Source organism: Cygnus atratus, chromosome 3 (genome assembly GCF_013377495.2).
Source record: "Cygnus atratus isolate AKBS03 ecotype Queensland, Australia chromosome 3, CAtr_DNAZoo_HiC_assembly, whole genome shotgun sequence".
NCBI lineage: Eukaryota > Metazoa > Chordata > Aves > Anseriformes > Anatidae > Cygnus > Cygnus atratus.
The window spans coordinates 86,482,229-86,604,124 of record NC_066364.1 but is presented as its reverse complement, the minus strand read 5'-3'; the positions used below and the strand labels follow the sequence as shown (position 1 = coordinate 86,604,124).

General features: G+C 41.9%; 2 protein-coding genes across 3 annotated transcripts; one reads left to right on the top strand and one right to left on the bottom strand.

The window, feature by feature from the left end:
* The first annotated feature begins 2,951 nt into the window (after positions 1–2,951).
* On the top strand, positions 2,952–50,834 carry RMDN2 (regulator of microtubule dynamics 2). Of its 2 annotated transcripts, none has more exons than XM_050710068.1 (11): positions 2,952–3,028; positions 3,720–4,183; positions 13,158–13,350; positions 14,322–14,424; positions 16,525–16,585; positions 27,615–27,690; positions 29,373–29,450; positions 37,541–37,639; positions 39,337–39,390; positions 39,479–39,559; positions 49,864–50,834. In XM_050710068.1, the coding sequence occupies exons 2-11, from the start codon at positions 3,732–3,734 to the stop codon at positions 49,915–49,917; spliced, it is 1,251 nt and encodes a 416-aa protein (XP_050566025.1). In that variant the 5' UTR covers positions 2,952–3,028; positions 3,720–3,731; the 3' UTR covers positions 49,918–50,834. The 2 variants fall into 2 exon arrangements, with proteins under 2 accessions (XP_050566025.1, XP_035419083.1); XM_035563190.2 differs by lacking the exon at positions 2,952–3,028 and adding an exon at positions 3,214–3,277.
* A 19,447-nt stretch (positions 50,835–70,281) lies between these two features.
* On the bottom strand, positions 70,282–73,998 carry LOC118256369 (cytochrome P450 1B1). The gene is made up of 3 exons (XM_035563292.2): positions 73,708–73,998; positions 72,222–73,238; positions 70,282–71,477 (listed from the first exon to the last, which is right to left on the bottom strand). Exons 1-3 carry the CDS (start codon positions 73,725–73,727, stop codon positions 70,865–70,867), a joined length of 1,650 nt encoding a protein of 549 aa, XP_035419185.1. The 5' UTR covers positions 73,728–73,998; the 3' UTR covers positions 70,282–70,864.
* Positions 73,999–121,896: the final 47,898 nt, after the last annotated feature.

The following is a 121,896-nucleotide window of genomic DNA, read 5'->3' as shown; positions in this document are numbered from 1 at the left end:
CATGGCCTGGTTTTACACGAACAGTGCTGTGAGCAGGCAGGTGTCTGCGGTGCAGCTCAGGTGTGCTGAGCTCATCTGGCAACATCTGCCTGGGGCAGGTGGGGAGGAAGGCAGGATGTTAACAGGGTCTCATCACATCAGAGCTGCTGACCATCATGAAACTTGCTGGAAATTCAGTATATTGACTTCTTTCTTGTTCTGTCAAAATTGGCTTAAGTTAATTTACAGATTCAGGAACTACTGGGTGAAGTAAGTTTCATGGTATTAGGGGACAGAAGGACAGTGCACTGACAAGCTGGGAGCATAAGCTCTGTCTCCTTAGGAAGTAAAGCTAAAAGTACACTGTCTAGCAATGGGCCTGACGTTTTCTAAGAGATGGTGGTCTGGACTTGGACGTTTATTAGGACTTCAGGTACAAAGTCTGGTTGGAACTAGAAAAAAAATCCACATGCAGAACAGCACTTTTCTAAAAACAGTTCCTTTCAGTTTGCTTAGAATAGTTATCAGATTTAGGCCATTTTAATGTGCCAAATCTAGGTAAATCAGTGTTTAGGTCCCAGCACAGGGAGCTGTTGTCCTCTGGCAGGTGACATGCACGCAGTGACTTCTACACTTCTGCATTGCAATGCCTGGGTAAGGTGGCTGCAGGTGCAAAGCAAGTTAGGAGTTTGGATCCAGACCTGTGACCTGATTTTCAGAGTTGCAATGTACCCAGAGAAACTAATGGCAGATTTAGAAAGCAGTTCTCACAGACCATTATATCTGAAAGCAAGTCGCCTAGTCTAAGGCTGCAGGCCTGTTTCAGGGTGTTTGTCCTCAGATTAATTATCTTTTTAATAACCTTTCCTGTTTTATTTGGCTTATAGAAAGATTTTTGGCAAATGGTGTTGAAAAGAGAAAATACAAATAAAGGTTATCCAACAAAAATTTATTGCCACTCCTAAACATTTGAAATGTGATCAGCATGAGGGTTCATGTAATCCAGTTTCGTTTTTAAACACTAATGGATTATGTAATTTAAAATAACTATTTCTACTATAGTAAAAATTATTCTTTGGAAATTATTTTAGTAAAGTTTCTATAAAATTGAAGGGCTTACAAATTTCAGATTGTGAACATAAGAACAGGCCATACTTTTTTTTTTTTTTTTTTTTGTATCTCGGAGAAATGTAGAATATTGAAACAGGATTAATTTTTCTATCTTAATAGACTAACCTTCCTCTCAGGTTGTAATTTAGGCTCCTTTCATCTTCAGGTTCTTAATGGAGAATTAGTTAGCAGTTACTGTTATTATAAAGGAAATCTTTGTTTAAAGATAAAGAGATATTAGACTATTAGACTAAAAGATAGATTTACATTTGCTAATTTGTATTAAGACTGAAATTCTGTTTGGGAACACAATTTATGTTCTTGGTACCTGTTTAAGGTACCTTTTTTTTTTAACAGTAGTTTGTTTTATGAACTTTTTTGAAGGTATTATGGTATTACCTTCACTTTTATGAAGGTATTATGGTATTAATTTTTTATTATTATTATTTTTAAGAACTACTTGCATTTCTTTGTTTCTGAGTGATATGGCTGGGGAAAGCTCCAACTGTTGAAGAGCAATCTCTTTTGTCCTGCAGTCGTAATAATTTCCTTAAATTTCTTTTGTGTGGGCCCTCACGCAGAAGAACATGAGTTTGTTTCACAATTCTGGCAGGGCATGTTGTGCATGGGCACCCGCCAGGAGCCTTCAGGATGATGACCAGGCACAGCAGGTTGTCTCTGGTGGTCCTTTTTCCTAAGCCAGAAACAGGAGGAAATACTGCCATCAGGGAGAAAGAATGGTCTTGTGCCACGGATACACGTTTGGGGCTGTAGACACAGACACAGACACACAGACACAGATTTCTAGGTTGGAAGAGACCTCAAGATCATCGAGTCCAACCTCCGACCTAACACTAACTACTCCACTAAACCATATCGCTAAGCTCTACATCTAAACGTCTTTTAAAGATCTCCAGGGATGGTGACTCCACCACCTCCCTGGGCAGCCCGTTCCAATGCTTAATAACCCTTTCGGTAAAGAAGTACTTCCTAACATCCAACCTAAAACTCCCCTGTCGCAACTTGAGCCCATTCCCCCTCGTCCTGTCACCAGGCACGTGGGAGAACAGACCAACCCCCACCTCTCTACAGCCTCCTTTAAGGTAACTGTAGAGAGCGATAAGGTCGCCCCTGAGCCTCCTCTTCTCCAGGCTGAACAAGCCCAGCTCCCTCAGCCGCTCCTCATAAGACTTGTTCTCCAGACTCCTCACCAGCTTGGTCGCCCTTCTCTGGACTCGCTCGAGCACGTCCATGTCCTTCCTGTAGCGAGGGGCCCAAAACTGAACACAGTAGTGGAGGTGCGGCCTCACCAGAGCCGAGTACAGGGGCACAATCACTTCCCTAGACCTGCTGGCCACACTGCTTCTTATACAGGCCAGGATGCTGTTGGCCTTCTTGGCCACCTGAGCACACTGCTGGCTCATATTCAGCTGCCTATCAACCAATACTCCCAGGTCCTTCTCGGCCAGGCAGCTTTCCAGCCACTCATCTCCCAGCCTGTAGCCCTGCTTGGGGTTGTTGCGCCCCAGGTGCAGGACCCGGCACTTGGCCTTGTTGAACTTCATACAGTTGACCTCAGCCCATCGCTCCAGCCTATCCAGATCAATGTAGGAGCAATGCACCCCACAACCTGTCAGACTCAAGTTCCTCTTTGACTTTGGGCAGACTGCAAGAGACTTTGGAGAAACAGGGTCAGCTTTGGGCTGTCAGATGGCTGAGGTACTATTAAGCTTTTGTGCCGTGCCTGGCAGCCGGTCAGGGCTTCTCGGTGATTTTGCAGCACCAGGCCTCCTCCGATGCAACGTACACACACCCTCTGACTCCTACAAGTAGCAGCAAAGGTGAAGCTAGCAGAAACGAGCAGCCAGCAGCCCGAAGGCAGAGCCATAAACAGGAAAACTCGCCCCTGAACGGCCAAGCCGCGCACCGTCTGCGGCAGGTGCGGCTCTCGGGGAGCCGAGGCCCCCTCACAGCGGGACCCCCGGGCCGGACCCGCACCCGCAGCCGGACCCGGACAGGCCGGAGCGCCGCCTCCAGCCCCGGGGCTGCCGCAGGGCGGGCCCCGGCAGCCGTGTCCCGGAGGCCCGGCCGGCCGCTGCCTCGCAGGCCCGGCCCCCTGGATCCGGGTCTCGCCGCCCCCTGCGCCGCGGCGGGGCCGGGAGTGGCGGCGGGCCCCGGGCCGGGCCCGGTAGGTAGCGGGGCGGCGGCGGCGGGCCCGGGGTGGGCGCCCTGTGGGGAGGCGGCCGCGGGGCTCCGGGGCAGCGGTGGGTCCCCCCCTGCTGGGCTGCGGCCTGACAGCCGGGCGCTGCGGCAAGCCGAGGACAGCAGGTTTGGGCGTTTAAAAAAAGAAAAATATCAGCTAAAGCAGCTGGAAGGTCAGAAGTGAAGGCTGCGGTGCTGTGCGGATAGGGCAGCGTGCTCCCCTGCTGCCCCCCCTCCAGCCAAGCAAGCCACTGCTGTCTCGGTTTTGCTGTTATTGCAGAATCTGCTGGAGTTGCACTGTGGCTTCCTATCTGCAGCACGCACCGGTTATCCTAGCCTTAAGCTTTTGCGATTTAAAAGCAAAGTCAGTCGTTCGGGTAGAGGGGGAGTGTGTCTTTAACTCTGTTACTGTTGTCTCCCAATTTTAGGAGGGCGCAGAAATGTCTCGCTTTGAAAATAAAGGACTAATACTGGGCATAATGGCAGGGACTGCTGGAATAAGCCTGGTCGTGATTTGGTACCGCAAGGTCCGAAAACCTGGCGCAGCTGTGCGTATACCTGACTTTGCAAATGTAGGTAACAAGCTTAATTCTGTAGGCATGCAACATGAAACTCATAACGAGCAAGGGGCGGTAATGGCTTTACACAGGAGGCAACTGCAGATACTAGAAAAATTGAATGACTTGCTAATAAGTGTGGATGAACTGAAGAGAGAGGTGAAATTTCTGAAAGAAGCTATTCCAAAGCTTGAAGAGCTTGTTCGAGACGAGCTCCAAGGGAAGGGAGATGCTCAGAGAGTTAGCCCATCACACAGAGCAGCAAGGCGGAGAAAAGCTGAGACAACTCCTGCAAAAGAAACTACCAGCTCTGAAGAGGCAGAAAGTGAAGGAGGGTGAGTCGATAATATTTTGTTTATGCTACATACGCATTGCAAATTGCATCAATATGTATGTGAAACTTTGTATTATAAACAGTAGCCCTTTAAAAGTTTTAAGTATATTTTAAATTCCTCTCTAATCAGGAAAAAAAATCAGATTAGTTGTTTTTAAATCAGAGAGAACTCTGGATGACCATCTGTAAGTCTGCACTACATGTGAAGATGGTTTAATATGAAGCACATTACAGATTTCTACTAGTGTGTTGGGCAACCATCTGATGCAGTATTGCTACAAAGCTATGTAATGAGAGGCAGAGTTCATGATAATGCTGTGATTTTTAAGAGTGCTTTCAGTAAGACAGTAGTCTTGCCTGAAGTCTCTGACAGAACTTGTTCAAACTGTAGGAGTGCTCTTGTGCTTTTCATGATAATTGTTTCCTTTGGGCCTTAAAGATGAGTTATTACAGTGTTCTGCGAAAAGGTATTACACGCTATGGAAGTTATGTCTGAATGCAAAGCATGTACAAATGGCAGTTTGTTTATTTACATTTGCTATTGTGTATGTTTCCTGCTGGCTTAAAATTAAGCATGAGGGATTTCAGGTACTGACTAAGGTATAAAGTTCCTGGTTTTGATCATGGCGTTTAGTCCCATTGTGGTTATTGGGGCTTCAGTAGAGGAACATGCTGAAGGATGAGATGTACCAGGAGTTCAGGAGAGGGACTATATTTTTCTATTTTCATATGTTGCCTAATACACCCTTCAGTAGTAATGTGAAAATGGTGATGACATTACTTTCTTGTAATTACATCTTTCTTTTGATATAATCAGATTAGATACTTGCATGCAATTTAATCAGGGCGTGTTTATAGCAAATGTGGTTTTTTTGGTACCACCTCCTCAATGTGGTATACAGACATAATGCTGCCTACACTAGAATGTAAATTGTCCATTTTAAGTCACTTTTTTCTTTTCTTTAAGGAGGCTTTAATTAACTATAATATTCTGAAGAGAACAGAATACTGCACATAATAATTAATGAAATTCTACTTTTGAAGAGTTTCTCCATATTCATTTTAAGTTCCTGTGGGCCGAATTTCTTGTGTTATATCCCAGCTCCCATGCTTTGTGAGTCTTTTGAGACCATATTTTGAGATTCCGCAATTATATTACAAATTAGTTCTTCATTTTTTTTCTTTGCTTTAAATATTCAGTACTGGCAACGGTCATCAGAAACATTTCCCCTTCATGTGGTATATAAATGTTTCAGTTCTATAGTTCCTCAAAGTATTTCATTTTTTTGGGGATAGGTTTGCAGAGGCCTTTGTACTGAACATAAAATATTTGGAGATGTAGGTAAGGCTAAAGCATGGGTTTACAAATAATCAGGTTCCCAAACACAGAATAGTTGTTATCCCATGCTTAGCAATTGGGATCGCCACCTTTTCTCATCAGGAGAGATGCACTGTTGTTTGAGAACTAACCAAGGAAACTTGTCTGTTCAGGTTCTTCTCTGTGATGAAGAAACTGATGAGATGATCCGACACAAGTGATTATAGTGTGCAAGAGCTTTGAATGTGTCCTTAAGAGAGGCCTTCTCTGACGAATATTTGCGTAGAGTTGGAAGGAAGGACGATAATTCAAGGTTATAGATACCCAAGTGACTAATGCCATGTGCTTTATCAATGCTATTTTTTAATCTCCTTTGAAAAGAGTTTTTTTTGCGTGCGTTTTTTCCATAATGCATTGTACTTGATTTGTTTGTTTTGCATATCTTCTCTTTTTAAGATAGTTTTATTTCATTTATGTAATTTTCTTTTTGTATTTTTTCTTCATCTTCTAAATGGACGTAGATTATTAAGCCTAGTGCCTAGTGTGCGTACAGTTAAGTTTTATATAGTTTTTTTTGAGGTCATATGTAACGTCAGTGGCAGTTGTGCTTATTCTGTGAGAGGCTATAGCAACTCATTTTTTTTTCTGGTTAACACGCGTCACAAATTCATGTGTTCTAAGTATAAACACCATGTGCCCTGCTTTTACTGTTCAGTGGTGAATCCAAACATGGTAATGCAATCAGTTTACTGGCTTGTGAATGAGAGAAGTAATTTTGTTCTTTGTTACAGATTAAACTTTTAAACTTTGTTTTTTCAGTTTTTGTACTCTATCTGAGGTAAAGTACCTGCAACGTGTTTCACTGCCCCAGCAATATTTTCATGATCCAGAAGACAGGATTGTATTTGTGTTAAGCAATTCTGGTTTTAAATGACACACGGATAGATGCTGGGAATTGGCAGATGAAGTAATCAGAAGAGTCTTATGCGCTTGTGCTGAATGACTACATCAGTTCCAGATTTGCAGAATTCTCCCAGCTTTTAATACTACCTTTTTTTTTTTTTTTTTATAAACTATTTGATTCTGGCAGTCCTTGTTATGGCCCTCACTGCTTTGATCTGTTTTGGTCATATTCCCAATGCCACTGTTGATATTTAACACCTTGGAGAGAGAAGCTTTGTATTTTGCCTTTCAAAAGTTATGTGAGAATTCTAAGTGGAAAAATATCCCTCCTTCCCCTTTTAAAAATAAATTTAGATATAGCTTTATGTAATAAAAGCTATCTTGTAGGAAGGTATGCTGGATGCATGTGACACTGACTGAATGCTGAAGAGTTCTGGTTTCCATCATTCACTTCCATTGTTTACTCAGTCTTTAAGATTTGAGGATGTGTAACAATCACACATTCATTTACGGATAGAATAAATGGTGTCTCGATGATCACCTGGCTTGCAGAGTTTCACCTAATTCTGCCCTACTTGTCATTTTAAAGCCGCTTCCTCCCTGGTGCAGCAGTGATGAACCATTGACATCAGTGTCATGTTTGGCCTCAGTCTTCAGCAAGGCTTTGCTTCACCCAGGCTTTTCAAAATGCTTTTGGCATCAGTCACCAGAAAGGTTCACAGCAGTAAATAGTTTTCCTTCTGATGTTTTATTTATAATTTTTTCTTAACATTTCCCTTCCCTGCTTCTAAGAACTTATTTGCTTACCATTTCTTCATTTATTTTTGCTGCCCATTTGTTTTCAGTGCAATCTTCGGCTGACCTGACTCTGGTTTGGCAAACTTTTCCTCAAAGGCTGTTTATCATTACTGTTGGATGTGTCTGCTCTACTGGGTCATCCATGCCAATCTGATCCAGATCAGTCTGTGACATATAATCACGTTTCTACTGAATTAGCTGGAGCGGATGAGACAGTGTTTGTGTCAGCTTACGATCTTTTAAGTCACCGGGAAAACAACAGATGATGTTTGATCTGTCTCAAAGTTGGAGTGTTGTGAATGGCCAATACCTGGTTAGGCCCCGTGCCTGCCAGTTAAAAGGCAGTCCAACAGTTTTTGAGCCAGCAGAGCAAGTTTACACCCCAGCAGTGTTTTATACCAGGTAGCTCAGTTGTTTTTTGTGTTTGTTTGTTATGGTTTTTTGTTTGCTTTTGTTTTTAATGCAGTACTACGTGTCTGGATTTTGGAACAGCTTAACCACAGTGTGGTGAGTCACTAGCATGGTTTCCATTTGTTCTTTGGACTTTGAACAGTTCTTTGTGATCCGAGTCCTGTTGGTTGATCATTGCTCCTCATGTTCTTATCACTGTTTTCTCTTTTAAATAAAATCTATTGTAATAAAGGTGAAAACAGTTCACACTGAGTATAGACAGTTTTCAAGTTCTTTGAATTTCTCAGGTATTGGTTTGTCACATATAAATATTCACTTTTCATAGAATCATCTAGGTTGGAAAAGACCTTCAAGATCGTACAACCGTGGAATCGTAGAATGGTTTGGGTTGGAAGGGCCCTTAAAGACCACCTGGTTCCAACTCCCTGCCACGGGCAGGGACACCTCCCACCAGACCAGGCTGCCCAAAGCCCCATCCAGCCTGGCCTTGAACACCTCCAGGGATGGGGCATCCACAGCTTCTCTGGGCAACCTGTGCCAGGGCCTCACCACCCTCATAGTGAAGGATTTCTTGCTTATATCCAGTTTAAACCTACCTTCTTTTAGTTTAAAGCCGTTCCCCCTTGTCCTATCACAACACTCCCTGTAGGCCCCCTTTAGGTACTGGAAGGCTGCTGTAAGGTCTCCCCAGAGCTTTCTCTTCTCAGGGCTGAACAACCCCAACTCCCTCAGCCTGTCCTCGCAGGAGAGGTGTTTCCTCTGGACTTGTTCTAATAGGTCCATGCCCTTCTTGTGCTGGGGCCCCAGAGCGGAATGCAGTACTCCAGGTGGGGTCTCACAAATCCCCTCCATTGCCCTGCTGGCTACTCTGCTGGTGATGCAGCCCAGGGTAAGGTTGGCTTTCTGGGCTGCAAGCGCACCTTGCCAGATCATGTTGAGTTTCTCACCAACCATCACGCCCAGGTCCTTCTCTTCAGGGCTGCTCTTGATCCAATCACATTCAAACATTTTCTATTTATCATCTGATTAAACTTCTTGCAGGAAAACACCAGGTGAAATAGCAGATATCAGTGTTATTATGTCTTGCTTTACAAATGTTTTACGTAATGACTCTTCATCCTTTTTTTTGTTGATTTCCATTTTGGATTACTTCCATCATCCGTTAGACTAGCAGTTTTTGGACTGTGTTGAAATGCTTCACTTTGCTTCGGTTTAGTACTGATATATATATATATATATATAAATTACATATATATTATATATATATATAAGTTATAGCTCTTTGTAACATGTAGCTTGCAATTCTATAATGAGCAGATGTGTAAGCCTGCTAGCAGGTTTGTTGAAATCAGTTATCAAGCTCTTTGGATTGTAGTTTTATATCGATAGTGTCTGTTATGCTCTTATTTTGTCTATAAGTAGCTGGAAAGTCTTCCTGTCTTGAAATAAAACTTGCTTCAGTTCAAATTGGTAAAGTACAGCTTACCTCATTGTTAGGAAAAATCCTAGCTATTTATTTTTTAAAAGTCTGTGTTGCCTTCTTAACATGTTTTCATGCTTAAAAAGTTTCAACCACGATATGGAATGAACAGACAGCTAGTAAGAAAATTAATGTCATCAGAAAGAAAACAAAAAAAAGTCCTTTATGCCTCATTTGCCAAAATGGTTGAAGTGGTATTTAATGTTTGATACTTGATTAAATTACCTTGCTGTTATTTTACCCCCGTGACTCCTGAGCAATGTGGAAGTTTGCCTGGGTTGCCTGACTAGTGAGGTGGGAACTCATCACGAGTAAGTCACAGAGGCCAGGTCTGTCACCTTTTTGGTCTCCCTAGAAGAAATGCCAGGAGGCAGCAATGTCAGCTCTGGAACTGTAGGAGTAGAGACGAGGAAGGAAGGGCTCTCTGAAAGCACTGTTTTTATTTTTCTTAGCAATTAAGGGAGAAACTTAGAGGAATGCTGATGCATCTCAGGTGGTAACTAGCATGCCCAAGCTTAACCACTTGGTGTTGTTTACACTCCCTTGAACATTTTGGTATCAGGACAATTAATTTCTGTCCTTCTCTTGAAAAAACTCTGTTTACTTCAAACCAAGCTTAGAGAGGATTTTAAACGTTTTGATTCTTTCATTTGCAAATGGAAATGAATGTTGCTTAGAACTGCAACATAGAAGCTCCAGTGCCTTAGCGTAGCTCAGTGTCTGATGTGAGCAGGCACAGGGTAGTACAGTCTGTTGTAGTTCCTAGAAATTACTGGCACTGTCTTACACTGAAAAAAAATATATATTTACTGTTGTGTTTTTCATTCCCCACAGCTTGTTTGATAGGTATTGGTTTGCCACCATTGAAACGTGCAAATGAGCAAGAGAATTGAAATTGTTCCCTCTGCTGTTTCTCAGCACAGCCATGGCCCAGAGGTCATGTTTCTCTAGGAGAGGTGGAATGAGAAGGGTTGTTGCAGTATGGTCTGATCTGAGGACCTCATTCTTCCATGGTTAGCTCCTTAGTTCATGCTCCTACGAACTCACCTTGAATATGATGGGATTCTGCATTCGCTTCAATATAACTATGGAAGAACAATATGCTCTGGTTTTAAAGATGTTTCAGAAAAGCAAAATAAATGTTCACTGACTTATGAATACAGACTCTGAGGATGTAATATAGGTTTTATTATCAACTTCAGCATTATCAAGATTTGGTGTTATATAAAGCAAAAATCTATGCAAAAATCTATAAAGCAAAATCTATGTTGTGTTGTTTTTTTTTTGGTTTATTTGTTTGAACATGTATGTACATTTTAAATATATTTTTTAGTAGACTCCTCTTTCCCATAGTACTTTGTTAATTTGGCAGAGAAATCATCATGCCACATCTTGCAGTTCTGTGACTTCGTAAGTAGTTGTAAATGGTCATTTACAAGCTGCAAGTGGATCTGCTGATGTTTTAGGTCTGGTCACTTCCTAAAGCAACTTGTTAAATAGAAGATTTAAAAAGCCATAATTATTAACCTTCATTCATATTGCTAACATTCTGTACTGGTTATATATATGCAAAAAACGGTTTTTATATATTTTGGCTGTCCCGCTCTAGTCAGATTATTCAGTTGCTTAATGTATATAGCGTGTTGCAAGCATTTTCTGCTAGTAGTTACCATTTAAAAATCTCTGAACTTAGCAGCTAATACTTCTAAATTATTATTTTTCATTAGAACAAGATTATCAAAAGTTAGATGCAAAAGATTAGGCTTTTCTGCCCATATTAGGACATAAGCAAATGGTTACTTTTTAAAAGTAAATGCTGTTCAGCTGTTCTTATGCGAAATTGGAGGGCTCTAATATGTGCTCGGCACTTCGGACAGTAAGGCCACCTACTTATCTCTGTGTGGTATTTATGGCTTTTGTAAACATTTCTTTGTCCTTGCCTGCCTTGTGCTGAGTACTTCTGCGCTGAGCATAATGAATTAATATAAGCTCTTTCCCAGTTTCAGATATTCTGACCTTCAGAATGTACAAAAGCTAGGTAAACAAATTGATAACAATGATATTATCACTTATATTTAGATCTTTCAAGTGTTTAACAGAACGTTGTGTAAGTGATTCTTATCGCACTTCTGGTTTGGTTAGTAAGCTCATTCTCATTTGAAAAAATACAGAAACTGGGGCCAAGAGTTCAAGAGGCCTATTCGGGGTTGCAAAGCATGTCATAATACACACTAATGATTTGAAGTGTTACAGAATCACAGAATCGTCTAGGTTGGAAGAGACCTCCAAGATCATCTAGTCCAACCTCTGTCCTAACACTAACAAGACCTCCACTAAACCATATCACTAAGGACTACATCTAAACGTCTTCTAAAGACCTCCAGGGATGGCGACTCAACCACTTCCCTGGGCAGCCCATTCCAATGCCTAACAACCCTTTCAGTAAAGAAGTTCTTCCTAATATCCAACCTAAACCTCCCCTGGCGCAACTTGAGCCCATTCCCCCTCATCCTGTCACCAGGCACGTGGGAGAATAGACCAACCCCCACCTCTCTACAGCCTCCTTTAAGGTACCTGTAGAGAGCGATGAGGTCTCCCCTGAGCCTCCTCTTCTCCAGGCTAAACAACCCCGGTTCCCTCAGCCGCTCCTCGTAAGACTTGTTCTCCAGACCCCTCACCAGCTTTGTTGCCCTTCTCTGGACTCTCTCGAGCACCTCCATGTCCTTCTTGTAGCGAGGGGCCCAAAACTGAACACAGTAGTGGAGGTGCGGCCTCACCAGAGCCGAGTACAGGGGGACAGTCACCTCCCTAGCCCTGCTGGCCACACTGCTTCTTATACAAGCCAGGATGCTGTTGGCCTTCTTGGCCACCTGAGCACACTGCTGGCTCATATTCAGCTGCCTATCAACCAATACTCCCAGGTCCTTCTCGGCCAGGCAGCTTTCCAGCCACTCATCTCCCAGCCTGTAGCGCTGCTTGGGGTTGTTGTGCCCCAGGTGCAGGACCCGGCACTTGGCCTTGTTGGACTTCATACAGTTGACCTCAGCCCATCGGTCCAGCCTATCCAGATCCTCCTGCAGAGCCTTCCTGCCCTCGAGCAGATCGACACACGCACTTAGCTTGGTGTCATCTGCAAACTTACTGAGGGTGCACTCGATCCCCTCGTCCAGGTCATCGATAAAGGTATTGAAGAGGACTGGCCCCAGTACTGAGCCCTGGGGGACTCCACTAGTGACTGGCCTCCCACTGGATTTGACTCCATTCACCACAACTCTCTGGGCCCGGCCATCCAGCCAGTTTTTAACCCAACGAAACGTACGCCAGTCCAAGCCACGAGCAGCCAGTTTCTTGAGGAGAATGTTGTGGGAAATGGTGTCAAAAGCCATACTGAAGTCAAGGTAGATCACATCCACAGCCTTCCCCTCATCCACCAGGCGCGTCACTTGGTCATAGAAGGAGATCAGGTTCGTCAAGCAGGACCTACCTTTCATAAACCCATGCTGACTGGGCCTGATCGCCTGGTTGCCCTGCAAGTGCCGCATGACGACATTCAAGATAATCTGCTCCATGAGCTTCCCTGGCGCCGAGGTCAAACTAACAGGCCTATAGTTCCCCGGGTCTACCCTCCGGCCCTTCTTGTAGATGGGCGTCACATTTGCTAGCCGCCAGTCGACTGGGACCGCTCCTGATAGCCAGGACTGCTGATAAATGATGGAAAGCGGCTTGGCCAGCTCCTCCGCCAGTTTTGTGGCGGAGTGCAGTGTTCAAATGCAGTGTTCTGCATTTGAAACACAAGGACACATGTTTCTAATATGTATCTAATTTTTTTCAATGTAGTATTAGGCAGGACAATATAATTACTTGCTTGTTGTATTTGGAATTATGGTTATCCTTTTGAAGATAAAGGTTCTGTAATAACAATAAGCTTGATTCCATGTATTAAAAAATTCTTTTCAGGTTGGACAAATTGAATAAATTACACCTTTTTTTTTTTTTGCATTTTAATTTCATAGTGATTTGCCAATATTTGTAGAAAAGATGGTTATTATTTTCTGTGATTTTTAGTTACCTCACAGCTCATACTGATACTGAAGGAGATTCTGAGGAAGAAAAGTGGTGTAAGAAATCACCTGATGTCACTGTGCAATCAGAAGAAGAAGCGTTACTTACTCTTCTACAGCAGGTGGACAGTTTGCACAAGGGTTCAGAAGATGATAAAAAGGAGAGCTTCAGGCTGCTACTTGAGAAAGATGACAAGGTATTAAGGGTAAACTTAGTATTATGTTGCTATTTACTTATGGTTAGCTCTACCTCTGAGAACTTCCCTAATGTAAGCATAAAAATGCACACAGGAATGGAAGATGCAATTTCATGCTCACTCAAAAAATATGGTGAAAAATAAATATTTCAAGGTGGTGCCAATATTCAGGTTGGGTGGGCATGGAAGTTGTATTATTTTATGTACCATCCAGGCTCAGTAATTTGGAGGCTTTGTTTGATATGTGTATTCTTACATGCAACAAAGAAATCTATCATGGGCTTTTCTTCTAGATAAATGAAACTTTCTTTGCTGGTTTTAGAATTGCCCCATATGAGAAAGTCCTGTGGAATAAGATAGTAACCAGATCAAGTGTCCTGAAGAAATGACATTAGGAGCCAGTAGTCTGCTTATACCTTTATGGTAATCTTCGTGTGAATTTTTCCTTCGATGACTGTACTACACACTTGTGTAACTCTTGATAAAATTGCAAAGTGTTTATGGTTAGTGCTTTATTCAAGGTATCATTTTCTTCTGATTTGACAAACATAAGTAGTTCTGATTATATTTTTATTTACGTATTGAAATACCCAAGCAAATAGATGAGATACTACTTGAAAGTGAATGTTGTGCACGTTTCATACCTGAATACAGTACCCGTCACATCATTCAGGGATCTGCTGTGGTTTACTGGGTTACCTTTATATTTTTAATTAAAAAACAACTTCAAAACTGTTTTTTGAAATAAAATATATTTAGACCGTCTAGGGTATTTCCAAAAGCTGCCTTCTCCTTTGGCAACTGAAAATTGGTATTTGTTTCTCACATAAATTAGAAGTTCTATAGAAGGATACGAACTGTCTGAAGATTTATGCCATGTTCCTCTAACCTACTCTAAGTATTATTATTAAAGGAAGCTGTGTAAATCCCATTCTGATCAGTTTAATTACTCGGCTGTCCTCTACTTTCAGTATGAAAACTGTGTGGACTTTCTTTGGAGAGTTGCACGTGCGTATGGAGATATGTTTGAGATGACTGCTGATACTGAGGAGAAGAAGAAATATGTTTCTGATGGTAAATACATAAAAAAAATGTTTGGGTAGAATGTCATGTAAATGTGGTGAAACATGCTTTGAGCTTCAGTAAATTTTTCCAATCCAGTAAATGTGAGCATTTTTACTGTAATAAAAATGTTTTGCACAAAAAACTGCAACCTTGCGCAGCTTCAGTCCATTCTTTCCTCATTGGAGAGATCTGAAATCGATGTAGGAGAAGTATTGCTGGTCACGACTGAAGGCTGCTGGCTCTGGATGGTGCCTTAAAATCCTTTATTTTGATGAGAATCAGATGGAAAGAGAATGTGCTGACATCTGTCTTCTTAAAAGGAAGGTTTGTTTTTCTGCTTTTCTGAGGCAAAGGAGCACTCCTGCAAATCAGCAGCCTCTTTTATGGTGGTGGTAGGGGTAAAACTGTGAATCTGGAAACACTGTCCACAAGAAACATAAGTCAGGTGTGACGATTGAAGATGGTGCTTCCAGGCTTCTCTCCCCATCTATCCTGTTTGACAACTTAGCCTTAACAGGGTTCTGATTTTCTTCTTCATAGGTCTTTTTTTTGTTGGTGGTGTTGTTGCTTTTAAAAGCATCTCCCCCCCCCCCCCTTTTTTTTTCTGTCTAGTTGTATTTTACATTTATAGTAAAAAGTTTACAGTTTACATTTCCCTTTTTATTTTCAACCTTCTCTTGATTGCAATAAAGCCTACTTCTTTTCTACCTATGTCACCCTCCTCAAGTCTGTTCGACACATTGTTCTTATGGTAATCCTTTTTTGCCTGTATCTGGGAATATGTCTCTCTCTCCTTTGTTTATGCATTTCCTCTCCCTTTTTTGCTGCACCAAATTAAGGTTAGGTAAGTATATTCACAACGTTCAGGTTGTTTTATCTTTTGTGACTCTTTTCACTTATTTATTTATTTTTCTGTCAACAGTGACACCATCACTAAAAAAGCAATTTTGACTGCCCTTTGTCATCCTTGAAGACAGTAATGCTTGTGGGCTATCATTACATATTCTATAACTAACCTTAGCTTGTCCAAGTTCCCCATCCCTATCCTTTTATCATCTAAATGCTCATGAAGACTTGTGCTATCTTAACTACTTAATTGATACTCTCTTAGCTTTAGTAGCAGCTTAGCTTCTTTGTATGTAAGTTGCATATTGCTGTGAAGATAGACACAAACTATGTTACAACAGTAAACTCTGTTGTATCCTTTGCCTTTACCAGTAACCAGATGTCACCTCTGATGCAGGAAGATAATGGCATAGCAAAAGACAGGGAGAGAAGGAATGATGTTTGGACTTAGGTGTTGAGTAATCAGCCTTGTCTGTTTTATTCTCACGAAGTGCTGGGTGGCGGCAGCCTTTTTTCTCTGTTTTTGGAAGTAGTGCAGAGGGATTGAGGCGGCAGGGGAGCTGGCAGTGGTTTAGTGTTTTTTTTCATTCCACTAGGTTGGAGGACTGTGTATGCTGCTCTTTGTTTTTATGAAGTTAACTTGTAATACAGAAATGTCAGTGTGGTTTAATTGGTTGCAGCTGAGATTTTGCAAACAGCAAGCATCTCCTCTGAACTTCTTACTGCGTGTGTGGGTTTGATCAAGCCACCTACTGTCATCTTTATTCAGTTAAAAGTGGAACCTAATGAAGGTCTTTGTACTGGAAAGGAAATTTAACTAGTTCATTCTGTACCCAAGGCAGAAAACAGCTCTGCCTTTTTTTTTTTTTTTTTTTTTTTTTTCCTGACAGGTGCTTCTCTAACCTGCTTTTAAGGGAATTCTATCTTACAAACACAGCCACCTTCAACAGTGTGGTCTAATCCTTCCCTGATTTAGTTGCATCTGAATTAATGAAATGAACTAAGAGAAAATACAAAATAGCAACAATTTTTTTTATATATATATATATATATATATATATATGTATATAAAAATAAGATGGGGGGAGCACACACATATACATATGCAAATGATGTAAAGCCATGATTGTCAAACTATATGCTTGTAAGAGAAAGAAACAATTTATTTGCAGCTAGAGTATATCTGATTTCTTGGTTCTTGAGAGTTGCCTAAAATGTGGAAGAGTACAATGAATCCTTTAATATATTGTATTCCTTTTACAGGAAAGGATAAAGCTGAAAAGGCTGTCCAGCTGGATGCCAGCAGTGCTGAGAGTCACCAGTGGTAAGTTTGAGAAAGTGAATTTTTGTTGTAGTTATATATATTTTCAAAGCCAGTAAAAAGACAGCTGTCTTTTGGCTATAAATAGTGCCCACAGCAAGTTATATTTATCATGCTGGAGTTGGACACCAATTTGATAAAATATTCATTAATAGTTTTATGGAAGTCAATTACTATCAGTTGTAGCTAAAAAATTACATTGAAGTATTCTGTGAAGCAGTTGTTATAGCATGTGAAACAGCTTACTAACCATACTTTAGTAAGTACCATGAAATCGAGATGTAAATATTTTGCTTAAATCAACGTACGACTACTCAAAGAAACCATAGTTTTCTATTAATTTTCCTCTCTCAACAGTTCTCAAAATAACATTGTCTCATATTTTGTCTTTACATTTATGAAAAGTAAGCACCCTCCCCAAATTTTGATAGTCTAAACTGCAATAATTAAAAAAGTGACAGCATTGTGGAAGTTTCAAATAATTTGTCAGTTTTTGTTCTATCATGCCATCTTCCTCTAAGCCTTGCACTTGGATTAATTTCATAGACCTTGCCAGAAGTCAACAAACTTTCTGCAAATTGAACATTTTTTATCCAATCAACATTATCAGGTAGAAAGTAATTCTGCTGAGTTCTAACCGGTAATTCTTCACATTGCTCTTTTGCTAGTCAGTTTTATTGAATTTCTGATTTCTTTTCTAATGCTCTTAGCTTTTCCTTTCCAGTTTGATTTCTATGTTCTTAATTAATTTTATCATTGCACATATCGGTTAGGAATTTGCTTATCTTTCAGATATCTAAACCCTATCCCAGGCTTCCTTTGCTGTCTAAAAAGTAGTAGCCACTTCTGAAGTGCAGTCCATCTGAGTTCATGTTACCCATCTGAGTTAGGGTGAGATTAATTTTTCGTCAGGTTCAGTTGACTACTTCTCCATTGCCAATAAAGGGAGCACATGTCGGCTAGCTCAGGTTTAGATATGTGATTAAATACAGATAATTTCATTTGATTAGGTGACTCTCCGGTTTGGTCTCTCACTCCTCCTGATTTTCAAGGATGGCTATGTTATTCTTCCCTTCTGCGTTCCTGTGAGCATTGCCATATTTCTATGATTTTCGTTTCCCTTTTAGTTTATAGCAATTAGCGATCAAAACACCCTCTTTGTAATAATGGGGTGCTGGAAGTGGTGTGCTGTGGGAATCTTGGCGAAGCTTCACTGTCACAGAAATTTGCATTTACTCTTTCCAGTCTCTTGGAAGTAACGATGACACCTGTCTGGAGGTGAAACCTAGGCCCCAGGTGTTTGTAATGTGGCAGTTTAAGGTAAAAACTGTTGCTTTTGGCCTTACCCAACTGCCTCTTAATGCCAATCAGCTGGAGGTTGCTACTCTGGCAAAATAAACAGAAAAGAGGATCATCCGAGCATCACTCCTCAGTTCAAGGTGATTTGAAGCCCCTTCAGCTAGAACACCCACTGAAAGCAATTTGCAGCCATTTCTGCTGTTTGCCTGATCACAGTCGTAGTCACTTCTTCGGATAATGCTGGTATACCCCTCTCGGCTAAAGCTGGGCCTATAAGCAATCACAAATCACACACATGCATGACTGCCCGTTCCCCCCGCTATCCTGTGAAACTGATAGAATCTTGTGGTATAAATTCTAGTGGCGGAAACTATGCTGACAAAAGCTTGCATGCTATTTGGGCAGGTGTAGGTGGTCTGCTGGACTTCAGATGTGAGATCTTGTACTGGCAGGCACGTCTAGCAAGGGAAGAGTCATGAGCGTAAGGAGATGTGTTTGAGGGGTTAGTTGAGAAAGCCTATTTGAGAGTTTTAAGTAGAGAATCTCATGTTTTGTAAGCTCCTGCTTCTTGTTACAGGCAATGGATTTTTGTATGGTTTGCAGTTGCCATACTTCTTGTATGTGGGTTGTAAATAAATGTGAGGGTTTTATCACTTACTGAACTGTTGGCTTTCTAGAGATATAGATGGACATAACAGATTTGAATAGCTTGATATAATTATATTTTTCCACATTATTTTATCTATTTTTCTTTTCTGAAGTCTTTCTGATTTGATGCATAACTTCTTAAAGTGTAGTGCACCATACTGCTCCCGCTGAAGCACTGAATGTAGTGAACTTCCCTCTTGATATGATCCAGAAAGACAGTTGAATGTTGCTTTCTAGCCTGGCAGCTCTTAGGCTGGGGTCCCTGTACATCTTCTTCTGTTGTGCTGCTACTTAACCAGCAGTGGGCTTGTTTGTAACTGTGAATTTCTTTTTTTCTTCCTTGGTGTAGTACTTTCCACAAGTTGCATAGATTTCATGTTGATTTTAGATCATTTCTCTGGTTTATTGAGGATGATTTGCCATTTGGGATGCAAATACTTATGTCTACTTTGCAGTCTTATTTTGAAGGATTTCTTTCTGTTGTTTTTTCTTATTTTTTATAAAGCGTTGATTTCATTAATGAAATAACTGGAAGATAATTCACCCAGGACAAAACTCTATGGAACACCTTCAATAATGCTCAGGTTCACGTGAACCTTGTTCTGCAATTGTCTGCAGGTGATTTAATCTAAACAATATTTTCATAATTAGATTGAGAGATGTAATACAGGACAAACTCAGTGAGTATAGTGAGGTCTATATTCCCTGTGTTGCACTCCTTTAATATACTGAGCTGGTTTATCTTTTCAGGAAAAAAAAAAAGCTAGTTTTCTTTGATAATGTGTGTTTCAGGACAAACTTGTGTTAACTGCTTTGTGTACCTCTACACTTCAGGAAAAAAACATGCAAGAATGTTTTCAGATTAGGCTGGCTTGTCTGTAACCTCTGTCCTGTCTTTCTCTTTCACTTTCGAACTAGCAACTGTTCTTCCCTTTTCCTTTCTTCTGGGACTTTCCCCATTACCCGGAAGAACTTGGTTGTCAGCTGTATGTCAGATCTGCTTTGGTTGGGTCTGGCAGATGCAAATTTATGCAGTTTATTTTAACGGTATTTTACATGTTAATTGCCATGAACAGAGGAAAGAAGAGTTCAGGGAATCTTTCCTGTATAAACTCGACTCTCAAAGTTGTATGCAAATAGAATTTTGCTTAAAATCATAAATAGCCAAGACTATGTGTGAACAGAAAAGCAAAATACAATTAAGGCATGAAGAAATAACATGTGAGAGTAATATGAAATCTATAATTAAAAATGATAAGAGAAAAGCATAATGAAAAATCTTTATACAAAAATATTAGGATTGCTAACAGGTGGTCAGTTAGGGAAGAAGTGTGTACCAGTTTTACCCAAGTTCACAGTTGAAGTGCACTACCCAATTCCAGGTTGGCATGTAAATGTATTCCTTATGCATGTCTGCATTTGAGTAAGGGACTCCTCCTACCCTTTTGGGGGATGGAGAATTATCATCTAATAGACCACTTGCCATTTGACAATGCCAGGATATTTGTGTGACATGACATACATCACATGTGATCTTTTGGGGCCTGTACCCTTCTGGGCCGGCAGCTGGGAGTGATGGGACACCCTAGGGCATCTCCAGCAGCAGTAGGCAGAGCAGTCCAGGCAGGGATTCTGCGAATTGAATAGGGGGTCTATCAACTATAACTGGAGATCAGATACAGAGCAAGAACTTGGGCTGGCTGCAGATGAGTAGCTCAGCATGAGGGAAAACAACACTGTCTCAGACCAAAATCCTTCCTTTTCATCTCACTGCCGATGTAAAAGATTAAGTTATATAAGGTAACTGAAGAACCTATTAAATAATCTTAGCCTGTGTAAGGTAAGTCCATTGATTTGTCAGACAGAATTTTTTCACTTTTCATGTAAGATTACCTGTTTCGGTATTAGCTGCTGATGACGAAGCTGGCTTTCTGACCTTGCATACGGAAAGATTTGGTTGATTTCTTCCTAATCTGCACTTTATCTTTCCGTAGGGGTTTTGCTATTTCCTATCAGCATGGCTAAGGTTTTAATGCATGTTTGGTATAGCTGCTGTCTACGTTGTTCACTCATGCATTATTTCTAATGTTGTCCTAAACTGCTTAATAAATGAGTAAGGATTAAATAATAGGCCTGTTCTGTTCCTGGTCATATTTCCTGCTCTCCACTTACAGTTAACCCCTGGGGGGCAGGGATATAAGCAAAAAGGAGGAAATTGATTTCAACCGTGTTGGTTTCATCTCTTTTTTTGTTTTGTTTTGTTTTCTGGTTATGAATTGTTAAATACTTTTCTTTGTTGTTCTTTTCCTTCTACTATATTTATAGAACCTCTTCTTATTACTTCATATTTCTCTTGCAAGTTGCAATTCAGTTTGTATTGAAGATTTCTAATGTAGATCTTTAGTTAATTGTTTGCTGTTATTTAATACCTATCCAATGAGGGTAATGCTAGCTTAGATGTTTGTGTATATTTCCAATTTTAGGGCCAATTCCTTTTTGAATTAGTCTTTATAACTACTTCTTGCCTTTCCTCTGCATCAGAAAGGGTCACTTGCAGCTGCACTGTTGAATATTGTCTCACAATAACACTTCCATAGAACTTTATATAATCTGGCACTCTTTCTACAGTTTAGCAAAGAGCAGGGCAATAGGCCTCTCAAAGTTTCTTTTGGAAGCTTATCCCTGTTGCTTGAAAGCTCTGTTTACGGCATAAATAAAATATGTTTTGGTCACACCCTGACTAACGTAACTGTTCAGTAAAGCCCTAGTGCAGATGAGAGTTACGCTGGCAAAAGCATCCCTTTTCCAGAGCAGGGTTTTTCTTGTGCTGTGCAACTGCTATAAGCTGTCTGGGAAGTAAAATGTAATTTTTTATCTGCAGCAGGAGAACTTTGTGGAATGATTTTGTCAGCAGACTCTTGCTCATGTAGGCCTAGAGTTCAGTTGTTGTGTCTTACATACAATGTGATCACACTTCAGACTGTGGTTGCCAGTCAGATCACTAAATCTTTTTTGAATGGTCAATTCTAAAAAACTTTAGTAAATAGAAACACTGGAAAATAAAAACATAGCTGTAACCTTTTATTATTTGTTTGATCACCCCCAAAGAGATGAGGAATGACTACTGTGCATGGCTTGCTGATTTGTGCAGCCTGTGTTGATTATTCAAGCTGTGAAAGAACCTGCATGCAGAAGTTGGCATAGGCCAGTTGCAGGTCATGGTGTTTTCCCCCATGTCTCAAAAAAAGTGGGTCAGTGATTCCCAAATGATAACTGTGAACCCTCGCAGTTCATCTTGGACCATGAACCATCTTTATAATCAAGTTTTTAATTGGAAGTACAACAAGGATGATTCAGTACTGTAGTTACTTCAGATGGCAGTGCTTTATGATTTTAAATTACAGAAAACGCAAAATCTAGACACATGTTAATAGTACACAAACTTTTAAGTTCTTTTGCAAAACAAGTGGGTTTTATGTTTGTGAGTTTTTTTGTTTGTTTTTTTTGCCTTGTTTTGTTCAAGATTTTGGTCCAGAAAGCTCCTCTGCTGTTACCCAGGGCCCTGCACCTCCTTTTTTTGCTGAAGAGGTGCTGTTACAGTTTTTGCAAAGAACAGAGAGGTTCCTAGATGCAGACAGTTTTCGTTCCATTTACTTAGAAAAACCATTTGGTGAGCTACGTTTTGGTTTGTTTGCCACAAATAAACTTAGTGCTGCAGTTAAGTTCAGGCTACTCTGTAGATCTTACCTGCTGATAGGAGTTGTATAGCACATGTGTTTCATTTAGACCAGAGTGAAATTATCAAGTGAAAACCTAGTAATTTTAAGTGAAGACTCCTCCTGAACCACGGTTGCCCCCAAGATTTTTCATGCCATGTACTATTAGTAATAGAATTATAACAGGTAATTTGTAGGGCTCAATGACTGAAAAGTATTTTTCTAGTGAAATAAAACTTGTAAAAGAACATTTTGTAGGTTATTTTCATACTACTGACTTAAAATGAAATCTATACCAGGTATCTAACTAAACACTTGTAACTTTCTCTCCTGAGTTATCCCTTATTTGATGTGACTTTTGAACTGTAGCAGAGACAGATAAATTACAAGCTACAAGTGTCTGTTTCTATTGTACAGTCTTACTTTTCAGGAGTTGATACCTGGACCAGAAATACTGCTCTCAGTCAAACTTTCTGTAACAAAGTTTCAGGTTAGTAGTATTGTCTTGTATTAGCTTTATGAGGAGACCAAAAATGAGTTTTACAGTAATCTTTGTTCTTAATTATGCTTAATCTTAATCAATTATCCTTAAATTACGTATTATTAAGGAAAAAAAATCAAATACAGAAGGACAAATTTAGAAGCCATTTCTGCAAACGTGTAACTTGTTCTATAGTAAGTGGATCAGGGAGGTGTGTATTCCTGGTTAAAGAGCGCTTAAATGAGATAATGGTGGAAGGTCACCTATAAGGACTATGTGGTTGCTGGGGTTAGTGATTAGGTAAGTCATTTTTTGACGAAAAAAAAAAACAACCTAGTGAGGAATTTATTTTTATTTTTTCATTTCCATAGAACAGGTCACTGCAATGTTTCTGTTCAGAAATGTTGCAGTGCCTCAGGATGTTTGTGGTCCTTCCTCCCAAGTTCTCTGTCTGCTCATGTTTTTATTTTTTGTGGTGTGGATTTTCCTCATTCTGGAGGGGAGGTAGCAGATGTTGACACTTGCATGACAGGAGCACTTCACAGAGGGCTTCAGATAGTCCTGTTGTGATGCGTCCCCTGGGATAAGGTTCTTGAAACAGCAATGCAGCAAGTTCAAAGGAGGTAGGTTTGAATTGTGAAAACATCTATTTACTAGTAGCTTTTTGCCAGAATGGTCACAGGGAAAAATAATACTGGCAACCAAGTGGTCCGTCATTACCTTCATGTCAAGGGCAGTTGTTGTGTTGCTCTCTGTGAAAGCTATCGTTTCACTCTGTTTCCAGATTTGTCAGGATTATACCTGGCTAATTTTTTCAAGGTCATATTTGCAGCTGTAAGGACTACTAATGTCTGTTACAAACTTAAATTTTAAGTTTTTGGAACACAATTCAGTTGTGGGTTCCACAGCCTCAGAAATGCAACTATGGCATACATTTTCTACTGATGAACTTCTGTGAATGTCCCTTAGCAGCAGCATGTTTTCTTGTTTTGATTTATTGTGTTAGAATTTATTAAGCCACAATTCTTCAACATCCTTACTTTCATATTTTTTTTATTTTTTTATTAACCAAAATATGGCTGTGTTTTTCATGGAAGTGCCATCTATGCAAGTGTATGCTACATGTGATGTTTTCCTGGAGCTCAGCTTCAGTGCTCTGGTAATTTTTTAATATGAAAACTATTTTTCTGCCAATTTCTACAGCGTAGACTTAGATGCATTCCAAGTTGTAAAAACAAAACAAACTAAATGAAATAAAAAAAAACAACACCCCAAATCCTAAACACTTCACTTTGCACCTTGGCACATTTTTCTTTGTCCTTTGGCAGTCTTTCACATTCTTAGCCGCTAAGTGAGGTGTACCCTCACCCCCATAAGGGGGGTGATAGCAAACTCATGCTTTATTTTTCCTTTGAATCTTAATAGCTATACTTTTATAAGAATGCATCATTGTATCAAAGTGATACAACTTGAAAAATTCAAAAAGTCTGATCTCTAAAAGAGTAATGCAACAGGAGTCATAAGCAGCAATATAAGTTGCAAAAATCTCCCTGCAATTCAATAGGAATTGATATCTCGTTGACATCAGATTAAAAAGAAAGCTTTGGGGTCTGGCTGCATTGCAGAGACTGTCAGAATATATGAGTCTGTGAAATATGTGTACGAGGGGATTGAAGGCCAAGTAGTAAAATGGGATTTGGAGTGTCCTAATGTGGCTTAATTTTGACTGGAGGCTTTAAATCTTTTCTGTGTATCCATCTCATATGGGATGGATAAACTGTGGTTGCCAGAGCCTAGCTGTTGGTATCATCTCTCTGAATTTGTGGCTTTAAAATTCATGTTGCTTGCGAGCATTCTTGATGTAAAAACTTGCTGGATCCACCTGCTGCTCTTCCTTTTGCAGCAGGTATGCCCCTCCCAGTCTTATTTTGTCGGAATATGTATAGAAATTCTGGAACACCAGGAGGGATAACATGAATTCTCCTTGGTCTGGGGAAAAAATAATAATAATTGAGTTTTAATCGTGAATGATTAATCTGCATAGAAGTATTTTATCCGTATCAATGAAGTTACATGACCATCTACGTTGCACTTACTTTGATGAATTTCTGTGGCCATTTGTTGACATTAACCAGGGGTAACATTAGCTGTTAGATCACTTCTTTTCAGTGCTAGTATTGCATAGCTTTTTATTTTTCTCTGAGAAGATAGCATAGGAATATTTTAATTCGGATTTTCACAGAGCATAACTAAGCAGCGGTTGTGAGGAAAAAGAGGAAAACTTGCTTGCAAAAGACATATTTCTCTCATTTCTTAAGGTATTTAATCATTATTATGTGATTATTTTTTTATTATTTTTTTCCCCTGGAGTTTTTATAATAGCGGACAAAATGCTGATGTTTTTTAAAAAAAAAAAAAAAAAAAAGTTAAAACCGCCAGGGCCTTCAGTTGTTGGATGTTTCCACGTGTGACCACTAGATGGGGCAGGCCGCTGAAGAAGACCGAGGAGCTCAGCTGCGGGGTGAGGATCTGGGCAGCAGCAGCACTTCTGCTTTGCCTTGCGAAGAGCTGTGCCATGGACCTGGCAAAACGATTTCTGGATTGAATTTAAAAAAAATAGATGGAAGCGTATTTAGCTAGGTCCTCCCGAGTTTGCGCTGATCATTTTCTTAATACTACTGTCTGGATCAGTGAGGATAAAATTTGCTTTCTTATGCTTCTTTTTTAAAAATTTAAAATCATTTCAAACATCTAAGAATTCTTTATAGGCAAAACCAAATATAATAATAATAAAAAAAACAACAACCAAAAAAAAACACTTTTTTTTCTCTCCCAGAAATGAGCATCTGAAATGCCATCAAATTTTAAATCAAATTAACAGATTTATGCCAATTTCTTTTTTGTATAGCCCAGTTCAAAAGTGTAAAATAGAGACAAAAAGGAAGTTAATATAGAAAGACGTTCTCATTTTTAACTTGGAGGGGAAAAAAAAAAAAAGCTTTCAAGTTAGTAGGTCAGCTTATTTTTTCATTCATTGAAAATTTTATCGGGATTTCCCTTCCTGGCTATTTTGGCTGTAAGTAGAAGTTTTTCTTTGAACTGGTTTAGACTAAGGCCCTCTTTCTTGTCACGCACAGACAGGGAAATACTGCAAGGTGCTGGATTAGCTTGTTCGCTTTTCATTGTTTTCTTTTGTAGCAGCAATCCGTTTAGCTATGGTATGCTGAGTTTATCAGATTAGCACTTAATGAGTAAAGGGAATATGGGAAACGTTGCCTGAGTTACTGAAGCCTAATAAAGGTTTCCGTGCCTTCCCCCTCTTTCTAAATACCTGAACTTTCCTGACCCCCCCCTTGCTTTTTCTCTCCCTCCCAGCTCTTTCCCATACGAAATACGCTTCCCTTGCAGATTTAACCATCAGAAGTAGTGCTGCCATTAGCTAGGTTTTGTTCTGTGTGTGTTGGTCACAACTTACATCCTGCTCAGCAGTGTTTGGCAGGCTGTATGGAGCTCTTACAAATTCAGCTACTCATTATTCTGACTTTCATGCCTTACCTGGAAACACTTGCAGACTGAAAACACGATAACCTATAGTGTGGGTATACCTTAATTAAAAACATTAGGTATGACTGTAAGTAATACAATTATTTAATTAGTTATGATAACAGTGACATTTTAATGAGAATTCATTGGAGCTTGAATAATTACATTATATAAAGAAATTCAAGAAAGCTGAGGTTTAGTAATGCTTATAAACTGTGTGCACCATATGGATTGTGGCTCTGTTAGCATCATTAACTTAACAAGCTTCTTGCATAACTCTCCTGTTTTTCTCTGCACTTCAACTTTTTCCCCCTTTTTTAAGATTATTCTTTGTTTTAATTCAATATTACATTGTGAAATTTTTAATACAAAAGTAAAATTCTGAAAAAAAGAAAACATCTGTATTGGTTTATACTGCTTAAATATATCTTAGGTGGTTCTTTCAGTTTTGTACAGAAATGTAAAATTATCATAATAGCAGTGAATATAGGCCTAAGAAATGTGGGACTGACATACGTGGGAGAGCTGCCTTATGAACGGTAGCTTCTGTAGCTATTGAAGTAATAAGGACAATGCAATAAAAGTTGAAATGAAGCATCAATAAATCAACAGTGTTGCTTAGAAAATAACTTTCTATGGAGAGGCATCTCTGAAAATATTTTCAGTTTTACCTGCTTAACAATTAGACAATTTTTTAACAGAAACGACCTTGCATTTCTTTTATCTCTGCTCACAGTACACAATTTCTGAGATTTAAAACAAACAAACAAACAAACAACCTTACCAATATACAGCTAGTAATGACAGAAGGGGTTTTCTAAGAGCAAAATGTGTTGTGTGCTTTTAAAATAATTTTAACACCATTAAAAGAATGCTAGAGGCTCAGAAATGCACAGAGATGCTTGAGAAGGGTAGAAGATGACTGTATGATTTTTGAGGCTCGTGTGGCTTGCTGCTGAGCCTGCCTCAAGAATTTGCCTTCCCAGGTCAGGTACTGTGGCTGATGGTGTTCACATTCCCAGAGTGTCACAGTCTGGAGGACAATGTGTCCAGTTAAGCTTTTGTCAATGCTGGTGCTGTCTGGAAATTTTGGCGGAAAAATCCCTGTTTTTTCAGTTCATTGACAGTGTCATTTAAGCTTCTTGTTTCCATTATTTGTTTTGTATTATTTTGTTGTCTGCTCCTGAATATGTACAGTTCATGCCAAACTTCTATCCAGCTGTCAAGATGGAAGAAAAACAGTTGTTAATCTGTGAACTAGGTATTGAAATATTTTGTAATTTGATTCAAAGGTTTATTTAAATCACAAAAAGTATGTGTGTGTGTTTTTTTTTTCCCCTCTCAGGTTTGCAATTATGTGTGGCTATATGTCTCAGTTTGAAAGTGTTCAAAACAAAATCAGGAATGGTTATCTCTTTAAGGTATGTTTTTGTAGGCTTTTGGTGTTTTGTTTAAGCTATTCCTTTAAATTATTTCCTTATACAGTGTCAAAGAATTTTTTCCAACACAGTAATTCAGACTCACAGGTTTATTTTGGTGTCGATGTTAAAGTGAAGTTATTTTTATGTATGCAAACAGATTATATGCTTTCAAAAAAAAAATTGATGTAGGATTCTGGGAGGAACATCAAGATTTCTGTTATAGTTTGTAGTGAAAGGGAAGAGGAAAAGGGAGTAACAATTCTGTTCAGAAAATCGAAACATACAAATTGTTAAGTGATGAACTAACATAGTCCTGCAATCATGCTTCATGCCTCCTTTAATAAGTTATGTTTGTTTTAACACTGTCCTTTCAGAGGTAAATGTGTATTCTAGTTAGCAGTTTTTGTTGCACGTGCTCCCTACCTCTTGTCCTCAGTATTGCTCTGGCTCTTTCTCCCCACTGCCCTCCAAGCCAGTGTCCCCCCGTTCTGGGTATCAGTGAGAGGCAGCAGATGTGTGACAGGTCCCCGTCACATCCAGCCCGTGGTAGGGCTTGGAGTGTCGCATTAACTACATCCAGGCTGTGCCAAGTTAGCTAAGCTCCAACTGCTGCAACTAGCTAGGTAAGAAAGGGAAAATGACAAAAATAAAACCAACCAACCAAATGAACAACAACAAAACAAAAAAAGAAGAAACAAAAAAAAAGAGAAGTGCTGCTGTTGTTTAAGGATGGGATTTAAAAAGAAATCATGTTGTTAGTTGCCTTTTCAGTGAGGTTTTGCTCTTCAGAAGTAATTTCTGAAATCCAAGTGGATCATTTGGCAATGCTAAGGCTTTGGGAAAAATAATAGCATGAAAACATAGCTCCTATGTGATTAGTTTGTGGACAAAATGATAGAATAATAGGCTTTCATATCTGTATAACTCAGATATTTTAGTGACTGACTTAGTCAGAAAAGAAGAGAGATCTGAAAAAAATGAAGCCTTAGAAGAGAGATTTATTTTGAGACAAATAGTACTTAGCGGTGAAATAATATATTTCTTTTTTCTTTAAACTCAGGTTGAGCAGTAAGAGCTTTGTTCAGTAAACTAAAGAGAGAAATAAAGATATTTATGACCTGTAATGACAGTGGTTTTGGAAGAATCACCATATTAGATGCTTTCTAACTGTTACTGTTTCACTGCAGCAGAACCCTTTTATTTCCTGAATTTTACATTATAATAACAATTTGTTGTGTCCTGTACCATTTCTTTGGAGCAGTAACGTTACAGGGTGGAAAAGACTTCAATGATGGGTGCTGGCATGTAAGAACTATCAAAGACAGTGGTTGCTTTCTCACTGATCGGGTGTGTGACAGTTCCCTAATACTAACTGTAAATAAAAAGAACGTAGTTTAAGTTGTTGCCTTTTTTCAGGCAAAAGTTTTCAAGCTCTTTGATTGAAGTTTTGAGCAGTTTATTTGTGGTCTTGTTGCATTGTGTGCAAAGCTGTTAAATAATTTTGTTTGTGGTTTTCCTCCATAAGGAAGGGGTTTGCTAGTTAAAATATATTTAGGAAGTTAGAAAATAATTGCAGCAGAAGAAAACTTCAGAATTTGTATATGATTTGCAGCAAATCTCTTAGAAAGTAAACACACTTGCCAAGCAAATATCTAAAGTGACACTGATTTTCTTTTTAATAGGAGCACCTAGACAAAGCAATTGAACTTAAACCTCAAGATCCTTTTTTATATTACCTAAATGGAAGATGGTGCTATTCAGTAAGTTTTTTTTTTATATCTTACATATTGAATATACAGAAAAATTATAATGCATTTCAAATGAAGTAATGGGACTTAACACAAAGTAGGAGTTTATTGGAGTAGATGTTTTGAGCTAAATGAAGCAGTGCATATGCATTTCCTGAATTAATTTTCACGTGTGTGATGTTATTGGACTACCATACTGGCTTGGTAAAATTTCAAGAGAACATCACAACGAAGATACAGGTATAAAATCTGTCGTTTACCGAAGTTTTGCAAGAAATACAAATTTTGTTATGCCAACTCAACAAGAGCTTTTAAATATTTTATTAATGACATAGTGATAAGTACTCACATGAAAAAAAAAAAAAAAGACTGGTTTGCCAGTTTAGCAGTTGTTGTTTGTTTTTTTAGCAAAAATGATGCTTTGTGCTTGTAATATGAGAGTTGCTCTATTCTGAAGCCCACATCTTTGATGGCTCATATGACTATCCTTATCACTTCATCTTTTATGCTATGAACCATCTCTTGTCAGAAGAAAATGTTCTTGCGTAGTCTAGGCTGTAAAAGATTGTTGGGAGGCCTCTCAGAGTAGTAAGGGCTGATGTACAGTGAATTCCAGCCCTGCCTTTTTCCTCCAGCTACTTCAAGTGCTAGTCATTACGAAGTCCCTGCAAACTGGAAAGGAGGAGTTGCCGTGTTATTTAGAACGTTGCAGCCTCTGACTTTGTTTGTCTTTATCTGCAACAAGCCTTAATGCCAGGTAATCTTTCAGCAGTTCTTTCAGATCATATATATAACTTTCAAAAAGCTTTCAGCAACTACGTTTTTTCTCAGTTGATCCGAACGAAGAATGACACCAACTTTTTCAAAGAGCTTATTTTGCTTTTCATCACAGTGTATTCTTCAATGTCAGCATTAGCATTGCAAAAGTGAGTTGCCAAAGATTGTCCTATATCATGCATGCTGTCCTGCCTTTGAAGAGCATCTCTCACCAGTGATTCCTTAAGCACTTTCATATGATGTCCAACGACTGACTGCAGCTTCCATTTATGTCAAACACTCCCAGATGTTTCTCATGGCTTATTTAACACTGGAGCTATTGCATTTGGAAGCTTTACATGTAGTCTCAGCATACCTCATTTTGTTAATATTGTGCTATCTTTTAATCGTATTTCACGTTAGTGACAGTCACCACTTACTGACTGACTACATGTGGTTTGTTGCACTGTATCATTATGAATTCATGTTCCGCACTTGTGGCATCTATGCAGAACTTCCTTGGTGAACAATAAAGCAACAGATAAGCATTTGCCTTAGGGGGTGACCTGACCTGCGTTGTATTAAGTGAAACTACGTCTGATGTAGCCACTGAAAAACAGATGTAGCCACTGAAATACTTCAGACTGATTTTTTTTATTTTTATTTTTTTCTTATTTTCAGTTCTTGCTTTCTGTGACTTTCTTGCTGGCCTTGACAAAATAGTAGCCTGAAGAACTAAGCGCAGACTTGTGTAGTACAGATAAATGCAAGTATAGGACTGACTAACATTTTGTTTTAACTTCTAGGGTGGTCAGCTCTTTTGTCACTTGTACGCTTTCAGTAGCAGGATGAGGTAATTATTCGGGACCATTGTTTGGGTTTAGACACCTTGCTCAAGTACGGAAGTTAGATCTTAGTCCTAGCCCAGTGAGGTTCATGATATTCCCGTTGTTTTTAGCAGACTGAGTGAGTAAATTTCTGTGCTGATCCATTAATAGAGGTTTTGTCGTGCATGTAATATAGTTAGTCTGGGAGCTTGTGGAAGATGCAGCAAATTTCATGATCTTTTTCTGCAGACTATGGTGTTTCATACTGTGGTAATTATCCCTACATTAGGCTGTTAGCTATAGCATTGGTTCCAAATCCTCAGGGTGGGAAGTGTCATAGGGTGTTTAAAGAATATGTATATTACACGTCCTTTGTATCGCTACCTGTAGATGGAGCGATTAGGCTCCTCTTAGACCCTCCTTTTTTTTTCCTGTTTAGTCTAGCTGAGGATGAGGCTGGGAAGGCTGTGTTATCCACTGCAAGGAAAACAAAGGGAAAAAAGGGGTGACTGAGGAAAAAAGGTTAGTTTGTGCTTTAACCTTTAGCTCACTTTTGGGTCAAGCTAAGATTGGCCTTAACATTTGTTCTTCCGTAAGTGTTGCTTATTTGATTTGTGCAGTTTTGCGAGAATTTGGCCTTGCCTACCTTTCTCTGTGCAACGCAGCCCTTTGTGAAGAGCAGTGGTGTGGCAACGTCACATTTCTTACACGGTGGCTTTTCTTGCTGGGCCAGATCTGAAGCTGGTGCAAAGTGACACAGCGCCTTCCAGCAGGACAATGGGCTGGATTGCCACTGCCTTACAGCACTGAGTGGGTTGATGCAGAGCTAGTGACTTCTGTGTGTCATGTTGTCTAAAAATCAGTTGTTGGGTTTTTTTTTTGTTCTTCTGGTTTCTTTTACCATTATAAAACCAGCAGAACTGTACAAAAGAGGTAGATGCTGGTTTGAAAGGAGTATCATCACTGCTTTGTTAGAGAATTAATTCTCATATCAAGATCAGGTAGGCAAGATTTTCATAGATCACTTTATAGATGTCATAATGGGCAAAGTACTGTCTGTAAGAGCTGCTGTGTATGCAATAAGGCATGTGTAGCTCCCATACAAAGCATGTTCTTTATTTTGTTATGACGAAGGGAAAAAACAACAACTATTTATGCATTGAGCAAACATAATAGAACACCACAGTAGTAGGCAACTGTGGAACCCTATCAAGTGTTACTTAAGTATTCCTTTTTCTAGAGCTGATGCACACTGCTAAATGGTAGAGTTTTTTTTTTTTTTCCCAGCTTATCTTTAGTTATCTATAATGTGTAGGAAAAGTTAAATACCATATAATTGTTATTAAAATACTTTGAAATATCTGTCAAGCAAACCGAACCAGTATTTAGTATGTGTAAGAGATATTAGTATTGCAAGGAAAAAGAACTGCCTCAAAATAGTTTTCATTTAAAATGTCTTTAATGATGGTGAACTAAACTTTTTCTCCTCAGCCTTCCATGACATAACCAAGATGTGTCAAGATGCACATGTGACTTAAAATAAGTAGTGTGTAGAGCCTTTTAAGTTGCAGCTTTTTGTTGTTAAGAGACAGTGAAAGTTACCTTTGCTGTCCAGATCGGCAAGAAATATTTATTAGAAGTGAAATGATCTATGGTGCATAGTGTATAGTAATTATTTCTTTCTTTAGAATTTTGTGAGCAATTGTCTAATAATCCTTAAGAATTTAGTGTTTGTTTTTATTTATTGCTTTAGTGTTTAGAGTAGCTTTTAAAAAACTGAGTCCATATCTAGTTAAGACTTATGGCTACTTGCCGTTATAGGACTGACACGAGATAGTAAGCGTATACTTGTGAAACTGGATCAGAGCCTCTGGTAAATGTTAGTGGGGTGTTAAAAATTAGATTTCTTGGAATTTTTGTTTTGTAGGTTACATGCCATGTGTTGAATTAATCTCTGGCGTATCCCAATTTAATCTATTTGGGTTACATCGGGGAACAAATTGACCCAGTTCCTTTGTCTGTGTGCTCTGTAAGTTTGCTTCTCTTACTGGAAAGTGAAAAGCCCAGGGAATTCAAGTTGGATAAATGGCTAAATGCCCGTGCAGACTGTAGGTTCGTCAGCTGGCAAGAAAGAGAATATTTATGTTGGAAGCCAGTGTTTTAAAACTGCTCTCTAGTTATTTAATCTCTTCCAGAAGTCAAAACATTGTAAAATTGTATTAAATAATTTCACATTAATGTACTGTGATTAAAAAAAAAAAAAAAAAAGAACTCTGGAGATAATGAAGTAGGTACCATTAATATTTTACTGAAGCTGGATTAATGGAATCATTCTCCTTTATGGAAGACAATTGTGTTATGTGTCACAAGAGAGCTATTAGCAAGGAAACATTGGAGGAGGATATCTTTTAGGGGTGCAGGTCCCTCCTGGCTGAATTTTCAGTCCAAATGGCTTAGTTTCCTTGGTGCCAACATCCTGGAATTTGATAAGCTGTGAATGGGCAGGGTTTGCATCTCATCAAAACCAAGTGGGAGACAAAACTGAAAAACAGTCTGCAGTCACTAAATGATCTAGTCAACGTGAATTTTGTTGACGCCTATGGAGGAGAAATGCATATTAGGTTATCTCTTTTCCCAGTGTTTAGGAGAGAATCACATTTTCTGCCTTAAACTTTGGTGGAAAGAGTGGTCTGATTGGACAGTACTGCAGTCAGCTGCAGTTTAACTCTGTGGGTGCCTTTCTTCTCTCTGGTCTTAGAGATTTGGGTAGAATAAGCTGATGAGAACTTGCTCTTTTGACAGATCACGAGGAGAGGTCTTTCAAGCCAGCCGTCTCATTAGCTTTGAGACACTGAAGAGTGGCCTCCCCTCCTTGCCAGCAGCCAGGCTGTTGTGGTGACCCACACTGCTGCAACTCTAGGGAAGTTCAGGAGTTGGTTGATGGTCCCTCAGGCCCTTGTTTTTTACCTCTTCTAGAGCAAGTGAGACTAGCTGTCCTCAGTATGGCAGCTGGGGAGCAGTGTTCCTCTTCAGAGTGACCCAGTACATTCAAAGGAGATCTTTGTAAATTGTTATTGCAGTGCTTTTGTGGATTTTCAGGCTGCTTGGGAGGGACTCGCGTCAGGAAACCTGAAAAAAATGCTTGGGGAACCTGAAAAAAAACAGAGCTCACCTAAGGTTTGGAAATCATCTGTAGGGCAAGGACAATCTTCCTTCTATGATTTTTTTCTTGAGTTATACTAGTCATTACTTGATGCATTAGCTGTTTCCTTATTACTTTCTGCTGTCCTGTACCGCTCCTGGACACGCATTAAGTGAAGCTCAAGCTGATGACAGTTACAATCTCACCCCAAACAATCTCTTCGTACTTTATTTTCTATGGACCTTCAGATATGCTTTGCACTGTTTGAGGTAAGCTTGACTGTAAAAGTTAAATTTTCACTACACTAGAGCATGCGACACCAGGGTTTCTGCTGCCTGGGCTTGTTCACACGCAGAGAACACTTAATATAGTTAGTTGGTGTGCTAGGAATAACGTTTCCATTTTGCTAAACATGGCATAAAAGATTTACTGTAATAAAGTTATTTCAAATTAAAAACAGTGCTTTTGTGTGTTTAGGGGCAGGGTATCATTTCCTGTTCATCATTATTGCTCCAGGACACAATTTTGTGTCTTGCATAAAACAGCTCTATTCCCACCTCAGTCGTATGGGGGTGCAGGCTGACACAAGAGGGGTGTGGTTAGGCTGTTGTGATGGGATTCATCTCACTTGTCTTTAGCCATCCACAAGGGACAATTGTCTATGCTCCTTTTGTAGTTAAGGGGAAGAAAGAAGGGAAAGAGAGGAGTGTTCATCCAGGACCGTCATAGGTGAAATAAGAGCAATGGCCCACTAGAAATGCCACTGTCCCTATGGTCTGTGCAAGGAACCTGGACCGTTTACAGATGGCGATAGTTAGCTGCAATGAGTTCATCAAGCCAGTGGATTACAAGTTGGAATACTTTAAGTATGGAAGACAAGTTGGAAGCATTACAGAACCATCAGTCTGTCTGTGTAATAGTCATAAAGTATTGGATTGAATCCACTGTGCATTGAAGATAAATCGCTATCGTCCATACGTGTGTTCTGTTTTTAAACATTGCTTTAGATTGGTTGGGTTTGTAATATAAAAATGGCCGAGTGTATTTTCTTTTAAGAAGTTTGAATAGTGCAAAGCAGCACCCAAGCCAGACAAAATAAGGACTAAAACCTCAGTAAATCAGTTCTGATTAAATCTTGCAAGAAAGTAAAACAACTGCCAGGAAGGACTTGTGTTTTCAATAGGTAATTATAACTCTACATGGAAAAACTGCAATTTTGTTCCCTCATTATTGCAGAACAGCAGACACGTGTGTGGTAATTGTATCTGTGCACTGTATGTATACCCTTGGGGTGCTGGGTGGTCTTGCAGAGAACAGTGTAAGCCTATGGATTCCCTTTATTATTTCCTTTTTATCATTCTCCTGTAAGCTTACTCTATGATGAGATGGACCTAGAAATAAAGAAACCCCCTTCCTCTTCGAAGAGAATGAAGAATGCTGCAGCAAAAGAAAACGATATGTTTGCACGAATCCTTTTGACGTCTTTCACAGCATATGTCTTAGAAACTAGAGAGCAGCTAGGAAAGTGAAGAGTGTGAGGGAGCTGTATGCATACCTCCAATTTGAAGTTTTAACCAGGATGCTGCAGTTTATAACAGAGTGTTAAAGCAGTGCAGGACGGGGGAAAACATCTTGTTGTTTCTATGAACAAGAACTTGAAGATTACCAGAGAGATTTTCAAAAATAAATAAATAAAATTCTGCACTTCATTCTCTTAGAAGGTGCTTCAAGAGTGGGAGATGAGAGAGAGAATGAAGAACGCTTTTTATTACTCTCTCTGGAAGATCATTTTTGATGGTTTTGCATGAAAGACTTACTGATGGCATTTAACGAAGAAGGTGTTGAACCCTAGCAAACAACCAGCAAAACTTGGCCGGGATGCTTTCTGTCTCCAAGCAGAGTTGCTCTTATGTACCTTGAGTCATTGAGGCCAGCAAGAAAACCTGGTCCTGTGCATTTTTCTGTTGCTTGCTGGCCTGTATTTGTACTCTTTGCAGTGGTATTTTTAGGGCACTTTGCAACAAGAAATGCATAGAGATTGATGCCTGTTTAAAAGAGAAGCGTTCTGGCTGATGGCTGTGGATAGCTTTGTGTTATGGTGCCAATGGATTCTGATAGTTTACCATAATTAACTGTAACCTAATACATTATTGCTGAGTTCAGCACAAGAGGGTAGGGGGAAGCAGCAACAGCCCTAAGGAGAGACTGGGAAGCCAGAGAATGAGGCAGGAATAGTCTGAAGCTGTCCAAAACCATTTTGGTTTTTAACAGCAGTAGAACAGACATGAGCTCAATGCTCAACTGTGTTATTTGAATCACCTCTGCCTCTGAAACAGAGATGTCTGTAGATGTGATGACTCTTATTTCACCTCTTGGCTCTCCAGTGAGTGGCTCTCTTTCTTGGCTATGTCTCCCTTCTCTGTGTTGCACAGATCATGCTGGAAGTTGCTGGTAAAACACAGAACCTTCATGTTTTTACTATCTTTTAACTCAGACATACTTGGTGACAGGAGCCATCAGGGCCGTGGTTCAAATAAATACTGACATGAAGAAATCAAGTTCTGAGTTTTCTTTACAGATGTAGTAGATGTGGCCAAATGAGTGTGGCTTCTCCATTTCAACAGGCTCCAGTCTCACACCGCATTCCTTCCCAGCTCTGTCCTTCATTAGAGACGTGAGGTGTGTTCTGCTGTGTTAGGTGATGGAGCCAAGTATTCTGTGGCAATAACCAGAGCAATTCCTGTTAGCTGTCAATATATGTAAGGGAAGAAGTCATGTACATTATGTGGCAATGTGACAGTCCCTTAAAGTCCTTTTCATAGCAGCCTGTCTTCCTGAAAAGAGACGAAGCCTTTGGCAAATGTTATTTGTTAGGAAAAAATGAAACCTTTTTCTTTACAGTGATTGTGACCAGCTTCTGCATAGTAAGTGAATTTGTTTTATGAGGGCCAAAAGCACTGACATTTTGACTGTAGCAGCAACTTTTCATAATGTTGAAAAGCAGGCAGTACATGGACTACCATGCTAAGCTGTCTGCCGTGAAAACCTTAACAGGTTTAAAGCACTTTCTAGCCTTAGAAAAATAGCATGGTCTTATGATACCTAAACTGTACTTTAAAATTCATACATTGGAATACTCTCATATCAGTGATGTTGATGTTTTGTATTTCTTGAAGTGTACGTTTCTGAGTTAATGGAATCTAATATCCAAAAGGCTATGCTTTGAGTTGGCAAATCAACAGCATAAAGCATTCCTTTACAAGCTTGCTTGCAAAATAAGTTGTGTAAGTAGTACAGCAGCACAGGACACTATTCACTCTGAAATTGGGAAGCAATCGTAAGGGCTTTTTATTTATGTTTTTATATTTTTATTATAGGTAGCTCAGTTGTCTTGGCTTGAAAAGAAAGTAGCTGCTGCTCTCTTTGGGACTCCACCAACTTCAACAGTAGAAGAAGCGTTGCAGAATTTTCTTAAGGTAGGTCCTAGCCAAGAGTTTTCCTGTGTGACTGTTTACCAGCTGCTGTGTGTGACTGTTGTCAAGATGTCTGCTCAACAGATTATGTTCTGTAGCTATAAATCAAGGGTTCTCCTAAACACCACAGAGCTCTACAATAAAATATTTTTTTCTTCTCTATTTTAAAAAGCATTTAGAGATGAGTGGCTAGCACTTCTCTTCCTTTAGTTTTACAGAAATCTTCAATGGCTTGCTATGTTAATAGTTACTAAATTTAATGCAAAATAGATGCAGATTAGTTATATACGCCATTGAAACAAGTTAGTGATAACTACTTATTTGCCCACTTTTGCAACAGTGTTAACATAGGCAAGGAAAACTTTGGCATTGTGACACTTAGGCTTTTCTTATCTGGGTCTCTTCTTTGAATTTCAGTAGAAGCCGTTGTTTGTGGGGTTGAAATGATACAGAGGAAAGACCTTTACAGTGAAGTAGAAAAGAATGTCACATAAGTCCTTGTTCTATTTGAGTGCACAGTTATGAGAAAACACTACGTGCCTAAAACGAAGCTGTCTTTCAGTGTCTTTCGTATGAGTCATTTCAAATTCTGGGCCTGCTACATACAAGTTTTTCACTTGACTGAACTGAAAGCATAAACTTCCATCATTAAAATTAACTTCAGACAGTTTCTCCAAGGACAAACATGTTTTTCCCCACTATGAAAACTGTTTATTTTCTATGTTCTTTCTGTATCTATTTAAAGATGGCACGATTTTTTGAATTTTGGAGAATACAATACAATGCCATCTTCCCAGTGTAGAGATTTTATCTGTAAGGTCAAAATTCAAAGATGGTAGAAATAATTTGAAATATATACTTTAGCTTCAGGGTGTTTCATGGGGGGGCTGCAGAGTGGCTGTGGTTTTAAGTCAACTTCTGCAACAGAAATTGAATTACCTTCTAAAAGACAATTGTGTAGTATTACACAGTTTGAGTGAAAGCAGCATTTTTTTTGGTTCAAGAATTGCAGCTACAGTAAGTTTTCACCGATGTAATTTTTCTCTCCCCAAAACTATTTGCTGATTTAAAGCTGCTTCTTGGTTAGTAGATAATTGGTAATATTGGTACTCACCAATCAAGGTTTTACATCCTTGATGTGTTTTAAAAGGAAGATGATCCTGAACTTTTCAAACTACCCGAATTTTTCAGAAGATGTTAATGTAAAAAGAAGGGTGAACCCAGAGCTAGAAGATACAGGTCTGTGCAGAAAAATAATTAAAATATTGATGAATACAGTTCAGTATCAGTTATTCAACATGTGAAAGGTTGGTTGCACATTAATTTCTTTGATGAGGGAATAATTATTAATAATCTAGTGACAGCAGCGTCTTTTAGCCTATTGTGTAAATGAATGAATCCAATAATGTTCTATAGAACGTTCCAGTATCTTTACTAAGCATTTAGAGAAAGGATACCGAGGAGTACAGAATGTTTTTGTGTACAATATCAACAACTTATGTGCCTGGTTTAGTGTGTTTTTTATAATTTTCTTGGGATTTTTTTTTTTTTGGAAGTGCTAAACATTGTGGTGCACAGTAGGGGTGATTCACTCTGATGTTTGAGGAAGTTTAGTACATTACAGAAAATGTTACATGAACCATGTAAATCTCGTCATGCAATTTTTATGTCTGTTTTGTTTCCTGTTTTTTATTCTTTAGGCAGAAGAAATGCATCCAGGATATTCCAAATACAATTATGTGTATTTGGCAAAGGTAACGAAGTTCTGTTAAAACTAATAGCTTGTAGACTCTGGTATTCTTACAGTGGTCTGATTGGAAACAAAATGTTTTTTCTTCTCAGTGCTATAAAGATCTTGGCCAGAAAAACAATGCACTGAAGTACTGTGATTCTGCACTGTCAGTTCTCTCTGTTACTAATGAGGTGGGTATCGAGAGTGATAACTTGTTCCCTTGTGACCACTGTCCTGCTTTGGTACCCATTATTATACTGTCAGTAATAATGTTTCACTTTTTCCTCTGAACACAGAACCTTTCTTTTTCCTCCCCTCTAGGTTGGATTATTGCAGTTGTTCGTATCTACAGCTGTAAAGAAAAAAATCTTTGTTTGGGGGAGGGACTGTGTCAGGGACTAGTCCGTGTCAGAGGCTGTCAGAAATTGAATTGCAGTCTTTGTAATTCAACCCATAGCCGTTGAGCATGTTACTGTTCTGAAATTTTGCCTCAGACCTACTTTTTCTCAGTTGAAATTACTTGGGATTTTTGTCCCACAGTATCTACTTCTGTTCCCGAAAGCCTCTGTTTTGTGATTGTGTCGAGGCCTGTGGGGCACTGTGTGGTGTTAGCTGCAGCAGAAGTGGATGAATTGTTCAAACTTGGTTATGTCTTCAACCACAATGTGATTAAAGTGGCACAGTTATTTCAGTTATATCTGCTGCAACATAATTAATTTTAAGAGATTGTTAGATTCCCTTTTAGACCCTTTAGAGTATTTTAGTATATGGGAGCAAAATTTCTAGAGATATTTGTGAGATTTTAAGTGATTGAATTTCTCGAATGTAAACCAAGTCATGGCAAGAAGGTTCACTCTTGCCGTCTAATCTCATGTAGAAGCAAGTTCCATAATTATCAACCTATGACTGAAAAAGTGTTACCATCCTGGAGCGTGACAAGTTCAAACCTGAGCTTTGTCAGCCTAAGGGACCTCCTTTGAGCACAGCAGATGTGGTAGGGAGAGAGAGAGAGGTGATTCCAGAGATGAATTGGCCCTATCCCATTTAGTTCTTTGAAGTTAAGGAAAAAGACCATTAAATAGCTCTGTGTTTTGATTGACAATAAGCTCTGTGTGTGGAGCACTAACATGTTTGTCAAATGTTCCCACTCAGAAGAAAGACCACTGCATGCCTCACCAGCAGCTGCTCCTGGGTGGCATTTATTTTTGGTCCAAATGAGAGTATGTACCAATCATAAATTAAGCAATCATTGCTTAAGTTCATTGTTTCTTTAAATATATACTGATGCAGATATAATATAATAATATCTTAACTCTTTATTCTTTACCTATCGTTGAAATGTACGTTCGGCTTGCCTATTTTTACAGAATGTTTTAACAGAATTATCAGTTATTTTCTACCTTTGCTGCATAAAGCATAGGAGAAATGGTTTGAGAGAGCGCATGCAACTGCAATTGCTTGAACTCAGCCTGTTTTGTATATATGTGCTTTGACTGTGTTCGTGCATTTTAATTTAATTTTTTTTTCTGTATTTAACCTACTACACTTCAGGTCTTATTGCAATGAACTCTGTAGCTATTTCAAACAAACATATGTATCGCAGAAACTTCTGGTAGGCAGAAGGCTGTGTGTGTTCAGTCATTCAGCATGTTCATCAGACTCCTTGGAAAAGTACAGAGATAGCATAGAGTTGTATTCATCTCTGGTAACAGCAGCTGGACAAAATTTTGGTGTCGAGTAACAGGTAGCTGCTAAGGCTCCCCATACACTCAGTGGAGGAAAGAGAGGCTTCCAGGTGCCTCATCCCGACTCTCTCTGTCCCCTGATGGCTGAGAGAGACGAGGTGTGAAGACACATGTAAGATGCGTACCTGAGACACCTGATTTCCAGACTTCATAGTTAATGGGAGGTGAATCCTACCTCTAAAAGCCAATGGCATCAGTCTAAACATGAGCTCAGTTCCATCCTCAGAGTTCAGTGTGTCGTGGGCCACCCTGGGGACAGGGGTTAGTCCCTGCAAAAAGGATCACCCTATCACGTTTCTGAAGTGGCAGCAGGCCAGAGGTGAGAGCAGGAATTTGGGAGCAATTTGAGGTGCATGTGTATTCTGGCGAGCAGAGTGGTGTTGAAAGAAGAATTATATTCGTTTGTGAACTGAAGAAGAAGCAGCAAGCAGCACCCAAAATCTTTTGTCCACCTGATAGAAGACAGGAAGACAACGTCCTCTTCTGTTTTGACTAATTCTATAGATATCACAGATTTGTCTGCTTTGGCTCGTTTGCTTGTTCTGTTTTGAGTTAAGTTTAGAAAAAAGGGTCCAAGAAAACACAGTATTGGAGCAACCATGTGTAATTTTTCTTTTTTTTTTTTTAAAGCAGCACAAGGTAACACCAAGCTCACACATGGGAATTACTATAAAATGGAGATCTGGAACACAAACTCTGCGAATGCTAATTGTTACCGTGAATCCCACTTGAGTTAGAATATTGTCTCATTTGTTTAGAGAAAAACTGTTAATTATGGGGGAAACGTTGGAACTGAAATGATTCAGAGCTTGGAGCTGTATGTAGGAATAACATTTAGTCAGGCTAGTTTAAGGGAGGGAAGAGACTGTAATGACTGGAGACTAAATTGCCTACAGCCCTGTAAAAGACAGGGTTTGTGGTCTGAAATAGAAAACAGAGTTCAGCAGCAGTTTGACAATTTCTTTCAGTTTGCCACAGCACAGGATCTCAAGGTTGTCAGCAGCATAGGATGTTGTCACAGTCATGTGAAACCCATCATTCCTAAGTGTAATCATAGTTTCTCATGTGAGTTTTAAAACATCTCTTTCTTCAGGCAGGGGAATTCCTTTATTGTTTCTAAATGTTGACTTTTTCTGAGAAACATATATGTATAAAGGCATAAAATCAGTTGTAGACTGAGAGACATACTTGCTGGAATGGTGCCACATTGAGGAAATATGTAGTATTTCATGATACAAATCACCCTGCAGCATAGCTATGAAAAATAATAGTAGATAATGGTTTAATTTTTTTTATTTTTTTTTATTTTTTGCTTCTGAGCATCCACAGTTTCCGCTGACTTCAGTGGGAACTAGAGGTACTCGGCATCAGTAAAATAGCCCATAGCTCATTTTAAACCTCAGGTCAAATTCTCAGCTGGTCTAACTCAGGGTACTTCTTTGACACTTTGTCTAGGATTCATTTCATGTAACATTTCAAGCTAAGTGAGATGGTTTTGGTCTTGGATGTTGTATCACATCCAAATAGCCTTTCTGTGTGTATTTTCTACCACTTACAGAATATCTTTTTCATTCAAGTGGCTTCCAAACAGAATTAATTCTTACAAAAAAGAAAAAAAGGCAAAACAAAAACAACAACCAAACAAACAAAAAACTTGAAAAAGGATACCAAAGAAGTAATCAAGGTAGAGACAACTTCTGATTGAATGGCTGACTCCTGTACATCCTAATATTAGTGTGATTTTTTTTCTTAGTTTGGCACATTTTCAGCCAACCATTCTATGATTTTTTTTCTTTTGAAAGGGAATACGAGAGATTTGGTAGAAATTAGATCTGTGAAACAAAACTCCTGTTCCAGTACTACATTAGAGACCTTTCTCCATCCTCTCTACTCTAAACAGAAACCTCTGATGAATCATACGGTCCTTCCTTGGCCATAAATACCGTCACACTGTAGAGTGGTATTACATAGCTGGAGGTGCATGGGACATGAAATTGTCTTGCTTTTCTCTGGTTGCTGTCCAGGTGGATAACCCCTGGGTCCTGGGAAACATTTACCCCTTCAAAAACAGACATCCTAATGCTTAGCACTGCTGTGAGTTATTGCAAAGTGTGTAACAGCTGCTCTGTTTATCTCATCGAACTCGCACTACCCTTACTGAGACTCATTATTTTGTTATGTGCTCAGAGCCTCGTTGAGTGTGGCTACATAAAGGGCTGTCAAAACCAGATGTGGTGGACTACTGTGATGGGAAAATATCTTTTTTTGAATTTGGAGAAAAATAAAATTTAAATTGAAAAACATGAATGTTCTTATATTCAGAAAGAAAATCAGTGTATGGGTGTCTGTGCTTGATTAAACACAGTACTTTTCACGTAAGTGGAATAAGGTGATTTGACAGAGCTAGGTAGATGACACCAATTTCTTGTTCATAAAAGATTGCTTGGCATTTTCAGGGGAGGAACTTGTAGAAAATATACATATAAATTTAGAATTATGAAGTATAAATGTGAAGAAATTACTATTTTTTCTTGTGTCTGGAGGTGAGCTTGAGGGTTGGGAAAGAACTCTGCTGTTAGGGCCAGTGAGCTCACCACAGAGGTATTAGCAGCCTAACAGAGAAAAAGATATAGTGGATTAATTCATTAAAAGCTCAAAGTTCGGGTCTCTCTGACGTTTTTTGAAAACAAATCTAAAAAGCAGTAGTTCCATTACAATAAATTTCTTCTTCCTGATTTTCTGTTTTCAGCTCTTCTAAGACTACAAAATAAATGTTTGCACTGAGAGCTAAAAAATATTAATTTAAAAATCACTCCCTCCTTCTGAACAAAAATAAAGGCAATTCAGAGTTAAAAGTAACAAGAAAGAGAGATTTAGATATTACAGAACTTTATCATTCTGACATTCACTTCTTACAGCTGGAGCATGGCAGGAAGTGTAAGGGTTGGTAAGGAATCTGCCTCCAGCCGCAGTGACATTTGAAAAGCTGGGGAAAACAGTGCGGAGGAGAAGGAAGTAAATGTAATACTGGTAAGGAATGGTGGCTGAATGTTTAAATAAGAATGCAGCTGCTGAGAAGAAATAATGCCTGTAAGATTTTCTTACTTTTTTTTTCTTCTTACATTATCATAATTAACTTCCCAGGTTATTAATTTACATTTTGAATTTTGTTTGCAAGGAAAAGAATGGGAGTTTAAAAGGGATTGAAGTGAGGGTGGATTATAAACTTCAGCTTATATCAGTTGTTCCCATCACAACAGACCTTTTGAATATCTTGAATTTTCCAGAACAAATTCACCAAGAAGTCTCTTCTAGCCACCACTGACTGGTTCTGTGTAGCAGACCTTGCTGTGATATTTCCAACAGATCTCATTTGAAGCTGCTGCAGTTCTTTTGAGTGAGATTTTAATGAGGAAAAATTTAATTTGCTTTTAAAAGAAGGGTAAAAATTGTGAACTTTCTCTTCATCTTCCTGATTTTCCCCTGTTAGAAGATATATCAAACTACACATGTTGCTCAGTGCAAAATGTTATTGTCTTCAGAGATATTAATTCCTTTAGATTTTACGTGCGTTGTTATCCAAAAGCAGAAGTCCATAATGCTTCATTTACACAATAATGGAAGTATTCATATTTGTGTTCATGTTGAATTTTGGATTATTGTTTTCCTGCTAATACTGTTTGTGAAGTTGAACAAGAACTTCCTAACAGCTACCATCAACCCCAAATTAAAGGTTCTTGTGAATATACTGTTCGTCAAAAATTATGCTAACTGCTAAAAAAAAAAAAAAAAAAGACTATTAAAAACTATTCCTTAAATTGTGGTTCAGTTTACACAGAATATGAGTGCTTCGAGCTCAGGGAATAGTCCTTTTAAAAACTCATTGCAAAGAGATCACATTTCAGACTGTAAAATGCTGCTAAAAATGAGACATTTGTAAAAGATCAGCTTAAAGAAGTTGAGACCTCCTTTACTGTAAATTATTTTATCAGTCTATTTTTCTCTTAGTGATCAGACTGATTTGCAATCTGCATCTTTTTGAAGTTCTTGCTAAAAGGTTTGTTTGTGTTGTCTGCTTATACTTTATCCCCCCTCCAAAAACAATCTCCCAAAATGCTGAAGATATTCTTTGTGCTGTAGTATTTTCATACATAGGAAGAAAGCCTGCATTGATAAATACCGGGCGTATTATAATTTGTGGTTAAATTGACTAGTTTATCACACGGTATTGGAGGCAAAATCCTGCCAAAGGCAGCACAGTTTTAGCACAGCTGTTAGTACAGCAAGAGTGCTCGGCAGTCAGCTCCTCAGAGCACGGAGCGTGTCTCGTGCTGGCGGTGCAGGAGGAGTACTTGCAGAGGAGGATTCTCGGAGGCATTGCGGGATGAAGAGATGTGCAGTTACTTTCCTGGTTTTGAAGAGTGGCTGAGGGACGTCAAGCTTCCAGGAGTTTAAAGTATGTTGTCTCGGAGCCAATAGACAGGGTGGAGGGAGAGCCTCAACAGGCATCTGTCTGAAAGGGCTGTAACTGGGCCTGAGTGTGTCCCAGCCATTTCAGCCATGACTGCTTAGGAGGAAGGGCTGTAGGTCCCACGGTGGTGGGGCAGCAGCTGGAGAGAGGGGGAATGTCTTGAACACCAAAAGCTCCGTACAATAATTAAAGGAAACCAGAGTATGGGTGCAACCTGATCTTGTAAATTAAAAAAGAATCTGCTGGTGGGTAAAATTTTTACACAGTTAACAATTATTCTGAATTGAAATTTGCCATTTTGTAATTTTTCAACATTAGTCCTAGAACTAGCTGAACTATTCAGGCCCAGTCATCTGGGTGTGAAAGGGTCTTTTCCTGTCTGCTCGAAGTATAATCAGAACATGTTGAATTATTGTCAACTACATATTTTAAAGCTGTGCTTACCTTGATCCTAGGAGCCTTGAGAAGTTACAGTTCATTCCCAGAGGAAGATACTAAAAATATGGAAGAACATAAAGCACCCTGACTTGTGATGTACAGCAGTCATACAGAAAGTTGCAAGTGAATGATTGCATTGGTTTATTGAAATATCTAAGGGAAAAAAACCGGCATTGTGCCTTGATGTGCAAACAAACACCTACTACAGTCACACCATATGTGAGAATCTATCATGACATTGGGAATGGTTAGCATATAGCTTTATACGAGTTATATAGTCCACAAGAGCTATTGCTCTCTAATTACAATCCTTATGCATGTTTGGGAGCCTTTTTTGTTACAGTCCAGGGTTTTTCCTGGAGCTGTGAAAGAATGATACAGCTGTACCCGAAAGCAGGGGTGGCTCTCAGCACCTCCTTTCTTTTACCACATATCAGAGCACAGCTTTGGACCACCCTCGCAGCCCTCACATTTAACATAGCATGCAGCCACACTGACTTCAGTGAAACCCTACAAGGATGCACGTCAGCTCGGGATTTGGCTCTGGTTGCGCAGTTATGTTGTAGTTGGCTGGAGTTACCATTTTGTCGGTGGTCATGGGGGTCTATCTGTTCTCCGTTGACAGTTGGGACTTTGTCGACAAGTGCACACATGTGTAGTGCCTGGGTTGAGTGTGCTTAGTGCATAAGGAAATAGTTAGCTGAGGTGGAAGGTAAAATCGTTATCTTTCTGTCTCAGTTCTAATTGCTTTTTAAGTTTTATATGCACATTTATGTCTGTGTATATGCTTATTGATATATCTTTTAATTTTTAGCAGAAATTAACTGTAAAAATGTGGGCTATATCCAGTTAAGCCAACATTCCCTTCTTCCCGCCAGCTATCTCTGTCTTGCTCTTGTTTTCAACTCCCTCTCTTCCCTTGTTCAGCCCCAGGCCTCCCAGGTCTTTTTTTCCTGTGCATATCCCCTGTGAATGATGAAACTGAAAAGAATGGCAACTGAAGAGGAAAAGGGGAAAATGCAGTCACTGACCCTGTAACTCCAAATACCCTTCGTGTAGCAGTTAGCAAAACATTTGAACTCATGTTCAACTCTGGAAATGATATGAGAAGTGTTTAATAAATGTAAGCCTTGACAGTAAAAAGTCAAGGTTGAAAATGGCTGGGTATTCAGTGAACGCTGAACTAAGCCTCAGGGGGAACAAATGGGACTGACACAAAATACATTGCATTCCTCATGCCTTGCACCTCTTTCTTTTCCTGCTGCACTCTAGAGGGAGATCAAAGCCTGCCTGTCTTTGGAAAAAATAAAAATAAAAACAAACAAAAATTGTTCATTTTTAGAAAGCCACAGACCCGGAAATCAAAGAGAAAAAACTGTCCGAATATAGGACTTAAGGCTTTGTTCCAATTAACTGTAAGGGCTTGGACATTAATGAAGTTTTCATCCTTAAGACTGGAGACAGGCTCAATGAACAGCGTTCTGGGCTTCTCTCTCCTTCTGGTGTGACATAACTCTTGGTCTGCAAGGACCCTCTCCAAGTGTGACAATATTGTTCCCTTCACTGACCATTCTCAGCTTTGCTTTTAATGCCATTACTGATTTTTAAAATGCTTTTGCCATCTGGATTATTATTATTGACTGAAAGCCAGTGGCTCGATTAACACAGTCCATTAAATAGTTTGTAACGATTATACTTCTTGTTCCTGATACAGTCTTGTTTAGAACTGGCAACCCAGAGTAGAGAGTTTTGCACGTTTGCAGTTTCTTCTCCAATTAGTTTTTAGAACAGTCACAGTTTTGCTTCATTCTTTGTCCTAAGCTCAGAGGAAGATTCAGGAAGGATTGCTCAATGGTTTTGGGACCTTGCAACTCAATAGAGCTCCTTGTTTCTCTACTTAGAAGAAAAGGACTATATTGGGCAACTATACGTGATTGCTTGGAGCTGTATTTTAAAAATCTGTATCATGAAAAATGAGTAAAGAAATCTGTCAACCCATGAAATGCTGGACACTGTTCAGATATGAGAGAAACTGCATCATCATTATTTTTGGCTTAGAAAAGTGTAAAAAAAGGGTAGGACCAGATACAATGAAACCATTTTCTGAATAACATGGGACAGTATGTGGCATTTTACTTTTTCGTTTAATGGAGTTTGGCATAATTTTCACAAGTTGACTATGGTGAGTACAGAAGAGAGTGTATTTTCCTTAAATTAATGAACGTATTGGTACAGATCTTGAGTTTCCCAGTTTCTATTGAAAGCCGTGGGCTGGTGCTCCAGGCAGCCTGTAGTGATGTGGAATTTAAGGGGTGCTGAATTCAGCATGATGTTTCCTTCTGTTAGAGTATTTTGGCAAGAGCTTACTGGCTTTGCAGTGTGTGCCTTCTAAGGCCTCTGATAAATGATTAGGCAGATAGTTTAGCCTATTGTTGCCAGTGGGAGCAAGGCAATGACTCCAAGAGAAGCATCCAGCTAATGTATTAATGCCTTAATCCAGACCAATAATATAATGTATTTTGACGTGTCTGGCATATGGTTTTTATCATCTCAATATTCTTCTCTGTTCCTCCATGACATTATGGACAACTAACCAAAATAAAGAGAAGCAGGGATTTCTTCACCCGTAAAATGTATTTTAAAATGTCCAGTATTTTGTTTCAGCTCTTTGGTTGATTGGATAATGAAGTGATCCTGAAATTCAGTGATTACTTTGCTGTCTGTCAGAAGTATTTTCTTTCAGAATTGCCTGTGGCGTTATCTGGGAAAGGAATACTGGTCTCCATCATTAGAAATACTTGCACAAAATTTGTGATGTGCGTGTGCTTTTGGCTTTGCACTTCTGAATGCACATGGGTGCATATATTGGGTGGTTGCACCCTTACCAGTCTGGAGGTATGAGGTGCTGAATTTTTAGAAACGTGGACTTAAGCCAAGGTGCATTTTGCAAGTTTTGCAGCAGCAAACAGAGCAAGTGGATTATACCCAGGGGACACTTCAAAAATGAAGTGTAGAATAATGGAGTTTTATGTACTGCATGTGCTCCTTTCCTAACTGGTTATATATGGAATAGCCAAAATGTATGTTACTGGTTACCTTTGAAAGAGTTCTGTGGGCTGGTCTTGGTTTACAGCCCCGTGCAAACTGCATTTACTCGTCAGGCTAAAAGGAGCCTTTCCCTTCTGTCATAGGAGATATAATATAGTATTGGCTCTGACCACAGCAGATCGTTTGCCTCTTGCTCACTGACTGGCTCCACTCTTCTGTGAGACCAGTAGCATAGGTAGAGCCCACCAACACCAGTCTGGACGGTACTGAGGCTGTAGTCAATCCATGGTGGTGAGTACAGGTAGGTGTGGCTTTATACACTGAAGCCACTATCTAACCTTTGTTGTTAATTGCATTTCCCAGTGTTTCCTTGTTAATTGGATATTAAATCATTAGCGAACATCACAGAAGTACCCTTAGAAAAACTGCACAGTCAGGTTGCAAGCTTGCATAAAATGTATGGCAAGGTGGTACTTTATGCAAGGTACACCAATAAAAGTTATGGCCTAGGCTGAAAGGCTTACTTGTCTGCTGAGAAGGATATTTGGGGCTAACATTTTAAGTGCTTTAACAGAGCTGTAAAAGGAGGGCTGCCATCTGGCTCTTGTTTTTACTTCATGCTTTATTTTTGCAATCACTGACAAATTAACTTACTATGCCGTCTTGTACATTCTGTGGCTATTACAGTTGTGTGTTATGTCTGTTGTTAGTAAAGAAATGTGGATAGGCACGTATTAGCAAATCAAGGGATTTATCCTATTTAAGTTGATGCATGATTATCTGTTTGTTTCAGGACAAAGAGGCCCAGAAAGACTTAGAGGCTTTACTTCTCACACTGAAGCTGTGATATGATGCACTTTTTAACTCTTCACATTGTGATAAAACTGAAGAACTAAAACGAGAGTCTGTAGTGATTCACTACAGGTGAATTCCAGCTAAGTCAATGGGAAAACTGTCACTGATTTTTGTTGGCTTGGATCTTGGCCTTTGAGCATCTGGCAATTATGACATGAAAACGACGCATTCATTTTTGATTATTTATAATCTTGTATTGAAGTTTAATTTTAGATTACTGACACTGTGAATTCGATTCTCTAAACATGAGGTCCACTGCTGACAATGGACATACTGGGGATAGAATGCAAAATGCATACATCTTACTCTTTGAAAGATTAATCAACAAATATATGATGCCAGCATAGAACTGCATGTAGCAAAATCAAAAACAAAAATGTTTCTATAATAAATTATATTTGTATCAACTAATCTACACAGTTGTGTACAAAAGGAAATCATGTATGTGTATGTTTACACATTACTCTTATAAAATTAGAATCTTATTAAAGAAAAAGCTGTTGCTTCCACAAAGCTCTTTTTACTTTAAACCTACTGCTGGTTTTACATGGAAATGTGAAAAATTTATAAATAAAATATTTAAGTTGTATTTTATTTGTAACATCAACAAGTACAATATAAAAAATCTGACTGATGAAATTCAGTGATTTGGATGAGTATATTACAGCTGTGATGTTTAGTGGTTTTGTTACGAGATCTCCATCAAGTTTGTGAATCCTGGATCTTTCTGTTTAAGCAGTTGTCTAGTGGGATGGTGTTAATATGTTTTATGAGAACTTAGTTCAGCAGGTGACTATCCCTAATCTTATGTATCATTTGTATAACGTAACCTGTGCATAAAAATATATGCTCTGTCAGACCATGTGGGACAGGAGTGTTTTCAATAAAATGTGGTGGGCAGGGAGATAATTTTGTTCACCATTGGACTGATCCAGAATTCACCCAAGTGTAATGAAAAACAAAGGTCTATTCTCATTGTTTTTTAATTCAGGGTCTTAATCTAGATGTGGGGTGTTTATCTGGAAGAAGAAAGTATTTCTGTTAAAGGAGCCAAAGGAAGTATAATTGGATAAGGACAACTGCACAGTCCCTTGGCTTGTTTGATGTGTAAGATAACATGGACCAGTTTATGGCTAAGATGAGGAGGACTCATATGGCACCAATATATTGAACTAATAATTGGGCCTTTAATTTAGGAGAGTTATATTAGCTTATAGGCACCTAGGAGCTATTGTGGTCTCAGCAAAGATCTAAAAATCGAGCTGGTGTGAAGGAGTATGTGAAGGAGTCATATGGATGTATGACTGAAGCATCTCTTAGTAAGAGTGAGCTTTTAACTATTAACAACAGAAGGCAATAGCTGCAGTAGACTGGAGGAAGACATGTGGAGTTGTATTAAGTTTAACCTGAATCTATGATGCCTTATAAAGTACAGAGATTTCTTAAGCTTTTCATAAAATAAGTCTGTCCTTCTTAAAACATTTTTGTTAAAAATGTATTTTCAGAAATGCAAGCGTTACTGTGACATAACTGAACAAACTCTGAAAGTTAGAACTGGTTTGAAGTTGTTGCTGTCATCTTCATAGCTTTTTATTATACTGAAGATTTTCACAAATCAAAATAATCAGTTATTTTTACTGCTCATTCTGAGGGAAAATAGTTCCTATACCTGTTTTTCAGTCCCAGAGTCCTTTTTTCACACAATTTCAGAGAAAAAGGGAAATATCATGTGAGAGAAATCCTATCAGATAGCTCCTTCTGTGACAGAACAACTGGCTTGTGAACAGAAAAGCTGCAAAGGTGACATGTCTTGATTTTGGTAAGGGGCTTTTGGGAAAGGTTGTTTTTTACGTTTTCATACCCAATGCAGGCAGCATATCCTAAATGGATATATGAGTGTGATTGGTGCTTAGGGTTGTTGTTAGCAATTCACTGTCATCTAGGAGGATGCAGTAAGTAGGGCTTTTACTTAAACAATTTGATGTTATTTGATAAATAAAATAGTTTGGATTATCCATCTTAGGTAACAGGGTGGGGGAGATCTGGAAGTGGAGGTAACTCTGAGGAAGAAGTGTAGATTCCAGCGAGTGGTAGGCTAGTCGTGGGTCAATAATGTCATGTTTTGGTGAGAAAGCAGATTTCATACTAGAGTGAATAAATAAGAGTTCCCCATTAAATGCACATGAAATAACCTTTTCCTCTAATTAGGCCTAATAAGCTCTAAGCTGGAATACTATATCCAGTTTCAGGCATCACACTTCAAGCAGGCTGGGGGCTAAATGGAAAGAATCCAGTGGAGAGAGACAAGTAAGATGAGAGGGCTAGACAACATCATTTTGTGTGTTAAAAAATGAACGTATTTGGTTTGTTTAGTCTGTAGAAGCAACGAGCAAAGGAATACTCACATTTGTTAAAAAAAAAAAAAAAAAAGAAAAAGCTATTGAAGAAAAGACAGGAAAGGAAAAAAAAAAACTTGTTCTCCAAATTCCCTGTTCACAAGACAAGAAGTAATTGGCAACTTTTGCAAAGCCCTGCAGTACATTTCCTGAGAACATTATAAAATCATTTACACAAGTTTTTAAGAAAAAGTTGAAGTCTTTAAACGTTGGCGATGTTTAAGGCACAACTTATCCTCTGGCAGGGCGTAATCTGGATGACTGTTTATGATCTCTCCTGGCCTTGCCCCCTGTGAGCCATGGGTGCTCCTACACCAGTTCTGCACTCAGGGGGATTGCAGCTGCACACAGTGGCTCTGAATTTGGCCCCAGACTACCTAATGAACTTGTGCTGCGAAACATTTGCCATCAAGTTTCAAGACATGAATTTGAAGATTCACGTTATAACTGCCCTCAACGAATTATTTATTGCACCTGTGGTTTTATTCCATATCCTTATGTTTTTTAATGAAAGTTCTGATTTATAAAATAGATCACTGATCTTTCTAGGCAGCTTCCTGAACTAAGCGCATTCTGCTGTTTTAATTTTTTACTCATTACTGGTCTACGTGTAGAATCACAAAATATCATCTGTGAATCAAAAGGCTGGTTTTAATTATTTGTACTAAGGTATCTTTCATCGTTTGCAGAAATGTTCCTCACAGAGGTAAGAAACTGCTGTTTTATACAGTTAAGGTGTTTTGTGCTTTTTTATAGTTTCTGGGTACTGTATGCGAGCATTCTCATCTTCTGTGTTTTCTGCTGTGCAAATCTGAGAGCTTTTACAGGTGAAGCTTTTTTTTTAAAAAAAAAAAAAGGTTTTAAAGTTCCCTGGATTGTTCTCTAATTGGTCCTTGGAATAAAACTTTTCCACGTCATTCTAGGCCTAGGCTATCTGTTCTCTGTGACATATCAGTTAGAGAAACAGCAACCGTAGTTCCAGAGGGCCATATGTTTTATTTTTTGTTTAAAATATCCACAAGCAGACGTTCACTTCCGTAGTTTTGTCTCCTTGGAGGAGCTACAAGTTAACCATATGAACCCCTGAAGGCCTTTAAGCCCTATGGATAGTGCCACCGGCTGTCTGAAGCCTCCATGTCCTGGCAGCTATGCCTGCTACCTCCTTTAGTTCTTCTGTTATGGCATCTCTTGTTTGGTCTCTGCTTCTGTATGTATAGTGTACATTCCCTGGGGAAGTTAGTCTTTGTGTGTGTTTGCAGACGGTGAGTTCAGGGAGCCTTGATCCAGTAGTAGAGTGCATGTGCTTCCTACAGTTAAAATTACTCGTACTGTCTTCCTGAATAATTGAGGTGTTTCTTTTCTTGTGGTGAAGCTAAGGACTCTGTCAGTGGATTCTGATCCCTTCGGGATTGCCCCTGTGCAACAATAGGTAAACACAGACTAAGTTAATTTATTATTATTATTATTATTATTTTTAGCAATTGGTCACTGGTTCGTTGGGGAAACAGTTACAAGGATACACTCTCACACAACTTTGTTTAAATTACTCTTTCCTTTTTCAGAGTCTCAGGGTGATTTACATAGTTTTATGCAGTAATATCAATACACTGACTTCTGGAATGAATTAGGAAACCGTCCAACTGTCCAATGGTGAGTAGATGACAATTCAGAAAGGAAAGTGTCAATTCCTTTGTCCAGTTAAATAAACAAAACAGAACCCTGTTGTTATAGTAGTGACAACCTGAATTAAAAATAGTAATAATAATGATAAAACAGTGAAGAAGTGGCTATCCAGAGATCCAGCCATGTCAACCTGAACATACCTGTTTATCTGGAGCCTGAATATCTTTCTTCAGCCATCACTACCTGAACACCGTCCCTGTGCTGGGCTCTAGGGAGGTTCTGTGGAGTCCAGCAAGGTCCATGGATTTTCTAGATTTTTACTGGAGTCTTTGGAACGTGATTCTGTGGTGTTTTCTTTCAGTGGGCACAGTAGTCATGACGGATGTATTACAACTATTCCAAAAGAGAAAATCCTGCAGTAATGTGACAGTTAAAATTGTATTGCAGCATTCATCCAGTGCAAACTCAGGACTAACAATGTATGTAAGGTTATATTCTCATTTTCCAGCACTTTTCCTTCTTTACAGATTCTCCCATGTTCCTTGGAGAAGAAATAAATTGAACTGTCTTGACAGTACAAAAGGAAGTAAGCTTTTCTGGCCCTGTCTGTGTTTGTGTAACCCATGCGTGTGTGACACTGGTAAATGAAGCACTAGAACTACAAATGTGAAACATCAGTATTTTTCGAGGAAATATTTTACTCCATTTCATTAAAATAAACAGCTGGTCATTCTAGAAGCATCTGTAGAGGCAATGTCCAATGTGAACTTGCATATGAACAATCTGAGCCCTGTGCTTGGTTGCACTACTGACCCATGATGGGGGCAAGCTACTTGCTCAAGTTACACGCATGCAAACATCATCTATCTGCTCTTCATTTGTCTTGTTTATTGTGATTAATTTTGAGCTGATTTGAATTGCCTACATGACAAAATTAAAAATAACAACAACAACAAACAGTTACACAATATTGGCTGGGAGTATTGTAAACTAAACATGTTGTAGGGATATGGGCATGAATATAGATGTACATTTTAACCTACCAAATTACGTTAAGGTTTCTAGTTCATGGATAAAGGAAATCAACATGACAGATGAAATTTCAGTCCCTGAGTGATAGAAATGTTCTTGTCTGTTGTTCAAGAGAAAGTGGCAAATCAGCAAAACAGATTGAGTGATTTATTTGTGTTTTTCTAATATTGGAAGAGGATCGTTTCTGAAGGAATGGAAAGTCCTTTGTAAAGCTTCTGACTGTGGCTCTGGGTTAAGGATTGATAGTTTTCAGAATGCTAGGGCAGCTTGTACAGTCTGCTATAAAATCATATATGAAGTGTTAAAGCAGTAATGAAATTAATATTTTTCAAAATAAATTTTTAAAAAGCAGAATGCTTATACAGCAACATTTTTGAAGTGTGGCAAGGAATTCATACAAAAACACCATTAGACCATGAAAAGAAAAACATGTTCAAAGAAAAACATGTCAGGCTCATTTCTCCACAGTGGGACCATTGCAGGGCTTGAATGGACCATCTGCGCTACTCCCAACGCTGTCCTGTGTTTGTTCAGTCACTGGTAGGCTACTCAGCCAAGTGTTAGCCAGTTGGAGAACATACGCAGCAGTAAGCAGCAGAATAAGCTTCACTTTCTAGGCCTCTCTTGTTCTTTGCATCAGCAGCTGAAGAGCTGAAAGGGAAAATGCAAACTTGGGAAGTGCTTATGCTGCAATTCCAGCTTGGTTTTGAATTTGCAGAAAGCCCATTTACATCCACGGATGGATACATGGAAGCTCTTTCAGCCACAGGAGCACATTTGTGAGCACTGCTGTGGGAAGCAGCCCCAGCTGGTGAGCTGTGGGCAGAGGGTGGCAGGCGGGTGGCTGAGCCAGGTCTCCCCACAGCTCTGGGCCATCAGCCCCCACACCTGGGGCAGGGATGGGCCCACCTGGCTGAGCGCTGGGGAGGGCAGGCCCTGAGTGCCTGCAGCTGGGGCTCAGGTGGGCCCTTCTAGGGGAGGATCAGCAGCTGGGTGCATGTGATTGAGCCGAAACTTCTCCGAGAGCTCTAGAAATGCATTAGGCTGGTGGGCCCGGCTGCTTCTTATTTTTGGGGGAAGCGTGTCGGTCGTTCAGGAGCAGTGCCACTGCAGGAGTCTGCTGGAAGACAGGCTGAGCCTCTGGCTGCTGGAGGTGAAGAAGGGGGTGAGTAAATGCCCTGCTGAGTGGTTTTATCCTGTTGTTTTTATTTGAGAGCCTTCAGTGCACCTGATGGGTTTTGTAGTGGTTGGTATTTCACAAGGTTGTGTGTTTGCTCCTGGCACCTGCCAGGGTTCAGTTAGAGGAGAAAATCTGGAAGCTGCTCATAGGAAAGTTAACCAAGCGTAGAAAGGATTTGGCAAGTCCTAACAAGGAGGCATATTAAGTTTTGAGCCTGTAATTAGCTAAATACGAGACTCTCTATGCAGGGCTTTGCTATCCCTGGGGCTTGTGGCCAGACTTGTGAGGATGCCCCAGAGCCTTCTTCTGAGGGCCTGCCCCAGCCCCTTCTGTCCCCTCAGGGCTTGTGCACGTGGCAGTCACAAGTGAAATGAAAACATTTTTTCCATTTCTTCACGTACTCCAAAAAATGCTTTTGTTCATGTTCTGTAACTTAAGTAAGCATAGAGAGATACAAGGCAAAAAAGAAGCATTTCAAATGTGTTACCTATGAGCTGCTGTCATGTGGGAAGAGCTTGTTCCTGTGAAGAAACTGGGGGCAGGAGTTCTGAAGTCATTCTAGTAGTTTAGCTTGTGAAGGCTGTTGTAGCAGGTTTCTGTGGGATACGTTTTAACCACCAATGTTTTGTTCGCTTTCCTCTCTGACGCTTCAAACACCTAGTTAAAACCCTTGCTGACTGGCCTGCATGAAGTACTGTGGCCAGAGTGAGCCCAGCTCCATGGCCTGAGTGTCTGTGGGAGGAGTTAATGCTGACGGCCAGCAGCTGGCATCTCCTTCATTAATTTGCAGCCTTACATGCAAGCTAAGCTTTGTTGTGTTTTTCTTAAACTGTTCAGGGGTTACTTAAAAGTGATTTTTAAATTTATAGTAGATAAAGAATTTGAATGAAGGAGGTTTTGTTATTTATATGAAGCAGAAGTGAATGTTTCATGTATCTACAATGATATCAGTTTAAGGCAAACCAGATGATTGCATTCATCTGCACTACAACACCCTGGTTTCTGTGGGTTGCACTGGATTTACTTTGGCACGAATGCTGTGGCTTTGGGACTTCATCCTCTCTTATTTTGAATGTCGAGTCATAATTACACATGTAGAAATTGAATGGAGACCACAGTTTCTGTGTTTGTGTACATATGCATATGTACCTGTAAGTTTAATGGGGAATTATAATAAATACGAATTGTTTCATTTTGTAGCTACAGTAAGCAACATGATTACTTCGTGAACATTTTGAAACTTGTAATATGTGAACTGAAAATTTAAGAAGGGTTGGAGAAAGGTTGGACAGGCAGAAACCTAATTCCAAGACCTGAGTTAAAACTACCTTGTGAAAGGGAGCTGCCACAGCTCAGCACTTAATTGGGCTTCCCTCTGAGAGGGAAGACAGGAAAAACATCTGTTGAATACAGTATGTTCCTTGTAAACTGCAGAGGAAATGCTGTGTGATAGCCCTGCTTGAGACTGCAGGCTCATCATGACCAGAGCCACCTGTTCCTGTTGGAATCCCCTGACTTGGGGCAAGCATATTAAAAAGAAAAAAGGTGAAGGATGCTGTAAACTAACGTACTAGTTGTCCTTGCTTTGGAATTGGGAGCTTGTGAATTCTGAAGAGTTCACTGAGTCAGTAGAAACCAAACTACCTCTAGAAATCAATATTGCCTCTTAGCAGGATGGTTGTAATCAGCATCTCCAAAACATCATACCTGCTTCTAGGGAATCTGCCCCTGAAGGGGGGGAGGGAGGGAGAGGGAGCCTTATGCAGCCAGAGGTGGGGTTTTGTCTGTACTTTGAGGGTGCATTTTGGAAGCAAGGATTAGGGGGTGCAGGGAGATGCTGAAGGAGGCTTGCCACCTACCTGTGGCATTTTTCATTTCCTTTGGTTTCTTCAAGTCAATACTCACTCACTGATCAATAAACTGAGAGTGAGTGCAACAGATACAGAGCAGAAAGGATGACCCAAGACTAACCTATGGACTTGAAGCTATCTTCTAGGATCTTCTTCTTCAGTAGTCAACTGCTAGAATAAGAGTCTCTGAAAAGTTAAGTCTCAGCTGTGGGAGGGGAAGAGAAAATAAGAAGCAGCAGCTAAATAATCCCTGGAGTGCAGAAGCCGGGGCCAAATGCTCCCTACTGCCAGGGACTGCCTCCTTCCCCTGCCCCTCTCAGCACTCGGTGCAGCTAGCGTGTGAAGCCATCACCTTTCTGTCTCCCTCCTCATCTTCCTCCCCAGGCATGTAGATGAGTAGTGAGAGGCTGAGGGAAGACATGAGGCAGGAATTTACGTGGGTGTCCTCTGAGCTTGATGCTGTTCTCTTTTGGGATTTACTGCCATGGTTTCCTCAATCAGAAGGCAGTCTGCACCTCCTGCCCAGCAGGAGGTAAATAGACGTGAATGGCTCCTGCTAAGACTCGAATTGTTGGTCTGCTCACCAATATGACACTAAATCTCTTCTAGTTTACTTGCCAAAACAGGCGGTGTTTTCAGCGGTACTCCAGGTAAGGAGAAGTCAAAAACAAATCTTAAACCAGCGAGCTTTAGAGCCAGTGCTGCAGGGATGGCTGAGTGCTCTTTTGGCCCAGCAGCCAGGCGAGTTGACCTGCGAGTTGGGAACCTGTGGCCAGAAGGGAAGGTGACCATAAAAATCAAGTCCTTGGAAGAGATGTTTACCTCTTCAGAACTTCAGTTCCCAAGGGTTTTGGAAGTGAATTTTCAATGCTGAACATGGATGACTTTCTTTCTGGAGTTGCCTTTGATTGTGTCTTTTGAAACAATTTCATTTGCTTAATCCAATTTCTTTATTAGTGTAATTACCTGTCTTGTGTAGCAGTGCTGATTAATTAGAATTTGTCACTTTTTAAGCTAGAGTGTTTTAACTGGTAGTCTTAGCAGGAAAATTAAAGGAGAAATTGTAGGACAGGAAAAGATTTCAATTGTTGCTCTTCAGAAAGATTTCATCCTTTGAGATATGGAAGTTAACGGCAATATATGAGTGTATTTCTAAATAGCAAGGCTTAATATCTTAAACGTGCTTTTACCTCCTGGGTCTTCCATCTTGATGCCTAGTTGGAAGGATGGGGTCTTCCAGTTGGAGCATCATTGTCTGCAGGCAGAAAGTACTGGGGAGAAGCAAAAGCCACCCCTGTGTCCTACAGTCTTTTTTCTTCTGTCTTCAGTCTGCCCAAACACCTCCTGTGTAATGGGAGGTTGTGTGCTTCATTAGAAGATTTGATCCAAAGCCTGCTGAGGTTGCCTTCCTTTGACTTAGGTTTTGTCAAAGGCTCCACTCAGCATCTGTGTTTCCTAAATGCTAAAAATAAAACAATAAATAATTCTTTCACTGGAGACCTGTGAAACTTTCCAGTCAGGTGGTATTTCAATCAATATAATTATGATAAAATACAGCTGGTGTGGAAGCTTGGGTACAAAGCAGCCCAGTTGACCAAGTTTCTTTTTTTTCCAGTTGTCATAGTCAGATTTCAAAAAGATGTGCCTTTTATATTCGGAGCAGGCTGAGCAGTTCTTGGTATTGCTGGCATCACAGAGCCTTAGAGAGACACGCAGAGGCGGAAATCTTTGCTAAACTTTGCAGAATGTGTTTGAAAACTTCCGACGTGAAACGCTAGCCTTCTGAATATTGCTTTATCCAAAGTGCTTCATGACAACCTTTATGTGCTGTGAGCCTTTGAAACAATCTTTTTAGACACGTTGTTTACCTTTGCTCTTTTACTTTGGGAAATATTGCATAAGCCTTTTAAGATGTTTCTTCCATAGTTGACACTCACCCCGTGCAAACTGCTTTCCATTCCTTATCCTTCGTGTTCTTCCCTTCTCTCTCTAGGTTTAAAAATTGAAACAACAAAGCCATCAAACCAGTCTCTAAATCTGATCCTGATGGAAGGGGGAGAGGGATCCAGGTGCCCTGAGGTTCAGCAGGCACTAGCCAGCTGATTTTTAAGTGGACTGTTCTCAGATGTGATAGTGAGTAGGGTGTCATAAACTGGACTGGAATCGTCTTCTGGGTTTCTGTCGCTGTCCTGAAAGGATGCAAAGTGACAGCGTATTAATGCCCTGCAATAAAGCTAGCCAGTGAAAGCGTGGGTTTTGCACATTACAAAAGCCATACCTTCTAAACAGACTAAACTTGAAGGATGGGAGAATGCAATAAATTATGTGGCATAGGAAAGAAAACAGTATGTTTCCACTGCAATGTTATCAGAGTGACAACTCAGCAAAGAACTTAGGAAAATCATACTAAAGGATTAAATACTATTAACTTTGAAACATTTTTTGTATTAATCCATTTTTTTTCCTCATGAAAGTGGCTTTAACACCTTCCTGGTATTGATATGCAAAGAGGCATGTCTGTCAATTAAATAAAAACAGAAATGCTGGCAACTCTTCCTGTAACCAGAGGCCAGCTGTCAGCCTGCAGGTCAGTCTCGATACACTGATAACCACACGGGGATGTGGGGCAGAAACTGGTGCTGGGTGGCCACTGAGCTGCCAGCTGCACGGCTCCCTCTGACAAAGGGCTGCTTTGAGGAAGCCCCGTGTGTTGTTTCAGTTGTTGGAGCTTTCATTACCCGTCTTAGAGACAGCAGCGCAGACATCAAAGAAGGAAAGAAACGAGAAACCCGGATGCGTGCCAGGATTTCTTCCTTGTCCCCCGGCGGTCCCCAGCTGCCCTCCCACCCGGACGGCAGGGAGCCGATGGGTCTCAGCGGTGTCAGGCAGCAGTGGCTGAGGTGCCTGGGGCACAGCTGTTGTTCCAGGAGTGCCACGTTTTGTTGCTTCCACAATGAAGTGCCGTGGGATTTTAATTTTCCATTTACTTATTTCTTAGCTCCTTCATTTTTGGCACTCAGGCCCAAAGATGAAAAGCTTGTCCAGGGACATGAGTGTTTCCCTGGAGCTGAAAGTCGGGTTGCCAAAGAACTTTCCTAGGAGCATCTCCTTAACACACGGCTGTTTCCCTAGGGAAAGGGCAGGCTCGCTGTGAGGTCCACAGCTCAAAATGTGCACGTAGGTTTTGTGGTTGCAGCCATCCCCAGCAAGAGCTTTGGCAAGGGGCGTGGCTGCGTCATTGTGCTGGTGCTACGCTTGGCTCTTCTGTTTCTAGGTTGAGCAGATGGTACTCTGAGATAAGTGAAGTCATTTGGTTTTGGGTGTGAAACCGGACGTTTCTCAGCATATTTAGATGTAGGTAATGTGGCTGTAGGCACAGACAACAGGTTAACGTTACAAGCTTTTTCTGGAAGTGTACTCTTTAGATAAAAATGCTAAAAGGGTGTGAAGCCTGGCATCACTGCTCTCATATCTCCCGTTTGCTCTCACGTGGTTTCTCTGTCGATGCAGGATAGCTCTATAGATAGTGCAAGCAACTGATAACAAGTATGGACTGTAATACGGGGATGAAATTCTAAGAACTACGCAATCTGTGCCGTTGTGTCTTATGTTCTGTCATGGCCAGTGCTGCAACCAGAAAGTGAAAAAGAGAGGAATTTGCTAACTGGGATGCAAACTGCAGCTTTCTAAGGGTTTGTATGATTTACATGATATATCGCGGTAATTGGTGTAAACCCCTCCAGCAAGGAGGCAGAAAGGGATTTACCAAGCTTGGAGATAATTAAAGTCATGAAGCTTTCCTAACAGGTGCTAAATGTGACACAGTGTGTGGTCTCCCTGCGCGGAGCTGGCTTTCCCTGTAAATGGGGAAGTGCAACATCAGATGCTTCAGTGCGTGCACACGGATAAACAGTGCTTTTATGGCATATTAAGAACAGTTTGTCTTATGACTCTTTATATGCATCTCATAATCTTGATCTGTGGTGTCTTTAGCAGAGCTGTCTAATTTCCAAGATGTGCTTCTGAAGCAGGATGGGGGCTGTTCCTGCTTCTTATTAACTGTATTACCAGCTAAACAAGAAAACAAGCAAAAAACAAACAAACAAAAAACAAGCTGCAAACAGCTGACAGCAGTGTGGACCTTCAATGTGTTTCATTAAAAACAAGAGGAGTAGTAATAAGTCTAGGGGTCACGGAGGCAGAGATCAGCTCCTTGTGTCTCCTGGACAGCCTTTTGCTTGTCTGGGAGAGTCCTGGAAATGTGCAGATATTCATCAAAGTCTTTGAGCTTTGAATAGAGCTTTAGTTAAGTGTGAATGTCAACCCCATGTTTTAGTTTGTTCCTGGATAAAATTAGTGGCCTCATCGTGCCTTGCAAGCTACTGGCAAAGAAACTCTTTGATAGCGGCTCCTGGGACTGTATGGCTAAACCTGACAACAGCAAGTGCAGAATTGAAAGAGGGTGGTGTGGTTTTTGCACCATCTTGGGGATGTGGCGATTCTCTTTAATTTGCTATTTAGTTGTGCTTGAGTGCTTTTGTAAGAACGAATTCAAAATGACTTGGGAGTTAAGGTTTCAAGGAGGAGAGAGCAAAGAAAAAAATAATACTGAAAACAAAAAGGCAGAGAAAAAAGGCATTCTAGTTATTTTTGAAGTGTTGTTCTGTTTCCCCTGTCAAGATTTGGATAGACATAAATTGTGATATGTGTTTTACATATAAAATTTAATTTTCAGTTTGTGGTAAATGAATATGTGGGAAAACATAATGGTCAGATTAGGGATTTATAGAACACCATATTTGCAGACACTTATCTTTTACTGTCTTTAATCCTGCCTACAAAGTTTGCCTAAAGAAATGCCATGCATTTACCATTACTGTGGGGATATTTGGGAACACAGGAAAACAGATGGCAGTACTTTGCAAGTAGTTTCTTTTTAAAATAGTGGGGAGATGGCTTAGGTTCTTTAATGCATCACCACTAAAGTAAACCCTGACTTCTGTACTGAAAATCAGTGGCAAGCAGGGCGCTGCTTATTGCTTGTCTTAATCTGCAAGCTTCCAGTATGGGAGATGCAGCGGTGCTCTCCAGACCTCTACAAGGACCAAAACCTGTGGAAGGTGGTGGGGGCTGCATTTCCACAGTGGGTTGTGCCCACCGATGCTGGTCCTGTTGGTTTAGGGGTGCCCCCTTGCTTGCGAAGCATCCCAAACCCACCCGCTCTTGCAGGTGGGCCAGCACCCCGCTCCGGAAGTCAAGTGGAGATTTTCCCCCGGCTCTCTGTCTGTGGTGGCCTGGGGTCTTCAGGGAGAGCCAGGGGTGCACGTGGTTCCTATTAGCTCCGAAAGCAGAAACGTCTGGGGAAGGCAGGCCTGGCTTACTGGCTCAGATCAGCAGCAGGAAGCCCTGTGACAGATCGTTCTGGGCCAGCAGATCCCCCCCGCCATGCACTGAAGCAGGGAGCAAACACACACAAAATCACAGAAAATCCTGCTTAAAACGGCAGGAGTTGGGCAATAATGGCTGCCTTGCGTGGCTTCCCCCTCTTCCTGCCTCTGCGAATACTTTCTAGAGGGAGCTGAGGAAAGGATGGCTCTACTGCTCCCCTGGGAGCGGGGCAGCACTGAGGAAAAGCCCTTCCTGGGGAGGGCAGGGGGTTTCCCAGGGTGATGCCCATACTGGCTTGACCTCAAGAAGGATGGAGAGCAAGCTGGTGGTGAACGTAATATTTACAGCTGGGAGGGGAAGGAAAAAGGCTGTAGTCCAGCGGGTGGATATCATTGTGGTGAAAGCAGAATGACTCGACCAGCTCTAGGTGGCCCTGCTCGAGCAGGGGTTGGACCAGGTGATCGCCAGAGGTCCCTTCCAGTATCAACCCGTCTGTGATGCTGTGGCATCAGGTAGATAAATTTGGAAAGACTCTACAGCATGGTCTCGTTAAATCAGTGTGGCTCATTTCCTCAGCCCCTAGGGACTGTTCCTTCTAATCTCACTGCACTGCTGAGGAGTTCCTGTAGCTTAATGTGTCTGCATCTAAACACAGCAGGTCTAAATACCCGTCTTTCTTCCCTCTCTAACTTCTGAAGATACGGAAGGAATCTTTCTGGCTCTCAGAAGACAAGGTGTTTGAAGAAGTGTTCATACACTTTACATTATCAGCCAAATGATTTGAATTCTGGCTCTGCTGATGGCTTCAAGGAAATTAGTGCCTTTTACTTAAAAAGCAGAGGATGATACTGTCAGCGTGCTGCAGCTCTGTGTGCACAGATGTTAAGCATCTTAGTCATAATGCCAGCAGGGTTCGGACTTTTTACTACAAGATTTCAGTCCTAGTTTAACATCACTGGAGAATTTGCTTTGTAATTCTCTGGGGAACCTTCTGAATTTATATATTTGTCTAAAACTGATTTTTCTCTCCTTTCAGGGAATTCATCCCTGTTTAATAGTATTAAACACTTACAGCAATGTTTCTGACCAAAGCTCGTTAGCAGATCTGCCCTGTGCTCACCACGGCACACGTGCTGATGCAAGCTCAGCAGGATGTTAGGTACCTGAGAGAAACAATACACGTTTGGAGAAAGGTGATGGAAAACCCTTCCCTTCTGCTCCTGTACCACCTGAAAGGGCCGCCCAGAAAGCTTCCCCTCCAGACATATTGTTCTGGAGCGTAGGTACAGTTCTTCCTCACTTCTGCCAGAAAGATGAACGTAGTTCTGTCTCGGAGCAAGCTGCAGCATGATGCTGTGTCCTGGCAGCCATACATGTGAATGAAGGGAAGGAAAAGGGGGTCTGCTGCAATCGGATTCATAAATGAATCTCATTTTTCATTGGAAAGAGTAATTTTTGTGAAGTCTGTTTAATCTCAGGTGGCACTTTTTTCTAGCTGAACTGAGCTACTCAAATTTCCTGAACCACAAAGGATGAATAGCTTCACAATTTATGATTTTTCTCTGTAGAAAGAAGAAAGTATAATTGAAAATAAGATGTACAGTAGAATTAAATTTTCAAGCTGCAGGTTGGAAGTTTTTCACAGAATACAAAGCATAAAAGAAACGCGGAGTTTTATACTGTTCTGCAGATTATTGCAAATCATACTTGCTTTGTGAAGTCAAAATTGTCTTAAATGTTTCTTTATTACTGGGAACAAGAGGGTGTCTCACCACATCTTCAATTAGCATGAGTAAAGACTAACACAAAAAGTGGAAGTTTTCTGTGTTAGAAATAACAGATAACAGTTACATTTAATCCCATTTATTATTATGGTAGGATTGAAAGCCTGCTTCTGCACAAGTGCTGTAATCACAGCTCAGGTTGGGAGAAGGGAGATGGGGGAAATATGTTTTATGCTTGTAGAACAGTCTTTGCCAACAAAATGTGATCTGTCACTGAAAATGCTACATCCCAAATCTGTTTCTTGATTTAACAGGCAGCAAGGAGTTAGTGTTTAAATGTCCCTGGTGTGTCCAGAGCTCTCTGATGTTCCCTGCTGCCGATGTGAGTGAGCCTCTCTATCACCACATGGAGCTCTTACCATCCTAACCCTGGCACACCGTGTGTACAAGCAGCAAAACCCATCACCTCTTTCCCTGTCAGAGGTCCTGTGCTCTCTTCTTCCCTAGCTGGAGGGTCTTCCTACATGTTAGAAGTGTATTTTCCTCTGCTAGCCCTCAGCCACTCTGATATATCTCTGCAGTTGATTTATGCACCTCTAGTAAGTCCCCTGTGTGTACTCTTCCCTCCCTCCGCATGGTTGCAGTTGAAATGCCTCAGAATCCCGAGTTTTCCAAGTTTACTGCACAGACCAATAAGTATCCTTAGCCTTTCAACACGGATAAAGAGTGGAGGGTATTGATAGACTCATTTGATTTAGTTATCTCTAGCATAGCCCTTTCAAGTGGGAGCCAGATTTGTTCTACGTATTGCAGGACAGGGCAACACTAACAAGGAATTTTTTGGTTAGTGGAGCTGTCTGAAAAGCTGGCAAAAAGCCCCGAGGGAGGACTATCAAAGCATTGACTGCAGTCTTCCTAAATGCTCTGGGGCTCAGCACTAAGCTTGTTTTCACCTGGCAGTTCAGTGAGTTGGCCTGGTCTGAGTACAAGTGACTGGAACACAAAAAAAAGTCAGTTGCAAAAATGTGGAGCAGTAAACAGCAGAGTTGTTGAAACTTGAGTCAGTGCATCTGTGTTGTGCTGCATACCGAGATAATGGCACCATTGAGAATCCAGCCCTTTTCTTCACCCATGAAACAGCCAAGTCCACCTTCCGTGTTATCCCAACTCGAATTCTTTGTGTGGGTGAATGGGAGGTCTATGTGAAATTTGGCTGAGCTAAAGACACAGTGAAGACAAATGTTAACTATTCTCTTCCCATGGCGAAGTCCTCAAGTTTTCTCAGGTAAAATGTGACCTCCCAATTGTCTGGGTTGCTCTGCCTGGGTGATCTGAACCCATTTCCTACAGTCAGACCTACACCCGGTACCTGCCACTCACAAAAACGTCCTGGATCAGATGTGAAACTAGTTGGAGTTTGTGGTTGTGAATTTGCTTTTAGTAGCATTGTGCCATGGCTATGCTGGAACCGAGAGCTGATCCCCAGATCCTGGACTGATCCCCCTCTCCTTTTTCTAGCAGTCATTGTTTCTGATGAGTTTTGTTCCTTATTGTTATATTACTGTTGTTTATTTCAGCCGTCCTGAACTGTCTCCTGCTGAAGCCAGCGAGTTTAAGTATTGGTTTCATGAGGAATGTGATGGTGCACTTGAGCAGCACGAATGTATTCCTTCTCGGCTCTGCTAGGTCAGCCTACTTGCTTCCACTCCTTGTTACGTAGCAGGGTGGCCTGACAGCTGCTGGTTTTCCAAGAAACGTGACTGTCCTGAATTCTCCCTGAGATTCCTGGTCCTTTTTTTTATTTTTTTTTTAAATCACTTGATCTGAATTTAGGGTTTTTATAAAATTCTGGGAGATGGACTAAGTGTGCACACACAAAGCAGATGTGAGTTGACATTTGCCTTTCCTGGCCCATGGAAACCACTGCAACCTGAGCATGAAGATTGAAAAGGGAAAACACTTGTCTTGAATACAGCTGCTTAACCTCTATTCATTTCGTGCTGTATTTCAAGAAGAAAGAACAACGTGTTTTTGTCTAGTATTGCTATGATGACATCCAGTCACAGGCTGGTGAGTGAGGCAGTGACAGTGCAAACAGGAAAACTCCTGAGATGTGCGTGACCTGCTGTTAGACGTGACCTTGCCTGGATTTGAAAATGATGGGTTTTCTACCAGTTGTTCTAATGAAACACATGGAAAATGGAAATAGAGAATTATATTAAAAAAAAAACAAACAACAAATGTTTAAGTTAATTTGCGTTGTTAGTCTTTATTTTATTTCCCTAACACTTGGTACTGGCTTACAGTGTGCCATCAGAAATGTTCAGTTCCTTGTTAAACAGCTTTGCAGTGATCTCCACGAATCTCTCCAAGTACGGCTTCTTCATGCCAACTTCTGGCTGCCATTGGCACTGCATCTTTTGGTGCTAAGGGAGCAGGTTTTGCTTTACAAATGTGCCTGCCAGAACTGAAGAAGGAGTCCAGGCTTCAGCTGCGGATGGCTGATAAGCAGAAAAATACCTGGAAATTAATGGGAAGAGGGACAGTGTGGCAGCATCTCGAGCATACAGTGCTGCTCCTGGGCCTTGCCCCAGGGAGGATGCCTTTTCTCTATGCTGTGTCCCCTGCTGGTCAGCCCCAGCCACGTATGCACTGCATGGGTGCCTTTGGACACTGCATCTACTCCACGGGTCCTTAGCTACTTCTAGGGGGCGTTTGAAAGTCCTCTTCAGCTTGTGCTCCTTCTCATTTCACCAGCTCATCCAGTACTCAGAATCCCGCCCCCTCAGGGAGAAACTCTGGGGAAAAAAAAAATCCCACGTCAGCAGGGAGCTGCCCCTAGTCAGCCTGCACAGCTTTTGTTGTTGTTCCTTGACTTTGTAGGAGGTTGTGCTGTGGGGGCACGGTAAGGCATGTTTGGCCCTGAGGTTTCCTTCCTGGTGCTCCTGACTATACAACTGAGGCCAAAATGGCACAAATTGGTCCCACGGGTGGTGGTGGGGACCTGCTGTCAGGAATGTGTAGATGCCAGCACTAGATATAGAAGCGGGAGGCAAAAAAAAAAAAAAAAGAAAGGAAAACCAGTTTGTGGGCTTGAAATCAGGGGAGGTGGAAGTCAGCTGAAATGCCAGAGGGAAGTAGAAAACACAGGAGATCGCGCAGGCTGAGGAGAGATTGGCAGGTATGAGAAGAAAGCCAAAGACATGGGAAAATTCAGAGCACTGCCAAGGCGAGCAGCAGGGACTGCTGATAGCACGGCATGTGAATGCAGGTGGCAAGGGGTGATCGGGCAGAAAAACCTCAACATCCAGAAATGGGAAGAGGGTGAAAGGTATATGAACAGCAAAGGTCTAAAATAAGAATACTTTCCCGATCAGTAATAATTTTATCTTAACGTTAGGAAGTCACACACAAATGAAGCCAAAGCAGTATAAGAATAATTTTATTTAATATTTTGGTAACACAACTGATCTCAAAATGGCCATAGAAATTAGCTCACTGAACAACTGCATACATTCTAAATGGGTGCTACTAAATTAGAGTAACTTTACAGATTACACGAGGCACTAATTGACCAGCAGCTACAGAGCGTGTGTCCCCCCGACAGGCACGAGCAGTGTGAATGGAAGCTGCATTAGTAGCCAATGCGTAGGTAAAGCTTTTGGAAGAGTACAAAATTGCAAAAGCCTTTTTTACTAAAAGATGAATGAGTGATCCTTGAGTTAGACTAACTATTCAGTTGCAGATTATACCCTTTATATATTTTTTTTAATAATGATACTTAAAAAGGTATGAAGAAAACTGTCTTGCTAGCATTTGATCTAACGTAGATCTCGATATGAAAATGTTGAGTATCATATAAAGCTTTTCACAGGTATAGGCTAAGTTCTGGGATATCACAGACTTGTACAAAATTCAGAAAAACACCTGAGGTTACTCTTTTTGCATGGCAAAGAAAGGGTTTTGTTGTTTGTGTGTGTGTTTAAGCTTTGAAAAAAGGCAATTGATGCTGTATGAAATCAAAGACCTGAAATGGTTACAGCACTACTGTGTGGGGCTACGGAGCAGTACTGCTAGACTTGGTTCAGGCTATTAAAACAGCAGCAGTGAAGTTTCTACTTGAGAAAGTGAGGATGGTGCCACCAACCCAGCTCTTACCTACGTCAATATGAGCACTGTCACCGCTGCCAATGTGATGGAGACTGGCCATCTATGAGAAGACCTGGCCCTGCAACCCTTGACTTGCTTGGGTCTCACAGAGCTACCTCACTTTGCAGCGTCGTGCCCTTGTTTTTCTAAGTCTACAAACACCTCGGTTTGTGAAGTACTCTCATTTCTGATGGATGTCATACGGTGATCTGTATCTCCTAGGAAATGCCCAACACTTTTCAAAATCAGGCATTTATGTATGATGGCTTGTCTTTCAGAGAATTACAGGCTGCTTGTGTGCACAAACAGTAACCAGAGGTTCAAGGCCATAAAGTTTCACATGTATGTTTTACTTTAAAATAGTAATTTAGATTTTTGTTTTTAACCATTTGCCTCACCAAAAAAAAGAAGTTAGAAGTACCTTTTTCTTCAGTTAACATGTACAGTAATCAGGATGTGTAATGTTAGTTTTAGCATGATTTGCTTGGAACGAAGTCTAAGAAAAACTATGTAGTTAGTTTTTGGATGCACCATTAAACTCAGCCTAACAGAATGAGTGGTGAGCTGGCCTGTATTTGCTGTAGGCATTACTTGAGGCTTGCGGCATGAGTGTTTCAATGTAGAACCCTCAAATTCTCACTTCTACATACCTTGGAACGTGTGAATCTTAAATGGACTTACCTATGTGCCCAGGGACAGGGCATTAATACTTTGCATGAGAAACAGAAAGTTCAGCTTTTCCTTTACAGGAGCTTTCTAATTCAAATCTCTTTTCTTCCTGCTAATGAACATATCAGCATATGGATTATATCATGTTTGCTATTTGGTGACATATCAAACTTGACCTTTCCTTTCAAAACTTAACGAAAAGTTATTGTATCAGGACATTCTGTTCATTCTCATATAAAATATGAATTGTATTTTAAAATGTTGTGCTCATAAGCAACTTTTTTTTTTTTTTAAGTCATTTATGTAAACAATTTGGAATGTTAAAGGCAAGACTTTACATTGGCATTTTACCAAAACTCATTTAAACATTTATTATCGAGGCATTAATGTACATCCCCAGCAGTCACAACACAGGGCTTGCCACATGCTTATGGCTCTTTCCAGTACAGTGAATTCAGAGGGAGGCTACAATATTCTGAGCATGTTTGGCTGTTTGGTTTCTGTGTTTTGTTTTGTTAGTACAAGATGTTACTTTGGGATGTGGAGTCACTGAAGGCAAAGTTAGAGTTAAGGCACAGCATATGGAGACACGGAAAGGATTGTACCACCAGTTTCCAGAGGTGCTCCATCCAACCAGTCAGTAAATAAAATGTGCTTTACAATGGTAACTTCTGTGAACACGCAAGGAAATGAGTCTTTCTTTCAAACTGCATATGTTTGTTAACGTTTAATATATTAAATCATTCCCCTGGCTCTCCTAGAGTTAGAGAGTACTGAATTATGTCTTGTGAAGTTTTCATTTCTGCTCTTGTTCCTTGCAATGTTGGCTATTTTCAAAAAAAAAAAAAAAAAAAATCAGCAAAACAAACTATAACTTATTTAATTCTAAAAAGAGAGAGGGAGTATCTTTAGATGCGAGGCTCGGTGCTTAGGTGTTTGCAGACAGCTGACTTTCATTGGCTGTTTTCTCTGTTTGCAGTCTCTGGACAGCCTTATCAAGCAAATCCATACTATCTCTAAGCGTAACATTCAAAGTAAATGGCTTCGGTTTAATGGTCAACCCATAAGTGAAGTCCATTTTAGGATCCTCATTTGGATTAGCAGTAAAATGGCACTGATGCACCAGTATGGAGGTAAAGAGAAACAGCTGCATCTTGGACAACTCCTCTCCGATGCACCGCCGCTTTCCCAGCGAGAAAATCATCACGCTGCTAGTGAGATCTTTGTTGATGAAGCCGTTCTCATCCAGAAATCTCGTTGGGTCAAAGTCCTCTGGGTTGGACCACTTCGCTGGGTCATGATTCACTGACCACTGATTAATAAATACCACGGTGTCCTTGGGAATGAGGTAGCCCATTATGAAGGTGTTGGTCGTGGTGGCGTGCGGGATGGTAACAGGCACGAAGCTGCTGAACCGCATGGACTCGTACAAGAAAGCCATGATGTAGGGCAAGTGGGGCTGATCTTCAGCACACGGCAGGCGGTCTCTCCCAACAATCCGATCCACTTCTTCTTGCATTTTGGCCTGCACTTTGGGATACCTGCCATTTAAAGTAAGCGTGTGTACATACATAACACTTTCAAAAGATTTAGTCATCTTTTTCAACGATGCTTTTTAAATAAACCCGTGCTGTAAACATTTTTCACAGATCCTCATCCCTGCTCTAAATCAGGCAGCTTGTTCCTGAAATATTTTTAAATTTTGCTCATGCAGATCTTGATGGAAAACTTTGTGAAATCACAGTTTTCCATGCAATGGTGTCATTTTAGGTTTGCTCAATTTTCATGTTGAAAAACGATCACGTGACATTAATATAAAGAGTGAAATTAACTTAAAATGTTTCGAAGCTGAATGTACTGATCCAATTTTGAAGTTTCGTTCTACAGCGAACATTACTTTTTTTAAATACGGGGCTTTCTGGCAGAACGAGGGCTTGGTTTGTCAGCTGTGCGTGTGACTCCTAGACGCCAGCACGGGGTTTGTTATCGCTAGGCGTGTTACGCACCCGCGGAGGTCTGCGTGCTTTGAAAAATCCCTGCTAACGGTGCTCAGAAGGGTTTTATGAATATCCTATTCTTAGTCCGTGTACCCTGTTAGACCCTTTTCTATTACCGTTTAGGTATGATTTCCTCACCCTGTGTTTCTTGTGTGCTCTCTTAGACCTTTTTCTACTCCTGCCCAGCCGTGATTTTCTTCCCGACGCCTCTCAAGCCGCCCGTCCCGCCGGGGGGGCAGCGTGTTACCCCCCCAGCCTCTCCCTTTCCCCTCGCCCCCCGCCTCGCACCTGATGAGGAAGATGAGGAGCCACTGCAGGGCGGTGGAGAGCGTGTCCTGGCTGGCGCCGAAGATGTCGGTGACGGTGGCGGGGACGTGCTCGAGCTGCAGGCGCGGCTGCTCCCGCTGCAGGCGGATGAAGGCGTCCATCATGTCGCGGGGGGCGGCCCCGGGCCGCAGGCTGCGCTGGTGCTGGAGGAACTTTCGGCGGACGAAGGCGTAGAAGTCGCGGTTGAGGTCGCGGAAGGCGCGGTAGGCGGCGCGCACGGGGCTGGGGAAGCGGCGCAGCCAGGGCAGCGCGTCCACCAGGCTGCCGGCGCCCACGGCGCGCCCGAACTGCTCGTTGCGCCCCACCAGGCGCAGGAACTCGCCGTCGCCGTGGCTGTAGCGGCGGCCGAAGCACAGGGCGCTCATCACGTTGGCCACGGCCACCAGCAGCACCCGCGACGGGTCGAGGAAGGCGCCGCCGGCGCTGCCCCGCACCAGCAGCGCCACCAGCGCCCGCGCCTCGCCCAGCAGGTGCCGCTCCAGCAGGCGGCGGGTGGCGGGGCTGCCGGTGGAGAAAGCCCGCACCGTGGCGTGCGCCGCCCGCCGGTGCAGCTTCCACAGCTCCGAGTAGCCGCCGAAGGCCAGGCTGAGCCCGCCCGACACCAGCTGGAAGGAGGGGAAGGCCGGCCGGCCGGCGAAGGCGGCCCCCTGGCGGACGAGCGCCTGCCGGATGGCCCGCTCGCCGTTCAGCACCACCACGGGCCAGCGGCCCAGGCGCAGCTGGAAGACGGCGCCGTAGGTGCCGGCCAGGCGGGCGAAGGAGAGGTGCGGGGCGCTGCCCAGCTGCGCCGCGTTGCCGATCAGGGGCCAGGGGAAGGGGCCCGGCGGCCCCCGGCGCTCGCCCTGCCGCCGCCGCCGCCGCCGCTGCAGGAGGAGCTTGCCCAGGTGCACCGCGGCCAGCAGGCAGACGAGGAGCAGCAGGCAGCTCTGCGGGGCCGGGGGGCCGCGCAGGGCTTCCCCCAGCCTCTCCAGGGCCATGCTGTAAGGGAAGGGGACAGGTCAGAGGGAGCCCGAGGGCACGGGGGCGCGCCGGCGGCCGGCCGGGCGCAGGGGTGGCGGCGCGTCCCCGCTACGCGCCCGCCTGGGTCCTGCGCGAAAAGAAAGGAGAAAACGGGATAGTCAACAATAAGGGATCCAAAGCGGCGGGGCCGCTGCTCTCTCCCTCCTGCCAGGGGAGGTTTGCAGCGGGGCAGACGGCTGAGGCAGGGGAGGATGCTCTGGCCGGACGAGCTCCCCGCAGCCGGCCGGCGTGTGCCGCACGCAGACAGGTTCATCCCGGCGCTCAGCAGCGCTCCGCCGGGCTAAAGAGCCGCGGAGCCCCCTCCTGCCGAGCCTGCCCCCGGCCCCGCTCTTCGGTGGCAGGGGGTGACCGCGGGCTGCGCTCCCCCCGTGTGCTGCAGCCTGCCCGAAGCGGCGCGGGGAAGAAGGAGGGAGACGGCCGGACTGACCTGTTGCACGCAGCCTCCATCCGAGCCCTCGGGGAGGATGGAGAGGAGCCGGGCGGCTGCTGAGCGCGGCGTTCAGATCCCGGGCTCTGGGAATCTCACCAGGAGCCCCGGCTCCTGCCCCCCATGGAGCCGCTGTCACCTTCCCGGCGCTTTCACCCTTCGGAGCTCGCCCCGCCGGCAGCCACCTGCCGCAGCCTCCACGGCGGAGGGGTGCGGGGGGCTCACGGGGCGAGAGGGGAGCCGCCCGCCCCGCCGAGCCGGAGCCGGAGTCGGAGCAGCCTCGCCTGGGCTCCTGGCATGGGGAGCCGCGGCTTTAAATCCCCCGGCATCCGCGGTGCGCTGCGGTGCGGGCGTGCCGCAGTTGGTCCTGCTGACAAATGGCCCTTCCCCTGGCCGGAGGGGTCGCCGCTATTTGCCAGCCGCCCTTGGGCCGTCGCCAAGCCGAGCGGCTGAGCCGCCGGATGCTTTTTTTTTTTTTTTTTTTTTTTTTTTTCCACGGCGGAGGAGAGCGGCCGGGAGGCTCGCAGCAGCCCCCCTTGTGTCAGGAGGCACCGTCTCCCTGCATCTCGGGGGGGGGGGGGGGGGCTTGAGGGAGCTGCCGAGCTTCCCCTCCTCCGCCTGTCGCCTCCCCGTTGCGTGCGGAGTTTGCATTGCGTGAGCCGGGGCTGGAAAGCCTCCAGCCATCTCCTCCGCGGGCCCCTACCCCTCCTCGCTGTACCTGACAGCGGCTCGGGGGGAAGGCGGCGGGGGAGCGCCGGGCAGCTCGCCCCCCGCCGCCCTCGCCGCCCGCCGGCCTCGCCCCTGCCTCCCTCCCGCTCCCGGAGGGTTTTTTTTTTTAGCCCTTCAATCCCCTCCGCCCGGCCCCGGAGGGGAACGGGGGCTGCAGCCCCGGCCCGGCGTGAGGGAAGCCCTCGGGAGGGAGATGGGAAAGGTCTCGCTTCGTTGGGGCGTTTGGCGGAGAGAGGAAAAATAAAGAGCTGGAGCTTCTTTGTCAGATGTTGCGCGGGCACAGCGCGGGAGGAGGAAAGGGGGTTTGGTGGCGTTTGGGGATTAGGCTAAATGAGATGCTGGGAGGCAGCCCAGCTCGGGGCGCGATCCCAGCCCTGGCCGGGGCTCTGCTGCTTCTTCCCCTGCGAAGCAGCGCGCTCCTGTCTGCTGCCACGGCCCTGGGCTCCCCCAGGCAGCAGCACGGCTCTTGCTCAGATCAGCATCAGCCACGTCTCCCCGCGTGCCTCTAAAATCCCGTCTGCGTGCCTCAGTACGCGCTGTGCTGCTTCTTCCTGCCACTGCCAAGTGGCAGAGGTGTCAGAGCTTTCTCCCCGCGGTGCCAGAAGAAAGCTCCCTTCCTCCCACCCCGTCTCTGGGGAGAGCTGGAAGGATCCCGCAGTCCAGCTTCAAAGGGGAGCGACGCACGGCTCTGTCCCTGCGGCCTGAGGGCCGCGACAAGCTTGGAGAGAGACCTGGGCTTTGATCTCTCCCCCAGCACCATAAGGTAGAAAGCAAATTTCACGTGCTGTAACTAGCCAGCTGTGGCTAAGGCTGTTTCTGGGTGCTGGATTGGGGTGGTTACAGTGGCTCACAGCAGTTACTGGAGCTCTGGGTTACAGTACTGGGCGTTTGCCGTTGCCAGCAGGCAAACTTGGCTTTTTCCTGGTGACTGTGGGAGTCAGTTGCCTAAAACCAGACGTTACAGCTCTTCTTGGTAAGTCCCTAAATCCTGCCTTGGATGCAGCACGTAAACTAGTTGCATTGCACTCTGAGAGACTGCCATTTAGTCTGGAGCAAGCAGAGGAGATTCCATTTCAGCTCCTCTGTAAATCCAAACTTACAAAGAAATAACGCCTGCGAGGTGGCCAAGCAGAAGGAAGAACGTTCAGTGGGAGGTTGCTGCAGGGGACGTGCATTGCCTCTGCTGTGAGCCGCAGAGCCACAGCTTAGGGCATTATTTATAGCTGTAAATAAGTCCTGAGGCTAGGAGTTATTTACAAGTCCTGGTACGTTTTACTTTAATGCTGTAAGAAAGCATTTCGCTATATTTTTTCCCATTTCTTTTTGGTGTTCAGGACTTCTGTCACTATTAGAGAGGAAAGAAAGAAAGAAAAATCTCTTTTAGATGTTTTGTTCCTTGGTATTGGTACCAGCTGGTGCCCCTGCACTAGGTGCTGTGCTCACAAGGTGTTTACAGTCTCAGGCTGCTATTACATTTTAGCCTGAGCATTACCATGGCCGTATGCGATAAAAGTTCGCCCAATTTTCTAGGCTCTGATGCTGTGTGACCTTGATTAGTCCCTTACTGCCAAGCATAGTCTGGGTGAATCACTCCAGTGAATGCGTGACAAGAGAGAGACCAGCCCTTGGTCTTCATTATATTCCACAAACTGCCTTCCTGCCTACCTCTTTATTCACACTTCTTGCTTCTCTTCTTGTGTTTCTAGCGGCTTAAAGTTCAGAATTGCTCTTAGATAATGCATGCTTCTTTCCTCCAATTTCTGGGGACTTTATTCAGGCACAGGTACTGCTGAAGCCAGTCCCAAATTTCTGAGGCAAAGCTAGTGTTGTTCAGAACTAAAGACTGAATCGCTGAAAATGTACGCTGCCTAGAGTGAATTTTTCTGAGGCCTAGAAAAACGCACTTGATGTAAGATATGGAAGAGGAAAGCAGTTGAAGGGGCAGAAGTGGGTGGGTTTGGGATTAAGGGAAGGAATTCGGGCTTAATCTGTTAAAGATCCTGACTGATTTGACAGGAATGCCAGACGGAGGGGCTGGCAGGGTCTGTGGGGACATCAGTACCTCTGCAGTTCTGAGCGGAGGTGCTTTCTGTAGGTGGACAAGAGCCCTTGTTATGGAGGTGAGAGTCTGGTAAAGGGAGAGGAACTGCAGAACCTGGAGAGGCTTCATTTGCCTTTAGAGAGGAACTTTTTAGCTCTCCGACACCGTCCTCCCTTTTCAAGAAAACCCCTTAACCTTTACCAGATTTTTATGCAAGTGTTAAGAGCTACTTACCTAAATAAGGGTTTGTAGGCTCAGTTCTCAGTTTTTCTGCGAACTGTGACAGCCGCTGGCTGCTTTTTTGGGTACTGGCAAGGTCAGTTAGGAGCCGCTGCACATAAATCCTCTTGAGCAGCAACTGGAATTTCTCAAGGACTTGTCATAGTCTTGTTTTCTTTCCTTACCTCTTCTTTTGCGGCGTGCCATGGAGAACCCCCCCACACACACTGGGTTCCTTTGGCTCTTTCCCGTACCTGGGTTCTCACTCTTCATTTTACAAATTCTTAAGGCGGATTATACAACAGTTGAGCAATGTTTTATCCTGGAATCGCCTCAGTGCAGAGCTTGTACAAATTGTTTACCATTTAGAGAGTGATCCAGCCCATTCTTCGTTAAATAATCCCTTGGAAATATTGTTTCCGATTGCCTGTTTCTGAGTGTTGCACAATACTATATCAGATGAAGAAACAAGTAGCGTCACTATAAAACACAGATCGCTTGGAAGAGTTACATGCAATATCCTATTGCATAAAATTTTACTCTGCCTTTTGAGCTCAATTCTAATCTCAACTATACTGATGGAAGTCACGGAAATCACCACTGAAACAATCAGAACTTGACCCCCGTAAGCCTCTGCGATTACAAGAGTTTGCTCAGGTTATGCCTGCACAGGAGACCAGCACGATGTGGAGTTATCACTATGCTTCAAGATGTTTCGGATCCAGGAGCAGAAGGTCTGCAGCAGCTGCTCCATCAGGACCCCCCAGGGCAGCTGGGTCCAGAGCTGGCACCTGCTGCTCTGCACCGCAGAGATGTACCCGCATGCTCAGGGCTGTCTACGCCATAAAGAACTGCTCAGTGCTAATACTAACCTGAGGCAGGGCTACCACGAGTGTGGAAGATAATGAGATCATGTCTGCTGCACGTTCCTGGTTTTCCTCAGCTTGGCGGCTTTCCCATGGTGCCAAGGACAAGACGCCAGCAAAACGCGAGGAGCTACATCCTCAGCGCTGCTCAGAGTGCCAGGCATGCACAGGAGCCAGCTGCAGCTCCATGATTCAGGGATATTTATGTACTTACTGTGGCCTAAATTAAAGCGTTTTTGGCGTGCTTGTTAAAGTATATATGTTTGTGGTTACATATCACATTTTAACCTTCATTAATTTGCAGCTTTCCTTGGACTATTGCTCTTCCCTGCATTCTCACTGACTTCCCAGCTCACATTTCCAGCTCTCCCTGGCTATTGTAAAGCCCCAATTGGGCTCCTAGCCCTGAGCCGAGTTCCCACAGCTGCCGAGGGAAAGAAAGAAACCTCCCAGTACTCGCTGGGGCTAAGCTCAGTGCTGGTCTGATTTGTCGCCTCTCCATCTGTTTGCATTTTCCGTGTTATTTGCAAAATAAAGGCATACATTGGAAATTGCTTCCACACAGGTAACACACAGATGGGATTGCAGAAAATGAGGGCACAGTGTTATAATTAATTCAGGCGTTTCTCTCCAAACTGTGCGGTCATTTCTTGACAGTAGTAGATGTGACCATGCAGCTACGTCTTCCTTGAGAGGAAAACACGGAGCCGATCGCTTTGAGGCTACCCTCAGGGTAGCCTTTTAAACTATCTTCTGCTATGAGGCAGAAGAGTGCAATCTAATTTACACGCTGTTGGGCACTCACTCATGGCATATTGTGTGTGTGTATTTATGCTACACAAATGCTCTTTATTGAAGTACCCTGAGTCACCTGAAAGATGGACAAAACAGCAATATTTAGGAAAGTTTAGACCCTGCTCAAGATTTGCATCTGCTCTCAAAATGCGATGAGTGTGCAAACTGTTGTGCCTGCCCACTGTCCCTCTTTAGCAAAGGGACTCCCTATGGCATCTAGCAGCGTCACATCGCCATGCTGCTCTGGGTTTGGCAGAACCAAGGGCTGTGTGTCTTTTGAACTATGGAAACGTTACAGCCTGGTTGGTGTGATAGCTCACACCAAAGCTTAAAACAGTAGTAACATTTAGGGCTAATAATATTAATGTGCTACTAAGCAGCAATATTACGTTTCTCATTTGTTTTCCAGGCTTTGCTGGGTGCTCTGTTAGTAGTTGTGATGTGGAGGTTGTAGTCCCGTTGCTTTATTAACGCGAGGAGTTTAATATTTGCCATTTCAGCAAGCGCCAGTGTATTTGTATGCTCAGTGTAGTGATGGATGGTAGTGCAAACCATTGCCAGGCTAAAGCTGAAAGCAAAGTCTGCCTCACAGGCAGAAATATATTCTGTATGGGTGAAGTTTCTGAAGTTTTACTTGTGAAGTTCTAAAAAGTCTCTACTACAGATTTAGATTATAGATTATAGATCTCTACTATAGGTATAGATTATAGATTTGCACTACTATAGTGCAAAATATGGCTTTTTAGAGACCGGAAATTTGTCCAAATTTGAGTGAGTTATCAAAGGAAGAGTAAAAAGCACAAATCTGGGAGAAAATACGTTATGTGGACAAATGTGAAGTCCCTGCTTTAAAGCTTGAGGTTACAAAACATTTCAAAGAAAAGGCCACCACCATGTTTTAACATGAACATTTATTTTCTTTGTTCTTATAAATGGGTTCAACTGTTTATAGATCGAACATTTTTAAAAATTACAACATGAAAAATGGGTTTTCCTGGGATAGGAAATTTCAGCCCAGATGACTGCAGTTGCACAAAGTTATAAGTAATGATGACTTGGAGTTTCCAGCTAAGGAAACCCTGCCAGTAGACGCTGTGACAATGCTGCATGCAGAGAGAAGATGGTAAAGCACAGTTGGAAGAAAGAAACTTACAGCTCTTTGATGAGAACATGGGTTTTTCTATCATGTGTCTTAGATGTCTTAGACATTAGCTAAACCAGTGTATGAATGTTCAGGTCACCACTTCCCAAGCAATAATTTCTCATGACACATATATTGGTCATTTGGGTTCTTCAGTTTGCTCTGTTTGTGCACCAACCTTTGATCCCTTGACAGCAAAATAGCTCTTCAAAATGTTACAATAGGCAACAAAATTTAAATTTAGCAGTCTCTAGAGCAATCCAAGCTGAATTTCAGAATTCTCCTCCCTTCACAGAATAAATCTGGTGGTGTGGTGGGGGCTGCAGGTCTGACCTAGGTACAGGAGCTGCATGGAGGTATGACCATTACTTCGTCCCCTGTTATGATGCCTCCAATCTTGCTGCTTAAGGGAGTTCTTGAACAGGGCTGCAAGCATCTAAGAGTACTTCAGAAAGCGATACCAGAAGCCTCTGGCACGGTAGGTATATATACACATATATGTTTTCTCTTTTGGAGCCAGACTAGGACCATTTCTGAGGCATAGTGTCAGGTAAAAAAGTCAGGTCTTGGCTACCTGTTCTCCTTCAGGGTTTTCATGGGGCTGGCAGTGTGTGCCTCCCTCCTCTGGGCTTCAGTTTGAACTTTGGAAAAGCCCGTTCTGCTTTCTGGCAGGTTCAGGTGGATGCGCCAGAGTTGCCTGCGCTATTAGGCAGGGTCTCCATGGGGTCTGGGGTAATTTCTGGTCCAAGTGATTGAACTTGTGTATTGGAGAGTTTACAGTGTTTTAAATAAAGGTTATCCTTTACTTAAGCCTGCTTCTCTCAGGTTTTCTGAGAGAGGAGGTTGTGCTGGGCACAAATGGATTGCCAAGGTGGCTGACAAACCAATCAGGGACACAGTGATGTGTGCATCATGAGGGCTTTCCCTAGCTTTTAAACATGAAGAGACAGGTCCTTAGCTGGGATTTTCCAAAGAAAATCCGTGTCATGAACTAAGAAATTTCATGTCAGTCAAGCAGATGCTTGTAAATGTCACCCCTTAAGAAATGCCACCCCGTCAAATGCACCAGGGAACATGCTCGCCCCACTTCCCCCCTCCATTCCTGAAGGTCAGTAGTATTTGTGAAGAAGCCTCAGATAGATTTTCCTTCAAAAAGGGTGGGTCCAGCTACACTGGCTTTGCTGAAGTATCCCGTCAGATGTAAATGCAGGAATCCCAAATGGGCCTTCAGTGACTTGGCTGTTAAAGCTAGCTAAGGAAATGTTTGCACATCCTCTGCAGTAGGGCATTCTTGGCTTCCTTTGCTCTGTTGCGCAAGGGTTTGGTGTATTTGCCTCCAGCAGTAACTGCATTTTAGTGGTAAATGAAATGACTCAAATTCTGAGGACTGGGATGTGTGCGGGTAATACTCTAGCCTATAAAATTATTCATGCTCTTCCCTGGGGTATGGGAAATGGGAGTTGTTTATTTGCGCACTTTTTAATTTGAAGAAAGGATTAGAGAAAATCGAGTCAAACCAAGGGGATAAGGGAAACTCCCTTTGCGGTATCTGTGGTCAATGGTGGAAAACTGAGCACAGGATATTTTTACACTATTCCCTATAATGGCTGCATCAAGACAGTTGCCTATGCCTGTAAGACAAGCAATAGTAATAAAGGTTTCCTCTAGCCCTCTCACTAAATTCGGCGGGGAGAGAAAACACTCCTGACACACGCAGATTGCTGCTAGCATTTGGAAGCAAACCCAAGGGAAGTGTCTGTTTCTGAGCCGTTCAGGTCTTCTAACCTTCAGCAATGGCAGATCAAAGACCACAAGGGAAGCAGACTGCAGGTGCCAGTCAGGGCAGGTTTCGTCTTGTCACAGCGCTCCGGTAAGAGGCATTCGCTAATGTCTGTTAATCTCATGGTACGCCAAGGGAGAAAGGCAGAAAGAAATTGCCATAAATTCTTCCCTTTACCAAGCAGCCCACACCCAGGCTCCGGGTGGCTGCAGGACCACGGCTTGATGCCTGCCCCTACGAGGGACAGCAGCGGTGGAGCCCATGCCCACCCGGGCCTTTCTGTGCCCACGCGGGTGGCAGAGCTTGTCCTGGGGTCACCCCATGGGCATCGCCTCCATGGGGGGCGAAGCAGCCTCAGAGGCCGCACGGCGCTGGAGGTGCACCCTCACGGCAAGGAGCGGGAGAGCAAAGGTCTGCCCCGAGGAAGGCCAGAGGCCCGCCTTGGCTGCCATCCTGTCGCAGCAGGACAGCCTCACCGTGCGGCCCAGGTGGCAGCGAGGAAGCCGTGCAGCACCGCGGGGAAGCAGCAGCAGCAGCAGCACCAGCAGCGGAGGTAGCAGGGCACTCTACCAGCTGCAGGGAGAAGGCAGGACTAGGCACAGCTCAGGGCGCTCTGAGGGATGGCTTTGGCCAAAAGCCAGGTTTGCCCCTGTCTTTCTTTTGAGGTGTAAATGGCATGCAAGCAGGCTCCTCTCAGTGGCTTCTCCATGAAGATAAATAACCCGATCCCCCGGTTATTATCCCCCTGCTCTCCTCCCCTTCCCCCTGACTGACTTTGATTATTGTAACTTTACATGCGCTTTTAATTTGCGTGCAGGCAAGTACAAAGGCACAACCGGATATACCTGTTATTTGCCAATGACCTGAAAGAGTATAGTTTATGTTAAGCCTTGGGTTATGGTAACGTTTGCACGCGATTCCTCAATATACATGCTGCAGGCAACTCATGGATGGAGGTGATGGAGGGTGGAGGAAAGTTTTAAAGTGACAGAAGCTGATTTAGTTCCTACTTAACGTACTGTTTGTGTGCAGGCCTCTATTTCAGTTTTGCACAGAGCACCAGTCTTGCCCTCAAGGTGCCTATGGTCATCTTACCCAGGCTGCAGCCTGCTTCTGGCTGCTCCTGCAACTCATCTCACGAAAGCTTAATGAAAATTAGGCAAAAATGGCAGAGAGGATATTTACACCTCCCTGTTTGTTTGTGGCGTGGTGGGAAGAAGCTTGCAGGAGGAGGAGGAGGCTGCAGATGAGGTGCTTTGCAGCAGAGGGGTCAGTGCTGAGAGTGCAGGGATGCAGCACTGCCAAGGCTGCATCCATTTTGTAGCATAGGTCTCAGCACCCTAAAGTGCTTGCAGAGATTGCACTTGAGCCTCACTGAACACAGTTTAAAGAATATCCACCACTCCTGTGTGCCTTGGTTTGTCTAATAGTTACAGCTGGAAACTGCAAGGAGATGTGGTGTTCAGTCCTTATCCTGCACACTCACTTGCTCATCTTGAACCTAACCAAACAGAAAGCCTAGTAATGTGTTTTGTTTGGTTGGTTGTTGTTGTTGTTGTTGTTTTTTAATTGCATTTCACTGATTCCACATCAAATTAGCTAGGTCTTCAAACAGAAGGGAAGTGTTTTAATCTGCCAGGCAAATAAACTTACCTTGAAGTCTTTCACCTGAGTGGTTTTGTTTCAGGTATGTGTCTTAACCCAGTGTTAAAGACTGCACCAAAGGAATTCATCAGACATTTCTTCTGAAGGTTCAGGAAATGGAAAAGATCCCATTCATTCTTAGCACCACCTCTTATCTCCCAAGAAGTGAGCGCTACGTGAGTGAAATGCAGTTTTGTCCTTATGGGGCAGACTTCAGTACTCACACATCTCTCAGAGACAGTGGGTCAAGGTACAGAGAGTCAGGTGCTACTCTTCCAAATGAGGGAATCATTAAATGATTGTTAAAATAGTAGAAGACAACATGGACCTGTTGGTAAAAAAGTAAGTTTATATTAAGTTTATATTTCTGGACATAAGCACATTTAATCTTTTCTGTGCCTGAGCTTCCCTATGAAATTCGGAGTGATAACACTCAATGTGGCTCTGCCTAGTATCTGCTCTACTGTTCTTTAGCGTGTTAAGACAGAACTTGGGCAGTCAGCACTCAGGAAAATGACGTCTAAATTTGTGGTATAGTGAATGAGGGACTGAGTTTTTAATCCTATTTTTAAGTCAAACTAAACAAAGTTGCCTTCTGTCTTCGGAAGCCCACAGCAGGCACCCATGGTCTGCTTGTGAAAGGCCTTTATGTGAAGCAGCCTTGAAAATAAACGTGTTTACATTTCTCCTCTCCACTCGACTATTTCTTTCTTCCTGTTTGCATCCCTCTGATTGTCTGCCCCTTTGAAGAACTGTTTTTTTTGTTTGTTTGTTTGTTTTTGTTTTTTTAAATCTTCTTTTCCTTATTAGTTTTCTGCTTCCCATCATGTTTTCCTGTTCTAAGCATCCCATATACATGACATTTTTTGCGTATCTTCATTTTTATTCATCCCCCTTTGTCTTCATAGTTTGGCTGAGTGTAGAAAACTCACATGTAATATCAGCTTCCTAGAGATCGTGAACTCTTAACACATGGCTGGTCTTCCTGTGCTCAGAATATTTCTCGAAGATAAAACGTATATACGGGTTTGTTGTGATCAACAAAGTTTTCCATTTTGTAAAAACAAACAAAAATAATAAATCACAGACACCATTCCATGGCTGGATTTTTAAATAAGTTCAGCAAAATTATATAGTGCTGCTGTAAGTACTGATGCACAAAACATGCCTTTACAGTGCTGTGTGCTCGAAAACCTGAAAGACTGTAAAGCTGTCTGTTCCAGCCCTGGAAGGAAACGTTCACAACAGCAAACCCTGTTGTGACAGGGTTAAACAGTCAGGAAAGGGTTACAGGCTGCCTGCTTGTCACTTGCTTCAGCAGGGGTTTAGATTGAGATGTGTGCCCTTTTTTTGGCATGGAAAGCTTGGGAGCCCCTGCAGCTGGCTTTGGATGAGGGAATAGCTTTGCTTTGTGTTACTTTATGAATTTGATGTTTAGATAATAAAGTGTATCCTGGAGCGAAAGCTGAAGAAGACTTGGGTATTTCTGTGCCTCGACCTTTCCCTTTCCCCTGGGCAAGAAAGCCCACCAGCATACAGGCTATGAAAGAGCATATGACAAGCATTGTAAATTATTTTTCTTTTCCTTTATTAGAGTAATTCCGGTTTACTTTATCAAAAAGAAGTATGAAGAGGCAGGTATGAAGAAACTGTGAAGAAGCAGCACGCCCACGTTTCACTTGTAGATGCAAAAGAAAGTCCCACTGAAGGTAACGGGGCTTTTGATGAAAACCCAATGACTGAGATGATTTCATGATATTTATCTAAGTCAGCATTTCCAGTGCTTGTGTCACACATCAGTGACTGCTGGAACATGGGGAAAGTCCTCTGCCAACTGAAGACTTTGAATTCCTGGATAGGGAACTCGACTTTAGATCAGGGGAACAAACAAGGTTTGTTTGTTGGATAAGGATTACAGAGCTGAATGCAGATCCTGAAGCAGTGCACATTGAAAACCCAGCAGCAGTAACAACCTGCCTCGGTGTTACTCTCAGTTGCTGCTGTCGTAGCAGGCAGAGCTCCCTGCACCGCACCTCCAGCTGCTGAGGGAGCGCTCAGGCCGGGTGTGAGGGGGAAGAAAGATGCAGGCAGTCTCTGGGGGTGTGATTAAGCAATGGTTTCAGCACACCAGGAGCTTCGCCGTTTACAGTGCCTGTGGAAAAAGCGATGGCGCCAAGCTTGCGTTAAGTATTTTTGCATGGGAAATTTCTTGAAATGCTGAGAAAAGAAGAGCTTTAAAAAATGTTGATAAACTCAGCATATGTTAAGTTATCCCCTTGATTTAAGCAGTACACCATTCTATAAGTTATTTCAATTAGGAGAAATGATGGGCCATTTTGTGTAATCCAGTGTTTCCATACGGATTCAAATGAGAGGGGAAAGCTTCAGCAGGCTGCGAGTGCAGGAATCAGGATTAGTATCATGACTGATTTGGGAAGACTGGACACCAACAAGATGAAGTAATACAAAGGCAGAGGACTAGACACAAATGAGTTTGGTTCCTGCTCTCTACCTAACGGTATTTTCACCAGCTACTGGTGTCATGACAGATCACAAATTAAACAGTGGTGGCGATGTTGTAAAAGGCAGATTTTGCTCTGCAATGGGTAAGAAGCAGGATAATATTCAAGATGAGGGTGGTAACTCTAAGTCCCTCCCTGCTCAGATGAAGTCTCTGCAGGGGAACTCTGTCTAATTTTAAGCACCATATTCAGGAGACATGGGCAGACTGGAGGGAGGTAGGAGTAGAGCAGAGACCTGTAGCAAAGCTTAGGAGATGGAAACTCTTTAGCTTGCTTAGGCTAAGGCCTTCAGTATTTTGATGGATGTTATAAAAAGTAACGAGGACTGGGGATTTTTTCCAGCTGCAATGGATGTATGGTCAAAACTTACCTGACCATTATGGAAGATTTAACCACTAGGAAAAACTTTCTGCCAAGAAAACAGAGCACTGGAAAAGGCTGCACATTGAAGGTTTTGACAAGTTAAAAAACTGCTTCTCTGCTGTGGTCAGCATGTATATGTTTTTGCCTTGTTTTGATGGGGGCAAACCAGCTGGAATGAGGTCCACTTCAGGATTGTTCTGGCCTGATGCGGCTTTGCGTGTTTAAGCAGAGCAGAGGTGATGGTGGCCCTGGCACACATTTATGCACTTTATTGCACATTCACCAAGCACTGCAGGTGGAGGGCAGCCAGGTAGCCGTCGGCTCTCTGCAAGCCCATACACTTCACTCTTAGTCCTGGTAAAGTCACTTATATCTGAGTACTTTTTCAATCCTGTTAGCTGGCAGTCTTATTAGATGATTTTACAATTATTTTTAATGTTGACATTAACAAGCATTTCTCCTTTACAGTAACAACAACCACAAGCCCTTTATTTAACTCACCTTTAAGCACTTATTTCTTGGAAGCACACATCTAGCTGGTCGTCTCCCAGCACATTCAGCTGTGGGATCCAGGGGTGCACATTAATGCCACAGCAGTGCACTACCAGATCATCAGCAAGACTGATGTGACTGATTTTCTGTGTTTCATGCCAGGTGTGTAAGGGTATATGTTACTGGTAAGAGCAGCATGAATAAATCCTATCTAGTCTGGGAGAAAATCTGGTGATCTCAGAATTTTCGGGACTGATTTGAACCGACAGAGCAAGTTTGAAGTGGTTTTACAGAACCAAGGTATTTTTTATCTATATTCCAAGTATACTTGTCTTGTGGAGTCGTATGGTTGAGTTGTACTTGTTCTGCAAGTGTACAATTCTCTTTGTTCCATGAGGGTCAGCCACAATTATTATTTCAGCCGAAATTATTATTATTATTTATTTTTATATATTTATTTTATATATATTATTTATATTTTTATAATTTATATTATTATTTACGTATTATTTATATTTATATATTATATTTATATATTTATTTTTGTATATTTATTTTATTATATATAATTATTATTATTTAAGCACATAAGCATGTGGATTCTGCTTACTAAGCCTACATCAGGCATGGGTTGTTTACTATGGTTTTAACATACCTTTTCTTGACCTGTTTTGTTCCACAGCATCCTTTTCACATATTGCGGGATGAATTTTGAGTGGGCTCTCCGTTATTTGTTCTCAATTTAAGATTTAGGCAACTGTCCAGATTACACAGTAAAGCAGTTTGTAATCTAGAATAAGCATCTCTGTCAGTCAGTAGTGCTAAATTTATGAAGGAACAGTCTCAGTGTGAGTAGTTACTTACCTCTAAATTCCAGCCAGCACCTGAAAGAGATCACCTGGGGATGCAGATCTCTTTGCATAGATGTACATAGATCATAGTGATAATAATGTGAATAACATTTCTTGTGAGGTAATTGCAGACCCTTTCGCAATCTCTCATAAGCATAGCAGTACAGCACACTTGCTATGCGAGTAATTATTAAAATTCCAATTTAGAGTGGCAAGCACTGAAACAACATGATTAGGGACTTTCCAGAGGCCACCCCTGACATTTTTTACTTGCTTGACAGTAAAATCCAAATGTAATTGCTTCTGTTCCTATCCATGGACTCATTTTCCTTTTTCATATTTTTGCCTGGCATTGTCCATTTTACCTAATATCTTCTCATGCTCAAGCAGACCCTTACTGAGTGTTCCCAGTGATAGATAACTTTGTACAGATACTTTCTGTTTTACTAAGAAAGGCTGAGAAGAGAACAACCATGTTTTAAACCAGTAGAAATAAACACAGAGCCAGCTCCACAGGCAGTCAGGGAGCGTCTCTTTTATTACATCTGTTAGGTATCATCTGGGACAAATGACCCCACGCCGCTGTGGATGTGGTCATGTGCTGACTCGTGAGAGAAGAAGCGCGCACGGTTCACTTGCAGGACCTCAGCTGCAGATGCGCTGCTCGCGGTACCAGCAACACGTGTGGGAGCTATGAGAGGTCACAAAGCTCCTCACTGTGACCGCTTGTTCCTTGGCTTCATGTCCCCACATGCAAGGTGGAGCAGCCTGGGAGGCCAGGAGACCAAAAACTGCAGCTGGAAGTTGTGGAGGGGGAGTATGGAGGTGGAGCCATAGAGGACTGGGGAGGATCGGATCTCCAGTGGTAAGACATCCCACCCTGCTGCTTCCAAGCCCAGATCAAATATGCCTGTAACATCCCCAGCAGATGCTTGTTTGAGCCCTCCCAAAACACCTCCCTGGTGGAGATTCCCCTTCGTCCTTTGACACTATGGCCAGGGCTTTGTTACCCCTTCCCAAACGTCACACTTCAGCTTGCCTTCTCGTGCTTCAGACACACTACCTCTTATCCACAAGGGACCCAGAGAGTAGCTTTTTCTGTCTGCAGTCCTTTATATGTTTGAATATATTTGAAGTCAGATGTGGTGTGTCCCCTCAGTCTTCTCCAGATGGACCCTCCCAGTCTCCTTGTAGATTATAGTTTTTAAACTTATGGCAATTCTTGCCAATTCTTTTTCCAGGCACCCGGCTGTTGCTGGGTATTTTTCTTTAAGCCAGAGCCTAAAACTGGACAGGGTACCCAAATGAGCACAAGTGAGTAGAACAAAAAGTTGTGTTTTTTAAGATAAATCTCATGTCACACAACCCTAGGACTGCTATCTGCATTATCTTGTGTCCCCCTTTTCAGAGCAGGAAGCAATTTATGTTCAATATTATATGTCCTGCAACAATTTCTTGTGAGGCAATGGAAGACAGTGAACAAACACAGTATGAAGAAGTTGTAATAGTTAAGTATGTGGATGTGTAGCTAACTTTGAATTTCATTGCTTTTATTAGTTTGTTATCATAGCAGTCTTGTGGTGATTAAGAGTGTTTCCTGTTCACATGGGAATGACACAGGGGTTACTTGTCCCCAGAAACAGCTATTTCTGCTTTAGCAGGAGCTATCTTTATGATCTGCTTGGAAAACATTATTGTTGAACTCTCCTCCTCATCTGGCCGCTAATCTGTTTTGATGCTCAGAAAAATTCACCAGTGTGTGAATATTTGGGTGGAGTACACACATAGGACCATCTTCTTCATCAAAGTTATCTTTCATTTCTTTGTTTCAACAATTGCCCGAGCCATCTCTTCAGAAATTTTTCCAGTGATTGTGGAACTAGGATATTTCAATGGGATATCTTTTGTCATTTAAAATGTCCACTCTGTTTTGTACAGAAAACAGAAAGAGAGCAATTAAGGAAGCTTGGTAGACATGCAAAACCCTCATGCAGAGACTAGTTCTTACCAGGATTAATTTTCTCTCTGAAGTCAGCAGATGTGCAGTTCTTCTGTGACCACGATTTATTTCTCTGCTCATAGCTGATGAAGAGGACTCATTTAATTACTGCACACAATTACCAGGCACTTTCCCCAGTAGCCACATGAAATAGTTGCTGTGGGATTTGGAGGAAGTTATGATGCATTTCTGTACCCCAGTAAGGTTCTTTGCGTGTTCAGATCTCACAAACCTTCTCTGGCTTAGCACACCCAGTAGTGTTTCTTTTGACTTGGACCATCTTCAGAGAAGATGAGAGGATTCAGGCTAAACCTCCGTGTTGACAGTAGACCATTTTTTCCATGGTGTATGTGAGCAATGCCTTTATTTTCACTAAAATTGTCTTTTATAACAATGCCCATGCCTTCTAGCATGAGAGGCATATGCGGCGATGAGAACTGCATCTTGAAAAGATTGCGGATGAGAACGAAGACAAGAATCATTGGCAAAGAACATTGCACTAAAGAAACACAGCAAAAAAACTTGGCTATGCCATGGGAAGTCAAAATGATTAAAAAGTGAGATGTGTCATTTTATCTTCTAGCTACATGCAGCATGTGTTTCCCGTGTCTCGTATTACAAGCAAACGTGAACTGAGGGTTTATGGTAATACCACCAAGGAAGTATGATATCATCTCCCCCACAGGTGGTAAGTCAGTCTTCCAAGGTGTGTTTACACGGTGTGCTTCAGAGCACCAGCACACACATTAGTTACTTAAGCAGTATCTGTAATTACGGGAGAGTTTGAGGAATAAACATTGTCTAGCCAGGTATGAGTTGTAAAATACCTTATGGCAAAATATGTGATGCCATTCATCTTATCTTGATAAGTGCTTGTTAGGGCATGAATGTGATTGAAGGCAAATGAAGCTGATTATGTGGATTATAAATGCACAGCACGCAGATCTTATGTAATAAGACTAGTCACTAATAAGACAAATAGTCCGATGGTGCGCAAGCAAATTTGCTTATATTTTGACATGTGTAAGTCCATATTTCAGGATACCGGTTTGCTTCTATCTAATTTGTAAACCACAAACAAAATAAATTGTATGAGATTACTAGAGGAAAAGTGACAAAAATCAGCATCAGTAGTACAACCAACTTGATGCATTTATTTTCATTTTGGGTCATCAGAGCAGTGGATAACTAGAGACTGTTACTATTATACATCCATTATCTGCCCTTTATATTCTTTGTATTTATGTTTATTGAAACAATTTAGTGCAATTAAACATGATGGAAATAGCGTGTGCCTGCTAAGTCTATGTGCTATTTGTTATCTTTTGTGTTTTGTGGTATCTTAGAAGCTGTGGAGTAAAAACCAGTAACTTGTATTCATTATGTCACTTTGGTTCTAATGCATGGCTCCAGGACAGACTCACAGCTGTATTTCTTTAGGGGCTGGAATTTTTTGGTAAGAAAATGGTATATCTGTAAAGTTCACTGCCTGTGGAATACCTTAGATGTTTTTTGGCTTAGATTTTGCTGGCCCATACGTGAGGCATTGGACATTACCGTTGTGATACTGTTGAAACTCCTTCAGCCACACCCTTGGCCATTGGCATAGACGTACTCTGGGCCCTGGCTGCTGAGAACGATGGTTATTTGCATGGGGAGTGAGGTCATTGAGGTCTGCCACCTGGGCCACTGCAGGTGGTGGTGGTGGCCCAGCATGTGTGCTGGGCCATCACTGGCTCTGAGAGGCTTCTCAGGGCCATCAAAGCCAGCCCAACAGGATGGCGTTCATTACACAGCTCCGTCGGAGTGCATTACCCCTCGGCATTTCCTCCCTGGGAGCCCAGAGGCAGAAGGGGAAGGCTGTGTATCTCATTGCCATTGCAGCACTGGTCTCTCTGTTTTTGTTTTGTTTTGTTTTGTTTTTTTTGTGTTTTTTTTTTTTTTTTTTCCACAGTCTGATCCTACTCAATTGTCTTTGCAGATGTGCTTGACCACCTACAGTCTTTTTGGACTGTTTTTCTTCCTGGCTTTTCATGCTCAGCTATTCATGAAATCTGAACTATGTGTTGATCTCTGAGGCTGTTCCAACTTCACTTAATGCAGTAATTATTTAAAAAAGAAGTGGGCAGCAGTTCTGCAAAATATTTGTCCACATTTCTCTTGGATGCTTTCCTTTAATAAGCAGACGAGGGAAGGATCTGGTTTTAGCTAGTTTCCTGGGGAGGCAAGGCATGGGTAGCACTTGCTGGCCACACATACGTGTGTGTCTTACTTAATCCTCACAAACTGCTTTTGAATCAACTGGCTGCTCTGGACAAGAGGCACAGAGATCTATGGGTTCCTGCATGTTCCTCCTCTAAACTTCTCTCAAACTGGACAGAAGAGAGGTGTGTTATCTAGGGCTTGCTTCAGCACATGCTCATCCTTTAATAGATGCAATTCAACCGTGAGACACAATTAGACAGGGGCAGGTTCATTAGCTCCACAGCTCACACCACTCCTTGTAGGACTAATCAAAGCATGCTTGCTTCTCTTGGCCAGGAGTAAGGCAGTGTTTTTGTTGGTGCTAGGGTCCTGAGTTGTATGAAAGTCCTTATCAGAGCATATTTCTCCTGTCTTTCACATTGCCTCTGGATAAGTTTTCTTTCTGCTTAGTGCACGCATTATGGAGCCCTGCAGGGCTTAATGCTGCACCTAATTTTTATGCATGTATGTTTTCTCAGTCCAGCTTTCCACTGAAGGCATTGCCGTAAGGCATTGCTACATCAATCATTCTTCAGCACTCCTTCTTTCCTGGTGTGTCATGTTCTTCTCTTTCATGCTGTGCTGGAGATTCAGAGTTAGTAGCACACAAGTTTTTGATCAAAAAAACAATACAGAGAAAAACTGAAGTGATATTTTACAGTTTTACTGCCTACATCTTTTTTTTTTTTTTTCTTTTCCAGCTTCTATTTATAATCTCTGATTAATCTGTGGAGCTGTAATACTACTGGTGTTTCTTTTCCTTCCTCTCATCTCCAGGGAGAAGCCCCTGGTTGTCAGCCAGTCTTTAGACATAGTTTTGCCAGCATCAGGCCCGACTGGGTCCCCATGGGCTGAGGACAGCAGGTCTCCTCTGTCTCCATCCTCTCCTCACCGCGTGTGTGGGGCTGCATCAGAGCTGCTGGAGCACCCAGTTCCAAAGGGAGCAGCCTGGGGACAGCTGGGGCACGCAGCAGGTATGTGCCCGCCTCTGCGCGATGCCGGTGTTGCATGCGACTTGGGCAGTGAGCACACCTCGCTGCAGTGCAGGGGCAGGATTCACAGCACCCTTGTCCTGCAGGGATTCCCACTTTCTAGGAACATTTGAGCCTTTTCTAAGCTATTTAAGTCTGCATATTTTGGATACCAGAAATATGCACATTCAGTGTTTGGGCCATTGGCTTGGGTTTTCACAGCAGGTGGTTTATCCTAAACCTGCCACAGTCAGCCTAGTCTTCATTCCTCACAGCCTCGCACTAGTCAATCCTAAATTGGTTTTCTTGGTTATTTGTTCATTTTGCAGTTTATATGACTTTTTTTTTCTTTTTTTCTCACTGGGGTAGCAACAAACTCTTCTACAGCTGTTAGAGAGAGATTTGCTGCCTGAACCCTGTCTTTTGGACGACTAACTGTGGTAAAGTAAGTAGGGACCCAGATCTAGATGCATTCAGCTTATCTGCATTTCTTTATAAGAAAACCCTCTATGTGTTCTTATATGCTTTTATTACAATTTCCGAAGTAGATTAATTGCTTCTAGATTTAGCTGAAGCCGTTGGTGCAGAACTGCAGCCACTTGGGCCAGTGTGAATGAAAGCGAATGAGACCTGGCACTGAGAGCACATGGACATCTCCCATCATTTCCCTTCTGCCTTGGTGTGTGAAATTGCTTTTTGAGAAGTCCTTATGGACAGAGAGCTCTGTGTTTGATGTCTTTTCAAAAGGAAACTTTTATAAACCTGGAGATTTCTTGTTTGCAGTAGATTTTATACCATGTCATACAACTAATTTATGGTGGTTTTCAGTTTGTCAGTAAGTTCATGTCTGTAATGGAGGAAATCTTTTTTTTTTTTTTTTGTGAAAAGTATAAAGCAAACAATAACATTGGATATCTGTGTCTCTGCTTTCACCAGAACAAAGCACATATTCTCTTTAGCCCAGCATCACAGTGTAGTCACTATTCTTTTTAGGAAACATGTACATTTCTTAGATGGTTTTGAAATGGTAACATCAAAATCTAACAATGACTAAAGAAATCTGTTTAAAAGATAATGATTTGTGCATTGCAACACTTGCCGTCAGCGACTCTTTAGAAGAGGAGTGAAGTTTCTAACTTGAAAGGAAAGACGGCAACTTTGGATTTAGAAGCATCTTAAGGTGACTAAATGAATTACTCATGTTTCATCTACTGACATGTGAAGTAGGAGCTGCTTTTATTGGTGACTGACAGCACAGAGAAGGAGTCACCTAGGAAAGCACCTGGTAGTCTGATTTACTCATTGTCTTCCTCAACCTGAGAACCAAGAAGTCTAGAAGAAAATTATTTTCTAAGGCTGCCTCAAGCTGCTGCATGCAAAAACACCTTGCTTTTTCTGGAACATGCTTAGTCCAGCACTTTGGTCCCCATGACTTTAGATATTCCTCACCAAGCATGATGTGTCCGTCTCCAATTGCAGAGGCAGCAAAGTTTTCCCAGTTTCCCCTCTTAGCACACTTAGGAAGAGTAGAAAGAAGCTGCTTCTGACCCCTCCAATGATTTCAAGCTTCCAAAGAGAGTGTTAAGATTGGAGCATTTTCATATGGGAGGGCATAAACAAAAGGGAATGTGTAAAAGTAGACATCATAGTAAAAAATTTAGACCAGTTAGATTTCTTGCTTTTATTACCTCTCTCAGAACACAGGAGCAAGGGGCCAGTCAGAGATGAAATATGAGCAAATTCCAAATAAATTAAAGGAAATGCAATTTATGTGATGTACAGCTGGAGCTTGAGACTCATTGCCAAAAAAATAGCAACTAGGCTCAGGATTAAGCAAGATTAAGCAAGACCAGGAAGACAGAATGGACTTCTGTGAGCAGCACAAATGTTCACAGGTAATTTGAAAGGCTCAAAAACATGTTTAGAAGGGATGTAAAACCTGAGACAGTTGGGAAATTTCCACAAAGTAACCCTTTCAGCATTAAACTTATAACTTCGATGCTCTTCATCCTTTGATCTTCTGAGCCTTTAGGTAAACGTACCTGTCAAACCTCTTTGGTGTTAAGCAACATATTAATTTGCTGGCGTATCAAGGCTGTGCCTAGGCTGCTATGGGGTGCTGCAGTTTCATGGACAATATTCTGTCAGTGTCTAGTTCATTTTTTATTTTTTTCCCTTTATTTATTTATTTATTTAATTCACCCGGAATACCTAGGGACCTTTCCGCCTAGGGAAAAGAATTCAACCTCTCCTTTATTTTCAAGATTTTAGACAGGTGGGAGAGCCTGTTTCCACATTGGAAATGTTTGTTTAGGGGATCTATTTGGGCAGGATCTAAGTACTTTTAACATCGAATAAGTTCTGAACAGAGTAGGATGTTGATGGCTGGTCACTGTTGGCTTCTGGGCCAGTTGGTCACCTCTGGATCTAAGTGCTCACTCTCCAAAAATGAGGATTTAGGAACTTGCAGGATCTCTGCAGAAGACACTTATTTACATGTTATTCTGCTTCTGTAAAGATGTCAGCTTGCAAGATTCTCCCTTCCGATTTTGAAGAATCTTTGCTTGGGATGTGCTCTTGGCTCACCCTATGGGCAATTGCATGGTCACTGTTTGCTCCCCTCCTCAATATTTATCTGCTCCAGGCACAGATCTTTTGAAGGCAGGGGTTGCATCAAGAAGCTCAGAAGGAATCTATGGCTAAGAAAAGATGATTTTTTTGTTAGAGGAGAGAAAGGACCTGGCTGTGGTCCCCATGCCCCTCTGGTAAAACCAGAGTGTAGAGGGAAAAGACAAGAGATGTAGATCCACAGCTGTATCATTTGTCACCCACATTATGAAATTTAGACCAAGAAGCCAGAAAGCAAGACAAAAGCTTGCTTTGTCACATGGGAAAAATACTTAACAAACCATAGCGAGGCACTTCAGACTATCTTATTCATTCTTAAACTGTTTTATTTCCTTCTAACATGAGCCGTCAAAAAATACTTGAAGTTTGTAAGAAACACAGTTGCTTTTTGCTTTGTAAATAAGAAACTAACTTATTCAACTGTAGCTGTCTTTGAGATCTGGTTTTTGATTCAATGGAAAAGTGATGACAGGTGTTGTCATGCAGAAATTAATTCTTTCAGCATAACTGTCCAGGTTCTGGAATGATTTATTCTGTGTAAAGTATTTGGCAAAAATAAAATCTACTTATCCTGTTTAAGCTACAAGGGAAAATAGTTAAACCAATCAATCCACCCTGTCCGCCTGTGCGATGCTGGTTGGAAATCGGCACCCTTCCTGCTACACCATGCAGTGCAGCGGCTATTAAACTGATACTTGGCAACTTTGCATAATGGGGGATTTTCTCAGTGTGAAGAATGCCAGTGCTTGTTCTAGACCAGCATCAAAACCATTGTTGTCATTCTTGTTGTTTTTTTTTTTTGCTGCGTTAAAGCAGATTACTGCCTGCTTTACAAAGGTCTTCATTCCCTATATCCATTACTGCGTTCTCATGAGAAGAACATCGTGTCTGCCTGTTATAATAAAGTGATGTACCAGATTATGGTGAAGTTAATCAACACTGACAGTATAACAGGAGTGATTGCAGCTTGAATTGCAATAAATTTGTTTGTTTATAGTTGGGATTTTGGAACAAACAAAGTGTTTTATAAATCAAAGAGATCTCTCACCGAACTTACCCTATTAAGGAGCAAAACATCTAATAAGTAGAAAAAACAGCTGTTTTGAGAAAGCTATTTATCTTAATTTCTTTTGAAAGAGTTGGTAGGTGAGCATATTATTTGTTTCAGGCAATGCAGTGTTGTGATGTTTAAGTTATGTCCCACAGTCCCATAATATTTGTTCTACACCCTGATGACATGCAAATGCCAGCTTCTTCACTTCTCTTTTGTTTTAAGCAAATTCACATTCCTCTGGTTTCAGGGGAAAAAAAATAAAGAAAGAAAGAAAAAAAAAGCTATCAAACCAGGAGAAAAATGCATTTTCTGAATTCTATTATGTATATACTAATATCATAAAATTCAATCATTATCATGAGTCAGGTCAAACTCACAATTTTTTCATTCTTCTGTTGTCAGTTTTGCTATTATTTATCAGTCCCATCAAGATAGATACCGTCAGCACAGCTGTCTTGTTTCCATATCTCCCAGATTTGATCCATAATTTGCAACTTGACTCTACATCTACTGATAGTGATTAATTCATATCTTAAATTCTTTTAACAACTAAAAAATAGTGTGTACTGCACACAATAATGTGTACTGCAGAAAGCAGTGCCCTTATCCCTGATTAGTTAAGAAATATGGAGCTATATTAATGACCCTATGATTCTATGAATATTACAAATTCCAGCATCCCCCTTTTGGCGTAACAGACTTGATCAGTATTTTGCAGCTTGACCACGGGAAAGTTAGCATCTCTTGCTTGTCACCACTGCACCAGTCACCTTGGCTAATCACATTAGTAGAAGCTACAGGATTGTGCATTTTGGTAACATACACAGAAGATAGAGTGGCAGAGCTGAGAAACACATTCCCATGGTGTAGTAATTGGTAAAATACAAGCACTGAGAACAGGAAGGACCTTTTTCATCTTCATACACCAAGAGAACATTTCCTGTAAAGCTCACAAAAGCTGAAAACAAGGGGAAGGCTGCACCTCTCTCAAAAAGGATGGCACAGTGTCCCCGTGAAGCTTGTTCTCGGGCTCAGCCCCGGTTAGTGCAGTACATCTTCATTGCTGTGGTGTTTCATGCTCATTACAAATCTCCGTCGGAGGGAGCCTGTTAAAACCTGCCAGCAGCTCCTTCCCTTGGGCAGCTGCTGAGCCCAAGGTGCTGTCAGCGTGCTGCTTGGTGGCTTTGTAGTGTGTGCAACCTGTCCCAGCTTTGATGCAGCCCTGCCAGGAAAGTGACACTTCCAAAAACACTTCAGCGTAGTTTTTAAGATTCTGAATACCTGCATCAAAAGCAGAGGTTCAGACAAAGAACCTCCCGGCGGCAGGACTTCCTTGGCCTTCGGGGGCCAGGCCCACACGTCCTGTCTGTGCCGTGTGGGGCTGGCTGCAGCCCCCACCTCCTGCAAAATGTCCCCCTGACTTCTCTCAGTGCTCCTTCAGTCCAAGTCCAGTCTCCGACTGGCTTTGCCACATTCACCAAGCTCACAGGGGCTGAAAGGGACTGTGGGTGGCAGCCCAGAGGAGGGAGGGCAGGGACGTCTCGTCCCTGTGCTGCAGCATTGCCCTGGGACGTCTGCCCGCAGCCAGAGGTTGCTGCTTGCTGCACACTGATGCTGTCGTGAGTCTTCCACCCGTGTTCATTCAGGGCTTGCTCTCCCTTCCCCTGAACAGTGAGATTTGAGATTAGATGTTGTGCTATTTATAATAACCTTAATTGGCAGCAAGCTCACGGAATGTGGCCCTTGGCATATGAATTAAAAATTGCTGTGGTGAACTCAAGATAGTAGAATTAATAACTTGGCTGTAGAATCAATAAGCATCATTTAACTGTGCTTGCAGCAAGAATCTCTGAAAAGTCTGTTGTATCGTTAGCTGCTTCTTACCACAATTGTATCATACTTTCTTGTTGGTGGAGGAAGATTGATTTTGTAGGCACTTATCTGCATCCTTTATGTTGGTGTTTCGTCCTGTTGAGTTTGGTGAGACCACTGCATGCCCTTACTTCCAGCTGAACAGAGATATTTGCAGACATTGCGTTTAATCCATACTTGGCATCCTCTTTTGCCTGGGTCATCGTCACTGAGCCTTACAATAATATCATCGCAACAATTTCAGCCACAGCAGAATTGGTATCACATAGATAAAATCAGTGCATCTAGTGCTGGAGCAAGTGTTCGAAAAGCTGGATCTCTGCTGCGTGTGTGTTGAGAGGACTGGGGTCTTGATCAGTTAAAAAGCAGGATAGTAAGGGAGGTAGAGTTCAATTTGTTTTACAATTTTTTTAATTTTTTTTAATGAAACTTTATTCAGTTTTATTTAATGTAACAGAGAACAATTCATCATTTGAATCTGCAGAAATGTGGGATAATGCTAGAAGCTGTTGGCAACCCTCGAAGTTTCACCAAATGGGAGTTTATCTTGAAAGAGAGAATATTTACTCAGTACAGGACTGTAACTACGTTTTCATGAGGTCAGTGCAAGTTCTGACCTCATGCTGGTCCAGGGTGAAGGCAACCTGCCAGAAGGTGCCAGTAATTTGCTCTAAGAAATAGGAAGACACACTGGTAAGCTGTGGGCCACACAGAAATACAGACATGGAAGCTGGAGGCAGTGGCACACCAGCCCTTGTGGGGGCCAGGCACAGTGAAATGCTGACCTAACACATCTGCTCATTGGAGGGATGCTTGTCTCTGTCAGCACTTTTCAACCATGGTTTGCAGTACGTTGGCAGGAGATGCTTTGTTATACCTAACTCAAAGTGTTCTGAACCCAGCAGGAGACTTTCTGGCAATTTCAGTCAGATTTATATTGTGCTCTTAGAGTATGGCTCCTTTCCCATGCCAAGTGCTCAGTTAAAATAATCTAGACTGTTTTACCAAAGGCTATAGAGCCAGCTGTTCAAACAAGCCTTTGGAGGTGAGGTATTAGTGAGGTGTAGAGAAGGAAAGCTGTGGCTCATGTAGTTTTTGAGGATGACTTTCCTGAGCCACCTCTCTGCAAGCAAGTGGTGAGTGAGCCTACCTTGTAGTGGATGTGGGCTGGGGGCACATGGAATGGCCACCTCTCTCCATCCCACCAGCGAGCCCACATTCCCCCAGGACACATCAGTATAAACTGCTTCAGATAGAGCAGGGTGAGAATCTGCCCGCAATTCTTGGTTCTGTTATTTTGGTTTATTTCTAATGTATGTTCTTGGTCTACTGGGGGTGAATAGATTATATAGGTTGAAAGAGTGAAGCTTACAAAGCTTCTTTCTGCTTTTTCAGCTAAACCATTTTCAAGTCACATGCTTTCTTAAAACCACTTCAACTATATATGAACAAGCTCAGAGGTTGAGAGATATGTGAAAGAAACATAAATTCTCTCCTTTGCTGGAGACTGCCTACCTGTGGCTTTTTTTCCTGCCATCGCCCTTTATGGATAACTTCTTTATACAGAGTGAGAAGGAAAAAAAAAAACATCAACACCTACTGATTAAGCATGAAACACCTTTCTGGTTTAGAAAGAAGAGAGTTACTGCTATGCAAGCTTAGTCAGCTATGGAGAAAAAAAGTCAATATTTGGAAAAAGAGCAGATCTAATTTTTAAGATCTCTCTATTTCAGTTGATTTCCAAAACAAAACCTTAAAAAAATCCAACCAAAACCATCACGAAAGAAAGTGCAAGAGATATTATTAATGAGATTGTATCTGCTGAAATTGGCCAAGTACTTACATAGATTACTGAAAGAAATTTGATGCTTAATTTTTTCAGACAATTTAGATGTTGCCAGAGGTGGTGTTCCACCTGCCTACAGGAAGCTATCTGCAAATTTACATCTTAAAAAAAGTTTTAAAATTTATATTAATTATCTCATTTACAAGCTACTGGTACTATACATGTTGCTGCAGATTAAATAACTCATTGGCTGGGTTTCAAATAGTAGAAACCAAGGCTCTGCTCTTGTGAGATGCTCTCACATCTTCCCTTTCTGTCATGCTGATTAGGCTGCTATTTACATTCTTTTTATCGCATCTGGAGCCCTCAGCAGAAGGGATTGTTTGTCCCTGCAAGATTAAGATTGAAATTGGTCCGATGACAGTCTGACGGAAATGTATCTTGTTTTCATGCTGGCATTTATGTCTGTGCAGGCAAACAAGTTATTGTGGTGGTAAGTCAGCTAACCAGAAATTATAGGTCATGGTCATGTTATTGCCTTGCGCTATATTGTATAAGCTGCCTGAGAAGGATAAGGCCCCTTGCATTTCCTATGGGTACCACAGGGTAAAACCATATAAACTTAGGCAGGTACTGTGGAGTAGTTGATATGTTACTAATTCACACCTGGCTTCAGTCTTGGCACCTCTTGGTACCTTACCTTCACTCAGAAGGTGCTTTTCTCCCTCTTTTCACATCTTTAGGACTGCATCATCTAAAGTTACCAATTATTGATCACAAGAACTATTACATGTTAGTGCTCTAACCGAGATGTATTACATGTAGTTCGCTAAGATCTTTGCATAAAGGTTACCCAGAATATATGAGCACAGCAAAAGTGTGGTATAATGATCAGGTTGTCAAGATGACACGCATGAAACCACCTTGCTGTAAACAGGGACAACACCAAGAGCACTGAGAGCCTTCATAGAACCCCCTCAGGCACCCTTTTTGCACCCCATTTTTCCCATTTGTTTTCTAGAGGAGAAGGGCTGTCAAGAAAGATGTGGGCATAGGGTTGCCATCAGAATCACCCATATGGATATGAGACAAACATGGCATAGGATCTACAGGAGACGCATACACTTCTGGGTGGCATCTGGAGGCCAGGAGACCCAGGACATCTCAGAAGCCTTTAAACACCCATAGTTTAGTTGCTACATTGAACTCTAAGCTATGTTTGCCAAAAACAAACAAACAAAAAACCTACAATAGAGTAATTAACCTCTGAAGTGCACAGAAAGGCTAACAATCACATTTTCTTTTATTTTTTCCAGTTGTGTGTGTCTTTGTATCACTGAGCACATATCTATGTACATCTTGGAGTCAATGCTTTGTGGAGTAAGAACCACGCAGTGATTGTGTGCCCTTGCAGATGGAGATGGCTGGCAGAGTGCGAGGCTATGCCAGGCTTCTGGAAGCAAAGCTGCCTTTATTGCACCTCTGGCAGCTTCCAGGAAAGGGACAGAAAGGACGTTTTATGGATTAGTTGTTCCCCAAATAATTGGGATGAGTGGACTGATTATTGACAAAGTGCCATTAAGTTGTAGTTGAAAACATTGAATTGTATTGTTTAACACGGTTCTGCGTAACAGATACCACGATCCTGCAAGTCATCAATTTGAGACCTATCAGTTTAAATAAACAAAAGAGATATTGTGGTCTCAGCTGCTTAAGATTTTACACCCTGCTTTTACTCTGAGTCCTATGAAGGGGCTTTCTATGAGGACTTTTGAAGAGAGGAGTTCAAGACCTGATTAGAAAGTGTGGGCTTAATTTACTCGCTTTCTAGATGTCTGCACTTCTGTCAATTCTATATGTTAATATCCCTTACCTTGGCATATTTCCTATGGTGACAAATCAGAGTATTTGCTGCATCACAAAGTGCAGGAAAAGTGATGTCTTTGGAGGACATCCACAGCAACAACTTTGTGTTTCATGAATGGTTTGTGTACGGTACTTCAGGATCATGAAACATATACAAATCTACCATCTTATATGCAAATACAGGTGCTTTTGATTGCAAATATAGTTTTGATATATCTTTGAGGAAACACTTTGAAAAACAGTAGCTATTATGCATTTAGTTCTCGTTGTCCAGCACCGTCTGTTTAACCTCTGTTCTCTACCTCCATTTTTTTTTGGAGGGGGTGGGGGGGAAGGGGGAGTGAAAAGTATATTTCATTTTATTATCCTGAATTACATCAAGTCTGCATCAGTTAAGCATGACATTTCACTCACAGTAATATTTCTCTCTCAGACAGGAAAGGGATTTTACTGTTGTTGAAACTCCCTTTTCACATGTGCATAAGCTACTCCTAGTTTATGGAACAATGGAAAGGAAACCATACTGACTCCATCCAAGCACAGAAGTTCTAAAGATGAAAAGCAAGCAAGCCAATACAAATACACATGACGAAACGTGATGATTGTTGAGTTTAAAGATCACATTTTCTAAGATCCGTAAGGAAGCAGAAAAAAGAACAAACTGAGAAATCTAGAAGCCAGCCTGCCTGGAAGAGCAGATCATTCGTGAAGTTCTGAAAAAACTCTGTGTGGAAGGGTGGTTATGGGACATATAGAAAGAATAGTCATTGCTGGTGTCTGCTACAGACTGTAAATAGGCAATGCAGAACAAAAATGGGATGTTATGCAGACAAGAAGGAAGCAGGAGGAATGGTTATCAAACACTCAAAATTAGTTACATCCAAACTCAAATCTCTTTCTCTTGATATGAACTTGATCTGAATGGTGCAGCCAATGAGATTTTTTTTCTTTTTTTTTTCATTTTTTTTCATTTTTTCTTTTTTTTTCTTTTTCTTTTTAAAATTTTTATAGGAATCTATGAGAAGGCAGAGGGCTCATGGAGATGGTAGGTAGCTGAGAAAGTCTGGACTAAAGAACTTTTCTCTCCTCACTCATGTCATTAGTGGGCTTATAAATATGTTCTATTTGCTTGGAAAAGACTGCTGCTGTACACATCAGGTTAACCGAACCACAACGTTGCAAAAAAAAAGGTTTAACTGTTGAGGGAATAAACCTCATGTGCAATTTGCAGAAGACCAAAATGAAGAAGGCTGGGATGTAAAAAGGTGATCTATAGCTTTGTACCACAAAGTGTGGAAACTCTCTTCCATTCTGCTCTGTTCTGCCTAATCTTCACTACTGTCATGCCCAGCCGCCACATTTTCAGATCACAGATCAAAGACTATTTATACCCCATTTGCTCTGCTCCCATCAAGGCCTTTTCTTCTACTCTAGTCTCTATTTTACTGCTACTCAGTTCTTCCAACCAAGATTTTAGTCCAACTGTTGACCTGAATCACTCCTGAATTGTTGTAATGCCCTCTGCTTAGCCTCTGTTTTTCTCTTTCTTCCCCAAATAATATTTGTCTCTTTGTCCCAATTTGGGCAAACACCCCCTCCAGCCATGCACATACATGTACACATTTGGCTCGTCTGGAGCTATCCTTGCATTTTGCATCCTATTTAAAAGCTTTGGTTTTATCTTTTAGGACTCTGAAGATAAATATTCCGTGGCACCTCTTTTTGTTTCTTCATACAGCACCCATCTGCTACCAGTACTTCACCAGGTCTCCTTTTCCCCTCTTGTCCTTCATGCAAAACTGGGAAACACAAACAAACAAAAAAATGAATAAAGTCTGTACGTGCTACTCTCTTGCACCTTGCAAAGAAGCAAATTTCAGTCCAACAATTTCTGAATACAGAATTGGGAGTTCTTAGAAAATTGCATTACAACATCCTCTTTAAATGGGTACTCATTAGGGCAATAAAGACCTAGCATGTGGGCAAGTGCTGATGAACCTGCTTTATCTCTTTCAAGTGCATAAAACTGTAAGAAATTGTAACAAATACCCATTTACTCATTCGGGGCTAGCAGACTTGAAAAATCACAAACCTTATTTCCGTGCAACATTGTGCATAGTGTGTTTTACATGCAGCAATAGACTATGCTATACCTTCTGTGTGAGCTGAAGGTACAAAAGTAGAGAATTGATAAGGATCCCCATTAGGCTGCAGCTCCATTATTCACTACTGCTTTTTGGGCATAGTCTCTGTTGCACATTCCATCATTAATATGGAAGAAAAAGCGCTTATTCTTGGAAAATGCCCTTCACTGTTCCGAATGACTGTGATCACCAGCTTGGAGATCCTAATTGCAGCCTATTAGGAATAATGAGATTTGCATGGTAGAAGCCAGAGAATTACACGGATAAAGGAAAAAACTCACGACATGAAAGGTTAATATAAACATATACTGCCTGAGAGTGCAAAGGACACATAAATTGGTGGCTCATTACTGCAGACTGACCCATGGGTAAGAATGTCACCCAGCTCAGAGGCTTTCCCAGGAAGTTTGGCTGCAAAAGTTACAAAAGATAAGGACATGCTTGTGGAAACTGCTAAACTAATGAGAGCTGAAAGTTGTTTGAAATATCCCGATGACCTCACAGATGGGATGCTTATTAAGGTATCTGCATCAGTCTCTTTTTTTGTCTAACAGACTGTTGTAAAGCTTTGCCGAGGCGTAGCCAACAGTCCGTGAAGGTGTCTCCATGCTTTCTGACATACCAAGGGAAATTTTTTTTTTGAATGAACTCAAAACGAAAACCAACATGCATATCCAATTTTTGTTTGCGGGCATATCTGTGGAATAGCACAGGCGAGGCAGTCAACTACGATTACTTCATCAGTGCAGGGGCTGCCCACTACCTACGTGCGTATCTGCTCGAGTGCGCTGGTCAGGAGCCAACTGCAAATTTAGGTCTTGAAAGTCTGAAGAAAAGCGCTTTATGTGTGAGGGTCCCATGAAGGCTCCGTAACGCAATTAAGCCACATTTTAACAAAAGGCTAGCCATTTTGCTGCTGCATGGCATGAGTAATTAAAATATCATTTAAAAAAAAAACAAATGAGTGTTCCCTTCCACTCTCAGATATTGTTTGAAAAAGATGGAGGGCCAGGAATATGATTTTTGTTTGTTCCAGGGTCCTCTGAGTAGAAATCTTGGGTGACGCAATAACCCAGCAGCAAAACGTATCTACCTAAGCTCCTATGCAGAGCCATCAGCTTAGCAGCTAATATGCTCATAACTTAAAGAGTAGAAAAAGTTATTTCCCTCCCTACTGGAAGGAAATAGGTTTTCCAGGTGCTTTTCTTAGCTTGTCGTAGGTGACTGTGTAAGTGTGAAAGTGTTTTAGGAAAATCTAGGCAAGGAGGAGTTGGGAATATACAAACCGATACATGGGTTTTGAATATAATGAAACAATGTTGGTATGGCACAAAGTCATGGCTGGTCAACTGAAAGGGTGAGAAACGGCAGTAGCTTAAGAAAAGGGGACCTATAATTCCAGCAATACCTAAAAATGAGAAAGGAAATACAAGCTTGTGAGGGAAAAGATTGTGTAAGGTGTGTCTAAAGAAGCAGTTTTCAGTGACTTTGTTTCAGCAAATTTGACTGCTCTTATTAAATCGCCACATGACACAAATGTTGTAGTGCTTTTGGCCAGATTGTGCTCATTATACCCTGTCAGACAGAGGTCCGGTGCATATCACAGACCCAGCGCATTCCCCTGGGTTGTGATGGGGTTCGTGGTTGCTATGAAATCCATTTATAAAAAATACATGGTCGGGCAGTGAGATGTAGACTGTGACGAGGGATTTGGTAAAAGCCCAAGCACTGCCAAATCCCACTAAAATGTTTGGCAATCTTTCTTTAAGGGCTTACGTTCAGATTTAAGAGCCTAATTTTAGGTTCTCAGATGCAAAATTGTACCCTCTCTCTTTAGGAAAATAGCAAAGGAAACCAAATTATAGAGCTGCTCTTTACAGCACTGGTTAGGTCTTTCTGTGGCCCCACCAGCCCATAAACCCCTCCAGTACATGCCCTCTGACCTTCTGGCAATTTTCTTGCATCACCATCAGAAAGGAGCCCAACAGTAAGCCACAGCAACAAAAACACCGTGTTGCGAAATTCCTTTGCTGATTCCTTTTGCCTTTCCCATCAGACCTGTTACTTTGCAGAAGCCCCACAAAAATCTCCGTTGTTTTAGCTGGAGTGGGTGAGAGCCCTCTCTGGTGATGTGTTGGGTGCCCTCATCCTCTCCCCACCCCTTCTTCCTGCTACGGGCTCTGTCCTGAATTAAAAGCCCAAAGAAATACACGAATGGTGATTAAAAAAAAAAATCAGCTCCACTTGGACCGAGCCTTTTGAACGTGGGTGGAGAGGGTGGGCAACGAATCCCAGGGAGACCTGTTTCCAGAAAGTACACTTAGCAGTGGGAAAACTGTTACAAAACCTTATTCTGGCTGAGATGATATTCTTGGGTCAGTCAGTTTGTTGGTCAGCAAAAGTCCGTGTGTTTGCAGAATGTGCTCGACTCTGCACACTCCTTGCAGCTCTGCTGTCCCCCTGCTCTCCCAGCAGCCGTTCTGGGTCAGGAGTGGTGCTTCCATCCAAGCATAATGAACACCTTGGGTTAAACATTGATTTTTCACATCCTGGAACATCAATATCCAACAGATTTTTACCCTACATGCACAGAGAAGTGTGTCCATTTTGTGATATTTCTTATTACTGCAAAAATATCTGTTTTATAAAGTATTATTCTGTAGGAATACATCATGATATTGCCTTGACATTTCCATTATGCTAAAAGTGCTTGGAAATCTAGTGTGTCATGTCTTTTGAGATCCCTATAATTAAGAGGGAAAGAGCAAGTCCATGATTATTCTTGGAAGTTACTGAACTGAGTGAGGAAAGGGCATAAATACTCACACTGGAAGTGGCTGTGTGGTGCTGGTGCTGGAGGGTTCTCAAATTATTCAAGTTCAGCAAAGGTTGTAATAGGGTTTTTACAACTCAGTGCTGGATCTGAACTTCTGAACTCCATATTGCCTTGGGTTTGTTCTCCTGCCTGTGTGCCCACGTGCAGCTGCAATACCGTTACATTTCCACGTTCCCTAGCGTGCTGTCATGTGATTGTATTCTGAAATGAAATGGAAAGTGATTTATTGTGCTGGATGAGGTTTTTACTCTTCTGTGGATGGATGTAAATCTAGGGCAATTTCCCATGCTCCTGCAACCAGATTTCACTTGAAAAAAATCTAGAATAAACAAATGAGAAAAACATTCCAGAATGCTAGAAAAATAGAAGCATTTCTCTCTGCCTTCCTGTGTTGATCCAACAGGTTTTTGCTGAGGTTGCTAATGACTGTGAAATGTCTTATACATAAGTTCTCTAAACCCCCTGCTGTAATTATATTTCATAATTCTGTGCAACTGAATACACGAATGACATTACAATAACAGTCAAGTAATACTCCTGAATTCTCAATGTGAAGGCATTGTAAGTTCAAGATAACTCTTACAAAGAGCTGTTTTACAGAACTGAAGTGCCTGTGAAACATGAATTCAGAAGGAATTGAGGATAAATCTCATTGTGAATATTGCTTGACTGGTGGTAAAGCAGATAGCCATTCAGGAGATAAGCTATCCAAACAGTGAAATAGGCTATTCTGGTGTTAAATGAGGCATATATTAAGTATACATCATTTAAATTACTAAATTTACAGTAATTGATGTTGTTCTAAGTTCTCATTTTATTCTGATATTCTCAGAGGATGAATTTCTGCCAATCCTATCCACAGACCCAAACATTTTTCTCCCACTGGGACTGTGTGATTTCATGATGTGTGAGTTTTAGGTGTGTAGCTCTGTCTCGTGTATAGCCCATACCATCCCAGGGCCCTGGTCTCCACCAAGGCTTTAAATATTGCGGTGCAAATCACAATAAATAAATACCACTCAGATGGAAAGAAGAATCAACAGCTGGGTTTTCACTTTGCCTCATTCAGCTAGTGAGAGCTTAGCTTGTTCTTGACACAGGAAAGTTAATGTGATGTGAGTGACGAGGAGAGTTCATCCTCAGCAGAGGATCGCAGATGATGTGGCCAACATACTAAGACCGGGACAGATTTCCTCCAAAATTCTGGCAGACACAAAGCTCTTAAAGCCAGAAAGATATCCAAGGGCTCATGTGGGACCGATAAGGAAAAAGTTCAAGTGTCTGGCATTTCTGGAGAGTTTCAAAGGTTTGGGAAGTCCTCTCCAGTGGTTCCTATCAATCCCAACTGCTGATTTTTGCTTCAGTATTTTCTTTTTTGAGTCAAAACAAAAAAGGATGATAAGATCTTTCTAAGATGTTAAACCCCCAGTTCTGTTACTCAAGGAAATACTAAGAAACAGGACAAATAAGGATGATGATTTATTTGTGATTTTTCTGCCTGGTGCTATCTGAAGTGTCCATCTGCACCGGCTAGCGCACTCCCCTAGGGGCTGCTTGGGGGTCCTGGGAAGGGGACAAGGGCGGACTTTGCTTTTTCCCTCTCAGAACAAAATCTGAAAAAGCAGGACCCTGCAAGCAGGGTAGGGTGGCAGAAGCAGTAGTAATCAGTCTCCAGTTTGGCAGGCAGCAGCGAGCTTTGCATCTGGCGGGGCATCGCAAGCCTGTCGCGGCAGCTCCCGATGATTAATTTTGAGGATAACGACCTCCAGAGCGCTGCGACCTGTGGCAGTACGGCTGACAGGCTCCCCTTCAGATTGAATCACAGCACGATGGCTGAGTTGTTTTTTTAACCCTAACAAGACCTGTCATTAAAAGTTACCACAGCTTGGCTTTTCCCCTTTTTTTCTTTGTTGGTCCCCCTCAGCCCGGGCTCTGGGCAGAGCTGCAGCTGAGAGCGCACAGCAAGAGCGATGAACCGTGGCTGCCAGAAAGGCCAGCACTGAAGGAAGCCGGGAAGCAACGCTCTGTGGTGTTTCCTATGCTCTGCCTGCTGGGATTGCAGGAGGATGTGAGAAACCCAGTACTTCTGCCAGCCCTCTACGAACCGTAAGGTAGCCTGATTCTGCTTCTGGTGCCATGTAGGTTGCCTCATGAAGGTAGGCTCAGGGTGCTTCGAGTTTAAGGTTGTTGATGTTTTATAACTCTATTAATAACCTGATGACTTTGGCTGGCTTAGCAGTCTCTAATGAGGCTAGGATGTTTGCTTGTTGGTTAGCAGTGCTTCAAGGTATTGCTTCAAAATTACAGAATGCATCACTTCAGAAAGGGCTGCCTGCTGTTAGGAGCACTACTTTCTTATGTGTTTACTTTCCCATCTCACCTCACCACAAGTATCGATAATTATTTCTATTGCATGTTTGTCAGCAAAAAGCTGAGAGTGAGCCGAGAATACAGAGAATTACCAAAAGAAAGTAAAGCCAATAGAAATACTTCTTGTGGGCATTCAAATGTGCCTGTAATTGGCATGAAGATCCAAACACAGCACAAAGAAACATTTCTGTATATAAAATGCCAGCACCTGAGTGGAAGCACTTGAGTTTTTTGTTTGTTGCTTGGTTGCTTTTTTTACTGGGGGTTAAAAATACATTATTATTTTTTAACAAAGAAATGGGGAGCCTGGAGTTGCTTGGCACAGACCCTTCCCTTGCAACATCCTCTCTCCCCTTTCCCCCCTCCATTCCCCCGAAGAAGGTTTCACAGCTCTGCAGTGTTTTTCCATGAGCTGCTCTTGTTCTGTTTCCCTCTTACAAGAGCACAGCTGATGCTCTTCATTGAAGGGGAGAAGACAAATGAACTCTCATGACTAGTTCAAACAAATTTCCTCAGAAACATCTCTTTGTAAAAACTGGGTGCAGCAAAGGCGTGACCATGTCAGGCAGCCTCTGCCTGTAACTGGGAGCTGGACAGCTATTGCCTGTGTCTCTGGGGCCTCCGGAATTTTCGTTTCCCTTTTAGGACTCATTTGGTGCTTATTAATGAGGGGAGTCCTGTTTTTCTGTGCTTTCAATATGCTTCTTACACTGGCCACAGGCTGCAAGAAAACATGAGTCCATGTTTTTTATCCAGTGCACTCAGTTCCCTAGGTCTTCTAAACATTTGCAGTGTGCTTTGTCCTATACTTCTCCTGACTTTTGCTCTTTACTCCTTTGGACACACCTCAAATAAATCAAGCTCTGGAAGCAATGGTGACCCAAAGGTGCTCCTGCTGACATGACTTAAATTGAATTAAGGCAATGATTTACAAATCAGAAACATTTTTTTTCTTTTAATGGATGAAAATATTAGCTATAAATTCCAGAGTCCTTCTGGTCTGTGCCCAATTAAGCGTGGTAAGTAAGCTCTTGCTCTTTTCCCCAGTTTACAGTTGTGCATGACGATCTGCAGAGTACATCTGTCTACAGCTTTATTATCCAGTAAATTTCATCTGCATGGTTCATTGGTAATTAAGGTAATAAACACCCTGGAGTCATCAGTTCACCCAAATAATTTCAGTGAGAGAAAATAAACAGTCCAAAGAAGATCCAAGGAAAACATGTACAGCCACTGAAGACCCTTTTACCTTTTCTTTTACTCCTTCTCATTTCTTTGCTTATTTATTTATTCCCACATCCACCCAAGGCCCAGATTTCTTACTAACTGGATCACTGGCGCCATTCCTTGTAAAAAGCTTTCCAGCATTGCAAAGAATGAGTGCAGACACAGCACAGGGATTGGGGAGCGGTGCTGTTGCTCTCCACCCCTGATCTGCATCGCCCACCCCATGGTGCTCCTCTCCCACCCACCCCATCCTTATGCCCAACCCCGACCATCAGCTTGAGACTTGCCCCTGGAAAGCAAGATTAAATGACAAAACTCATCACAGCTAGCATGTACCTGAATACCTTTTGTTTGCAAAACTGTACTGGAATGACAAGTCTTTGGGACAAGTCCAGAGCTGCAGCATTGGGCCTCTGCAAGGCTTTTCTAGGCACAAGGGAGCAGCTGAGGCTGGTCATCTTGTGTGAGATACTTCCAGGCTAAGAGAAGTCACCATCGTCAGATCAGAGTTGACAGGCGGCTGGCTGAGGCATCATACCATTGCATAATCAGCAACCCACCACATTTAAACAGCCCAAATAGGACCGTAAAGTCACAGCCACTGCAGAAAGAAAATGTCTCTGCCTTTCTGCCCAGGCTACGGCCCCCTCTGTGAGTTCAGCAAAATGCGGGGGGTATTCATCATCTGCAGGGTCATCCCACTCCAGCTGCTTGACTGCAGTTTCACATTCGGGGTGGACCTCCACATCATTTCTCACTTACCACATCTCTTCCAGCACCACATCTTCCCACATTTCTCCACTTCATTTTGAAATTCCCCCAACAAAAAGTCAGCGTTTTTACAGGTCGTGCAATTAGGCATTAATCCCACAAGTATAAGTATTTAAATTGAAGTAAAAGAGTGAGCCTACTGATTTTGATTCTTTCTGTTTCTTATTTCTTCTCCCATTCTACTCTTTCTCAGTTCTCATAAGTTATTAGTACAGATGTTAAATAAAGCTGTTTCCTAGCATCTTTCATGAAGAATATATGTTTTAATAGGAAGAAGCACATAACTGAGTACTTTGTCCACTATGAAGAAATTGTCCTGTGGATATATTTCTGCCATTGCTGACAGTCCAGAAAGACAACACCCATTTTATTTTAATTTCCTGATAAGATACGAGTATCCCTTTGCAATATAGTTATATGTAAAGGGCTTAGATATAATATAACAATATAAAGTAATATGTAATGTTCACTTTCGTAATGGTATTACCTGAAGACTGAAGGAGGCGTTGCCTAATGAGCTCTCCCAAACCTGGCCAAGCCCATGCTGGGGCTGGCTGTGGAAAGGGTAAAATCGCACAGTGAACCCCATCCAGAAATGCTGCTCTTTGCCAGAGGGGTGGTTTAGGGCACCTTGCAGTGGACTGCAGGATTAACACTGCATCCAAAGGGTACAAAGATAGGTCAAAGCCATCTCTGCTCATCTTCGCTCCTTTTTGTGTGGTTTCTTCATGCCTGTACGAGGCGTAGCAGATTCCTGCACTGTGCATTACTTGAAGTATGTTCTACTCAGAGACAGAATGTCTTAGCATATTAAAATTATTTCAGACATTTTTATATGAAAAAAAAAGTCTCAAAACTAATCCATCATACTTTACCATTTTATCACCAGGTTAGTTCAGGACTTGGCATGAGTGGCACATCTCTGTAGCCTTTTAATGGGCGGGAGTCTATTTGCACAACTTCTGCATTGGATGATTGCCTGTGTGTTGGGGGGTGAATGAGGAAACTGGAATTCAAACCTAATTCCTTTCCTCTGGAAAGTGGCTGCAGACAAGGGGGCATGAGACCAGCAGGTTTTTAGCCACCTTCCTAATCTCTTAAGCCAAAAGTTGTTGAAATAAAGCAGAGCTGCTCAAAATGTGATGGTCTGGGTTTTCATGAAAATCATTTTCTGCTTGGATGGTTCTTCAAGGTCACACCCACTAATGTTACTCTGGGTTTCAGGCTGGGATTAGTACAAAATCTCAGAAAGGCAACTGTAGCCAAAACGAGACAGAAGGCTTTATACCATGAAAACCCATTGAGCTTCATATTTGTTCCACCTAAACTCATAAATTTCACATCTGAACATGTCTGGATGAATACCAGTTAGGTTTCCTCAGTGCTCAGCTGAAAATTACAAGGGATCCCAGCTGCCCGTCTCCTGTAGCACATTAAATCAGACTAAGAGGTACTGGGCCAGGCCTGACTGATCTTATTAATACTACTCTCTGATGAAAGATTCCTTCTACAGGAGAATCAGGAGAGCAATGAAAGAAAAACCAAACCATATTTTACTGCTTTTTGTTTGTTTGTTTGTTTAGTTATTATTCCCCTAGTTTATGCCCTCCTTTTGTTTAAGCATCCTGCTGTTCTAGCACTTATGTCAATTTGTGTCTGATGTGCACTTCAAAACGTTTTCCTTTAGTCTTCTGAGGTTTTTTGTTTGTTTGTTTGTTTGTTTTTTTTCCCTTCTTTTCTTTAGGGAATGCTCCATGTAAGGGCAACACTGTATTCTCCGGATGCCACCTCCCGGCAGTGGCCCATGTTTAGGGGGCCCCTCAGTGAATGAGCTGATGTGGCACTTGTCACAAGACCTAACGTGGGACAGGCAGACACACTACAGATACTACCTCTATGCTTTTTCTCTGAAGCCTGGCCTGTGAAGAAAAACAGAAAGTTTGTTTTACGTGAATAAATATTGATGTTCTACTATCAGGTAGACCTGATGGTATGAGGCTGACATACAGCCTGTGTAGGGGTGGTCATTAGGGCAGGTAAATGTGCTGTCTTCAGAAGGTTTTTTATACAGTGAGGTTGTATCTTCACCGAAAAAGAACTTCACGTTTATTTTAGGAAAAAAAAAATATCTGACTTTCAACATGTTTCTGTGGGGGAAGAGAAAAAAATGGCATGTAATGACTGAGATTAGAATATATCCTACTACTTAGAAGACATCTGTTTTCTATTTGTATGCAGCATATTCTGTTCTGTACAGATACCACACAGTATATCAAGAGGTTTCTTTGCAGCTGTCAGAAAATATTGAGCAAAATTTCACATATCTGAATTAACTTTTGTCAGACTCTATTGTTTACTTCCTCCCATTAGCTGAAAAAAATCTTAAAAGCTTAGAGACACAATCTTGGCAAACAAGATGTGATTTTATAGGGGTACATGGAACTGCAAATGTACTGAACGCCTTGTGACAGTGATTCACACAGGCCGTACTCATTTGATGACTTGTCAGTTATAGCCTGTAGGCAGTATCACAGCACAGAGAGCAGGTACTGGGGAATCATAACCTTTCAAACCCCTTTGCTCACTTACTTGTGGAGGGCAGAGAAATTCCTGGTGAAGCATGTAAGGTGGTATGCTGGTTGGCTGAGCTGATACAGCAAATGCTGTAATGATCGCATACAAAACAGGGAAGCAAGCAAGGGATGGGTCAGCCATGACTGCATACAAAGATGATTCAATTTCAGTGTGAATAAAAGATGGTGAACATACATATTCCAGGAACAAAGACCTACTACTTACAAATGGAATTGCAGGCTCAGAAGACAGTATTTGGAAGAGCCCTTAGAGAGGACCCATGCCAAGACGTTTTACTGAGAGAGGATGAACTGTATTCAGGCATTCCTGAAAAGTGCTTGTCCTGTGGGTTTCTGAAAACTTCCAACATCCCTAATTAACTTATTCCATGAGTTCAGGACTCCAGTCAAAAAGGTATTCTTTCCTCCCAATGTCTGACTGAAGTCTTCTTTGCTGCAAATTAAGATAAGTTCTTCCTATCTTTCTCTGAGTGGAGAGAAATTTATCAAAATCCTGCCTCATATAACCTTCAGAGCAACCTACTGGAAGATTATTATTCAATAACCCTTCTCAAACCTGTCTGCTACTAGGGTAAGCAAGCCCAGTCTTCTCTCACAGTCAGTACTTCAACACAAAGTCATCCAGAGTAGATTCTCTCTCTCATTTCTCCACAACTTTTATGACTAAACACAGTGTGGCATTTGAGGTCTTTTTTAGCAAAGAGTAGAAAGTTATCCTTATTTCCTGTGAGATAAGTATGATGTTGTCATTAGTACAGCTGAAGTGAACTAACAGCATTAAATTATTACTTCAGCTCCAGTCTCCCTTTTCCACTAAGCAGTTAACTGTACATTTGATTTTACTTTCCGAAGTGTCATGCACTGTCATTTATTGAGCGTGTTTTTGGATTTTGCTCTTTCTGACTGCTCACATTCAGTTTGAAATCTTGTTCTGTTCTCCAAAATGCTTTAAAAACCTTAAAGCACAATGTGTCACCATTTACCCTCCTCTCTCTTCACTGTCCTCAAAGTTGTTCACTGGAGCTCTGCTCAGGAAAAGCCCTTGCAGGAGTATATGTATACCAAAACCTTGATAAACCTTGATAAAAAGAGGGGGTTTTTTTGTTTGTTTTGTTTTGTTTTGTTTTTTCAGCCAGGGGGGCACACGATGTTTATGCCATTGTCCATTACCTTGCTTATGTGAATAGCGTGTGGAATGCTACAAGAAACTTTACTGAAGTCAAGAGGCATCTATGTCTGATGCTTCCAACCTATCCACTAAGCCAGAGACTCTGTTCTTCAGATACCCATGCTGGTCATTTTTAGTCTTGTTGATGTCTTCTAAGTATTTGCAAACTGATCGTATAATCATTTGTTTGACAGGTCTTCTTGATATTGGGGTTAGGATCACTGGTTTACTGCTTGCCAAGTCCTTTCCAAAAACATCCTTTCCAATGCTTGACTTCTGACAGAATGGACACTCACTGCCTTCCATCTTCAGTGGCACCAGCGTTTTCCTTTCAGGTATCACTGAAAAGGAAAAATATCTACAGTACTATCCTCAAAACATATGAACAAAATCTTTTCTTTTTTTTTTCTTTTTTTTCTTTTTTTTTCTTTTTTTTTTCTCCAAAAGGAAAGATAGATGAAAAAATACTGTGTCTGGCTCCAACCCCAATTTTCAAGTGAGGAGAGAAAGGTTTTGGTACATTTTGGGTGTCTGAGAAAAGGCTGCGAGAAGAGCAGACAGGCATTTTCACACTAACCAGATTATTCCCACTGTTGCTTTCTTAACTATTAACAGACTCATCTGAGAAATCTCTCTTTTTCTCTATCAATTTAATTTTTTAAGAGCTTTCTGTGAAGGACCTGCTTCAAATACCTTTTAGAAACCCAGTTAGACAATATCAGGGAGATGTCTTTTTTTTTTTTTTTTTTTTTTCCAGACTGGAAATAACTGGTAGATTTGTGACATATGACTCTTCTTTGCAGAAACCCTACAGCTTTTTGTCAATATACTGCATTTAACCATACGTCTGCTGGTTGTTCTTTTTAGAGTATTTCTGTTGTTTTTCCTGATTACACATCACGTTCACTTTTCTGAAGGTTCTCTGATCTGCTTGGCAATTCTCTCTTTCTCTCTTTCTCTCTCTCTCCTTTTTTTTTTTTTTTTTCATCTCCAGTGAAAAAAACATTTTGTGCATCTACCAGTATTAACCAGCAGCATTTATTTGGCACAGTACACTGTTTATGCACTGCCTTTAGCCAAAAGGGGTCGGACCCATTGTGTTACAGGAATTTCACAGTAGATTCTTTATATTTTTTTCAAGCCCCAAAAGATGATTTAATGTTTTGACAGCCATCGTTCTGCAAAATAAGGCCAGATCAAATCTCTGTTGCTTTCAGCATTGTGTTAGAATTAATAAAGCTAACCTCAGAGGTGACTAGCTCAATTATTCATACGAAATAACATCTGATGACTGCTTCCTGTTTGGAAATTTCCCAAGCCCCTCCTAAAACTGTAAATTTTCCCCATTTTCTCTCCTTTGCTCTCCTCCAGCCCAGAATCCCACTAGAGGCATGCTAGTGTAGAGTCTTTTTACCCAGGGTGGACACCTCCATTATTCTGCCTCTAGGAACCTCTGTGGAAGCTGATGTCTTAATTTGATGGTTAACATTTAAAAAGGAGTGGGCAAGTGTTATGTGCATGGTGCAATCATTGAGGTCTTAGAAAACGCCTACCAAAGAGAAAAAGCAAATGAGAGAAAGGGAGTTACAGTAAGCAGTAAGTATTGTTTGCCATTTAACACCTTTCATTCCCCGGGAGTAGATTACGGGAAGCAGCATGACTTCCTAGCTTAGGGAGTTCCCTTGCTATTGCCTTAGCTCTTCCAGCTTCTGAAGGTCAGTAGAGACAACATGTTGAGGACCCAGACTCCAGAATTTCCCTTTGTGTTACTGCATTATGGTTAAACCACAGAGCCAGCATAGCGTGACTGACTTGTTAAGCCCAAGGTGTAGCGTGCCAGGAAGGTTGCCAGTTTTTTTGATTGTGTCTTTGTTGTCTTTCAGGATGTAGACTGCCAAGATACGTGGTTTGGCTGAGTGGAAGCACTTTTTGTTTCAGTGTGTCAACATAGCAGGCTGGTAGATCAAAACATATTATTACTCAGTACCGACATGCATGGGATATTGGCAAGGACAGCTGTTTCTTTATCACTTCAACAACCAGGCATTACAGGATGTATTCCTGGCTGTGATGTCTGCTCTTAATTCATTATAGGTTTAGGAACACTGAAATAATTGCAACTTTATGTCTCAAAAGAGGGTTATCGGCAAAGGAGAAAGATCTTCTTGTCGTTGGTAATTGGACTTGGGAGGAAATGAGGATACCTCCTGCCAGTCTTTAGGTGTGAAACACGCAGAGATGTTAAGTAACCAAGAGCCATTCATTCACCATTCACTGTCCACTTGCTCCCAGGACTGAGGACCATGTCTATGCACTGCAGAAAGCTCAGGGCTTCTTGCTTGGTTATGGCTTCTTGTCGCCTACCTTTGTCTTCCAGTTATGGCATTATCACTAAATACTCTCACATTTGTTATGCATTCATTCTTTGTGCACAGCATCTTCCATGCTCATTCTGCCTGCTATAGAACAGTTATGTGGTTATCCAGTCTTTGTTGTTGCAGAGGTGCTGGGCAGAAGCAAAAGGAGCCTTCAACATTTGCAGATTCTGAAATTGCAGGATATGGTGAACGGTGTTCAGCTGCATCCCCCAGGGGAGCTGTAGTTACTCCTATACAGATTTAATAGACTGTGACACACACTGTGCTGTCAGACTGCTAACCTCAGAGAGAGGATCTTTCCTCAGTGGACCTTTAAGGTGCTAGCAGGCAGAAATGCCTACATCAGCTAGAAAGAACAGTGCTTCCCAGTGCTCATCTTAGTCCATGAGTGAGACTGCAAGCTAACCAGAGTGCTGGCATAAATGGAGACAGTGGTTCTTCAGCATTTACCACTCAGAATACATAGGGTAAGGAGAAGATCTAATGAACTCCAGTAATTTCCAGTCTGTCCTTTCCTTTAGGCAGGAAAAGGCAATGTCATCCATAAATACACATACTTCCTTGTTAATTACTCATTTTGATAGTTGTGATTGTTCTCTTCAGTCACAATTTCCTACCAAATCTGACAGAAGGTCTGTCTGCCTTTCTGCTGGGGTTGAGACTTGGATCTAATGAGGAAAGAAAAAATATTATTTTTTGTGAACTTTACTAAGATAACAAGCAAAACCATAGGACCAATCATTTGAAGGCTCAGAATAGCTTCTGGTTGTAAGAGATACAGAAAAGAGACAAAAAGAATGCACTCAAAGGGTGGGGGAACAGCTAAATGCAGATGCCCACCAAAACTCCTGGGCCTGCCCATCTGGCCTTGTGGGGGCTGTCCACCCCAGGACACCCCAGCCATCTTTCTAGGACAGACAGCAAGGACATCTGCCAGGCTGGTCCACAAGTGAGAACCTACCAACCCCACAGCACTCACAGGTGTCTCCTACTAAATTAGACTTTCATTTGAAAGGAAAGGAATGTTTTGTGGTGAAGGAAGCCTGCTTGTAAGAAACCAGAGGAGGGGTTAGGACATGGGGGATTGATTCTGCTCCTGTTGTAGTGACTGCCTCAAATGCAGTAGTCAAGAGGCCATCTGCTGAATTAACTGGCCTGAAGAGATCTCTAAGTGTTAGTGGGAAATTACCAGCCCATGGGGGATTTTGGTAAAACATGCTTCACAGGGAACAAGTCATGAAAAGGCCCACTGGTATGTAGTACTTCATCAGTGACATGGAAGAAATTCAAGTTGCTTCATGACACAATTGCAGGTGGCACAAAAAATCAGAGAAATATGAAATAGCAGCTGGGAGATGCCACAGGAAAAATATATATATATATAAATTCTGGAACCTTTGGTGTGATAGGAGCCATCAGGTAGCAGGAAAGCCTGGATCAGGGCATCTGCATTACTTCTGCGGGTGTTCAGGTGGCTTGTGCTGGAAGGCGTCCATGCTGAGGTGCCTGTGCCTGAGGAGAGGTGCCGAGCACCCCAGCCAGAAGGGCACAGCGTGGCTGTGAGGTTTCTGCCAGGCACGCACCATCACTCAGGGCAGATGGAAAGCAAAGATCTCAACCGTTGAGCAGAGACCACAGCTCATGGTGCAGCAGGCAGCCTGCTATGAAGTCACCTGGTGACTCTGTGGGTCCTGCCTCTGGATTTGGGGCAGATGTTCGAAAGCAGGATCAGGTTCTCTGGTCAGCACTGCTTGGGATGCTATGTGCAGTCACAGCTGAAAGCTGTTGTTAGTAGTATTGCCATTGTCATTGTTGTCCCTGTTCCTAGTATCAGTATTTTCTGTGCTGCTGTAGATCAGGATTGCTTTGTGCTGAGGGCTGTAGGGACGCTCTGTGACAACTACAGCAACAGCGTGCCCTCACCCAGAGACATTTTACTAGTCCGTTAACATACAAAATGCATAAAGGAAATTGCTTGTCAATTTTCCCTCCCCTCTTCTCCATTTTTCATTAAGCCTGGATCACAGGAGTTTACAGACACACACACACAAATCCTGTGTCAGAATAGCAACTTAATCTTTATCTTCCTTTTTCAGTGGATAGTGGGAAACCTAATCTGTACAGCCCAACTGGGTGTGTTTGGCTGTTCCTCAAACTGAAGCAAGACTTGGAAGATTAAAGTGGAGCTTGGCTCAAGATCAGGTGAATCAGCACAGTTATAATGCCGTAAAATGGCCTGCAGGATGGCCTTCTATTCTGTAATTATACAGGCTTTTTAAGTCATAGAGGCAAAGGAAGTAATTTAATTACTTCAATTGTAATTAAGTATGTGACATGAGGAAATGGTGATATGTCTGTTTAGAACATAATTCAGCTGCTTTTGGTGAGAAAGTGAACCGCTGACTGCAGCGGCTGTGCTCTGACGCGATTGCAGCTTTCCACTTAATGCTCATGTTCTTAAATGTCATTTATGTAACAAAACCTAATAGCAGGTCTTGGCTGATACATGGCATGAAACTTCAGACTGCAGGTATTTTCCCCCACCTTTTTATACTACCCGAGTTTATGTTAGAACCTGAAGAAGTCACTTGGGGCAAATTCTCATAGCCACTAAAATGAAGTAAAATGCAGTTAGGCCAAGAACAGCACCAGTGAAGACACTTAGGGAAAACAATTCCCGTAGACTATAGCGGAAGACAGATTTATCCCACAAGTGACTGTGGTCCCCTTTAGCTGGTAAACAGTAATGGTTTGTTAGAAGGGGCACTTGACGGCTAACACTCAGCATTTTCTCGTGTCTTGGTAAATGCCTGATCCCAAGAGCCCTGCTTTTGGTCTGAAAGGCCGAGGTCAGTCCGGAGCTGTACAGGAATGTGCTAATGGGAAGAACTGGAGAGGGGGGGGATTGTGATGAGTGAAGGAAAAGGATTTAGGAAGTCAGATTGTCAAAACCTGGTCAAACATGGAACGAGAAAACTAATCGTATTTTCCCCCTGTGCCTCTCGTCTAGAGCTGATAAAGGATGAGATAAGCTGAAGAATTCTTTTGGGGCATTCATTAGAAAAATAATATCAGCATTTTAATACCTCTGGGAATGTGCCTGCTTAACACAGCTCTATGTGTTTTATAGGTTCTTCCCTGTCTTTTTATGTGTGCTTTTTTGAAAAAAAGGGCTGGGATTCTTAAAGCCTTCCCCAACCACTGAAGTGGACACTCTTAAAAAAAATGGTGCTTGCTGTTAGCTGGCACTGTTATTTCACTGTGTAACCTTGGTTTATAATTGTGGAAGATTTGCAAAAGGATGTGAAGTTCTGTTTAGGGATGAGAAAATATGCTATAAACTGGGCTACCGCTTTTTGATGAGGCTTAGAGCTAGGATTTGCGGGAGGAAAGAGCCTAGCTTAGCCTGGGAACTTAAAACGAAGATAAAAGGGAAAGGGTGTTACCTGTACCATCCAGGAAGGCTTTGGCAGCGCTACGCTGGAAAGTTACCAAGGAAAAGTGATATTTCTGGGAGAAACTAATGGCTTGCTCAGCTCCTGAAGCCAGTGGTGTAAATACCTGCACTGTGTGGGGCCACTCGGGGCTTTTTCAGGCACACAAATGAGGATTGCACATAGTGAAGAGGCTTGTTCATGGCTCAGGATGCTTCCTTGTCACCTCCGCTCCCGAAGCTCTCTTTGCTCCTGCTGAGTTTATGTTTCGGCTATGGTGCTGTTTCCAAAATTTTCTATCTCATGCTAGGCCTTCCTTCTTCATTATACATAATAAGCATTTGCTGATGCCTGATGGCATCTAGATTAAATACCCAGCAAGATCAAACTCAGGAGAGCAGGAACACGAGCCATTAGGCACTCTATAAAATAGCATACACCTTTCATGAACTGAAATGGATGTTTGTCAGTAACGAACCTCTGCAATTAAATGAAATAAGCCTTGGCAGTAGCTCTGCCGTATCTGCCAGTACAATGCTCCCTCAGCAGCAACACTCCCATGGGAAATTAAATATATGGCCCGTGCATTAGCCAGCCTTATTGTCTGGCTGTCTGCAGCGGAGGAACCCTCAGCCTTGCCTCCAGAACTAACCCCTTGTGGAGGGAGGGCTTGGGGCTTCCCTGCAATTTGGGTACAAACTGGGGAGAAGGCTCTGTCACCTGCCCGCCCCAGGGAGTGTGTGGCAGCAAGGGGCAGGGAGGTGGAGGAGCAGTCCCAACTCTTCCCATGCATTTGCTCCCTTCTGTAAGCTCTTCCCCTGCAGCAGACCTAAGGGTCTGAAATATTACATGTAATGATAATAATAAAAAACTGCCTTCATGAGATGAAAAGGTCCAAATACTGGCTGTCCTTTTTGTAGGAGACCACTCAGCCTAACTCTTTCGTCACCCTGATGAAGAAGGTTCCTGTTATTGGGAAAGCCACCCGAGCCTGAGGAGAGCAAGGAGCACTCTGGTGATAATGCTGGGATGAAATCTTCTCCCTTTGGCAAAATAGGCACTTTGGGGGAGTCAGAGGTTGCCAAGGCTTTGGGGGGGTTATGGTCACTGTCATCGCACAAAAATGTTGCAGGAGTGAAAGAAAGGAACCACTTTGCTTGCATACTACTATCTAAAACCTCACAGGGGGGACCACTTCCCATGCTCTCCTAAATCATCTGCAGTCCATACCCTGGGAATTGCTCACTTATTTGTTTCTTGTTGTCTTAAAGTATTTTTTCTTAAATTAAGTGTTTATTAGATTGGAAAAAAGAGATTAGAAATGTGTTAATGACTGGTTTCTTCATTCTTTGGCTGGACAAGAAAAAAATAAAAACACAAAGACACAATTGCCTTCACAGGGAA

Coding starts and splice junctions, on each gene's coding strand:
- RMDN2 (XM_050710068.1), top strand. CDS start 3,732: ATGTCTCGCTTTGAAAATAAAGGACTAATACTGGGCATAATGGCAGGG. Junction 13,351..14,321: donor TACTTGAGAAAGATGACAAG/GTATTAAGGGTA, acceptor CTCTACTTTCAG/TATGAAAACTGTGTGGACTT. Junction 29,451..37,540: donor ATGGAAGATGGTGCTATTCA/GTAAGTTTTTTT, acceptor TTTTTATTATAG/GTAGCTCAGTTGTCTTGGCT.
- LOC118256369 (XM_035563292.2), bottom strand. CDS start 73,727: ATGGAGGCTGCGTGCAACAG. Junction 73,239..73,707: donor ATGGAGGCTGCGTGCAACAG/GTCAGTCCGGCC, acceptor CTTCCCTTACAG/CATGGCCCTGGAGAGGCTGG. Junction 71,478..72,221: donor CTCCTCATCTTCCTCATCAG/GTGCGAGGCGGG, acceptor TTTAAATGGCAG/GTATCCCAAAGTGCAGGCCA.